The sequence below is a fragment of the Colletotrichum siamense genome (assembly GCF_013390195.1).
Source record: "Colletotrichum siamense strain Cg363 chromosome Unknown KSG_Cg363_contig02, whole genome shotgun sequence".
In the NCBI taxonomy this organism is placed as follows: domain Eukaryota; kingdom Fungi; phylum Ascomycota; class Sordariomycetes; order Glomerellales; family Glomerellaceae; genus Colletotrichum; species Colletotrichum siamense.
In genome coordinates this window covers 5,161,708-5,298,153 of record NW_023501015.1, presented here as the reverse complement: position 1 = coordinate 5,298,153, position 136,446 = coordinate 5,161,708, and the positions used below count along the sequence as shown (strand labels likewise).

At 47.8% G+C, this 136,446-nt stretch overlaps 42 protein-coding genes across 42 annotated transcripts; 22 read left to right on the top strand and 20 right to left on the bottom strand.

The window, feature by feature from the left end:
* Positions 1-15,125: 15,125 nt before the first annotated feature.
* On the top strand, positions 15,126-17,439 carry patE-1 (Dehydrogenase patE; the record flags this gene model as incomplete). The annotated part of the gene is made up of 9 exons (XM_036635223.1): positions 15,126-15,282; positions 15,345-15,375; positions 15,437-15,710; positions 15,770-15,896; positions 16,140-16,195; positions 16,254-16,467; positions 16,515-16,601; positions 16,671-17,344; positions 17,395-17,439. 9 exons carry the CDS (start codon positions 15,126-15,128, stop codon positions 17,437-17,439), a joined length of 1,665 nt encoding a protein of 554 aa, XP_036499647.1.
* A 1,097-nt stretch (positions 17,440-18,536) lies between these two features.
* Positions 18,537-20,621, top strand: CGCS363_v003373 (uncharacterized protein; the record flags this gene model as incomplete). Its single annotated transcript, XM_036635222.1, has 2 exons — positions 18,537-19,641; positions 19,699-20,621. 2 exons carry the CDS (start codon positions 18,537-18,539, stop codon positions 20,619-20,621), a joined length of 2,028 nt encoding a protein of 675 aa, XP_036499652.1.
* Positions 20,622-20,834: 213 nt separating this feature from the next.
* On the bottom strand, positions 20,835-21,941 carry ssuD (Alkanesulfonate monooxygenase; the record flags this gene model as incomplete). The annotated part of the gene is made up of 1 exon (XM_036635221.1): positions 20,835-21,941. The coding sequence occupies one exon, from the start codon at positions 21,939-21,941 to the stop codon at positions 20,835-20,837; it is 1,107 nt and encodes a 368-aa protein (XP_036499653.1).
* Positions 21,942-23,166: 1,225 nt separating this feature from the next.
* CGCS363_v003371 (uncharacterized protein) lies at positions 23,167-25,593 on the bottom strand (the record flags this gene model as incomplete). Its single annotated transcript, XM_036635220.1, has 3 exons — positions 23,167-24,608; positions 24,665-24,778; positions 24,876-25,593. 3 exons carry the CDS (start codon positions 25,591-25,593, stop codon positions 23,167-23,169), a joined length of 2,274 nt encoding a protein of 757 aa, XP_036499650.1.
* Positions 25,594-26,277: 684 nt separating this feature from the next.
* CGCS363_v003370 (D-serine dehydratase) lies at positions 26,278-27,584 on the top strand (the record flags this gene model as incomplete). The annotated part of the gene is made up of 3 exons (XM_036635219.1): positions 26,278-26,448; positions 26,497-27,097; positions 27,154-27,584. The coding sequence occupies 3 exons, from the start codon at positions 26,278-26,280 to the stop codon at positions 27,582-27,584; spliced, it is 1,203 nt and encodes a 400-aa protein (XP_036499651.1).
* A 348-nt stretch (positions 27,585-27,932) lies between these two features.
* Positions 27,933-29,636, bottom strand: CZF1 (Zinc finger protein 1; the record flags this gene model as incomplete). Its single annotated transcript, XM_036635218.1, has 3 exons — positions 27,933-27,959; positions 28,015-28,599; positions 28,680-29,636. The coding sequence occupies 3 exons, from the start codon at positions 29,634-29,636 to the stop codon at positions 27,933-27,935; spliced, it is 1,569 nt and encodes a 522-aa protein (XP_036500694.1).
* Positions 29,637-41,018: 11,382 nt separating this feature from the next.
* CGCS363_v003368 (uncharacterized protein) lies at positions 41,019-42,051 on the top strand (the record flags this gene model as incomplete). The annotated part of the gene is made up of 4 exons (XM_036635217.1): positions 41,019-41,209; positions 41,269-41,838; positions 41,890-41,998; positions 42,046-42,051. The coding sequence occupies 4 exons, from the start codon at positions 41,019-41,021 to the stop codon at positions 42,049-42,051; spliced, it is 876 nt and encodes a 291-aa protein (XP_036500693.1).
* Positions 42,052-42,110: 59 nt separating this feature from the next.
* On the top strand, positions 42,111-42,725 carry CGCS363_v003367 (uncharacterized protein; the record flags this gene model as incomplete). The annotated part of the gene is made up of 1 exon (XM_036635216.1): positions 42,111-42,725. One exon carries the CDS (start codon positions 42,111-42,113, stop codon positions 42,723-42,725), a length of 615 nt encoding a protein of 204 aa, XP_036500700.1.
* Positions 42,726-42,800: 75 nt separating this feature from the next.
* Positions 42,801-44,534, bottom strand: glnA2-1 (Type-1 glutamine synthetase 2; the record flags this gene model as incomplete). Its single annotated transcript, XM_036635215.1, has 5 exons — positions 42,801-42,826; positions 42,900-43,552; positions 43,603-43,655; positions 43,730-43,989; positions 44,069-44,534. The coding sequence occupies 5 exons, from the start codon at positions 44,532-44,534 to the stop codon at positions 42,801-42,803; spliced, it is 1,458 nt and encodes a 485-aa protein (XP_036500699.1).
* A 747-nt stretch (positions 44,535-45,281) lies between these two features.
* Positions 45,282-46,847, top strand: aldA-0 (Lactaldehyde dehydrogenase; the record flags this gene model as incomplete). Its single annotated transcript, XM_036635214.1, has 4 exons — positions 45,282-45,686; positions 45,748-46,220; positions 46,271-46,682; positions 46,734-46,847. 4 exons carry the CDS (start codon positions 45,282-45,284, stop codon positions 46,845-46,847), a joined length of 1,404 nt encoding a protein of 467 aa, XP_036500702.1.
* A 724-nt stretch (positions 46,848-47,571) lies between these two features.
* On the top strand, positions 47,572-48,592 carry yxbG-0 (putative oxidoreductase YxbG; the record flags this gene model as incomplete). Its single annotated transcript, XM_036635213.1, has 4 exons — positions 47,572-47,621; positions 47,686-48,191; positions 48,255-48,291; positions 48,349-48,592. 4 exons carry the CDS (start codon positions 47,572-47,574, stop codon positions 48,590-48,592), a joined length of 837 nt encoding a protein of 278 aa, XP_036500701.1.
* A 2,375-nt stretch (positions 48,593-50,967) lies between these two features.
* Positions 50,968-52,422, top strand: FLACCA (Molybdenum cofactor sulfurase; the record flags this gene model as incomplete). Its single annotated transcript, XM_036635212.1, has 1 exon — positions 50,968-52,422. The coding sequence occupies one exon, from the start codon at positions 50,968-50,970 to the stop codon at positions 52,420-52,422; it is 1,455 nt and encodes a 484-aa protein (XP_036500696.1).
* Positions 52,423-53,926: 1,504 nt separating this feature from the next.
* CGCS363_v003362 (Cytochrome P450 monooxygenase FUM15) lies at positions 53,927-54,985 on the top strand (the record flags this gene model as incomplete). Its single annotated transcript, XM_036635211.1, has 1 exon — positions 53,927-54,985. The coding sequence occupies one exon, from the start codon at positions 53,927-53,929 to the stop codon at positions 54,983-54,985; it is 1,059 nt and encodes a 352-aa protein (XP_036500695.1).
* Positions 54,986-55,114: 129 nt separating this feature from the next.
* tpcH-0 (Methyltransferase tpcH) lies at positions 55,115-55,942 on the bottom strand (the record flags this gene model as incomplete). Its single annotated transcript, XM_036635210.1, has 1 exon — positions 55,115-55,942. One exon carries the CDS (start codon positions 55,940-55,942, stop codon positions 55,115-55,117), a length of 828 nt encoding a protein of 275 aa, XP_036500698.1.
* A 1,004-nt stretch (positions 55,943-56,946) lies between these two features.
* Positions 56,947-58,055, top strand: atnD-1 (Short chain dehydrogenase atnD; the record flags this gene model as incomplete). The annotated part of the gene is made up of 3 exons (XM_036635209.1): positions 56,947-57,536; positions 57,591-57,872; positions 57,944-58,055. 3 exons carry the CDS (start codon positions 56,947-56,949, stop codon positions 58,053-58,055), a joined length of 984 nt encoding a protein of 327 aa, XP_036500697.1.
* A 101-nt stretch (positions 58,056-58,156) lies between these two features.
* On the bottom strand, positions 58,157-59,749 carry Mutanase-3 (Mutanase; the record flags this gene model as incomplete). Its single annotated transcript, XM_036635208.1, has 4 exons — positions 58,157-58,771; positions 58,825-59,229; positions 59,283-59,516; positions 59,573-59,749. The coding sequence occupies 4 exons, from the start codon at positions 59,747-59,749 to the stop codon at positions 58,157-58,159; spliced, it is 1,431 nt and encodes a 476-aa protein (XP_036499599.1).
* A 1,136-nt stretch (positions 59,750-60,885) lies between these two features.
* Positions 60,886-62,340, bottom strand: CGCS363_v003358 (uncharacterized protein; the record flags this gene model as incomplete). The annotated part of the gene is made up of 5 exons (XM_036635207.1): positions 60,886-61,328; positions 61,385-61,449; positions 61,511-61,628; positions 61,683-62,052; positions 62,104-62,340. 5 exons carry the CDS (start codon positions 62,338-62,340, stop codon positions 60,886-60,888), a joined length of 1,233 nt encoding a protein of 410 aa, XP_036500825.1.
* A 2,006-nt stretch (positions 62,341-64,346) lies between these two features.
* uaY-6 (Positive regulator of purine utilization) lies at positions 64,347-66,796 on the top strand (the record flags this gene model as incomplete). Its single annotated transcript, XM_036635206.1, has 6 exons — positions 64,347-64,445; positions 64,499-64,547; positions 64,607-65,307; positions 65,359-65,537; positions 65,597-65,795; positions 65,858-66,796. 6 exons carry the CDS (start codon positions 64,347-64,349, stop codon positions 66,794-66,796), a joined length of 2,166 nt encoding a protein of 721 aa, XP_036499596.1.
* A 54-nt stretch (positions 66,797-66,850) lies between these two features.
* On the bottom strand, positions 66,851-68,599 carry qa-y-4 (Quinate permease; the record flags this gene model as incomplete). Its single annotated transcript, XM_036635205.1, has 3 exons — positions 66,851-68,097; positions 68,155-68,431; positions 68,501-68,599. 3 exons carry the CDS (start codon positions 68,597-68,599, stop codon positions 66,851-66,853), a joined length of 1,623 nt encoding a protein of 540 aa, XP_036500824.1.
* Positions 68,600-69,457: 858 nt separating this feature from the next.
* lvr-1 (Levodione reductase) lies at positions 69,458-70,333 on the top strand (the record flags this gene model as incomplete). Its single annotated transcript, XM_036635204.1, has 2 exons — positions 69,458-69,875; positions 69,933-70,333. The coding sequence occupies 2 exons, from the start codon at positions 69,458-69,460 to the stop codon at positions 70,331-70,333; spliced, it is 819 nt and encodes a 272-aa protein (XP_036499597.1).
* A 138-nt stretch (positions 70,334-70,471) lies between these two features.
* qa-4-2 (3-dehydroshikimate dehydratase) lies at positions 70,472-71,470 on the bottom strand (the record flags this gene model as incomplete). The annotated part of the gene is made up of 1 exon (XM_036635203.1): positions 70,472-71,470. The coding sequence occupies one exon, from the start codon at positions 71,468-71,470 to the stop codon at positions 70,472-70,474; it is 999 nt and encodes a 332-aa protein (XP_036499598.1).
* Positions 71,471-72,002: 532 nt separating this feature from the next.
* On the bottom strand, positions 72,003-73,520 carry ydcJ-0 (Uncharacterized protein; the record flags this gene model as incomplete). The annotated part of the gene is made up of 1 exon (XM_036635202.1): positions 72,003-73,520. One exon carries the CDS (start codon positions 73,518-73,520, stop codon positions 72,003-72,005), a length of 1,518 nt encoding a protein of 505 aa, XP_036499592.1.
* Positions 73,521-74,245: 725 nt separating this feature from the next.
* CGCS363_v003352 (Meiotically up-regulated gene 14 protein) lies at positions 74,246-75,237 on the top strand (the record flags this gene model as incomplete). Its single annotated transcript, XM_036635201.1, has 3 exons — positions 74,246-74,477; positions 74,530-74,787; positions 74,840-75,237. The coding sequence occupies 3 exons, from the start codon at positions 74,246-74,248 to the stop codon at positions 75,235-75,237; spliced, it is 888 nt and encodes a 295-aa protein (XP_036499593.1).
* A 657-nt stretch (positions 75,238-75,894) lies between these two features.
* CGCS363_v003351 (uncharacterized protein) lies at positions 75,895-76,316 on the bottom strand (the record flags this gene model as incomplete). Its single annotated transcript, XM_036635200.1, has 2 exons — positions 75,895-75,949; positions 76,036-76,316. The coding sequence occupies 2 exons, from the start codon at positions 76,314-76,316 to the stop codon at positions 75,895-75,897; spliced, it is 336 nt and encodes a 111-aa protein (XP_036499594.1).
* A 766-nt stretch (positions 76,317-77,082) lies between these two features.
* CGCS363_v003350 (putative 2-hydroxyacid dehydrogenase) lies at positions 77,083-78,208 on the top strand (the record flags this gene model as incomplete). The annotated part of the gene is made up of 2 exons (XM_036635199.1): positions 77,083-77,625; positions 77,687-78,208. The coding sequence occupies 2 exons, from the start codon at positions 77,083-77,085 to the stop codon at positions 78,206-78,208; spliced, it is 1,065 nt and encodes a 354-aa protein (XP_036499595.1).
* Positions 78,209-78,749: 541 nt separating this feature from the next.
* Positions 78,750-80,548, bottom strand: qutD-11 (Quinate permease; the record flags this gene model as incomplete). The annotated part of the gene is made up of 4 exons (XM_036635198.1): positions 78,750-78,810; positions 78,863-79,208; positions 79,258-80,352; positions 80,410-80,548. The coding sequence occupies 4 exons, from the start codon at positions 80,546-80,548 to the stop codon at positions 78,750-78,752; spliced, it is 1,641 nt and encodes a 546-aa protein (XP_036500625.1).
* A 1,392-nt stretch (positions 80,549-81,940) lies between these two features.
* On the top strand, positions 81,941-83,471 carry fap1-6 (L-pipecolate oxidase; the record flags this gene model as incomplete). The annotated part of the gene is made up of 2 exons (XM_036635197.1): positions 81,941-82,098; positions 82,160-83,471. The coding sequence occupies 2 exons, from the start codon at positions 81,941-81,943 to the stop codon at positions 83,469-83,471; spliced, it is 1,470 nt and encodes a 489-aa protein (XP_036500624.1).
* Positions 83,472-83,683: 212 nt separating this feature from the next.
* Positions 83,684-83,964, top strand: CGCS363_v003347 (uncharacterized protein; the record flags this gene model as incomplete). Its single annotated transcript, XM_036635196.1, has 2 exons — positions 83,684-83,886; positions 83,958-83,964. 2 exons carry the CDS (start codon positions 83,684-83,686, stop codon positions 83,962-83,964), a joined length of 210 nt encoding a protein of 69 aa, XP_036500623.1.
* A 7,514-nt stretch (positions 83,965-91,478) lies between these two features.
* DOCK1 (Dedicator of cytokinesis protein 1) lies at positions 91,479-97,709 on the top strand (the record flags this gene model as incomplete). Its single annotated transcript, XM_036635195.1, has 2 exons — positions 91,479-97,029; positions 97,078-97,709. 2 exons carry the CDS (start codon positions 91,479-91,481, stop codon positions 97,707-97,709), a joined length of 6,183 nt encoding a protein of 2,060 aa, XP_036500622.1.
* Positions 97,710-99,140: 1,431 nt separating this feature from the next.
* Positions 99,141-99,940, top strand: CGCS363_v003345 (uncharacterized protein; the record flags this gene model as incomplete). Its single annotated transcript, XM_036635194.1, has 2 exons — positions 99,141-99,404; positions 99,809-99,940. 2 exons carry the CDS (start codon positions 99,141-99,143, stop codon positions 99,938-99,940), a joined length of 396 nt encoding a protein of 131 aa, XP_036500621.1.
* A 448-nt stretch (positions 99,941-100,388) lies between these two features.
* CGCS363_v003344 (uncharacterized protein) lies at positions 100,389-101,258 on the top strand (the record flags this gene model as incomplete). Its single annotated transcript, XM_036635193.1, has 1 exon — positions 100,389-101,258. One exon carries the CDS (start codon positions 100,389-100,391, stop codon positions 101,256-101,258), a length of 870 nt encoding a protein of 289 aa, XP_036500620.1.
* Positions 101,259-102,427: 1,169 nt separating this feature from the next.
* Positions 102,428-103,614, top strand: COP6-3 (Alpha-cuprenene synthase COP6; the record flags this gene model as incomplete). The annotated part of the gene is made up of 3 exons (XM_036635192.1): positions 102,428-102,757; positions 102,827-103,290; positions 103,353-103,614. The coding sequence occupies 3 exons, from the start codon at positions 102,428-102,430 to the stop codon at positions 103,612-103,614; spliced, it is 1,056 nt and encodes a 351-aa protein (XP_036500619.1).
* A 731-nt stretch (positions 103,615-104,345) lies between these two features.
* On the bottom strand, positions 104,346-106,134 carry CGCS363_v003342 (putative transporter; the record flags this gene model as incomplete). Its single annotated transcript, XM_036635191.1, has 4 exons — positions 104,346-105,361; positions 105,456-105,757; positions 105,823-105,878; positions 105,979-106,134. 4 exons carry the CDS (start codon positions 106,132-106,134, stop codon positions 104,346-104,348), a joined length of 1,530 nt encoding a protein of 509 aa, XP_036500618.1.
* A 5,267-nt stretch (positions 106,135-111,401) lies between these two features.
* On the bottom strand, positions 111,402-113,096 carry fcyB-1 (Purine-cytosine permease fcyB; the record flags this gene model as incomplete). The annotated part of the gene is made up of 4 exons (XM_036635190.1): positions 111,402-112,095; positions 112,147-112,545; positions 112,596-112,760; positions 112,831-113,096. The coding sequence occupies 4 exons, from the start codon at positions 113,094-113,096 to the stop codon at positions 111,402-111,404; spliced, it is 1,524 nt and encodes a 507-aa protein (XP_036500617.1).
* An 884-nt stretch (positions 113,097-113,980) lies between these two features.
* Positions 113,981-115,840, top strand: ITP1-2 (Itaconate transport protein; the record flags this gene model as incomplete). Its single annotated transcript, XM_036635189.1, has 8 exons — positions 113,981-114,144; positions 114,197-114,312; positions 114,369-114,548; positions 114,603-114,679; positions 114,735-114,850; positions 114,912-115,456; positions 115,508-115,596; positions 115,646-115,840. The coding sequence occupies 8 exons, from the start codon at positions 113,981-113,983 to the stop codon at positions 115,838-115,840; spliced, it is 1,482 nt and encodes a 493-aa protein (XP_036500616.1).
* Positions 115,841-115,915: 75 nt separating this feature from the next.
* On the bottom strand, positions 115,916-116,655 carry nicF (Maleamate amidohydrolase; the record flags this gene model as incomplete). Its single annotated transcript, XM_036635188.1, has 2 exons — positions 115,916-116,053; positions 116,110-116,655. 2 exons carry the CDS (start codon positions 116,653-116,655, stop codon positions 115,916-115,918), a joined length of 684 nt encoding a protein of 227 aa, XP_036499519.1.
* Positions 116,656-116,905: 250 nt separating this feature from the next.
* CGCS363_v003338 (putative transcriptional regulatory protein) lies at positions 116,906-118,183 on the bottom strand (the record flags this gene model as incomplete). Its single annotated transcript, XM_036635187.1, has 1 exon — positions 116,906-118,183. One exon carries the CDS (start codon positions 118,181-118,183, stop codon positions 116,906-116,908), a length of 1,278 nt encoding a protein of 425 aa, XP_036499520.1.
* A 1,180-nt stretch (positions 118,184-119,363) lies between these two features.
* hgo-1 (Homogentisate 1,2-dioxygenase) lies at positions 119,364-120,875 on the bottom strand (the record flags this gene model as incomplete). The annotated part of the gene is made up of 1 exon (XM_036635186.1): positions 119,364-120,875. The coding sequence occupies one exon, from the start codon at positions 120,873-120,875 to the stop codon at positions 119,364-119,366; it is 1,512 nt and encodes a 503-aa protein (XP_036499527.1).
* Positions 120,876-121,690: 815 nt separating this feature from the next.
* Positions 121,691-123,241, top strand: COX2-0 (Cytochrome P450 monooxygenase COX2; the record flags this gene model as incomplete). Its single annotated transcript, XM_036635185.1, has 1 exon — positions 121,691-123,241. The coding sequence occupies one exon, from the start codon at positions 121,691-121,693 to the stop codon at positions 123,239-123,241; it is 1,551 nt and encodes a 516-aa protein (XP_036499528.1).
* A 188-nt stretch (positions 123,242-123,429) lies between these two features.
* Positions 123,430-125,223, bottom strand: CGCS363_v003335 (Vegetative incompatibility protein HET-E-1; the record flags this gene model as incomplete). The annotated part of the gene is made up of 1 exon (XM_036635184.1): positions 123,430-125,223. The coding sequence occupies one exon, from the start codon at positions 125,221-125,223 to the stop codon at positions 123,430-123,432; it is 1,794 nt and encodes a 597-aa protein (XP_036499525.1).
* A 444-nt stretch (positions 125,224-125,667) lies between these two features.
* CGCS363_v003334 (Satratoxin biosynthesis SC1 cluster protein 4) lies at positions 125,668-127,319 on the bottom strand (the record flags this gene model as incomplete). The annotated part of the gene is made up of 8 exons (XM_036635183.1): positions 125,668-125,894; positions 125,951-126,021; positions 126,071-126,453; positions 126,527-126,594; positions 126,660-126,696; positions 126,778-126,962; positions 127,028-127,163; positions 127,227-127,319. The coding sequence occupies 8 exons, from the start codon at positions 127,317-127,319 to the stop codon at positions 125,668-125,670; spliced, it is 1,200 nt and encodes a 399-aa protein (XP_036499526.1).
* A 1,984-nt stretch (positions 127,320-129,303) lies between these two features.
* On the bottom strand, positions 129,304-130,719 carry CGCS363_v003333 (uncharacterized protein; the record flags this gene model as incomplete). Its single annotated transcript, XM_036635182.1, has 3 exons — positions 129,304-129,665; positions 129,722-130,256; positions 130,318-130,719. 3 exons carry the CDS (start codon positions 130,717-130,719, stop codon positions 129,304-129,306), a joined length of 1,299 nt encoding a protein of 432 aa, XP_036499523.1.
* Positions 130,720-136,446: the final 5,727 nt, after the last annotated feature.

Sequence of the window (136,446 nt, the reverse complement as noted above, 5' to 3'; positions counted from 1 at the left end):
ATAAGTTATCTATATCTAATAGTAATATAATAACTTAAAAGTAGTAGATTTTAATAAAATTACTACTTTTTAAGAGTAGATATATTAAATATCTCTTAATAATATAGATATTAAGGAGAAAATAAGGATACTTATAGCTAATATTTAGAAGCTAAATATAAATCTTAGCTAGTAGTTTAAGTTAGTATAAAATAGTTATATTATAAATATAAATTAAGTATCTATAGTATAAAGAAGTTATAGATAATAAAGAGAAGCTAGCTAATTTATAAGCTTAACTATTATAAATTAAATATAGTATAATATACTTAGAATTAAAGGTTATTACTTTTATAGAATAAATAAATATTATATAGCTAAATATAATATTATAGATAAGTTAAGGAACGCTAAAGTAGTATACTACTTAAGGGGATAATATATTAATATTTATACTAACTATAATATTATTTAAGATAGTATTATTAATAAAAGATAGAAAAACTTAATACTTAACTTAGTAACTATTTAGGTTTATATCTTCTAAAGTAAAGTATACTTCTAGCTAAAAGTAATAATAAAGTAATTCTATAATAAGTACTACTTAGAGTAAATATTTAGCTTAAAATTATCTATTTATTATTAAGAAGTTATAGTTACTATAGATAAAGCTTAGAGAGAATAAAAAGAGGCTAAATAATAAGTATTAATAACTACTATTAATTATATTAATATTAGGTATATATATAGCTATATAGTTAATATTAACTATATAAGAGATAAGAAGCTAGTAGAGGTTAATATTATTATTAGAATAAAGAATAATAACTTCTAATATACCTTATATAGTAACTTTTTAGTAAAAAAGGCTTACTTTATAGATTAAATCTTAACTTAATAAGGTATTATACCTATAAGAGATACTTAAGTTAAAGAAGTAATTAAAAATAAGATAATTATATAGGTTTTTTTATAACCTTAACTATAAGAACCTACTTATTATGAGGAGACTAAGAAGTTATACTAAATAACTTTCTTTTAGGACTTAAAAGAAGCTTACTCTTAAGTTATAGCTTTTTATAGTAAAAAGTAGACTAATAATATTACTCTATTAGAATAGTTTCTCTTAGATAATTAGCTAAAGTATAAATAGCTTAAGTTTTAATATATAGCTATATATATAGAGTAATATTAAAACTAAGTATATAGTAGTAATATAGTTACTACTAATTTAGCTTTAGCTAATATTTATATATAAGTTAAAAGCTAAGAAGGGAGTATTAAGGAACTTATAAAGTAATAAGATAAAATATATAGAACTAATTAGTAATAGCTTAAGAATAGTAATTTTAGGTTTATAAAGGGTAATATTAATATATTAATAGAGGAGCTATAACTTATTAGAGGAAGTTATTATATTAATATAAATATAGTAGATATATTAACGCTATAAGGCTTTAGATTAACTAATATTAAGGTCTTAGCTATAGAAGACTTCTAGTAACTTTAACTTAGGTTTAGGTTCTACTTAAGTAGAAAGTATATAGTTATAGTATATAACTTTATTATACCTCACTTTTAAGTAGCTATTTAAATTAAATACTACTTAGTAGAAGAATAATTAGGAATTATTAATACTAGCTTTATAATAAATATTATATCTAAAGACTATATTAACCTTAATAAACTTTAAAATAAAGTTATATTAACTTTAGTTATAATTAGAAGCTTTATAGATATTACTACTTTAGAACTATAGTTTATAGGTATTATTATAGAGGATATATATATTAATAGTTACTATATACTTAATATAGGTTTTTTTATTAGTCTATTTAATAAGATCTTAAAAAGCTTAATCTTTAGCAGCTTTTTTATCTATTAAATTAAGATAAAACTTAGCTATATAGATAGATAGATTAATAATAACTTTTACTACTATACTACTTAGTATCTACTAAAATATACTTTTAGTTTCTTTACTAATTAGTTTATAGCCTTTTTTTTTTATATTATCCCTAACCTAAATATATTTAATAAGAATTAAAGCTCCTACTATATTCCTAAAAAGGAGGGAAACTAAAGATTACTACTATTACACTTAGCGTAATAGCTAGCTTATTAGAATTAGGAATAAATAAAGCTCTAAATTTTACTATAGAGGAGGATTAAAAGATTAATAGCTAAGAAGATATTTAGATACTTAATATTAAGTAGTTATTTTTAAATATAGTAATATAAGCTAAGCTTAAAAATAGAGATAAGATTAAAAACGTTTTTAACTATAAGAGTAAGCTTTTTTAGTAAATTCTTAAGGTATTAATTTAGTAAGCTATTACTTTTAAAGTTATTTTTATAACTACTAAACTTATTAAACTTAAGAACTATAGCTTAAATTATACTTATAAGAATTAGAGGATATAAATAGATTATTATAAATCTAAAGTAAGTTTAAAAAAGAAAAAAGCTTTATTATAAGTAGAGGAAGTATATAAAGCTAACCTTAATATATTAGCTATAACTAAAGAGATCTTAAATATAATAAAGATACTAAGTAATATTATATTCTTTAATAAGCTAGAGAAGTTCTATAGATAGCTTTTAAGTTAATAAAGTAGTAATTTAGTAAATATTTTATTTCTTTAAAATAATATTATTATATAGTTTAGAACTATAGAATATACTATACTCTACTATAAAGCTTTTTTATATAAAGACTTTACTATAATAGATACTATTAAAGCTTCTTAAATAGTTTAAAAAGTTTAATATATTACTTATAACTTTAGCTTTATAGATAGGTCTAAATAGGATAAATATTAAGAAAGGATTCTATATAAAGTAGCTTTTATTAAGTTTAAGTTTAGCTTTAAGCTTTTAGAATAGCTCTTATTAATTAAAGTTTATAAACTAATAGCTATTTCTAAATCTAATAATAAATAGAGTATTAAATTTACTTAAGAAAAAGCTTAGGTTTTCTATTATTCTTAATAGAGTAAGAACTTTCTAAGTAAAGCTATTATAAGAGTAAGAATAACACTCCTCTATAAAGCTTTAAATAGAGGTTAGAACTCCTTTAATATAATTAAAGTTAATATTATATATAAAACTAAAGATAAGAAGATCTACTTTATTAATAATATACTATTAAATAGTATTATCTTAGAAAGAGACTTTAAGTAGAAGCTTAAAGTATAAGCTAAAGTTTAGAAAAAGCTTAAAATATATACTAAAAACCTCTTTATAAACCTAATTATACTTAAGTTCTCTAATATTTTAATAGGAGAGCACTTTACTTAAAAGTAACTAAATAAACTACTTAGTATTATATTATACTTAACTAACTAAAAGAAAGCTTTATTTATATAAGTTTAGAAGAATAGAGAGATAGCTATAGTATAAAAGTTTCTTTATTATAGATCTATCTATCTATTAGTAGCTTTATTATAATTTATTTAAACTATTCTATATAAAGTATAGTAAGCATAAAATATATTAATCTTAAAAGTATTTAAAGTTAAAGTTATTTAGATACTTAAAGACTACTTATAGAAAAGTATTCTAGAGGAAAGTTATATATTATATTAGAACCCCTTCTTTTTTATAAGAAAGAAGAATAAAAAGATATATTTAATTAATTTAGCTATTTAGATTAATAAGGTTATATTTTAAAATATAGCTTTACTTTTAGCTAGAGATAAGTTCTTAGAGGACTTTACTATATATTAACTTCTCTCTTTATTTAACTTCTTCTTAGGATATAACTAAGTCTTACTTAATATAAAGAGCTAAGACTTAATAATATTTGCTATACTAATTAGGTTATTATATATATATATTTTGCTATAAAGTGTTATTAATTTTATTATTTAGTTTATAAGGGTGATAATAAAGATCTTATATAATCTAATCTCTTACTATTATAAAGCTTTTTTTAATAATATTATTATAAAAGACTTTATAATATAATATAATAATAAAGAAGTATTTAGTTATTTAGGAATATAGAGATTTATTTTTAAATATATCTAGAATATTAATAAAGTGCTATTTAACTTTAAGTTAGTAGAGTATTTAGTCTTAATAGATAAGTCTTAATAAGCTTAAATTATAGTAGCTATTATTAAGTATATATATAGTATTAATAGTTAGCACTTAAAATAATTAAAAATTATTAAAATAACTAAATAAAAGGTTTATAAAGGACTTATAGAACTTTATATTTTTTTTAGAATTACTTTATTTTACTAAATATAGGTAGTTTACTTTTTAATTATTATTAAACCTCTTATAAAGCTCTTAAGGAAGGATATTAAGTTTATATAGGGTTCTAACTAATAGAAAGCTATAGATAAGCTAAAATATAAGCTTATATTATTTCTAATTCTTATTAGATTTAACTATAAACTTAATAGAGATATTATTTATTTAGTAGTTAATATTAATAATATAGGATAGAAAGCTATATTTAGCTAATTTATTAATAGAAAAAGGTATATTTTATAGTATAAAAGTAGCTTATAGGTAGGGGTAGAGCTTAATTATAATATAGAAAAGAAGGAATTTTAAGGCTTTCTAAAAGTGTTAAAATAAGTATATAATTATCTCTTTAGCTATTATTTTATTATTAAGATAGATATAAAGATACTTATAGTTTAGATTAATAGTATAGCTTCTAATCTCTTTAGCGCTCTTATTATTTAATAGATTATATAGATCTATATATTTAACTTTAAAATCTAATATATATTAAGTATATAGAATATTACTACTAATAGCTTCTCTAAGAAGCTTAATAAGCTTTTAAATAAGTAAAATAAAGAAGTAGAAAGAGAGATTAATAATTAGATTAACTAATAGATCTTTTTTATAAATATATAAATATATTCTTTTTTTAATAAGGCTTAAGATTATAGAGATATTTATATTACTATAGATATTATAACTATAACTACTAATAATAATAATAATAAATAAGACTTCCTCTTTATAATATTACTATTTATATTAAGTAATTTATAGACCTAGTTAACTAAGTCTTAATAGATTATATACTTCTTTAGTATTCTCTACTGCTTATTAAGTATTCCTATAAACTAATATAAATAATAGTAAGTAAAAGCTATTAGCTATACTTTTTATAATAAGCTCTTATTTATACACCTAAATATTTATAAACTAATACTATAATATATTATTAATAGTATTATTAAGAAAAACTATCTTATTACTTATGCTTATATTAAGAGTAAATATAGAGGATATAATGCTATATTTAAAAGGCTTACTAATAATTACTTCTAGCTAAGCCTCTATAGGTTTATTATAGATATAATTTTAATATATTTAAACTATTAACTATATAAGGTATACTAAATTAATAATATATACTTCTTTATAATACTTATTAAACTTCTATTTATAAGGGTAGCTTTAGATATTTAGAAAATAAGTAAGTATAATATAATTAAAGTTAGAGACCTCCTAATAAGATAAGTTAAAGTGAGATAGATATTATAAGCTAATTTAAAGCTTATTACTAAATTTATCTAGGAAGATATTATTTATTACTATAAGTTATATAGAATACTAATTATAAATAGAGGATTAGAGAATAAAAGTTATATTATTACTTTTAATAAGAAATATACCTTTTATTAGTAAATTATAATAGCTTATAATCCTTATACTAATAAGATTATTAAGAAAGGTTACTAGCTTATTACTTATACTTTATTAACCTAGCTTAAAGATATTAGCTATAACTTTTAACCTTACTTTTATATTATACTTTTTATAGATTAAATAACTATTTAGGTGTTAATTAACTACTCCTCTTTCTACTTTCTTTATAAGTATAACTTAGTTATACTAATTAAGACCTTTATACCTATATAGAGGGTTCTTAACTAAGCTAATATTTCTATACTAGAATAAGAAATTACTATATATATATAAGCCTTTAGCTAGTTAGATAGAGATAAAGAAGAAGCTTAGAAGATAATTATAAAATAGTATAAATATATTACTATACAGTTTAATAAATAATATACTTATATACTCTAACTAAGCTACTTAAATATAGGTAACTTAATACTATCTTTTAATATTATAAAATCTATTAATAAGTTATTAGATATTAAGTTAAACTATAGATAGAAAGATCTTTTTTAAATTTACTCTTATGCTTTAGAGAACTCTTTATATTAGCTTACTATATTTACTAGAGAACCTCTATAAGGTTTAATATATATAGAAAACTATTTAAAGAAGTTTATCTAATCTCTTAAGGGTTTTTAAGAACTTAATAACCTTATTATCCTCTAAGATAACTTTATAGACTATATTAAATATATATTCCTACTTTTAGGGTAGCTAGATATAGAGATACTAAATAATAATTCTAAGGATAAAGAGTTAGAGTAACTACTTATATAATAGAATATAGCTTAAGTAATATAGCTACTATATTAATAACTAAAAGTTATTTTACCTTCTTTTAATTATATTATTACTTAAGGATAGTTAATTACTAAGAGGATATCTAAGAGATATATTATAGCTATAGCTTTATAGCCTAATTAATACTACTAAATAATACTTTATAAGCTTAAATTATATTAGTATAGGCTTAGCTTATATTATTTTGTTTTATTTTTATTATATCTTATTACTTCTATACTTTTATTCTATTATACTATTTATATTATTTAGGATTTAAGGGGATATTTCTGCTTATAACACTTCTACTTTATTTTACTTTATATAAACACCCTCTCTTTTTTACTTTAATAGTATAAATAACTAATATTATAAGATAAGTATTATTACTTCTTCTTACTTTAGTTTATTAATACTATAGCTTTATATACTTCTTATAAAGGTATATTATAATATTAGCTTAATAGAATAAAGCTTACTCTTATTATAATAATATATTTATCTCTTATTAGATCTCCCTATTTAAACTACCCTTTATATTCTATTATTTTTACCTTATTATTATTATTATAATATTTATATTAAAAAGAATTAATATAAGCACTTTTACTTTCTAGTATATTAATACCTTACTTCTTTTTTTTTATTCTTTTCTTTATACTTTAGCTAAAACTATATATAATTATTATACTAGCTTCTATTTAGCCTATTTATACTATATCTACTATTTTATATATTTCTTTTAATAAAGTATTTTATAAACTTAAACTATATATTTATCCCTCTCTATACTATTTATAAGGTTTTATTTACCTCTTATAGCTATTAATATAAGTTATTTAGTTTATATAAGTATACCTTAGTTTAATATTATTTACTATTTATTATAGTGCGTTATATATATTATTTAGTTATATTATATCTATAAAAGATACTTATTAGCTAACTATTTTAGCTTTACTATCTTAAGAAGCTATTCCTTTTATATACCTTATCTACTTTAGTAGTCTTCTTTTTTTATTTTACTTTTACTACTTTTAGGGATTTTAATTAATTTATTTTATATCTACCTCTTTAAATATTTATTTCTATTATAAGATAGATTATATAGCTAAAATAAATAGGGATAAAAAGAAGCTAGCTTTATAGAAAGCTTTTATAAAAATACCTTAATAACTATAAAGCTATTCTTTAGGCTAATATTAGTAATTTATTATATATCCTTTAGTTTATAATATAATAAATAATTAGAGCTTTAGCTAAATAAGACTGCTTATAACTAAAAATAATAAACCTCTCCTCCCTTTTTTAAGCTAGATATTTTATTCTATATTACTCTAATAGGATTTATTTTATTTATTTACTTTATAAGGATTTTAAGGATAAAAAACTTATAAGAGGAGATTAAAGTAGCTTAATAGGTTCCTTAATAGATCTTTTTAATAAGTTAAGAGACTATCTTATTAGTTTCTTATTTTTCTCTACTAAAGTGAAGCTTTATTAATATACTCTTCTTTATTTTATATTTACCCCTAAAGCTTTATATTATAGAGTAAAGTTATTACTTTATAGATTAGAATAAAATATAGTAACTACTTTAATATTATTTTATACTACTAGCTACTTATTTAGCTTTTATTACTTATATAAACTACTTTCTTATAAATAAAGTTATAGGAAAATAACCTTTTTATACCTTTAGTATATTAGTAGATATAGTAATATTCTTTTCTCTAGTTTAAATAAGTTTTCTTTTATTTAGATTATTTAGCTTAGCTTATATTTAGATTTACTTCTACTTTTTTATTTTTATATATTTTATTTAAGTACGCTTAAATAAGATATATATCTTATATTTATAGTAAATAAGAATAAGTTAGATCTAATTAAGTATAAAAGCTTATTATTATAACTAAATACTTATTTCTTTAAGCTAATAATCCTTTATAGTTCCTCTTCTACTTAAGTTATAAGCGTTTAAAGCTATAAGCTAAATAGAAGTTTTTATACTATAAGTAATTTTAGTATTATAAATAAGAAGTATAAAAAATATATCTTTAGCTAAATACCTATAAGAATACCTATAAAATAATAATATAGGATAATAAGTAAGAGATTATCTAATAAAATAGTTAAGCTAAAATAGTTTATTTTTTTATAATTATAATATAGGATAACTATTTTATAAACTAAAAAGATAAAATAATATAATGAAATTAACTTAGTTATATAGCTATAAACCTTCTAGCTACTTTTTATTCTACTTTTAGTAATAGAGCTTTTTAAGAAGCTTTATTATGAATATAAGAAAGAAGTTCCTTTATTTTATTATAATTAAGATTAAGAGGAGGTTTTATTATAAATAAGTAGTTTATAAATATAAATAACTTAAGAGTAGCTTTATACTTATAGATTTACTTCTCTATTATACTTATAATATCTTTTATGAAATTTAGTACTTATATATAATACTACTTTATAGTCTACTAGTTAATCTTTAACTTAATAACCTTAATACTAATATATTTACTACTTTTTTAATACTTCTTCTCTTTTCTTATCTTATAGCTAAACTCTTTATAAACCTCTTTATTACTATATAAGTACTCTTTTAGAGTATTTTTATAGTAAATATAGTTTATATAAGGCTTACTAAGTATTAAAATATATTTAAAGTATAGTTTATAAACCTAAGTATTAATTAAATTATCTTTAAGGGAGTAAGTATAAGCTTTATAGTAGTTATAAGGGATAGTATTATAACCTCTAAAAGCCTAAATAAAGAAGCTATAAGATATTACTAGATAATTAAGATTAAGGATTTTAGTTATTTAGAGTTTATAATAAGTTATAAGGCTGCTTATAATAAATACTTACTTATAGAGGAGGTTAAGAGAAGTATTTAAGTAGCTAACTATATATAATAAGTATTTTATATTTATTATATTTTATTAGAATTATTTTATAACTTACTTTATAGATATAGAAGGTATAAATAGACTAAAGTCTATTTTATAATATATATTATAAAGTTATAAGAGTTTAAGTTTATATTAAATAAGGCTTATAAGGGATTATAAAGAGACCTATTAGCTAAATAGCTAAAGATAATAAGGATATATAATAAAAACTTACTATTAAATTTAAATTATTTAATATAATATAAAGAGGAGAGTTAGACTTTATATTAGTAAAGTGCTTCTTAGAATTAGTTAGTAGCTAGAACTTATAATAAGCTAGAAGGTATTACTCTTAAAGCTAGTTAATATCTTTAACTATAATAAGGAGAAGTATAAAAAACTTATTAGTTATTAAGAATATAAGCTTTATAGACCTAAAGTATAATAATTATTTATTTAGAGGATAATATAGATAGGTTATTAATAAAAGAAGGAAATACTACCTTAATAGCTTATAGAAAGGATATAAATAGATAAGTAAATAAAGTAATTAAAGCTATTAATTTAATAGTAATTATACTTACTTTCTTATTTTAAGTTTTAATTTACTTTAATAGCTATTTTTTATCTTATCTTTAATAAAATAAGTAATTATAGCTACTTATTTATATTTATAAATTACTATTATTTTACTTATAACTCCTATTTATAAACTTTAAGTAAATAACTATATAATTACTATTTATATCTATAAATTATTACTAAATAACTATTATACTAATTACTCTTATTTTCTCTATTTTTTAATATATCTTCTATATATTATTCTAATATTACTCTTTCCCTCTTTTTTTTTTTATTTTACTATTTATATATTATATTATAACTAATTATATTTATAAAGTATATATTAAACCTTTCTTAAGAATTATTATATCTTTACTTTTATTTAACTTAGTTAGTATAATATCTATTTAAGAAAGAGCTTTTACTAAAAGCTTTATTAAAGCTTATAAGACTAAGTAACTTATTAAATCTAAGTAGACTTTTAGAATTCTAACTTAGTTATATTTTTAGGTTAATTATAAAAGAGATAAATTAATTAAATATATTAATAAAATAGCTATTTAGCTAGAACTTATATACTTTAATAATACTCCTTCTCTTTTTAATAAGAAACCTATCTTAATACCTATATAGCTATAATTAAGAGATATTAAGTTATAATAATATCTTCTAAATAGATAGGGATTAATAATAACTTACTTAAGATACTTATAGTTATACTTAAAGATATTTAAAAGTATTATAGGTGTTTATAACTTTTAAGGTATTATCCTTACTATTATTATACTAAGTAGTAGTAATATTACTAGAAGTTTTACTATAGCTATATATTATATTAGCTAGAGAGTTAGGCTAATCTTAAGATTACTTAGAGGCTTTTTATAAGTAGATTACCTTATAATTAAGGGTATATAATAATATTACTTTACTCTTTTTATTAGATATTTTATAATATTATTTAGTGAGATAGATTAAATATAAGTTAGAATACTACTAGATATTATAATAAAGTAGATATTTATATATAATAACTACTAAGAAGATAGAGAAGCTAAGAATAGACTTATTATAATCTCTAAGAATATTAAGTATTTTTTTACTAGCTTCTTATTATATTCCTAATAAGCTTTATTCTAATAGCTTACTATTTTAGATATCCTATAAGTTAGTTTTATTTAGTGTTCTAAAGTAATTATACTTAACTACTTTAGGTATTTTAATAACTTTAGTAACTTTAGTAGCTTAAATAGAGTAGTTAAAAATATATTAATAGAATAAGTTTAGTATATTATAGTAGAATTTAATAAAGTCTTATAGTTATATAGGAATATAAGGTTTAGATTTTAAAAACTTATTAAAGAGCTAAAACTATTATAAAAACTAGCTAGTCTATTTATTTTAAATACTATTATAAGGTATAAGATGCTATATAATAAGTATTTAAAGTATATTAATAAAAGAAAGCTTTTAAACCTACTAAGTGAGGAATAATTAATATTATTAATACTAATTATTAAGTTTATATTAGTAAATAGACCTCTTAGAAGTAGTTATACTATTTAAGCTTAAGATATAAGAGAAGTAGTTATTATTAAGTTTAGATTAATAAGAAGGTAGAATATAGCTATCTCTTATATAAAATACCTTTTATAGTAATTTAAAAGAATAAAGTTAATATATTAATTACTTTACTTTACTAAAAGTACCTCTTTATAGACTTAATTTATTTTTAGAATTACTTAAGGTAAGTTTATATACTTTTATAGCTTTACTAAAGCTCTATAGCTTAGGGAAGTTAGATCTTATTAAGTTATAAAGTATTATAGTAATTTAAATTTTAGTTTAAAGAGTTCTTTATAGACCTAATTTACTATTAGCTTTAATAATTCTAGAAAATAAGCTAGTTAGGACCTTATTATATTACTTAAAATACTAGTTAATCTATATAATATTTAAGGTATCCTCTATATAGAAGATTTCTTCTAAGTTAAATATCTTATTATATTAATATATTTTATTATAAAAGATACTTACTATAAAGTTTAAATTTACTTACTAAATACTATATTATAAAATACTAACTAAGAAAAAAGAGGAGCTATTAATATAAACCTCTTTATAGATAAATATAAGGATAACTTATAGAATTTTAATATAGTTATATATTTCTTATAAGTTAAGTAAAGCTATTTTATCTACTTAATAGTAAATTAGATTAATAAGAAGAGCTATTTTATAAACTTAAGTTTTAGCTAATAGAGTAACTAGAAGTTTATTAATATTATTAAAGCTTTTACTACTTAATATAAGTTACTTAAAATACTTAATAACTTTATTATTATCTTATTATAATATACTTAAGTAGTTAATTTAGTATAATAACTTAATAGTTATAGCTATAAAGTTTACTATATTAATTAAGTTTACTACTTTATTATAAAAAGATTTCTTAATACTTACTTTAATAATAATATTACTACTAATAAAAGTTTCTATTATTAAGACTTTTTATTTCTAATTAGTAAGTATAAGTTATAGATTATTATTAAGTTTTATAGATATAAATTAATTTATAAGAATCCTCTATTTTATTTTATAATATAAATAATAGTAGTTTATTTAAGTAAAATAGCTAAAAATAGAACTATATAGCTATTTTTAGAGTAACTTCTTAAATTACTCCTATTAGTAAACTTACTTTAAAGTTTTATAATAGTAATCTTACTTCTATTAACTATTTTATCCTTATTAAAAAGCTTAATTACTAGCTTTTTAATCTTAGAGAGATATAGTAATTATAATAAACTTATATTTATAACTCTTTATTATAAAAGTTTTATTTTATTATTATATAAGTTTTTAGTTTCTCTTTAAAGCTTTATAACTATTAGTAACTATTTTACTTATTTTTTTAAATAGTTTATCTTAAAACTAAAAGTAATTAGTTAAGTAATATATATTAATTAGTATATTAATCCTTAAACTTAGATAGAAGTTTATATACTACTTAAGATTTATACTTATAGATTTTTAAGACTTAGAGGATAAGAAGAATAAATATATTATAAACTTAAACTTAAATAAAATACTATTTATATAAGAGAAGTAAAAAAAAAATAAAATTATAGGAATATATATTATAAGTTCTATTAGTAAGTATAATACTTTTATATATATATAAAGATATAGGGAATTATTTTTTAGCTTAAAAAGCTAAGAGAGAAGATAATTAAGGATAATTAGAATAAAGTTTAATAAGTTTATTAGATTTTTTAGTATTTTTAGTATTTAGAGGCTAAATTATTAGCCCCCCTTAAAGAGTAAGAAATTAGCTTAGATATTATTATTTTTATAGAAATAATAAGCTTAATTTACTTATTTTTTAATAGATTTTTAAGCTTTTTATCTTATTTTTTTTATTTTAGATCTATAAAGAATATAAAGAGTTTTTTCTTTTTTCTTTTAAAATTATAAGCTTTAAAACTATAGAGTTATATAGTTAAGGTAGCTCTATACGCCTTTAGGCGTATACGCGCTGCTGTGCTGTATAGCTCTTAGCCGCCTAGCCTACAACTATTTTAATATATATAGCATCGACCTAAAGTCCGATCTGAGCCACCGTTTCACTGATGATCCGCTTCCATAGAACTCTCAAGGCGGATGCACAATTAGGCGTAAGAAGCAAAGTCTGGCAATCGTAGCTCGTAGACATGACTGTCATGCTTTCCGAAGGTGACTCATCATTCCAGGTGTAAGACAGAGTTTCATACTCAGGCGGACTGTCTAAGTTGACCTCAATTAAGTCGCACAAAAGAGGTGCATCGACATTTGTGCTGGAATGAAGTATGACCAAGCGGATTGACCGAGCGCTTACGAGGGAAGCATAACGGTAGCTGTTGTTGGTGTTCATGGCAAACAGACTCGAGGCCTGCCTCAATTTTTCGATGCCGATGGTTGTTCTTGCGAGCGAAGGGAAGGGTTTGGATGACGGTCTTGAATTCAGCTCTAGTCGGTAGTCTACTCGTGATGTTCACGACAAAGTGTAAGATCAGGTGAGAATGGCTCAGCCGCAGCTGAATTGGAGAAACATCCGAACGTGTTGTAAAGCACGATTATTGGATAAGACGGACCATGTTTGCACTGAGTTCTTTCATTGGTTGGAAAGGGGCGACGCACCTCGTCTTCGGACTAGCCACTTTCAGACTGTCCTTCGACGAGCCTGGTCATGTAGCGATCATAAGGCGGTACGCGGTGCATTCTGAGTAGGTTCAAGGAGTTCGTCTATTCTGGCACGTAGCAGCTGAATATTCGACATTGAAATCGACAGGATCATCAGTACAACTACTTGTTTCATAGGCTCGTCGAGCACAAAAGCTGTTTCATGGGGTTTAGTGTGGCTGTTTATTCAATGAAAAGAATATAGTGTATCCCTCATTGACCACCTATTCACTCATGCGCCCAAGCGAGAGAAAATTGAAACGCAATTTTGTGTACGTAGAGGTACAATGTATGGTGACGAAGCCGCAAACACCATCGCAGCAAGCTATAGCAGCAGCTCACGCACACCTCGTAACTCAGGGAGGCAATGGAAATTACCCCAACCGCGGATGATTTACCAGTATTTACCAATATTTATGAATCATTATCATTTTTTGGAGTAATTACTTGTCGTCTCTGCTATCTCAGGGCTACCTCAGGACTACCAGCGTCCTCATTGAATGTAGATAGCTTGGAAGAGCGATGGACTGCGACCTGGAACAGCATAATTATCATGAGAAATGTACGAAAGTGCTGTGCGTTGAATCTTCGCCCATACAAACTTAACGTATTTAAAATCCGACGATTAGTCTACCATTCAAAAGATTTCTTTGTGCCATGCTGAAGCCACGTGAACCCGAGAGGGGGAAGAAGGGCGTAATCAGAATCTCATTTCCAAGCCGTTGTCGGAATGGACCAATGATACTCTGATATTTCCTGAAAGTTATATGAACCCGTGCCGGTCCAATCGGAGTCTAGAAAATGAGCAAGAATGGCAAGGGGGAGAGTTCCTACCCCAGTTCCGCCAGGCTTTAAGGTTTGGTAAGGTTACTTCGCACGAACTCAAGGTCCGGATTGGTCCCGCGTCATCCGACCTTCGCTCACTTGAGCTTCTTAAAAACACTCGGGCTGGAACTCCTTGAGATAATCACTTCATGTTTACAGGTGCGATGATACTGGTTGTTCATCACGTCCGTCAATATGTCGCCAATGTCCCAATGGCTATGGATGGCCCTCGCGATGGCAACTGCCTCTGCGGCACAAGCCTCCAGTGTCATGGACACATATGACTATATAATCATAGGCGGCGGAACCGCGGGCATGACTCTAGCTTCAAGATTATCTGCAGTTCCAGAGAGTGGGTTTGATCCAAGCTCAAACTGAAGCTGATGTTTGACAGCTAACCGTGCCCGATCATAGACACCGTGCTTGTTATTGAAGCTGGATCCCTGTTCGTGTGCCCTGTTTATTGAACCAAATTGTCAGAGCGTATCTGACAGCTATGAATACAGAGATAATTACGAAGCTGCAGTCATGATTCCTCGATTTTATCCAGGAGCATCTGGCTTCGCTCCTGGAACTAGATACGACTGGAACTTGACGACGGTGCCCCAAACATTTCTCCAAGGGCAGACTGTCAATCTGACTCAAGGCCAAACCATCGGAGGCAGCAGTACTGTGAACGCGATGATCTTCGACAGAGGGATGCCGTCGAACTATGATTCTTGGGCCGCACTTGGTAACGAAGGCTGGGGTTTCGAGAACCTATTACCGTACTTCAAGAAGGTTGAACTCATGTCTTCAAATCATCAATCCTACTTCGTTTGCTGATGACGCAATGCCAGAGCGAGACCTTCGCAGCAGCGACTCCAGAGCATGCCTCACTCTACGGCCTGACGCACGATCCAGCTTGCCATGGATACGAAGGGCCAGTGCAGTCAAGCTATCTCGCCTGGTCGCATCCAAACAATAGTGCGTAGCTTCTTTGACCTCATGTCACGAAAAGTTCAAAACTTAATGATGCAGCCAACTTCCTCGACGCGATGCATGGCCTTGGCATAACCTCGCCGATTGATCAAGGATGTGATCCTCTTGGGGCCTACCTTACGACGCACTCGGTTGACCATCGAAATCAGTCGCGATCAAGTGCTCGAACAGCTCACTTTGACACTACATCAACCAGGGCCAACTTGAAGGTGTTAACTGAACACCAAGTCACCAAGATAATTCTTGACACGGCAAACGGAAAAATGATTGCAAAGGGAGTCGAAGTAAGTTTATTCGCCAATCAACCCTGTAAGGCTACTCTTTAAAACATCGCGCAAACAGTTTTCCTCGACAACCGATGGCTCTCTCCAGACTGCTGTCGCTACCCAGGAAATTATTTTGTCAGCAGGTGCTCTGAACTCCCCAAAGATTCTGCAGCTGTCCGGAATTGGCCCAGCCCATTTGTTGACTAATACCGGGATTAATGTTACGGTCGACTTGCCTGGGGTTGGCGAGAACCTCCAGGACCACCCGTTTGGGCTGACTCTCGCATCACGTCGGTTTTCTCACCTGCTGTAAGCTATTCTCACTAACGTAGAACAGTAAACCCCGGTATTCCTGCAAACTCTGACCTTGACAATGCAACCTTTGACGCTGAGCAACGGGACCTCTACTATGCTGAGAGAAAAGGTAAGCTGCTCGATGACCACTTGTACTGCATGTTCTCGAAAGGCGCTGACTAAACGCAAACGTTGCTAGGTCGTTGGACTGACACTATTGCGGAAGCGCTCGCTTTCATCCCGCTTTACAACTTCACTGAAGCCGACTTGTCTAACAACCTCATTTCGTCTATTGAGGCGAATTCTACACAATATCTACATGACAGTATCGACAGTACGGTGGTTGCTGGCTATGAGAAGCAGACAGGGTTGATTGCGTCGATGCATTCGAAAGGCTCCACCGCCGCAATGGAACTGCTCTACGTTGACGGAGGTCGCTCAGTCGTCAATATCCTAATGCATCCACTCAGCAGAGGAACGGTATCAATCACGTCATCAGACCCCTTTGCACCTCCCGCCATCGACCCCAGGTACTTTTCCCATCCCTACGATGGGCAGGTACTTGTCGAGTCATTGCGGTTTAACAGGAAACTGTTGGCGACTGCGTCCATTCAAGCTCTAGCTGCAACCGAGACGCTTCCGGGAACGGCCACCGAAAGCGATGCGGACATACTGAGCTTCATCAAAGGGGTCACCTCAACGGAGTACCACTATGTAGGAACTTGCGCAATGCTCCCGAAGGCTCTGGGTGGCGTCGTGGACGCTGAGTTGAAAGTCTATGGTGTTGATGGTTTGCGAGTCGTTGATGCGAGTATCATGCCCCTGTTGCCATCAGCGCATACCCAAGCGACGGTGTACGCAATTGCAGAGAAGGTGAGTATTTTCTAGTCCGAATCAACAGAGTTTGCTAACACCCAGTCTAGGCTGCAGATATCATTTTGGGACATTCGGTAGAAGGTCGTGAATAATCAATCCCAGATTGTGGGACCATACTGCCTGAATCTCAAGAGTTGAGCATGCTGCCTCATCGCGCACGCGCCTTTGGTTACAGAGAGATTTAATAGACTTAGGTTGTGTGACCTGGCTGTTGTTTAGATGCCACGGTGGCTGGGTTAGACCTGGCACAGGATCAGGAGCCTTGCCAATAATTGAACACATTCGTAATTCCAGTTTTCGCAATTGAGTCCCGACACTTTGTTAAATCCTTGACAACGAATGTCTCTAGATCTCGGTGCGAAGATCTTATTCTGCATCACGTGTGTGCAGCCATTCACATTGCCGGATATCGGCATTCGTAGAAATAGTTGGGGCTGGAAGCCGAAAAACCGCTCTAGCCAATGGTGTGTCGCTCGCAAAAGGGCCACGATCGATGAAGGATTCAATCCTGGTGTGAGCACGACCAACCAACAACCGTCAAAAACCACCAACAGACCAGTCCTTTGCATAAGCGCTGACTTATTTGCATCCAACAGCTCACAAGGCTGTTGCCGCCATGCCACTGCCGCCGCGATTCGGTGACGGCGGCGGGAAGAGTCCACGCGAAAAGAATTTGGACGCCTCTGTGAACCGATCGCTGACGCTAGTAAGTCGATATGGAAGACTAAATACACTTAGTTAACAGCCAGCCGCTCAACTAACGTGCCTAAGAGATTTACCTTCACCGCCAGCGAGCTTTTGTGAGGACGAATGACCAAAGTTCCATCAAGCTGAACAGCCCTGCATGACACCCATGTCGAATACCACCAACTGAATCACGTCTGCCACCGGGGGTAAACAGGGGCTTGCATATCCTTAGCGAACCATTTAGCGGGTACACAAACCGATTTGTAGCTGCCTAGCTGGGCTGATATTTTGTCTCAGCAAGCTCCCGGCTGGAGGCGCCGAGAGCCTCCTTAAATCCAACGATCTCCCTCTTTCTCTCAGCTCACCCACCCGGCGCAAACACAACTCGCCTTCGATCGATGAGGTCGGAACAGAATCAGCGACAACAGTCCCGACGACATATGGCCTAAGCCTTTCAAGCGGCCAATTGGAGAGAGTCTGATCAGTCGACAGTGCTGCGACTATGTCGTCAAACAGCACTGACAGCAGTGGGGTTGGAGGTGGCGGAAAAGACGACGACCTCGAGCTGATCGTGGCCGTTGTCGCGTTGGTCATCTCCGTCCTCGCGTTCATCATTGCCATTTTCCAAGCGCTGCAGCAGTATTATGCGTCAGCTACGGGGTATTCATCATGCACACCAAAGGTCATGGGAGATTGGGCGCAATTCACGCGGCGCATCTTCAAATGGTACGAATTCCGCTTCGAGGTCGAGTTCGAGACCCCTGTCATCTTCGTCGCGCCGCCGACAAACCCGAGGGGACCGTTGGGAGAGCACAAACACAAGGAAATTACCTACATGGTTGGAACACCGGACAGCTACAAGAAGACATACACTTGGGACCAAGACCAGTATAACCAGATCGACAAGAGCTTGCGGGCTGGTGACACCCGACAGGCTATCCATACTGCCGACAACGAACTCGCCAACTGGTTGGGGCTCTTGATGGCAATTCAGCGCATGGAGAAGGAGTCGCGAACATGGCAGGACAACGAGTATTTCGGCCATACCCCACAATGGCAAGAACAGACGCAGTGCCATCCCAATCCGACCAGCACATTCGTCCCGTACACCCTCACCGTCGGCATGCAGAGAAAGAAGAAGTCGTGGGATAGCATGCCCGACAACATGAAGAAGCCATACGCCACCACGACCATCTCGCATCTTGTGGAGATGGCGGCCATGCTGGGAATCTACTGGAAAGAATTCAATAGAAACGAGGACCGCTACCGTGCTCAAGGAAACGGCTTCATGATCACTGGGTACGACGTGGATGACTTGGGAGTCGTCTTTACCTTCCAGAAGACGGGACCGACTTGGTTCCATGAGAACCGCGTTGTCCCCCACAACAGCGTCAAGGAGCTCTGCTTTGGTTACTGCCCAACGATATTCCGCCAGCAGAATAGCAGCAATCACAAATACACAGACGAACCCAAGGACATTGGTACATTGCAACTAGGAAGCATGTCAGCCATTGCGGAGACTCTTGTTGTGCTCGGCTGCAATACCAACACCGTCAAGTATTTCCGAAAGCCGACGTCTGACACGCGACACACCCACCTCTTTCCAAGTAAGCCACGTTGAAGATACTGTCGAGACACTGTCCCTAGATACTAACGTGCCCTAGTTGCATTTGAGCTTCTCGGCATGACCGGTGTCGCCCTCCAAATCCCGGGCACCGCCTTTCGAATGCTCCCCAACCCAACGATTTGGCATTGGGATAGAAAGTCATTCTCACTGCGCACGTTCCTGGGCGATTTTGTCCACGGTATGAAAGAAGCCTCTTCTAGTGACGCGATGTTCAGTGAAGAAGTCGGATCATACGTCGCCACCATTCACAAGGAAGCTGCCAAGATTGAAGACAAGTTTCAAGAGCTTGAGGCGCGCGACGGACCGGAGGCAATCCTGAGGCGCACTCAGAATGTCGAAGAAAGAATCTTCTCCAACGACCTTGTCATGTCTCTTCACTCCGCTATCGCCAAGTGCGACGAGTTTCTCAAGAACCAAGAACGCATTACGTTGGTTCAGAACGTTGTACGCGTCCACTTCCAGGAGGTATTGCGTATCTTGAACGACAGGGATGGGGAATACAAAACTGTTGTTGTAACTCCAGCCAGCAGGAGCGCCAAGGATATGGTTCAAGAGTTGGTTGTGCCTGGGGCCTCGCCCATGCCAAAGACACAGGAGGAGACCGCGGAGAGTCGGAAGGAGATTTCCCTTCTTCAGAAGCTGGACTCAGCCTCTTCGAGCGAGAGACACTCGGTCTTGGTCGAGATCTATCTCCTTTCAGTCCGAAGGAGGGTCATTGAAGTAGTCTGCCGTCATTTGAAGCACGAACAGGCTCGAAGGGGACGAGGTGCGAGATCAATCGCCTCTGAAGCTTCCTTGGAGCCCCTCTCAAAAGATCAAGGGCAGCAGATCAGCGATATCTGGTGCATGTTGGTGTTTCGCATGGTGTGCTGGCTGCTTTTGCATGATTTCCATGGTAAGGATATCCAAGTTGAGAAGAGCGATGTGTTTGGTAGCCGGATGCCGGTCTACATCACTTAGGCCCTAAATAGGGTTGACTGACGATGTAATGTAATGATAGTTGACGAATGTAATGAGGATCAAACCAATCGGGGAGATGAAACACACTATGTCGAGATTTCAGCGGGTTCTGATACCCTGTGATCATTGAACATCTACTTGAATTTCATTTGATTTCTATAAGTCTCGTACACTTATCCCTCCTCGCACCTGATATCATGTCTCATCATTTACTCATTGCTTTCCGTTGGCGCCATTCTCACGGCCACCCAGTTGAGAACGGACGCTCGGCAAGATGTAGCGACCATAGTCAATGGCATCGTTGAGATTGTCGTAGCCACGGATGGAGATCAACTCAGCGCCGAGGTCGACATAGTCAAGAATAGAGTCGACCACAGTTTTGTGTGAGCCGACAAGCGCCGTCGAAGCGCCACGTGCGTTGGTAGCCGTGACCGTGGGGTACCACAGAGCACGATCTTGCACTTCACCACGCTTGGCAATATCAAGCAGACGCTGCGAGCCAACGTTTTGAGGCTGCCCAGCACTGGCGTCTTGGCCGTTCTTGCCCTGTCCCGCGGCAATGTTGCCCTTCAGAGCATCCAGCGTGCGGTGAGCCTTGTCCCAGGCGAGATCGTCTGTCTCAGCAACGATAGGACGGAAGGTGACCCAGATACGGGGACGGTCCTTGCGGCCAGCCTTCTCCGCTTCGCCGTAGATGCGGTCGATCTGCTCCTTTGTCTCCTTGAGAGGCTCGCCCCAAAGACCAAAGATGTCTGCCAAGGAACCGCCAATGCGGTACGCCTCATCTGAAGAGCCGCCGACGGAGACTGGGATGGTGCCGTTGGTAGGACGGACCTTGTTGGTGAAGTTCTTGAATGTGTAGTACTTGCTCTCCCAGTCAAAGGGCTTATCAGACTCCCACGCGCGGCGGAGAATCTTGATGTAGTCCTCGAGACGACCGTAGCGCTCGTCCTTGGAGAGGAAGTCACCCTCCTTGGCTTGCTCCGCATCACTACCTCCAGCGATGAAGTGCACCACGACGCGACCTTTGCTAAGCTGATCGAGAGTTGCCAGAGCCTTGGCAGCGACAGTGGGGTAGAGGGTGTTTGGTCTCAGGGCGATGATAACGCTGACATTCTTTGTGACGGCAGCAATAGTCGCACCAATAGTGAAAGGGTCAAATGAGTCAGAACCGTAGGGAACGAGGGTGTAGTTGAATCCGTAGTCATCCAATGACCTGGCATAGCGGACCAGGAACTCGGGATCAACGCCCGCGCCAGAGATCGGGTTGATCTCTGTCGAGGCGTTGGGGAAAGTTACGCTGATGAATTCGGTAGGCATCTTGTGTGTGAAGGGTTGTGTCGGACTACTGCATAAGATTCTTCAAAACACTAGTGTTGAAGATGATGTGCACCGTGGTCTATATACATCCGTCGTTGGATATGACGACAACTGCACAGGAATCACGCCTTACACCCATTGCCGATTTCGGCAAGGCGGTTCTCCAGTGGGATGTCACCTCAACTCCATGTCAGTCCAGACTGAGTGATTATCTAGGCAGCATGGCGATGATCAATTTTCTGGTCCAATTTGTTGATGAGAGCTTTTGGTAGAAGTTGTCGCTGGCGTTGTCGGGCTTGTTGCGACCGGTGACCAAAGCTTCGGCGATGCATGCGGAGCCCGCTCGGTGAAGGCCCGGATCTCGCCGGAAGCCCGCCGGAACATACAACCACACACCGACGACTTCTGAAACTACCAACAGCAGCACATCAAGTTCGGCTCTACCCCGCTTCATGGTCGCACGCAATCCGCAGGGTCCGTTTCCACCCACCCACACTTAGCATCTCTAATCCACAGACGCTTAGCCAACAATCGAAGCCCTTTGAATGATCGGGAGGCGCAGGAACGTCCGACTCGGCGTTAATCGTGCCACTGACTTACAAATCAACTTATCCGAGATTGTTCTGGAACTCATGATTCGCCGACTGTTGAGGCCGACACAAGATGCTAGCTAAACCCCGCAAAGCACGTCAACGCTTGACTGTAACAAGAAGAGTAGTCTCAACAGTCATCCTAAAGCAGTAGTCAGACGATGATTCTGTGGAGCACTCTATCGCTCCGAAACGAGTTTTCCTATAAGCCCCTTCCCGTCATACATAATACTGGGACCAACCGCGTCCTACAGCATGTAGTTTGGCCAACGTCCCGCAACAGCCAGTGAAAGACGCGTGCAGTCTTGATGCAGGCTTTCGACCGAAAGGCACATACGCTGACTTGGACTTTCAAAGGTAACTTTCTTGGCCTTGGAGAAGGCAAGAGCGCAGAGATATCAACTTGATCTTTCTGTTTAGTTGCAAGGCAAAATTTTCATGGTACCTGAACCTAAGCCTTAAGGGCACAAATAGTCTTCACTTGTCTTGTCTTGGGGCCGTTCGAGGCTCTTTCAAGTTGACCGCCCAGTGAGCTTATTTTATGTACAACTCGGGGCCAATGGAATGAAAACAGTGAAACGAAATGAAGCAAAGCTGGATTGAGCATACGTGCCTTCATGCAAGAATACCTCGTCCTAAGCATTCAACTTCAGTGGGAAGCTCTCCCAATCCAATTTACCCCTTGCCCCGAATTTGGTGTTCAACTCTGCGTAACGATCCAGCTTCTGTCCATATGGGCCGATATTATTCTTTGGGTCCATCTTCTCCCCAGAGTCCTCGGCTCGTATTTTCCAAAGGCTGCGGAGGACTAAATCCAACCCTCCCGCCCTGTAATCCAAGAGCACATCAGGTGATGTGCCCGGCCATTTGCCGGGTTTGTCAGCCCGGACTATAGTCTTCGATAGGTTTGTAGGATCACGCTCAACCGTCCATCCCGTTTTCCAAGGGACTTGATACTCCCAGAGCCGCTCCTCCACGATATTGAAATCCTCATAACCAGTAGTTATCAACTTCAAAGATTGCAGCATTGATTTGCTTCTAGAAGCAGCAGCCCCTGAGATGACACCGAAAATGGACCGCGCCAGCTTCTCGTCAACTGCCATGTTGACGAGAAAGTCTTCAACCAGTTCTTTCTTGTATGGACTGTACACGCTTTCTCGATCATCCATATCGGACTGATTGCAGATACTCATCCCATGGTAATTCAATAACTGATGGACCGTATCAGCAAGTTCCCTGTCCTCTTCCTCAGCGTTGCAAAACGGAGGTAACCAGCTGAAAATATCGGGATATTCTTCCTCAATCTTCTCGTAAAGATCTAGCTCCCTGAGCATAGAACTTGTGATGTACGGCATCGTCACATTGAGAAAGATCTGAAGACTCCGTAGGTTGGAAAACCTTCCTAGAGCTCTGTAAGTAGCAACCTCTCCCGCATCACCCTTGGTGCGAGCAATCTTTAGACCCAAATGCTCAATGAGTGGGCTTAGTCTGGAAATCTCCTCCACATCGCCGATAGTGAGTGGTTCAGCAGTCCCCTTCGTGAGATCTAGTGTCCGGAGCGTGTGACCCAATCCTGCTGGAAACTCGTAGAAACGGCTTTCGCCCGTGATTCGTAGCGTGGACAGCTGCGATGAAAGTCCACCAACGAACTGTTGCACTGCCATGCGAAGAGCTTCTTCGGTTTGTTCCAGATCTGCAGGTTCTCCCGGATCGCGATACTTCTTCGTGACCCTAAGATCAAGGCACTCCAGAGACCGAAAGTCGGAGGATGACAGAAGTTGGAACCCTTCTAAGGTTGGACAGTGAGAAAGGTAGAGGTTCCGTAACTGAGCAAAGTCCACGCATGTACTCCACGACTCGAGCGCGCCGCGGCTCACTAACGGAGTGAGTGGATCAAACATGATTTTCAGGCGCAAAGACTCCAAAGATGCCGCGGTGTTCTTCCCTTCGCCCTCATGAAGATGTCGAAAAGAATCCCAGGAAATAGCCTCGTAGCGTTGCCATCGGTGCATAAGCATGCTGATCTCCTTTAGATTGGGCGAGAGCCTGGTTAAGTGACCCATGACCGACGCATTGGCTGTATGTTTCCATCCTCGACGTGGACAATCGAAACCCACTTCGGCCTCCACGTACCAGCATCGTACGCCATATAAACAAGGAGACTTAGCCAGTTCCAGGTCAGGTCCATCAAGGGATCTGTTGGGACCCTCCAACGCACTGTGTAGACGAAAGTTGCGAATCCATAGCCTGCAGAGATATGCCTTTTCGTGTAGAGCTTCGAGCAAGCAGCGGGGAAACGGAGATGAGCAACCGAATTGTAAGTCCTGCAACGCTGACAGCTTACGCACCAGAGCGGCCAAGGGAGCCCAGAAATGATCATCATCAAGCTCATTGCGGTGAAACTCAGGAAGGCCGTGATGGCCACGATAACCATAGCCGTCTGGAAGTCCTTCGTCACCCTCAAAAGAACGGGGGTCATCATACGACAAGTACCCTTCGAAGCCGCATCCATCTTTGTGCCTTTCAAAATCGCTCAAGGTGGGCTGCTGCCAGATGTTGCGATACTGGCGGTGACCAGGCTCGTGCACAAAGTCAAGTTCTCGTGTGTCATCCAAAACAAGGCGACGCACTGACGTAAAGGTTCCATCGCGAAGAAGGGCCTCGGAGCACAATCGAACGTCGCTGTGGAATGTCTCTTCTTGAATTTTCAGCCTGTTTTTGTAGAGCTCCGACTTCCACGTGTCGTGGACCTTCTCAATTCGGAACTTAATAGTTTCAACAAGGAAACCCTTCGCCACGCCGTGACACGTCTTGCTGGCCAAGGCGAAGGCGACTAGGCTTGCAAAGTAGTTCTCATCATGAAGATAGCTGCAAATATTATCCAAGCACTCGACCGGGAGAGCTTGCAGGCCAGCGCGTTGCTGGGCCGTCTCTTTGGGTGTCGACCTGTTTGGTAGTGGGCGAGTGAAGTACTGGTCAAGAGTCGTTTGGGACCTCGCCCTCTTGACCTGGGGGCGTGAGGTCTGGGCATCGCCTTCCCCGAGAGGGTCCGATCGTTTCATGGCGTGAGGAGAGGGAGACGATGAGGAGAGGACGGCTAACCTGAGTGTTGACAACGAACAATTGTGAATTATCGACGAAACATTTTCTTGCTGCTCCACTACTCCGGGGTTCCATTGCACTAAGTTTTAGGGGTAATTATCCACCCCAGTTCTGATCCATGGGAATTTGTGCAACTACATGTAGTCGGCAGGTGCAAGACCATGCTTATCATTTGCTATGTTCGTGAAAGTCAAAAGCGCAAGCGAGTCCTTTTCAACTATGTTTAATACTCCAAGGCGTGAAAATCATGATGTAGGTAACGTTGTGATGAATATTGTAGTTGTCCTGAAAAGACCGCGGATAGCGGACTTGTTTCCCGCGCTTAAGCGACCGGACCCGGAGAGTTAAGTGCCGACTCAGCGACGTGGCCGTTCTCGGCGGTACCATATGCACAAAGAAACCCCTCGTGGTTAAAGGTGAGCAGGCGCACCGGCTAAGTCTCGCATATCAGGCGCACGCATCATTTTGTCGACAGGAAGATACTACAAGCTATCGGGACTAATCCCCCCACTTACTCTCAATTAGCCCCTTCGACGATAACAGACCCGCGGGAAAGTCACGTAAGGTATTTAAGTACTGCAGCCAGAGAGCAATTGAACTAAGTTCCTCAGAGTATTGCGAAAGAAACCGCAAACGCAGTTGCAATGGACTTTGGACTGGAAAACCACCGCACTTTTATTGGCAAGAAGGTCTCAGACCTGCCATCACCATCATTGGTCCTCAGTCTCCCGGTCATCAAGAGAAATGTGGAGAAGCTGGATCAAGATGTCGAGAAGGCCGGAGTTGCTTTTAGACCTCACGTGAAGACACTCAAAGTAAGTTTCGGACGAATTCAATGATGAATTGAAACCTGACGATTCCAGACCACCGAAGTTACGCGGTTGATGTTGGGAAACGGCAAGTTCAACAAGACAGTCGCATCGACACTATCAGAAATCAGGGGTCTGCTACCGCTGGCAAAAGAGGGAATTTTGGAGGAGGTGCTCTATGGACTCCCCGTCAGCTCGGGCGTCATCCCCCTTCTAAGCGAATACAGGAAATCTGTCAAGATCCTCCTCATGGTCGACCACGATAAGCAAATCGATCTGTTAGAGGAATTCGCAAAGAAGACCGCTGACGCACCGGCACCGTGGGACATTTTCATCAAGCTTGACGTCGGCAGTAAGCGCGCAGGCGTTCCTCTCAGCAGTGAACGTCTTCAGAAACTCATTCAAAGAGCGAATGAGTCTTCGGTTGTGTCACTTTATGGTTTCTACTGCCATGCCGGCCACTCGTATGGATGCAAGACGCAGGAGGAGGCGGCGGGTGTTTTGGCTGATGAGGTCAACGGAGTCATCAGCGCGGCGAAGTTGATCGTAGGCGAACAGAAACTGACTCTGTCCGTGGGTGCCACACCAACGGCGCATGTTGTCGGTACTCTCCAGACCGCCATCCCTTCTAACGTGACTCTGGAGTTGCATGCTGGTGAGCCCCTTGCCATGTTTCCCAAGCGGGAAATAGCTACTGACATTCAACAATAGGAAACTTCCCTACGAATGACCTCCAGCAAGTTGCCACCGGTCTGGTGTCAATTGAGGACCAGGCCGTCAGGATCACAGCAGAGGTCTGCAGCGTGTATCCGGAGCGCAACGAGGCCCTCATTAACGCTGGCACGGTCGCTCTCTCCAAAGAGGCGGGTGCGTTCCCTGGGTTCGGCAACCCAGTGGGGAAGCCTGGTTGGGCTATCGTACGCATGTCTCAGGAGCATGGCATCATCGGCGAGGTCCAGGCCCCCGGGTCCAAGAACGCTGAGCCGGAGCGCCGGGACATAGAGGCCAACTTCGAAATTGGCGAGAAGTTGACGCTTTATGTCCAGCACTCTTGCATTACGGCCGCGGCGTTCCACGTTTACTACGTGGTTGATGAGAATGATGTTGTTCAGGATACCTGGGTACCCTGGAAGGGTTGGTAGACGATCAAAACTGGTTTCCGGAATATAGAATAATAGCAGACGCCATGTTCAACTATCCACGTTGCAAAGATGAGACGTTCAAGCAAAGTTCTTTTGTCTAATGGTATCTATCCTGCGTTGACTCCGAGTCCAAATGCCTTAACCCAACATTGCTTCCCAACGCCCTTCACAACCCCATTCAAGCAAACGAAATCCATATTTGGTGCTCATTCATCACGCGACAAACACTCCACGGCCCGGACCTCATAGGCGCAGCATCCTCTTCATCCCAAATATGCTGAAGTAATACAGATGTTTGCCGGATGTTTCCTAGACCAATCGACGCAAAGGTATGCCCCAGTCTTTCCCTCAAAAATGTTCTTTGCCCCTCATCGACTACGCAAGACCCAATGACAGCAATTGGCCAACAGAGACTAGTGTTTACCCTCACAGTTGGATCTAGCTGCGCCAGATGTGATAACGCCTCCGCCAGCGCCGTTTGGGTAGCCACAGCCATGATCCCATTCTCATCCCCAGACAGAGGGTGAAGGGCCGTGTAGAGATAGAGCGTCACAGCTTTGTGGTACACGTACCCAGCCAGCGCGACGTCTGGGCTGACCGCCGGATTCGGGGTCCACGCCTGTACCTGGCTTTGTAGTTGGGCGAAGAGCATGAATTCATCTGCCGAAGGGCGCCAGCCTGGGGTGCTGGAACGGGTTTGTACTCGGCGGGCGAGGTCAAATATTGGGGGAATCAGAAGGATTAGGTTCAGCCAGGTGCCACACAGGTTGCCGACATAGGATTCCGCTACGAGCTCAGTCGCCAAGAGGGCCATGTCGTTGTCCAGGAAGTATTGGTCACTGATCCGCGCGTCTATCGAGATCATGCTGAGCGTTGCTGTGTATACGTAGTATTCGACGAGAAACTGTCTCATGGACTTTGGGAGGGAGATGAGGAGGGGGAGTGAGGGTACGATGAGCGACTTCGCTGCGATGAGATGGTCGTAGGTCGTGCCGTTGATATCGCCTTTAGCTGTCTATTCCGGCTATCAGAAACCATCCGGACTCGATGAAACATGTCATGATAGCAAAGGGAGAGCAGCTGGGAGGTACTTACCTCGATGAAACATAGAATCAGGGCAGCTATGCCTAGTAATAATGTCTGTTCCCTGGATTGCTCGCCCATGAACTTGGAGAGGTTCTGCTGGAATAATCGCAGTGACCGATCATAGTATGTGTTGGCGACACTGTCGAAATCATTCAGAGACTTTGCGGCCCGATGAACCGCGCTCTGTGCTAGAAGAAGCTGCAAGACGAGGTCGCTCTTAAAAGCCATTGGTATCAACTGCTCGCTGAAGGGATTCTGCACCGTGGAACCGTTGGCCATACTGATTGTCGTAGCAGCAAGGTAATGGCTCAGCAGCTCCATTGAGAAGCTATCATTAGTCCCAGGTAGGAATGACAACGTCCTTGGAACTTGCGTCACTGGACTCGCCGCAGCTCTCACCGGCGAAGTCGTCACCAGGCTCGTCGGAACCTCCGGGGTTTCTTCATCTTGACGACTACTCCCAGGGACGGCTGGAGTAGGGAAGGAGAGGAAATCTAGTGATGCCAAGAAGTCGAGGGGGTTCTCTGGTGATGGCTGCGGATCATTCGGGCTGGCTGCTGACGCTCGCGTTGGTGGCCGTGGACTCGATCCCGTCGACGCGCCGCTTGGTGACTCTGACGATTGAGATGGCGATGTGTTCTGACCCATTGGCGAAGAGTGTGAGGGTTGATTGCTTTGGCGAGGCGGAGACTCCTGCATGCTGGGAGACGCCTCTGACTGGGCAGAAGCGCCGGCAGATTCGCCGCTCTCTTGCCGCGCGGTCTCCGATGCGCCGGCCGGCTTCGGCGGGGCGGTCTTGGGGGCTGCAGACGGGGGCCATTTGCACTCGAGCCGGTTGCGTTCGCAGCCGCGGCACCGCGGCTTCGTCTCATCGCACTTCTTCTTGCGGCCGCGGCACGTCAGACATCCCGTGCGGACGCGGAAGATGGGCCCAGCGAGGGTACGGCGGGGTTTTGAAGAGTTCATGGGATCGGATCAGCATCGGGCAGGGCGCGCGTCGCGGCGCCCAGGCTCTGTGTTTGAGATCAGAAAGGTTCGATGGAAGTCTGGGCCTGATAGCGAGATGACCCAGAGTATGTGATGAGTTGATGTGTTGAGGCGATATCCAGCTCCCCAATTGGCGACATGAAGTTGAACGAGGAGCTGTTTTGCATGGGCCTGATAAGGAAAGATTGCGGGGGTCGTTGGAGCGCGGTCCGTCGCATTCACGAAGACCCGCTGGCCCGCTTTTGGGCCGGAGCCATCGCGGTAAAGGTTCGGATTGGTCGGAACGATGCCACGCTACCCCAACAGGGACATCCCGACGAGAGATCAGGGGGGATGACTTGTGTTGCATTGGAGGTTTGGAACCACGAAAAGGAGACTTGGCCCAGGCGAGACTCACGCCAAGGTTGAAGTGCGGAGAGATGTGCTTCCCCCAGTTGATCCACCTGTTGATGGTGTTGTGGATATGGGGAAGCAGTTGGCGCGCCTTTCTGTCTGTTGTGAGTTGTAACTTGTGAGGCAGAAATTCTAGCTGAGTGGGCGATATTCACCACTCCGTTGGCCGAGTGAAATACGACTTGGGTAGTACGCGGTAGAGTGATTTGTTATGACGTCCATAGTCTGAATATCGCTGTCCATCCCTCGTCTCTGCGCGTTTCGGCAAGGCAACCAAGGCAAGAGAGATGCCCCTTAGCTATCCTCTTCATAAGAAATACATCGGATAAGGGGTTTAATTTCGGGACTGAATCGATCCCCTGAATGACAAATAATTGATACGCAGAGGCTAGAATTCATCACTTGAGACGGTTAAGTTCGGTGATTTGAAGATGACTGGCTTATTGTCTCACCCATCACCATGCCTAAGACATAACCATACCCGAGCGACGAGACTGGGCAGATCCAAAGCATTTCATTTAGTTCCACAGCGCCAATGTTTTACTATTAGCAGGCAGCTAAGTGGCCGACTTCAATCAGAGCCAGCTTTTGAGTCGTAGAAACTAGAAAGCAAAGCCGTTTGCTAGCATCGCTTTCAACGGCACGAATCCGCTGAGCTTAGCTCAAGTTCTCGTTGATACAACTACCAGCTTACAAAGGCCAATGGCTACCTCCAAAATCAAGAGGTCTCCGTCGGCGTTTATACGACCATGTTTGCCAAGTATGACGCCATGGAAGACATTACCTACGAGCACATCCTTGCGGCATTCAAAGTTTGCGTGGACAAGATATTGACAGCGACCACCGATAGCACGGTCCGAACACACATCACGGGACACTCTCTTGGCGGGGCCTATTCCTCCTTCTGCTACGCTCAGATTCTCGTCGATGACGGCAAGCTCACCCAGGAGAAAATACAAACGGGTGACGAATACACCTTCGGATGCCCCCGCGTTGTGAGCAACGATTGGGCAGCTATGAACCAAGACCGCGTGTCAAAGAAAGAAGGTCAATCTTGGCGTATAGTGAACGACGAGGACCTCGTTCCGCAAGTACCTCCAACTACGGTGAAGCCGATCAGCTGAGCTTTCGCCATATTGATAACGGCTTGAGAATTTCCAGTCATCAGAGTCCCCAGCCTATCCCCAGTGAGATAGGAGGCCCGACCCCACCCGTTCATCAGCTCAAAAGCTAGGAAGAGATCCTCAAGGCTGTCTATCAATGAACGTACCATCGTGGGTATTCCTGACGCACAGAGATGTATGATGAGTCTGCTGACACACGTTAGTAGTACTGAACTTCTACTACAACGCACTCAGTTACGCCACTAAGCATATATAATAAAGTTGAGCGTTTTAATACTGTAGTGTAAGATGAATTCTAAGGTCTAGTGTTATAGTTAGCTATCTAACAGTAGGGTCTGCTAATAGAAGCTAGGGATTAACACGTTCTAACAGTATACTAAGTTATAGTCTAGGTCGTAGGTCGTAAGCTATAGTAGATTAAGTCTTTAGAAGCTAAAGTAATTAGTCTTAGACTTAATAAGTAATTCGCAATAAAAGTAAGCTAAAAGTATCTATAAAAATAAATATAAAGTTAATTACTAAAAAGCTATAAAAATTTAACTATAAACTAAGCTTAAGTTATACTATATATAAGTTTTTTCTTAAATAGTTTAGTTATCTATAAGTACTATTCTCTTTATCACTATAAGCACTTATTCTAAAGTAAAATAAATACTTATTCTAATATTTACTAAGTACTTATTATAGATCTCTTATTTATATTTATTCTTTATTATTATATAATTTATACTATAGTTCTTCTATTTCTAAGTAAATCCTTATTATTCTTATAATCCTATAGTATAAATATCCTATCTTAGCTACTTAATAACTTAATAGGTCTTATAGCTGCTATCCTTATTTATAGGTTATAATATTAAGTCTCCTCTCTAAAGGTTTTATCCTTAAAACTTAATATAAGTAGGTTATTAGTCTTAAGTTAGGGATCTATTAATTATACTTCCTAATTTACTTATAATACTAATATTATATTAGGTTATATTTAAAAATTAAAATCTTTTAGTACTTTAACTTATTATTATTTATTCTAAACTCTTTGTTTTACTAATAAAGGTATTAAAAACGAAATACCTTATTTGAATTATTATTTATATAGCGTGTGATATTTATTTCTTCTAAATTCTAATATCTATAGAACTTATTATTATCTAAGTATTCCTTATAATACTTTAGAGGATATAATTTATACCTATAGGTTCCCCTTTTTAGTTATATTATATAGTTTCTTTTATTAACTATAGTAAGTAATATATTATTTAGTAATAGAGTTTAATTATCTAAATAAAGCTGAGGTAGCTAAAGAGGTAAAATTTTATAAGAGGGCTGCTATCTTATAGTAAAAAGCTGAGGCTTATTAAAAGGTTTAGTTAGAACTAAATAAATTGCTAGCTAAACTAAAGTAATTATAAGAGTAGAAATAAATAGTGTTTAAGAAAGGTAAAATAGCTATTACTAAGTCTCTAGTAGATATATTAAACTCTATATTAGAGGTATAGTTAATAAGTATTTAGAATACTTTAAATATAAATACTTTATTTAACTAAGATCTAATTATTTTAAACTTCTTATTAAGGGGATCTTAATTATATTCTAATATCCTTAAGTAAATAAATAGTTTCCCTTATTATAATTTATCTACTTTAGTAGGTAGTTTAATAAAGTAGTATAAGTATTTAATTTGCTTATATCTTATATTTTTCTAAGTTAATATAATAAGTGTTAATATAGCTTCTTATTCTTAATATTATTATTAGTAAATAGTAAGTTCTTCTATTATATTAGTAATATTTTTAGCTAGCTCCTATATATTATCTTTATATCTATATCTTTTCTATTTAATGAGGTATTAGTAACCTTTTAGTTCTTTAAAGTAGTTAATAATTTGTTTGATTTTATATTCTAGCTTATTACCTTTTATAATAATAAGGTTATTTATCTAAGATCCTTATAGTATTAGTTTAAGTAGTGAAATATAAAATATAGAGTAGTACTTTATAATTTCTAGGAGTTTAAGTTTATAGTTAACTAGTGAAATTTTTTAGAGGATTTTAAAAGGTCTAAGTTTTTTGAAGTTTAATTTATCATTTAGTTATTTTATTTTAATATTTTGCTATATAAGGTAGGTGCTATCTCCCTCTTTTAAAGTTAATCCCTTAATCTTTTGTTTATTACTAAATTTAGTTATTTATTATTAGATAAATTTAAGTTCTTTTTATGCGTTATCTTAGATTTCTTTAATTTAGTTAGCTATAGTAATAGCTTTAATTACTGTAGATATACCTAATTATAGTTCTCTATATATAGTTAGTTTAAATCTATAGTTAAGGTAGAAGGGGGATTCCTTAGTGCTTTCTCTTATTATACTATTATAAGTAAATTAAGCTATTAGTAGTAGTAATACCTAATTATCTTAGTTATAGTTAATATAGGTATAGAAATATATTTTGAGGATTTAGTTAATTCTTTCTATTTATTTATTAGTTTATAGGTGAAATATAGTAGATATCTTTTAGTTAATACTAAGTTATATAGTAAGTAATTTCTAAAACTTAGAGGTAAAGATCTTATCTCTATCTAATATAATTTCCTTAAGTATGCTATAGTTAGCAATAATATATTTAAGTATTATATACCTAAATTCTTTAGCGTTACTTACTTCTTTATATAGGATAAAGTAGGTATATTTTATAAGTCTATTTATAATAATAAGAACGTTATTATAGTATACTCTTATAAGGGGTTCTTAAGACTTTAGTAGTTTAATAATAAAGTTAAGTGATATAGATTACTAAGTAGTTTATAGTATTAGTAAAGGTTATAGTATACTATAAGGTTAATATTAAGTAGGTTTACTTTTAAGGTATACCTTATAATCCTTAATTACTTTTACTATATGTTCTCTAATAACCTTCTCTCTATACTATTATTATAATCTTTTTTATGTTTTTATGATTCCTTAGTAATTATATATAGGGTAAGTATAGAACTCTATAATTACTTTGTCATCTAGTTTGCTAAGTAGGCTAGTATTAGATTATCTAGCTATTATTAAGAGTTTAGTTATTAGCTTTAGGTCTTTATTATTATTATTTTTAAGGATTACTTAGGTTTCTTTAGGTATTAAGATATTATAGTCTAGTTGTTAACTAAGAGCGTTAGCTCTGCTATTTTTAGATCTTTTTTAGTAGATAATTTAGAAGTTAAATTTAAATAAGAATTTTAACTATTAGACTTATTATTTATTTAGCATTTTTAAGGTAGTAAAGTGTGATAAGTTCTTATAGTCTAAGTATATAAGTACTTTATAGATAGTTCCTAAAAGTTTTAGTCTCTATTTTTTAAAAGCTTTAATAATTACTATAAGTTCTTTATTATAAATAGGGTAGTTAAGTTCTAGTCTGTAGAGCTTATAAGAAAAGAAGGTATAAAAGTATAATTATCCTTCTAAGTCTTATTATAAGAGTTATACTCTAAAAGTATAGTTTGAGGTATCTAATTCTATTTTAAACTGTTTTATAAGATCTAAGATAATTAGGATAAGTTTATTAGTAATATAGTCCTTAATTTCCTAAAATATAGTTTATTATAGTTTATTCTATATAAAAGGTATATCTTTTTAGCTAAAGTTAGTGAGAGCTATATTAATCTTATTATAGTTTTTAATAAACTTATAGTAGAAGTTAATAAAACCTAGAAATCTTTAGACTTCTTTAAGGTTATTAAGTACTAACTATTCCTTAATAGCTTTAACCTTATCTTCTAATATATAGACTTTTCTAGAGGTGATAGTAAATCTAAGGTATTCTACCTTTTATATGTGAAATTTACTTTTCTTAAGTTTAACTAGGAGTTTAGCTTCTTAAAGTGTTTATAAAACGTAGTATATATCTTCTTTATATTTCTTAAGTATAAGGGAGAAGATGAGGATATTATCTAGGTAAACTACTATATAAATATTAATATATTTATATAAGACTTAGTTAATTATATTCTAAAAAGTTATAGGGGTGTTAGTAAGACTAAAAAGTATAATAAGGTACTTAAAGTGTCCTTTTTATGTTCTAAAAGCAGTTTTCTATTCTTCTCCTTTCTTTATTCTAATTAGGTTATAAGCTTCTTTAAGGTTAAGAGCTATAAACTAATTAGCTTTATAAAAAAGTTATCTTATTTTATTAATAAGGGGTAATAAGTAGTAATTTTTAATTATTATTTCGTTAAGTATATAGTAATTAATATATAGTTATAGTTTTCTATTTTTCTTTAATATAAATAGGATTAAGCTTCCTATTAGTAATATTAAGGGTCTAATATACCCTTTTTTAAGGTTTTTATTAAGGTATTTATTTGGCCTCTAGCCAGCTACTGTGACTTTTACCTGGAACCTATACTGCAACAACCTCTAACTTCACCCTTCAGCTAACAGCCTACTAGTTATATAATCCTTTAGCCCTATTTCCCCTATACACGCTTAAGTACGCTATCGTCATATCAGACAATCTTATCACCTTCAATATCACTTCAACAACAACTTCATAACTTTAACTAAGTTTAATTACTATAGAAGCAGACTTTCTCTAGCCTTCTAACCTATCTACTAACCCTCACGCACACCCTCTATCCAGTCTACATTCATCAGCAACGCCCACAATTTAGCCTAGTTAACTTACTAGCTACACTGCCCTACTAAGGACGTTATTAAAGTAGGCGTAAATGCTAGGATTAGTAGCAAACGTATCCATATTATTAAGCGAGAGGCTTTACTGAAGTAGGTAGGTAGCCTCTGCGCTATTACTGCTAAGGTTAGCCTCTAAGACCTTAAGGTAGGACCTAGCTATAGCTATTTAGTCCCTAAGGCTCTATATATTAAAGGGTATTATCTTACTAATTACTATAAGCTTAGCCCTATAGTTAGTATTAATCTTAGTGTCTTAAGGTATGCTTTAGGCAAAGCCTTGTAGTATAAGATCCTATAGATTAGGTAGAATAGAATATATTGTGAAGGTATAGGAATCTAGGTGGTTTACTTAGTGAGGAATAGGCTTAAGGCTTAGCGTGAGCAGCATCTTAAGTATATAGCTAAGACAAGCTTTTCTGTAGCTAAAGACCTTGTGAAGCTATCTCTGGTATGTGTCTCGCTCGCAGCGTGAGTCACGCAAGCGAGGCTGTTAACCTTGCTAGCAACGAAGCCATCGTCAATGAGGCTAACAGCCACAATAGTATGTACGTCTGGCCCAGATGCTTTCGCTTGTATACGGGCGAGTTGGGGTCGGCGCGGGCAGTTATTCCGGACCCTTAGGTACGTATACTGCGAAGCTACTGGACTGGGCACTAACTGAGGTGCTTTTACTGCTTTTTCCCCTACTGTGAAAACCCCTACTAGGTAGGCTTAAAACTTCCTCAATATTAAGGTATTTATTTAGGGCTTTTATTTCTATTTAGTTTAGTTTATAGATTTTATTAAATTATAGTTTTTTTCCTTCTTTAAGAGGAATTTTATAGTTAAAACTAATATACTTAAGCAGTTTAGTTTCTAGTTTAGCTATAAAGAGTTTCTTATAAACTTTATACTCTTCTAAGATAGATAGAAGTAGATTATCCTTTTAATTAAGATCTGCTATTATTAATAGTAGTAATATAGCTTCTTTTGCTTTAAAGTAGTAGAGGTATTATTTTGCTGCTCTATAGTTAGTAAATCTATTTAAGGCTTAGTATCTATAATACTACTTAGTAATTAGATTATTATTATCCTAATAGAGTTAGCTTATTTTTTAATCTATCTATAAGTTATTCTTCTTAAGCTATAATATTCCTAATATAATATTATATATATTAAGTTTAGTAATATTAAATTAGAGTTATTTATTTTAATCTAAGTAACTTATCTTAAGGGGTATAGTCTTATTATTAATAGTACTTCCTTTATATTAGACTTATTCTCTTTCTATATTACTTAGCTAGTATAGGTGTTTCTTCTTTTACTATAATAGTTATAATCTATTTACTGCTTAAGGTAATATAAAATTTATCTTAGCTTTACTATTAATAAGCGTAATAGTTATAGTATTATTAATAATAACTATTAACTATAGGTATACTTTTTAGTCTAAAGATACTAGATATATAGACTTTATTATTAGTACCTATCTTAGTCTTTTATTAGTAAGTAAGTTTAGTTTTTTAACTACTTTAGTTATCTTAGATAGGTAATATATTTTCCTTCTTATTATACCTTTATAAGGTGATTTTCCTAAAATTAAAGTCTTAAGGAACTTAATCCTTCTTATAGGAGTTAATAGGCCTTAGCCTTCTATGTTATATATATAAGGTATTTATCTTTTCAGTATTCTTTCTATTTTATAGTATTATTATATTAGTATCTTATAAGGTATTATAAGCTTAATTAGAAGGTAGTAATTCCTCTATTAAAAGTTATTATATTCTATCTAATTATAGTATGCGTAGTATATATATTTTTAATAAGGTTATTATTATACTTTTAGAAGTAGAACTAATAGTTATATTTATCCCCTAAGTGTTCTTTATACTTATTAAATATATACTATAGCTAGAAGAGGTTCTTATAACTATATTAGAGGTAAAGTATTAAGTAGTCTTCTATATATATTTATAGTATATAGTCCTTATTACGTTATATAGCTAATACTCTATAGAAATATTATCTCTATTAGTCTAATAGTATATTAATATTCTTATAGGTTAAAATTTACTTAATCTTATCCTTATTATAGGTTTTTTCTTTTAATTTTATATTTTTTAGGATTAATTTATTATAATATTTTACGTTCTAATTAGCTATATTAGTAGGGGAATCAGAGTTATAAAGAATCCTATCTAAGTTAAAATTAGATTTTAGTTTACTAAAGTTCTAACTATTAGTTAGGCTGTATAGCTGCTATTCTTCTAATAAGTTATATTAGTATTTAAGTTCTTTATTAGATTCTTTTCTAATTTATTCTTTAAGTTCTTAGTTAATTTGTTTAATCTTAGTAGGGTTTCTGCGTGCGTTTTAGTATTATTTGAGATATATAGTTAGGGTATTAATTTATTAGTGCTAAATATAATTATTTAGTTCTTATTAAGCTTATTATAACTATAGCGTTTAGGCTACTTTAAGGCGTAAGATTTATTATTTATTATTATCTATAATTTATTACCTTATTTTATGCTAATAGATTTAGTTTATTTCTTATTAAACTTAAGCTTCTAAGGCTTAAACTATTTATTATATCTACTTATTATAACTTATAAAGTTTAGGTTAATTATCTTAAGTTATTAGATATAAAGTATTTTATCTAGTTATTTAGTAGTTTTCCTAGCTAGCTTATTATTAGATCAGAAGGCTATTACTAAGGTTTTAGTTTTAACTTTAGGGATAATTATATTATAACTAGTTTATCTATAGTCTAAGTTACTAAGCTAATATCTTAAGGCTTCCTTATCGCTATAGTAGGTAAAATACTTATTATTATAGTATTTAGTCTATAATAGGAATATATAAGGTATCTTAGTTATTATACTAACCTACTTAGTTTACTTAAGTACTAGCTATTATTATTCTTTCTTAGAGGCTATATATTTATATATAAGATATCCTTTTTAGTTATAGTTAAAGTATTACTTATCCTTTTTCTAATTATTATTTCTTCTAATACTATTTTTCTAGTTATTAGTCTTTTAGGCTACACTAAGATCTATAAGTTTATTATACTAACTATAAGATATACTTTATTAGGTATTATTCTAGTTATTATAAGGTTTATTATCATTCTATTAGTAATTAATAAACTTCTATTAAGGTTACTATTAATATTTATATTTAAAGTTTAGTCCTTATTATCTTTCACCTTTCTCTTTATAGCGTTTAAAAAGTTAATTATTAATCTTAATAGTAAGGTTAGTATATTAAAAGAAGTCCTTAAGGTAGTTAATCTTAATAATCTTATCCTTAACTTTATCCTTAAATTCTTAATAGAATATAAAGATCTTAGTTTCTTTAGTAAAGTTAAGTTAGATACTAAGTTATCTAAATATAGTAATATACTCTTTAGTAGATTTAGTTTATTATAGTTATATTAGTTCCCTTTCTACTTATTATTTCTTATTAGGATCTTAGAAGAGAGAGTATAAGGTATCTTTAAATCTTTTAAAACTACTATAGATATTATAGGTTTCTATAAAGCACTTATTTAGTATTTTATATTTAAGGAATTCCTCTTAGATAGGTTTAAACTATTTAAGGGCTCTTCTATATAAATAGGTAGCTATATAAACTACTTTCTCAGTTTAGTTAGTAAAATCTCTATAATAAAAGTTTTAATAGTTCTTAACTTAAATTAAAAATCTTTTAAAAGTTTTAGGGGTTCTATTATAAGTAATAAGTATACTAAGCTTAAGTTTCTATTATCCCCCTATAAGTATAGTAATAATATTAGTAGTAGCTTAGAAGGTTTAATTTTTACCCTCTAGTTTAGCTACTTACTAAATAACTTATTAGAAGGCTTCCTAAAGCTTATTAATAGCTTAAGCGCTTTTATTAAATATACTTTATATCTACTTAATATTACTATTAGCTTTATCTAACTATTATTTAAGTTCTTTATTATTATTATCTTCCTCTAAGTTTTCTTTTATTTTATAATTACTAAGTTCTTAAGCTAGGTTATAGGTTACTTATTTAGTAGAGGAGCTTAAAGTAAGTAACTTAGTAGAAATATAAAAAAATATCTTATTTATATTATTTAATAGGTATTAATAGTTAACTTACTAAATAAGAGTAATTAAAGTGTTATAGTTAGCTATCTAATAATAAGGTCTACTAATAGAAGCTAGGGATTAATATATTCTAATAATATACTAAGTTATAGTTTAAATTATAAGTTATAAGTTATAATAGATTAAGTCTTTAGAAACTAAAGTAATTAGTTTTAAACTTAATAAGTAATTTATAGTAAAAGTAAGCTAAAAGTATTTATAAAGATAAATATAAAGTTAATTACTAAAGAGCTATAGAAGTCTAATTATAAACTAAGCTTAAATTATACTATATATAAATCCTTTCCTAAATAGTTTAGTTATCTATAAGTACTATTCTCCTTATTACTATAAGTACTTATTCTAAAGTAAAATAAGTACTTATTTTAATATTTACTAAGTACTTATTATAGATCCTTTATCTATACTTATTCTTTACTATTATATAACTTATACTATAGTTCTTCTATTTCTAAGTAAGTCCTTATTATTCCTATGATCCTGTAGTATAAATATCCTATCCTAGCTACCTAATAACTTGGTGGGTCCTGCAGCTGCTATCCTTGTTTACAGGTCGTAACATCTAGCGCTACTCTGGGACCGTTAAGTCCCACGTAGTAGTCAAAGTTGTAGGGTGCTATTGGACTGCCCTTTCATTTCACACCATGTTTACTTAAAATATGAGATATTTGCAAAGCTTTTGTCACATTTGAAGCTTGTGGGGACAGTCAAAATCTAAATTGATGTCTAATTTTAACATCGTGCTGGTTCAGACCCCTGTTCGCGGCAAGGGCTGAGTTTTGATCACACGCTACATCTGCAGTCAGCTCTAGTGTTTACTCAACCTTGTCTGAGGTCCTTGGTGATTCGCGGAAACAGGCTCCCTTGTGGACACAATGCAACGAAAGAATTAGGCTTACTTCTGCCTAAGAAACTTCGCTACAGCGGCACAGCAATTTGCTGACGCACCATAAGAAGAGAACAGTAGTGAGAGATCTTGATCATAGTTGCTCACTCATGATTTCACTATTTTCACGCGTTATGAGGTGAATGTGCGACTCGCAGTTCAACATGCATTCATCTTGGTTCGAGTATCCTATCACAAGGCCGTATCCCTTTCGATGGTTCACACCCGCGGCCATCGGTGGTGGGCTCGTCTTGGCAGTGGTGTTCTCCCTAGTCAATTTCAGCTCCAACGGCTTTTACCTCAAGACCATATACACCGAAAGCCTTAACGAAACCGAAGCATCATTCCATTCGAGGTACTATTTGATATCTCAAAGGGCGTATTCCTCCGACTAATTACAAACTACTGTTACAGATGGTTTCAGAAACGGCCTTTCAACTGGCAGAACGATATGAACGCTGAATGTCAGCCTCACTTGCTGACGGTTGGGAGCTCTTTCTTCACTTCTAATCTCGGATTTAACTACAAAGTCAAAAGCATCAAGCCTCGGCAGACCGATACCGAGCGCGTGATGGACCATCTCGCAAATATACCTGCCATCGGCTACAGGAATACGACTCTCGAAGACTGTCATCTCGATACACTCAAGATCAATCTCATCAAAAGCGATAACGCTCAGCCGCCTTCATGGTGGCTATCATGGGGGCGTTCGACAGTAGCAGCCAGCCTTCGCTGTGTTGTGATTTCCGACTCTGGTCTTGTAGATGTCACCATCGACGCTGAATATTCGGGCGAAAGTGACGTTATCTACGACTACGTACTCGATGATGATTACGAAACCCGTTCCAGCGTGTGGTGGGGGAGTCGGCTTTCGAACGCCTACTTTGGTGGCGTTTTGACTGCGACCTCTCAAGTCGTTGTTGGGCATGATCAATACCTCACCTCTGCTCAGCTCTCCTTTACTGCAAATAGAACGATCAAGGAGTTGGTTATATCGGGAACACATGAGTCTCGAATTTGCTAACTTGCCCACAGTATTCGCTCAAATAGCTTCTTCGACCTTCAGTGGTGGCTGGCCTTTTCCAAGGCCCAAATTTTGCATAGCGGGATGCAAGATCTGGGGGACACTGGCTACGACTCAGACGTAAGTCCGACTCAGGGACTTTTTCTCAGACTGCCTAAAAGAGGAAGGCCTAATAATAAGTTAGTTTTTCGTTGCGGCACCTTTTGCAGAAGGTCTGCATTACGGGAGAATCATGCACTCCCTGTTTGCCATGGATCTTGGCAACTGCAACGCCTCAAACATTCTCCTAGATGAGGACGGGCTTCAGTATGCGATCATGGCCCCAGACAACAAATTTCGAAGAGAGGGAGGCCTTCTCAACGACTCAGCAACCATTGGCGGCTTGAACCCAAGTCGTTTCAATGAAATCCCAGCCCCGGGTGCAATACTTGGCCGCGGCGGCGATATCGGTCTTACTCCATTGAATGAGACATATGCGAAGTTCCGGTCAAGAACAGGTCCTCTGTTATGCAAGGATGCCACTATCATGGCCGAGTACCTTTGTTCGGTGCCTCAGCAAAAAAGTCCCGGAGTGATGTTCTTGGCCATTTTGTTGGCTGATCTGGTATTCCTTCAAGCAGCCTGGAAACTGTTCCAACTGGCGGCTGGGTCCGCAGCAACGCGCGGAAACGCGGATGCAATGGTTTGCAGAGGCTGTTTGACTACACGGCTGGGTGACACTAGCATAGAAATGGTTCCATTGAGGAGCGAGGCAGGGGAACCCGATGCGAAATCTTCTCTAAAATCTAGATCTCCGTATACAAGGCTGAGTGAGCCATACCTTTCTGCAGACCAAATAGGTAGATGAATGTTACAATTGGTACTTGGCCTAGGCAACCCTCTCTCAGCTCCTCTTCCAATCAGCCCTATTATCCCCATCAGGCTACTTCGATGTACCGTCGAAACTCCCTGTGATGGTCAGTCTCATCCCACAGCTTCAGAAAGAGGTCTCACCAATCAGTGACTGCTTCCCTCCACATACGCAGCTCATGTTCTCTCGTAGCAGCAAAGAAATCCACAAAATCATCTCCAAGGATCTCTCTGGCCAAACTATCACGTGCCTTGAATCTGTGTGTTGCCTCAAGGAGGGAGTCAGGAAGCAACTCTGGCTTTGTGTCTTTTCGTTGGATCTTCGCGGGCGGGATGGGTATGTCCAGCTTCTTCATAAAACCTCGCCAGCCCGCAGCCACGATCGCTGTCAGAGCGTAGTGAGGATGCAGATCGGCTCCTGGGATGCGCACTTCAAATCTTGTCGCCGCTGGTTTGCATACCGGAGGCGCAATTAGGCGCACACTGGCAAGGCGGTCTTCCAGGCCCCAGCTGACATCTACAGGGGCCCAATAGTTCTCCACCAAGCGCTTGTAAGAGTTGATCGACGGTGCTAAAAGTGGCATGATATCTGGCATAGCTACGAGGATCCCGGCGAGGAAATATCGACCAACGTCAGATAGATGTGCGATGTCTGGCCATGCGGCTGTTTGATCAGGGGGACCCGACCGAGCCAAGATGTTCTTTCCGTCTAGATTAGTAAGAGACACATGGATATGCCCAGAGTTGCCAGGTAGGCCTTGGGTCGGCTTGGCGAGAAAGCAAGGCGTCACGCCGTGTTCCATTCCGAGCGATTTGGTGATCAGTCTGCTGGTATTAGTCGCAAGTTCGACAGCCTCAACATAAGCTTGACTCACTTGAAAATAGAAACTTTGTCTGCCATCTCGTCGATTGGGCTGACCTTTAGAGCCTGAGAGCGCGGATTACAGTCAACACAACATTCAAGAGCTGAACTTATTCACCAAATGATACGGAGCGACTTACAGCCTCGTAGACGCCGGGACCGCTCTCCGTGTGCCAGCCTTCTAAGCCGCAGTTTGCTCTTTTGTTGAAATCGAATATGTCATGGAAGTACTTCTTCGAGGCTATCGGCCGTGATGTGCTATAGCCAAACATGCCGCCTGTAAGAGGACGCAAGGCCGAAGGTGTGTTTTTCTCCAAGAACATGGACAGGTTTTGTCTATCCTGTGGCGATCTATATCCGTCTTCTGACGGTGTCTGAAAGTTCATGAACTCGAGCTCCACTTCTCAACGTCAGTTCTTTGGCTGCCGCCCTACTGTAGAAAAGCGTAAGGTCAATGGAACGTGCGATGAGTTACGTACCTCCGGCAAGGGCTTTGCACTCTGCTTCTGCTAACTTATCACAAAGTTGACGAATCATGCTACGTGGGCAAGCGAAGACCGGTTTGCCACCCACAGCAAAGCTTAAAAGGAAGAAAGGGATATTGTCCTCTGTGGGGAGTCTCCGGAAGGATGACAGGTCGGGGTAAGCAACAAAATCGGCAAATCCGTCTTCGCTTGTTGCGATCTTCGTCTCTGTCGTGAATAAAACATCGTGGATATCCCATGCAAAGATGGCAGAACTCATGCCGAATCCGCTGGAAATAGTGGACAAGAACTTCTCCTTGTCCATGATCTTGCCTCGAAGGATACCGTCGGCATCAACTCCTGCGACCCTGGCCTTTTCATCGTTTGCTAAAATAGCCTCGATGTTGTCCACGGTTGCGATAGTGCTGGCGTGTGTATCGCTTCGGAGGGTGCATAATGTGGCTTGTGACTGTTGGTCCATTGCTGTTGATGGGAGGTATATGGCGTGCAGAGGATGATGTCAAGGTGCAGTTGGAGATCAAGGGGGTGTTCTTGACTCTTTTCAGTTGTCAAGGAGTAGAAAGGGGCCGGTACAAAGTCTTCCTTCTGATCGAGCTCTCATGGATGTCGCCTGCTCTATGGATCCAGACTTGCCGCCCAGTAACATTGGCTTGCAGACTGGAAGTTGTTGAAGTGATCGTTTCACCCGGCCGGCTATGATCCGACCCCGAAGCCCCGATGTCCGTTATGTGCGGGGGACTTGATGCAGGGCGATCGGGCGGCGCGGTCCGAGACCGCGATAGCGCGGTTTCCCATAGTGCCATCGCGCTCATCACTCCATCATTGCTGAGCAGCACCATGTTTGGAGAGCGGTGAGATTGTGGTGACCCGTGAATACTGTCGGCCTTAGCGATGAACCTCCGTGACCGAGTCGGAGACGGCAAACCTTGGCCCGATCGGGGCTCATGATACCGACAACATTCTCTTATCGCGGCAACGGTCTGAAGATGTCCCTACAGCTCGGTAACCACCGGTTCAGCCGATTTCACTCGCCCTCAATGATATGGCGAGGCTATGCGTGCCGATAAGCTTTAAATCAGGACTTACAGGCCTCAATGCATCAACTCCCAAAGTTACGGTGATGCTTACCATAAACTTCCGATAACCATTTTCTGTTCTGGGTATCACCAATCGTTCTCCCTCAGATCCGAGCCGTACTTCTTCCATAATGTCTACCACGACCATTCAAACGATCTCTCCGTCAACCAACAAGGTTCTTTTCAACACTCCCAGTACGAGTCTCGAAGACGCGAAGGCCATCGCCAAATCTTCTCAGGATGCCTTCCAAAAGTTCAAGCTGCTGTCTCTGGCGGAGAGGAAGGAGATGGTGATGCGAGGCCTAAAGCTCATCCAAGAACGCAAGCATGACCTCGGACGCGAACTCAGTGAGCAAATGGGTCGCCCTATTGCGTACAGTCATAAGGAAATTGAGACGATGCAGAAGCGTGCCGACTACCTTCTCGACATCGCCGAAGAAGCCTTGCGTGATATACCCGGTCGTCCCGAGGCAGGGTTCAAGAGATGGATCAAGAAGGTCCCAGTTGGCCCGACTCTCGTGGTATTCGCATGGAACGTATGTCAATATTCTATGAACGGTCGGAAACTCCGGTGTAGTTGACCAAAACCCTTCCCAGTTCCCGTACCTCATCATCGTGAACGCGCTCGTTCCAGCACTCCTAGCTGGAAATACGGTCATCTTGAAGCCGTCGCCGCAAACACCTTTAGTCGGCACGCGAATCGCCGAGATATTTGCCGAAGCTGGTCTGCCTACGAACGTCCTCCAGGTAGTCCAGTCCGGAGATCCTGCCGTTCTCAACGAACTTGTGAGGATCCCCGAGATACAAGCGGTTAGCTTCACCGGCTCGACTGCGGGAGGGTTGGCTTTGCGTGAAGCCGCGGCCCGTCGCACGATACCTCTCAACCTTGAGCTTGGAGGGAATGATCCAGCATACGTGCGGTCCGACGCGGACTTGAAATATGTAGCGGCTCAGCTTGTGGATGGCGCTGTCTTCAATTCGGGTCAAAGTTGCTGCGCTGTGGAGCGGATTTACGTGCATAAAGACATCCATGATGCTTTTGTCCAAGAGCTGCAAGATGAGTTGAAGATGTAAGTCTGGTAGAGAATCTGACTGGTGCATCCCCGCTGACAAAACCCAGGTATAAACTCGGCGATCCGCTTGATGCATCAACTAACGTTGGACCCGTCATCTCACGAGCTGCCCAGAAGTCGATTGAACAACAAGTCGAAGATGCACTCACCAAGGGCGCCCGTGATGCCACGCCGTTCAATGCCACATTTCAGAACCCTTCCGCTGACGGCAACTATGTAATCCCGCGGATTCTCACAGGCGTCACACATGACATGATAATCGCGAAGGAGGAGACTTTTGGCCCAATCATCCCTGTGATATGTGTCCAGAACGACGATGAGGCAATTCAACTCATGAACGACACGGACTATGGCCTGACTGCCAGCGTTTGGACCACGGACATCCCTCGTGGAGAGGAGATGATTGAGAGTCTCGAGGCTGGCACCGTGTTTGTCAATCGTTGTGATTACCCCAATCCAGTAGGTTTTAAGTGCGTGAGATTGGAAACAAGGTGCTAATATGTGCTGCAGGATCTTGCTTGGACTGGTTGGAAAAAGTCGGGGCTTGGATGCACTTTGGGGCCGAAGGGGTTTGATTTCTTCGTCAAGTTGAAGAGCTATCATGTGAAGCAGCAGCAGGCTTAGAGGCTAGATGTAATATGTAGTTCTTCCATAGGTAGTATTCAGCTTTAGGCCTCTGTACCACTCAAATGACGAAACCTTATCCCAGCCCTAAGCCAAATCCTCAAGCTTCAATCAGCATCGTTGACGTTAACCCAGAAATTTGCAAGTATATGGGTCCTTGGTCATAAGAGATTCTCCCGATGGATAATTATGCGGCGATTTGCGGATAAGATAATGTTTGCATTAAGGCCACTGTGAATCAGGTATGCAAGGCACCATCAGCTGGGCCAACATTATGACCATGGTATCACTAACCATATGAGGCCTTGAGTGTTCGGCATCAATGCACAGCGCGGTCTCTTCTGAAAGAACGGAGATTCGGGACGACCGCGGTCCGGAACCCCCACGTCGGCGTCAGAGCCATCTGATAAGCAAACATATCTCAACACCCCAGTAGTCGGAGCTTTGATCGGGAAGCCGCCGATGGCGTTCGAAGAGCCCCGCGCAAGGGACATGGGCTCGGGTTTCCGCACATCCACCGGAAAGTAGTTTCGTCACGGCTGGCGACATTCAGATGCGATCAATCTGAAGGGCACAAGCTACATAAAGGCCTGATGAGAATGCTTTTTATCAGTGAGAGCTCATTAGACATCAATCCGCCAGAAGTAGCCCGAAACTCCGTTCTCTTTTCAGCCCTCAGCGTTTTCTAGTCCGACCTGCCCAGTCGTATAAGAATCATAGCATCATGTCAGGCAGACTCGAAGGGAAGAATATTGTAATTACGGGTGCCGCAGGGTGTGTCAAATTTCTCCCATCGTCTTTCTACTCCTGGTAAAACCAACTGACAAGTGCATGGCAGTGGCATTGGCCTCGAAGCCTCGATTCTCATGTACAAGGAGGGTGCTTCGGTTCTGATGACCGATATCAACCAGACAGTCTTGAATAAGGCACTAGCCCGTGTTAAGGAGCTCGTACCTAACGCCAAAGGACATCTTGAATCACTCATCGTTGACGTGTCGACGGAGTCCGAGGTAGAGAAAGCAGTTGCTCACTTGGATAGCTGGGGTGGCCTGGACGTCATCTTCAACAACGCAGGCATCATGCATCCGAGAGATGGTGACGCCGAAGAGTGTCCTGCCGACATCTGGGACAAGACGTTTGACATCAATGTTAAGGGAGTCTGGTACGGAAGCAAATACGCCGTCAGGTCTCTGCGTAAGCATGGCAAGAAGAAGGGCAGCATCATCAACACTGCCAGCATGGTGTCCATTGTCGGATCCGCAACTCCTCAAGTGGCATACACTGCCAGTAAGGGTGCTGTTATGGCTTTCACGAGAGAGATGGCAATTGTGCACGCTAGAGATGGTGAGTACCACGACCCCTGCACCGTGTGATGCTATCGCCAGCTAATGGTACTCCCATGTACAGGCTTCCGCTTTAATACCATTTGTCCAGCACCTCTGAAGTAAGCATTATTACATGAATACCTCAGCTGTTTGGTTGCTATTCTAACACGACATAGTACTCCGATGCTTCAGGACTTTCTGGGTGAGGACAAAGAAAAGCGATTCAGACGAGAGGTTCACTTCCCAACGGGCCGATTTGGGGAGGCTATCGAGCAAGCACAAGCTGCTGTTTTCCTGGCCAGCGACGAGAGTAGCTTTGTCAACGCTCATGACCTGGTTGTGGATGGTGGACTCACAAAGGCCTACGTGACACCCGATGGACCTCCCACCGACCCCCCTCGGAACTTGGGAAAGCAATAAGAGAGTTCGCCGTGGTCAGGTCCGTCATTTGTGCGATGGACACGTTGATGATAACACCAGCGAGCAAATCCAGAAAGCTTCAGCTCCGATACTAGCTCCTGGGGCTGAAGAGTCTGGATGTTACGGACGTATATGATGTAGTCTCGAATAGTAGGCTAATTCAAGGTGCGCTTGGTGTTCAAAGTAAGCGTTGAGATTAAGGTGAAGCTTTCCACGTGGATGAAATGAGGCTATGAGCGTTGATCGGTCGAGCCGACTTTATGCTGTCTTAAACTCAGCCCCGATCAACGCTAATTGACGTGGCACGCGCCGTTCGAAATTCCCGCCGTTGGGTCTCCCGACGAGCTTGAACTGGCCCTCAATTAGCCTAGCCGTGTGACATAGCGTGCCGGAAATCGCTCGAGGGCCAGACTCTCAATCTGCTTGTTGTCCTGGGGTGAACCCCTCTGCGGCATTATGGTGTCTCGAGAACACCGTGCTAAATTTCCCGTACACCGAGACTGGAGACTCGAAACCCGACGGGTAGTTGCATATATCACAGGCACTACTGACGCGTCAAGTGCGTGCACAACGCCGAGGATGGTCGGGTTGAACTAGACAGTGATCCAATTACTAATGCTGTGACCAAGGGCCAAATGTTGCCCGTGGATAGCACCCCTCCAAGGCCAATAGCAGCAATTCGTAGAGTGTGACACTCCAGTGCATCTTCTTGGCTTAATTCCCCTCTCTGATTCGGTTGATTTGCGAGTCAATATGGCTCGAAATGGGCTAGAAGAGTAAGCTGTGCCCCAGTGCTACGTCAAACCAATGATTCGAGGCTGGATGTTTACGTTCCTCGCTGTGGCTCGAAAATAAAGTGATGAGACATCCAATCAACGGCCCTGGTCAAGCGACTTTGCACCAATCCCCATGCAGCTGAAGGCGGGCATCCACTGGCATGCGTCTTACACACCACCTCAGGACGATTACATACTCACTGGCTCACGCACACTGGATGAAAAATAGGGACTTGTGAACGTGATGTCCGGGCGGAGTAAAAACCCTGAAGGCGGCAGTGTGGCATCTGTGATGAAGCGTCAGTCCTCACGTCTTTTGAGCGATCAGAGGACGGAATCTTGCCGTCCGGTCTGCGCGCAGGTGATAGTGTCTTGGAAAGGCCCACTTCAACACAGCCGGGCATATCCATGATGCATGCATGGGGAGTTCCAGGCTGGCCAGGCTGCAGCTTTTGCGTTTCTGTACGCTCATAGGGCGAACTGGTACGAGTCCTAAAAAGGAAGCCCAATACACCAGCGGAGTTCGACCCTCTCCGTTGGAGCATGGAAAGTTTCTGCGTCGCATGTTCTGGAAGCGGATGAAATGGCCATGTCTTACTATGAAATGTCAGCTGTCCTACGTCCTTGTGAAACGAAATGTCGCCCGAAAGGTTCGCCGGACTGGGTGCAATGTTAGCATTCAAGATAGAATGATGACTGGGCGAAGATAGTCTCTCGGTTCGTGATCCGGGGAGTCCACCCTTGCGTCTAACTCGAGGAACGAGGTGTGGTGTGTATGCCTTGCTTCCATCCCACCCCCTTGATGCAGGTCTTGATCTGCAGAGCCCATCTGCCATCACCCGCACGGCGCAGTCGGCTACACCCACAATCCTTCACTTCAGCCCGTCATCTTATAGCTCGAGACATGATGCCGATACTCCACTGTCGTGACATCGGTCCCTCTATCTTGGGACCTGGGTTACAGCAGCTCCATGGAAAACTCGACGTGCTAATCTGGGATGCACACGACCATCTACCCCAGCCGCGGCCAAAGTTTACTCAAGTGCATGATCACAAAGATCCATTTTACTGAGATGCATGCACCGCGCCTAACACTGTTTAGTACTTACGAGAGGGGGCTACACAACCTGACAAGGAAGTGAGGATGCATCTTGAATTACTGTATGGAAACTTCAACACCGGTCTATCTCATCCAGCCAACCATAGCATGATACGTTTTGGAAAAGGCGTGACCGAGTCACTTGTTACAGACACAATCGGCCCCCGATGGCCCGGTTCGTCCTACGATGCAACCCCTCAGGCAGTGAATTTGGTTCTTTTGAGCAGTGAAGGGGGTGAAGACATTTTACGAGCTACCTAGGTATCTGCCGCCGAAGGCGTTCGGACGATTAGCGGAAGGATTCCCCTCTGGCATGCAGCTAAAGTCGTGTTGCCACCTCAAATCGTTCTTCATATAATCTAGGGGATCTTGGGCACCCAATTGCACGGGTCCTCCCTTGATTCCCTACTCTACTCAGTACCCGTTCTTTCCTCTTCGGTGCGATTTCTCACCTCGCATTCTCACCTCACACAGACACTACTTAACGCATCTCATCCAGTATGAAAAGCATCACAGACGCTTACCCTGAGTACAGCCAGACTTCACGGCTAGATGAAGTGCGGGCGACCGAATATGGCTACCTCGACGAGCAGGGCCACCTCTATCTTGACTTCACCGGCGCTGGCCTGGCTGCGAAGTCCCAAGTTCGAGCACACGAGAAACGCTTAGGGCAAACACTCTTCGGCAATCCCCACTCAACAAACCCTACAAGCCAGTCTGCCACGCGACTGATCGAAGATGCCAGAGCTCGGGTGCTGGACTATCTCAACGCCTCGCCCAAAGAATACACCGCCATCTTCACTCCGAATGCAACCGGCGCCGCACGTCTCGTTGCAGAATCATACCCATTCAAGAGAGGGACAAAGCTGGTGTTGACGTCGGATAACCACAACTCCGTCAACGGCCTCCGAGAATACGCCGGCCGAAACCACGCGCGAACGGTCTACGTGCCGGTCCGAGCCCCGGAGCTGCGGGTCGACCCGTCGGACCTCATGTCAGCACTCAGCCGTCGCAAGGGAGGCCTTTTCTCGTGTGGATCGGCACGCACGCGGCGCAGTGGCTTGTTTGCCTATCCAGCTCAGAGCAACTTCAGTGGCGTTCGACACCCGCTCTCCTGGGTTCAGGTCGCACAGGAACAGGGATATGACGTACTACTGGATGCCGCGGCGTATTTGCCGACGTCCCGACTCAATCTATCAGATACTGGTGTCAAGCCAGAGTTTGTGATTGTCAGCTGGTACAAGCTGTTTGGGTACCCCACCGGCGTTGGCTGTCTCATCGTCCGACGCGATGCATTGGCTCGGCTGGCCAACTCGCGGCCTTGGTTTTCCGGCGGCACAATCACTGCTGCGACTGTTGGTGTTCCTTGGCACACCATTGCCCCTGACGAAGCGGGCTTTGAGGATGGCACCCTAAACTTCTTATCGATACCTGACGTTCAGGTTGGCTTGGATTGGTTGGATGATGTTGGGATGTTCCTCATCGACACAAGGGTCAGGTGCCTGACTGGATGGTGCCTTGATCAGCTGCACAGGATGGAGCACAGCGACGGCTCGCCAATGGCTAGGATATATGGACCAACAAACATGGAATCAAGAGGAGGCACCGTGTGCTTTAATTTCCTCGACATCTCTGGAAAAGTGGTTGATGAGAGACTCGTGGCAAAGGAGTCTGCAGCAGAGAAGATTTCACTCAGAACGGGATGCTTCTGCAATCCAGGGGCGGGTGAGACGGCGTTTGGTCTGGAAAAGGCAGCTTTGGTGTCCCTCAGCAAAGTTTACAGCAAGTCGTTGGACACATACATCCGGATGATCGCCCCCGTTGGTGCTGTCAGGATCTCGTTTGGCTTCATGTCAACCGCTGCGGACGTGGACCGTTTCATCAACTTTGCCCAAAGTACTTACCGGGATAGGCTTACGAGCATAGAAGGCCTTCCGCCTCATGAGCATTGTTGACGGAAAAGCTGGTATTTAAGCAAAAAGAAAGGATTCATCCGCTCAACAGCCGAAAGGCTTGGTCTCGCCCCAACCAACGAACCAACGCACCAACAAGTGTGATATGCCCCCCCTGCACACCGCGATCTCATGTTTGCCTGCCCCGTCCCGGGCCTTTCCAACGGGCGTAACCGCAAAGCCGCAAAATAGACCGCCTGGTCCCAACCAACGAACATGGGGCTTTTGTCAAAGCCTGCCCAGCCGAATAGAAGGCTTGTGTGTTCAGCGGCGCAACAACCCGTCTGGTCGAAAGCTCCGAGATGTATGCAAGCCACATATGCCGCCAGCCGAGTTCTCGACGCCTTTACTCACTCAAGACCAATAATCCAAGAGTTTTCCGTCACAGTTTCGCATGGCAAAGTTGTGCTCGTCACAGAGGGGCAGTGAGATTGATCACTTCGTTGGTGTGATATCGATCTCAACCAATCCCATCCCACCAGGCGTCACCCTGATTGGACAAACCGTTTTCCTATTTAGGTTTACCCTACGCCCGTTGCGGACATCGTCGGGATCGGCCATGAGAATACTTAATATAAGTCGAGATGCGTGGAAGTGCAACGGATCTTACAGGATGGGTGACATTGCACATGTGCATAAGCAGCCATTTGCCATCTATTCGGAGCATTCGATGCGGGCTGCCTTTAAAATGCAAGCGATTTCCATGGTTGACTGCTTTTTCCCCATCCCACTTTCATCTCATTTCCCACGCGTTTCTTGCGCAACCAAACTACCTTACGCACGATGAATCCCACCCAACCACCTTGGCGGTATGCCATTACTGCCCTGGCCGCGGCTGCGGTGTTCCCTTATATGCGGGAGACATGGCTGCAACTAATAGCCCGGGTTCTTCTTGCATCTCTAGCAGCGTGGTATTCTGCCGTCGTTGTGTACGCTATCTTCATCTACCCCTACTTTGTGTCGCCTCTAAGACACATCCCCGGTCCTAAGGTGAGTGCACTCGGTAGATGCTCCATGTCGGAGATCTTACACTCTCATAGGATCACTACTTTCTGCTCGGACAGACTGTGAACCAATTTCTATCCGGTGATCCTAGGGAGCCCTTCGTCTCTTGGATGAGGAACTGGCCCAAAGAACGTTTTATTCGCTACACTAGCTTCGGGAACTCGAATGCAATCCTCGTGACACAGCTAGATGCTTTTAAGGAAATCTTCCAAACCAAAGCAAACGCTTTCGTCAAGCCGGAGTTCAACAAAAGAATGATCACCCCTATCACCGGCGTTGGAATGGTCTTTACAGAAGGAGAGGAGTCAAGGTCACAGAGGAAGCTACTCTCCCGTGAGTATCTTTGCGAGATTTACTCCCGAGTGTGGTCGCATTAGACTCTAACCTTATGGTCTTGTAGCCCGATTCGCCATGACCAATATGAAGCAGACCATGCCATTATTTCGCAGCAAAGGAAAACAGTTCTGCCAATATCTTGACCAATTGGTGGACAGCCAGTGCGATGCTGTCAATAGTAAGAAGGATACCGGCCCCTCTACCAGCTTACCACAAGCATCACAGGCTAATTCTCAACCTGACAGTTTCTTTTGCGTGGTCCAAAGTAACTCTTGATGTTATTGTCAACTTCGCTCTTGGGTTCGACCTCGAGATCACCCTGAAGCCATCAGAGTTTCACGAGCTTTATCAGCAGGTCTTCGACCCTCCACCATTTGGAATGCTCCTCGTCGCCATATATGCCTTCTTTCCCGCCATCCGTTCATTCCCTTTGAAGGAAAATTACCGTTTCAAACATGCCAACGACAGAGTACGCGACAAGATACGCGAGATCATTCGGAACAGAGAAGCCGAATTGTCCGAGAAGTCGATCGACGCCGTCGAAAGCCCTGATCTACTCACCCACATGATTTTGGAATCTCGCGCTATGGGGGATCCTTGGTCAGAATCTAAGATACTCGAAAACGTTCTGAACTTCTTCGCGGCCGGGCACGAGTCCTCTGCCAGCTCCTTGACGTGGTTAACCCAGATGTTCGCGCAGCATCCCGAAGTTCAAGATAAGGCACGAAAGGAGATCATAGACCTGTTGGAACGTACACCGAATCCCAGTTATATGGACCTTCAAAATCTTCCGTACCTGGATAACGTCCTCGAAGAGAACCTGCGACTGTTTGCTCCCGGAATTTCGGCAGCTCGAGAATCGATTCAAGATGTTGAAATCTGTGGGACAGTTTTTCCAAAGGGCACTTCTTTCATGATGATGCCGACCATTATCAACCTGAATCCCACCATCTGGGGTGAAGATGTCAACGAGTTCAAACCTGAGCGATGGGACAATCTGACTGGCACAGCTGCGGACCCACATGCGATGTCGACATTCTTGTACGGACCACGATCCTGCATTGGCAGGGTATTTGCATTGTTGGAGATGAAGATGCTTTTGATCGAAGTTCTTCCAAAATTTCGGTTTGAGATGGCTGTCGATCTCAAGGACATTGTCTTGGTCAACCCCAGCCCTGCTTTACGTGTCCATGAGGGGCTGCAGATGCGTGTAAGTAGAGTTTAGTGCGTGGGAAATGCAATGCAAGATATGGTTTTTGTAGGCCTCAGCATGAAGTTGGTTGTGGGAAAGACGGGTTGGTGTTACTTGGTTGGGGATCTTTGGTATCTACTATAAAAGCTGCGTTTTTACAGTTTATTTCTTGCAAATCGCCACGATTGCTTTCATTGTGACCCCGACACATGTTTGCCCGTTTCTGTTTAGAGACACAATGGCATCTTTTAGTATCAAGGGCACCATCTCCATTGCTTTCGTCTTTTCTTCGTCGGTCCAATCCTTGAATACAGCGGGACCAAACATCTGGACGATTGATGACGAGACCTCCTCCAAACTCTCTGCGCCCCAATGCACAACCATTTCCTGAAGGTCAACCTGTTCAAACCCACCAGATCTCAAGACTTGTTCCGTATGAGACGGTTTGAACCACTCGGGTTTGATAGGCACACTAAAGGGCTCCTCTTCAGGACGTATCTCGCGCTGAAGCTTCCAGAGGACTGGAAGGTATCCGAGCTCCTCCCAATTGGTCACCACAGCAATCCCACCAGGCTTCAGCGTGCGCCAAATCTCAGAGGCGCCCTTCTTTGCGTCATCAAAAAACAAGAATCCTAGGTTGGTGACTGAGTGGGTGAAGGACTCATCGGGGAAGTCCAAGTCTTCGCCCGGCATGACACCTGTTCGTACATTGTCGTAATCCGGGAACCTAGCTTCCACGAGCTCAACCATCTTGGATGCGCCATCGACAGCGTGAACTACAGGCCCTTTCCCATTTTTGAACTTCTGCATTATAACATCGGTGACAATACCAGTGCCGCATGCGTTATCGAGAACCACGGAGTCATTGTCGATATCGAGTAACGGGACGAGCCTCTCAGCGAGCTCTCTCGTGCAGCCACCAGTGCTCTTCTCATAGGACTCGGCTACCGCGTTGAAGTGGTCCAAGGGCGTTTTGTTATCGTCCGCCATCTTCGGAAATGAAAACGGCTGGATAAGTCAAGGAAGGCGTGGAAATCGTGGATGAAAATAAGCCGAAGGACCTCAAGACCATGGATGATGAAGCTGAGGGTTGCCTGTAGCTGAATAAGAACGTCGTCGTCATTATAAGTTGTCGCACGGAACATTTTTGGAGACTTCATGCACGCCGAAGAGGGGCCCGGGGGTGAACCTTGATGGCACACCACCCACGCAGACGCATGTCAGATTAGACGACGTGGCATACCTTGACAAGAAAGAAACAGATTCGTCATATTGTTTGATATCTGTTCTGGGGAAATATGCATTCGTGATGGCGGCGGTTTCCTGCCGCTCTTTAGCTCTCGCGGTTCGGCGGGACTCCGCCGACGCCATGAATGCGGGTTCCGCCGCCGGCTTACAACCGTGCACTAAGGCACCGGTGCCCACACGGACTCTCTCGTCGGGGATCGGATATCCATTCCTGCGAGCGGATGCACACATGGTATCATGAGATGGTCGATGTGTAAGTATGTTGATCTGAGAGCTCCGCGTATAGTAGGTCTGTGGCGGCTGTTTACTTATGTTCAGCTCTTGGTCTTAGTTGCCTCGTTGATGGTACAGGATAGAAATCAACGAGAGAACGTATCCAAATATTTCCCTTCAAGTGATTGACTGTTATCTATTCGCAAACCGTGATCTAGATAATAGTGCCGCGAATTATTGTTTTAATCAAAGGATGATTAATCAAGAATCCTTTAATTATGAGGCGGAAACCCGCCCAGCTTGGAACAAATGGCACGAGAGTATTAAAATAACACAAACGCACATAAAACTCACTTTCAGAAGGTCAAAATTTTGATTCATCTTGATTAAATATCACCTCGAGGCTTTCTTCCACCAACAGCCTCGTCTGTCACAGAGCCACCTCAAATCCCTTACCGTTGACAACATTCTTATCACATCCATCTTAAGAATCCACTCAGGTACAAGAATAAAACAGCCTCTCAAGTACAAAAATGCCTAGCGTTATTGAATTTCTACAGTCTCAGCTCTTCACCGAGGTCCCAGTACCTACAAAGAAATTTACCGGCCAAACTATCATCGTCACCGGTTCCAACACCGGCCTAGGCCTTGAAGCCGCACGTCACTTCATCCTGCTCGAAGCAGCCAAAGTCATTCTCGCAGTGCGAAGCATACCAAAGGGCAAGGAAGCTTTAACCCGCCTAGAGGAATCAACGGGGACAAAAGGAGTCGTGGAAGTCTGGGAGCTAGACCTGAGCTCTTACGCGAGTGTCCAGACTTTCGCCAAGCATGCCCGCAGTCTTGAGCGCCTGGATGTCTTGGTCAACAACGCCGGCATCATGACTTATGACTTCATACTAGCAGAAAAGGATGACAGCCTCATCACAGTCAATGCTGTGAGCCCGCTTCTCCTCAGCATTCTGCTATTGCCTAAGATGAGGGAAACGTCCTTGAGATATGACAAGGAAACTGTCGTCACCTTCGTTGGATCACTCGGCCATGCCAGGGTTGACTTCATCGAGAGCAAGAGTGAACACATCTTCAAAGACTTGGCTGTGGAGAGAGTCGCTCGTATGACTGAGAGGTAAACTGTTCCTGCCACGCAGATCGGCGAATTCAGTAAACTGAAGGACTTTAGGTACAACATCTCCAAGGTCATCCAGCTTCAGCTCGCCAGAGAGCTCGCGAAAAACCTCACCAAGTCAGAGAAGTTGGGCAACATCGTTGTTTCAGTGGTAAACCCAGGATTATCTGACACGGAAGTCACTCGGAATCTCGGCTGGCTTCAGGGGAAAATTGTCAAAGTTGTGCTTAGCTTGGTGGGAAGAGCACCAGAGGAAGCTAGCCGTACACTTGTTCTGGCTGCTGAAGGCGGACCAGAAACGCATGGACAGTACCTTGATGACGGCAAAGTAGGCAGGTACGTGATAAGGGCTCAGATCACCTTCTGAAAAATCACTGCTGGGTTCTCAACTAACTGCCAGAACACAGACCGTCGGAGTTCATTACGAGTGATGAAGGAATCAAGGTTCAAAAGCGGCTATGGGAAGAATTACTTGAGAAGTTGGCAGCTATTGCCCCCGGCATCGTGGATTCGCTTTGAGTGAACATAGAGCGCCATTCAACGGTGACATTGGTTGCCGTACGCAACATTGTATGATATCTGGCTTAGAATAGACGCTAACAAGCAACTGTGCCTTATGTTTATCCCAAATGCGCGACAGCATGCGTACCAACCGGTGCATGGGAACCTCCCACCCAAGCGTTCCAGTTGTTGATACCTTCTGTGCACTCTTCGGTGATAGGCCGGCCATGAACCTGGGCGACAACGTCTGCTCCTCTATGAATGGTCACGACGACTTCGCCTAGTCTACCGTTGAAGGGTGCGCTGCCGTGGTAGACACCAACGCCGCCGTTCGGTACTCCATCGTCATCCCATGACGCCTCTTGCGGTACACCACCGATGCTCACTGTCACCGAAGCGGGCCCGGTGAGCAGTGCGGAGAACACGACTTTGTCCTCCATGATCTCCGACGGATGATGCAACTCCTGGCCGTGACTCGGTGCGTTGCCTGTGGTACCTCCACAGTCGCCAGCGTGGCCGGGGTGTATGCGGTACCATGTCACTACCCCCTCCCGGTTGATGATGGCATGACCGTTCTTGTACAAGTCGATCAGGAAAGGGAGCAGAAGCCGCCAGCCGTCGTGAGGCATATCTCTGACGTAGTTGAATGGCGCCTTGCCGTACTCGAAAGCGCCAAACTGCTTCTCGTGGAGGGGTCCGATGTAATGGGACTCGCCGAAGTCGTTCCACGAGATCTGCCATCGTTATTAGAATAGGTACTACCTTTCGCTGTCCCAAGGATACTCACAATCTGCACATATTCAGGTCTTATTTGAAGAATCTCGTTCCAGCGGTCATTCCACAGATCATCGCCCTTCCAAGCCCAGTTCTTGTTCCAGGTCGGGAGGTTGGTGTAGAACCACGGCGAAACAGCAACCATGTACGGTCTGTTGCCCAAAAAGTGACGGTAGGAAGCATCCAAGCCGGGATCCATCTTGCGGGTGTTGCCGTGCGGCCATGCCGCCCAACTGAAAAGGCCATCGGTGACACCAGTGTTCACGGCGTTCTCGGCCCCGATCGACGAGAACGAGGGCATGAAGAAACATCCGGTCGCGGCCTTGATGTCATGCCAGTCGGCAGCGTGACCGGTTCCCTCGAAGGTGGAAACAACTGGCTGCCATCCGCGCTTGAAGTACGCAGGAGAAGGTCCAAACTTTGGTGGACGTTAGCATGTGGCATGAGAGCGCTTTATTGAAATGCACTCACCCGATTCAGCAACTCAATGACTCTCTCTTTGGGCCAAGCTCCAGCTCCCTCATAGTCGAACGACAGGAGCAGCTTGAATCCAGTCTGCTCAGCCGCGAAGAAAAACTCAGGGAGCTTCACAATCGCCTCTTCGTGGATACCAAAATTGACAACGAAGCCATCGATATGCGCCTCTTGGGCCAGGCCGATGTCGACCTTGTACTCATCCACAGTGTACTCGCAGGTGTTACTCAACTGCTGCTGTGTCAGCAAAAGCCCTTCAAAGTTCCAATCGCAGAAAGTCTGCTCACCATGAAATGCGCAAACACGGCCCGCTCGAACTCTTGAGGCGGCCCCTGCTGATACGGCGGCCGGCTGTCCGTCGGCACCGGAGGCGGTGGCGCCGGTCGGGGCTCGTCGTCGTCGCCGGTGATGGCCGCGATCTCCGCCTCGATCTTCCTCTTCGCCTTGTCGAAAAATGCCTTCATCGTCGCGTGTGTTCGGGAGAGGAGAAGTTGCCCGCGCCGAGCCGTGACGCGCGCTGCGTTTGACCGCTCCAATTAAATTGACACGTGGAATGGCGAAGCCTCAATCTTGGCCACCGGAGAGGGTCGTTTGTAGCCCCATCTGTACGTAACCGAGCCTTAGCACGCATCCCGTCTTATCCGGTCTCTTGGAGGCCTCGTTGCCATTCACCATCTCGGAAAATTCGCTGGATAGCAATAGAGAAGCTCTTGGTGTTTTCCGCGGGCCTATCTAGTTCGATGTCTCGAAGCTTAGAGACATGGAAGTGTGTGTTCAGGGCGCGAGTCATTAGGGAGGGTGCGCTGAGCCTGTCGTTCGCTGGCTGGCCACATGGATTTTACGTCATTTTTTAGGCTCTGCAACACGGACGAAGAGAGGGTGCCGAACACTACAAGGGTGCTGATTCAATTGCTCTAGGCTTGCGTGTGCCCATCGGGCAGGTCCCCGATTTAGTTTGAGGAAGATAAGAACATGTGGACGCGAGATTAACATGTAAAAACTAGAAATCCGAGAGCGAAAGCAAGTGAATAAGGTAAAATAGGCTAAAGGGCATTAGAGTGTAGGTGAAAGCAACATTTGTGGGATGGGAGATAGACGTTCTCTGAACGGGAGGGCACTATCCTCAGAGATAGAGAGAGATCTAGCTAGGTAGCAACCTCGACAGAAAAATACAGGAGGACAGCAAAAAGATGTCCTCGGAGAGGCTCGAACTCTCGACCTTTGGATATCTCTGCCTTCAGACAGAGTCATATTGAAGTAATATGAGACCAACGCTCTACCGACTGAGCCACGAAGACTTCAGCCACTGTGGGGCTTGGCTGATCGCGAGGTGGAGTTGACTAACCGGCCAGCGGACCGGAAAGCTCTGTGCTCATTCCCGGCATCCCACGGGAATTGGACCAGGCGTTTCCCGTGGTGTTTCGCGTTGTACACCATCACGAGCTCTAGGAGCCTCGGGACATTAAACGGTGTTGTTCTGCATTTTGCACTCGCTCTCACACTCACACGCGCTTGGCATTGGCATGGCATCAAGGTGAGCGCATCTATAATTATGTTCATTATCTGTGTATGTTCGTAATCATATCGTCATAGGGGTATTTCAAGCTTGCGGGAATCTCGTAACATCGGCCGGTGCCGACGATATCACAACCACCGTTGTCGTGACAGTTCCGTCCGGCCTTTGGTCCTTCACTATCCGGAACTTCTCATCATCCGTCACTGCCGACGGGTTCGTGTCTGGCGTCCATGTGTGTACACTTCTTGTAACATTGATCTCAAATTCTCGCTCGACCATGATCACCTCTGGGATCTGAATCTCCGTGTCCCAGTCTCTTGCCGCTTCTGGGTCGTGGCTGATACTCCATAACTTCTTGCGTGGAGTGAAGGATGTTGGCGATGTCGGGGCGTGAGAGGAAAGCGTACTTGCGTCGCTCGGATGCGGCAAGAGATGGTCGATCAGAGGCTGCATCGCTGGGATGCACACAGCGATGATGACCACGTCGGCTTCAAGACTCGTCCAGATGACCAGGTCAGCGGAGTCGTCTGTGAAAGAGCGTCAGCAAAGTCTTTCTTAAACAATCGACGTTAGTATCACTCACAGGTAAAATCAGGGCTACCTAATGACTTTAATCTCGTGCATTTAAATATTGCAGTTATCAAAGCACTGAGAAAAACATGGTTAGCAAACTGGATATTTCTTGCAGACTCATTCAAAAACCACTTACACAGCGCCCAGCACTATCGATATCAATACTCCTAAAAGTTTCCTTCTGGCGAAATGAAGCTTGCGTATCGAGAAAGCCACATAAACTGCGAGATATGCATTTGTTGCCGCAGATATCGCTGAGAGGCCGCCAGGTTAGCGATGTCTCCATATGAAATAAGCTTCTTACTTACCACTTGTTGATATTGAATATTCCACGGCCATATCTGGTCCTAGACAAGCTTTCGTCATGAATGACATCTCAGCTTGTGACGGTGAACATTGTGTGTATAATCCCAGGACGTTTCCAAGCAGGCCTAGTGAGCAAAATGCAACAAGAGCCCACAGGAATAAGCGTTGTCCCCTCTTAGGTTGAAGGAGTCGGTTCATGAGAGCGACCACGGCGATTTTCGGCAGTATCAGAGCAAAAATGCCGAAGGAGAAGGCCATGACGGTCCAGTGCAAAATCTCCTCCTTCTGATGGTCGCTCAGCGATGCGACGTGCCTCCCGTGGCCAATCGCAACGGCCTTTAATGTCGTCGCTGTCGATGTCCATCCCGATATCTGTGATACTCAGCCAAAAATGTCCGATAACACGAAGACGAGCATTCATACCACCGCAGCCAGAAGAATTCCGTCGTCAAAGTGCACTTTCTTTTGGATCCATCCCCTCACGAACAGCCGCGACAGAGCAAACATCGTCGAGATCGCCGTCGCGGGCACGACGGACGCGACGATCACGCCGCCTATGCTGTGCGTGTCGACATCCTCGGCCGAGTCGGCGTAATCACGCGGCGGTAGCGGTAGCGGAGGTATCGAGGCACTGGTCAATGCTTTGTAAAGCAGGTGCATCGTGCGTGCGGACGCAGAAGAACGATCATTGAAGATGTTGTTGTAACATGGCCCGATACGGTCGATTGCGGGTTTGGTTTGTGTTTGGCGGTTTTTCGTTACGTGCGAAAAGAGATGCAACGTCGGAGATGAGGAGACGGCGGTCGTAAGCAGAAGATGAGGGGGAAGGACGACCATTATCCTCTTAGATTACGCCACTCAGTGCGGAGGGCAAAATGACAAGATGAAACCTCAAAACTTTGTTCTAGAAGGGCTCGAGTGTCGAGGTCACCGAGGTTGTGGACGCTAGAGGCTTAGCGACAGTCAGAGAGTGAGTCTATTCCTCTCCATCTGATTTCCTGTTTGGCTCAAAGGAAACCTTGTTTGCGTTGCAGCTGATTTACGTGCCAAGGGTATGGTTCCCTTGTCGCGCTCTCGACGACCGGAGCATCTGAGCCTGTGAAGGAAAGTAAAGGTCTGGGTTGTGGACGAAAACGGCATTTCCACGTGCGATTTGCTCATTCGGGTATTCCTGTCCCAGTTATCCGGGACTGATCTTCAGCACTAAAATCGGTTCCGGACGCCACAGGGGAGATGAAAGGAAGCGAACACTTCACTGAGGCTATTTCGTAATTGTAAGTCTGTCAACACGGAGCGGTGTTTCCTTCCGACCTAGTGCTAGCAATATGTCCGGTCGAGCCGGTCGAGCCGGTTCTGCGACATCGCGTTAAGCCGGTAGAAGCGAGAACGTCGGTCTCCGAAACGGTCTTCAATGATTACTTTGCAGGGCTGGCGAGGATCTCGTTGAAGAACCAGAAAGCCTCGCATTGTTCGACAGGCGACTTTTGCAACTAGTAATTCCAACGAGATGCGGGCGCATGGGAGGCTTGACAGCCGTCCTTCCGGTTCGAAGGATGCCTAATTTGAAGCCACGAATCCTACTTCTCGACTTCAGAAGGACGTGCGACGGGCGTTGCTACGAGTGATGGCGTTGTCTGTAAGGATATTGATTTCTATGCCTTGTCACATGACACCATTCTCAAACCAGCAGCATTGATTGATGATCTGATCATTGCCTACCGCACTAGTTACGACGAATAGAGTTGAAGCGCACAAATCAGAATATTGCGAAGTATACAAAAAGATGAATTCCTCATACGAGCTACAGAATTTGACTCAAGAAACTAGAATGCGCTCACCGCTACGCCTTGTAGTCCAGTCGTGTCGACCTTTGTAAATTCTTGCAGACCATGTCACCGTCCCGCATTCTGCACCTCGTATCTGACTCTTCATTGCTGACTCTGCCCACAAAGGGCTTGTTTTCCTTGTGTGCATTTTACGCAACCGGGCAAGCTATTAATAAGAATAGCGCCCACCGATCCGCCCTACACCGTTGGCTGGCTTAGTAGTCTCTGTCCATCGGAGAGAGATCCGCCCGACTTAACTGGTCGTCGTCATCCAGGGCTTGTGGCTTTCCTGTTCGGATTGTCTTCCACTCACGTCGTTTTTTTTTTTTTCTTCGCATCAAAATTCTTGGTTACAAACAGTCAATGTGTCCAATCTTCGGGGCAAAAGTCCGACATAGAACATCAACGGTTCTTGAACAGCTGATGTCGGCGTACCTCGGCCCACTCCTCCGATGCCGGCCGGGATGGCAGCGGTAGATTAACGGGTCCTCCGAGTGCACTAACAATGGTTACTTGCCTGATAAAATGTGTCATCCGAGGCTGCAGGAAAGTCCCGATAGTGCTACGACCACTGTAGGGAGAATCTCTCCACCGTCTCCGCACTTGATAATGGTAGCGTGCCCGCGGGGAGATGGGCGCATTGAGCACTGTTACCCCCCTTATCAGCCAGATTAAACGCTGCTGACACATTCCCCCGGACTCCACGATATCGGATCAGAGGTGACTCGCAGCCGTTGATTCTCGCTCAAAGGCACGCGATATCTGACTTTCTCCACATTGGAGATCTGATCGGGAGACCTTACCTTGCTGCTGGCTGGAACTTTCACCCTGCATTTCACAATGAGCAGCCAGAGGGCCAGCACACACACGGCAAAGCGCCCGCGGCTCGGCGAGCGAACGATGTTGGCATGTATCGGCTGCAAGCAAAAGAAACTGAAGGTTCATCAACCTAAGCTGCACCCTGTTTCCTTAGGTTCTTCTAACATTCGTAGTGCGATGGACAAAGCCCCAAGTGCCAGAACTGCGTCAGAACAGGAAGAGGTAAGACCCTCAAAGAGACCTCGATGGCACATGAGCAGGTTCGGCTGACTGTCACAAAGACTGCCTAGTCGAAGATCCAGGGACCGGCTTACACCGCCCGCGCGACTACATGAAGTCCCTTGAGGCCCGTGTAGCTTATCTGGAAGGTCTCTTGCAACAGGTCCGGCCCGAAGTGGCTCTCGACCACTTCGGTTCCAACGAGGGTCACGATGCCGATCACTCGGCCCCGCCCCCTACAGGCTCGACAAGTCAACCTATGCCTATCATGCACATGCCAACCGCTTTCCCAGCCCTACCTGAGCAGTCTTCTTTCGAGGACGTGGACTTCTCCCGAGCACTGCGTGCACCCTCAATAGATGCTGATGATCACCATGTCGACATGCTCTCCTCGGAAGTTGCTTTGCTCTGTCTCAGCGCCGCTGGCAGGGAGCCTCATTACTTCGGGCCATCTTCCGCGGTCTCTTTCTCGCGAATTGTGAGCGCGACCATGGGTCTTGCAAGTAGAGGTGGTAGTTCACAACATAGCCATGCGGGTCGTGCAAAAGGGCCTGGCTCTGAGGTGCCTCGCGAAGTTCCGTTGCGGCTGCCGTCGCCCACCTTAAGAGCCAATCTTTCTCAGGCTTACTTCAACAATATTCACCCTCAATACCCCTTTCTTCACAAGCCAACGTTCCAAATTTGGGAAGAGAGCTGCTTGAAAGCGAGTCTTGAAGGTGATCTCAGTAGCGTCAGCGGCGTTTCTTTGTTTTTCGTATTGATGGTAAGCTTTTCATCAACACTTCGATTCCTCCTATGCTTACATCAACACTAGGTTTATGCGATTGGTTCTCTTGTACTCGGCCAGAGTCATTACGATGCTGCCGAAGCTTACTATTCGATGGCGCTAGACCACATTGCAGCTGTTTTAGATCTCGATAGCCTCGAGTCAATACAGGCTATCCTGTCTTGTGCGGTTTACTCCATCAGGTCGCCAGTTGGCGTCAGCTTATGGTTCGTGAATGGTCAGAGTCTCCTCCCCTTTGCTTGAAGCTGACTGGCTGTCACCATAGGAAGGTTTCTGGTATGGCTATCCGCCATTGCATTGAGCTTGGGTATCATCGAAGTGCAGAGAAGTATCATAAAAACACGGACGCTCTTACGAAGGAAATGTCCAAGAGATGCTTCTGGGTGGCCTATGATATCGACAGAGTTGTGGCTTTCACCCTTGGTCGGCCAGTTGGTATTCCTGATGACTCTATTGATGTCGAGGTAAGCCGTACATACCAGAAGCTTAAATATGTATCACAAAGTCTGACAAAGCACTTCCCTAGCTGCCACTTGACATGGACGACGAAAACATTACATCGGGAGGTCTGATGGCCAACCCCCGTACAAACCCGACTGGTCCGCCAACACTAATGACGGGCTTCGTTCATGCCATTAAGCTTCGACGATTGTGGACAAAGATTAGCGACAATCTTTATCCACCGTCGATACGGCGCTGCGGAAATCATTGTGGTCAGAGGGCAACCGTCGAAAGCCTTCGCCAAGAGTTAGATGAATGGCGCGTCAACACACCCGACCAACTAGACTACTCGGTGTCTCATCCGCTATCTGTCTTCACGTCAAGATCGTGGTTTCAGCTGGCTTATGATCACTCCATCCTGCTTCTGTATCGACACTACATGATGGCACTTCCGGGTAGCCATACCCCTGCTAACTGCAACGACTCAACCAATGTTAATGATATCGAGGCAACTGAGAGGGCGTTAGAAGAGTGTGCGGTTCGTGCACGAGAGATGTGTCTTCTCTATCGCCGGGTGTACCAAAGCTCTTCCGTTCAGTTCACCTGGGGAAGCCTTCATATTCTGTTTCTCGGTGGACTCACATATCTCTACTGCCTCTGGAGGTCGAAACGCGTCCGAGACTCTATTCGACAGGCCGATGTTGTGACGACCTGTATGGCTTGTACGACTGTTCTGATCATCATCGCCGAACGGTGGAATTTGGCGACATCTTACCGCGATATCTTCGAGACATTGTCACAACGAACAATCACCATGGTCTGCAACGACGGGCATAAACCAGGACCCACATCACTACCAGCGATCGGCCCGGGGCCAAGCATGGACAGTCATGTTCCAATGAGTGGCACCAGTCCCTCTGGCATGCAAGACTGGATCAATGACTTAGATCCCATGGCTATACCTCAAGAGTCGGAGTGGTTGGTACAACAGCTTAACTTACTACAAGGGGTAAGAGAATTCTAAAGAAGAGATTCGGATCAGTCATCCGGCGATCGCCGCACCATATTACCATTTCCTCTAGACCTGTTCACCCTCAACATGTTCCTGCTCCACCTGTTCCTTCTCTTGAGACATATGAAGAACTAGGCTGCTCAATCCAGCATCTCGTGCCTCCAAGTACCTCCTGCGAGCCGCTCTGGCAAATAGAGGCGCATCAGCTCCCAGCAACATGTCCATATCCTCCAACGGGACACCTTTGATCTCCGGAACAAACAGGAACGCAAAGATGAACGCAACCACCGTGCACGCCCCAAAGAAAAGAAAGGTTCCCCAGGTTATCTTATTGATCATATGTGGAAGGCTGTACACAACGATGAACTGCGCCAACCACTGTGCGCAAACCGCAATCATCATGCCAAGCGTGCGGACTCGGTTGGGCAGCACCTCGGAGGCGAAGATCCACGGAATTCCATTCCAGCTGAAGCCGTAGAAAATGGCGTAAATGTAAATCATAGCCAGGGCAGTGCGAGCCCCGGCATCTGCTGAAGCTGTACCTTCGAATGAGCCGGACAACGCGGAGTAGCCCGCCAAATAGAACATGGCAACCATTGCCCCAATAGCTCCAATTAGAATGGCTGGTCGTCTGCCGAACTTGTCGACGAAGAACATCATGAAAACAAGTGTCGTCATCATCTTGACTATGCCGTAAACCCCGGTCGCCAGGAGGCCAACATCAGTTCCGCTGAAGCCAATTGAACGCAAGATGGTTGGACTGTAGTAGTTGATGGCATTAATGCCAGTAAGATTCTGAAGTACCATGAGCAGGGCACCGATGGACACACGCCACCTGATACCAGGAACAAGAAGTTCTCGGAATACTTTCCACGTGAACTGTTCCCCGCCGTTGGCCTCGGTCTCGAGAGTGATGCTGACTTCAATCTGCTTGATCTCACGGCTGATGAACTCGTGTTCCTCAGGCAGATTTCGTATCCAACACAGAGCCTTTTGTGCTTGCGTCTTTCTGTTTTTAGTAACGAGCCATCTTGGAGACTCGGAGCAGAACAAGGGCATGGTGATGAGGAGCAAGCCGGCAGGGACAAACTGTACGGCCACCGGCACGTGCCATTGCGTGTTTCCCTGTGAAGAGATATTCTGTGCCACGCCATAATTGACCCAAAAGCCAAACACAAGCGCTGTCTGCAGCATGATTTCGAAGATGCCGACAAGCCTGCCACGGATCAGGGCTGTTGAGCACTCCGCGATGTAGACCGGGATCAATGTCGAAGAAGCTCCAATAGCGAGTCCAGTCAAAGCTCGGCCGCCGTCTACAGCGAGCATCGTTAGCAACAAATAATAATCGGAAATCGAGCAGGTTATCTCACACAGAAGACCAATCTTCCCGATCAATTGCAACACCACGCCGATAATGAAGACAAAAGCTGAGCCCAAGATAACGGGCTTCCGCCCAAACCTTTCGGCGGAAAAGAAGCCAGCGATACACCCAAAGAAGGCGCCAGCTTGGAATATTGAAACAATGTTGGACGAGAGATTGGCGATTTGGTCAGCCGAACTGTTTCCTAAACCGTATGCCCTTTGGAAAGACGGAAGATTGATCGTGCCACCGATGAAGGCTGAGTCATAGCCGTACATTGCCGAAGCCTGTGTAATTAGCCATCCATTAGTTACACTGGCTTCATCTGTGACGCCTGCGTTCGAAAGGTTTCTCACCCATGACGCTGAAAAGGCCAGAAGGTAAGGCCGATATCCGTAGACTTCTTTCGGGGTGTCTGACCCCGGGTCATCTTGCAGCGAAAAGATGTTTTTCATTTTGTGTATTCTAGCCTACAAGAGGATAGATTCTCTCAAGCACTGAACAAATAAAGGCGTAGATATGGTGCAAGCACATCGGGAAACTTGGGATCCTTTTATCCATTTATAACTGGAAGGCTTCTACGATTTCTCACGCCTGGTGCTCTGCAGTTCAGGGGTATCGAAACCGGTAGAGCGGCGGCAGTTGCAATACCTACCATGGATCTGTGGGGAAACACTTATCCAATCTCCCTGTTCACCTGCGTGTTTCTGCATGGGGATAGCAAGGGAATTGCGGGGTTAGAACGATACCCCGTGGGGAGACACAGGGGCTTCAACAACTCACGGCGACTTTGGTTTACGGTCAAAGGATTGCAATGTTTGTTATTGGCTCATATCGAGATGTTGGATTCTCCACATTCTATCCTCAGTAACCCCAAGTCTACAACACACTTCTGGTTCTGCTGCAGTCCGTACACCCAGCCTCTTTGTTGAGTACCGGGAGTATCGGGGATCTATCCAGGTTTACAACCGACGCACTCCCACACAGCGTCGATGTCGCTCGCATCGCTTGTGATACGAAAACTCATGGATCGTCTGTTCAACCCCGTCAAACATGAGACCGTTAGTACTCGGGATCTAATTTCCGTTCCTTCAGAACTTATATCCGTGAGGGGTTGGATTCCTTTGACGATGCGGAGAAGCACCCCGCTTGAATCATTATCCTCCTTGCATTACTTGATGGCGAGAAAGAAAGAGGTCTTGTCTTTGGGAATCCTGTATCGGCCACAGTAGCCTCCTGTCGTCCAAGCTCCTATCAAACTCCTTCCATATCACTGAACGCCGTATCCGGCTTGCTCCAGACCACTGCCCAACATGGAGGAAAATCTACCCAAAGAAGCAGCAGCCACACATCTTCCGTCGCAACGCCTGCTGGGAAAGGTTGTATTGGTGACAGGCGCAGGTGGCTCTATCGGATTGGAAACCGCTGCACGGCTGTTGCAGGAGGTTGCGAATCTTGGCCTCGTGGACATTAGCTCAGATGCCCTCGAGCGCGCCGTCTCGCAGCTCAAGGTCTACATACCCGGGGAAACGATTGAAAATCGCATATTGACAGTCACGGCCGATGTCACTTCTGAGAAGGCTGTCGAGCAGTATACAACAAAGATTGCCAGTCATTTTCAACGTTTGGATTGCGCATTTCTCAACGCCGGAGTGAGCTATACATCCACGAGCATCTTCGATACAACCGAAGAAACCTACGATCGAATCATGCAGGTCAATGTCAAGTCTGGTATGTATCCTATATCTCCACAGCCTGGTGATATTTGCATCTTTCTGACAATAGCAGCATTTCTGGGCATCAAGCACACTGCCAAAGCCATGAAGGATTTGGGCACTGGAGGAAGCATTATCTTGACGTCGTCAATAGCCGGTCTGAGAGGCACCCCAGGATTGATAGTCTACTCGAGCTCAAAGTTCGCGTTGCGGGGGCTTGCTCTCACGGCAGCATCAGAACTCGGGCCGCTGGGCATCCGTGTAAACACCATTCATCCCAGCGGCATTAACACACCAATGTTCAAGGCATCTTGGAGCCCAGAAAAGATGGAGGAGTTGAGAAAGGGTATGCCGTTAGGAAGATACGCCGAGACTGATGATATTTCGGGTGTCGTGGCGTTCTTAGCTAGCGATGACTCCAAGTTTATGACTGGGGGCTTCTTGAAGATTGACGGAGGTTGTGTCAGTTTTTAGGAGCTCTGATATTATGCTCAAGGCACTTGCCCTCTGACCAGCAGTTTGAATCTAGATTCGTTCCCTTCTTTGAGAGAGCATCAGTGGCAGAAGAGATTTTTATGATTGAATTTTATCGATCCATCTTGATTCTTGATACTAGGCAGCTGAATGCACCTTCTCATACAGTGCCTGAATTGAACGTCTTGCTCTCTCAGCCATGACCTCTGGACCATTTGCTTCCAACTCCGTCTCTTTCAGAAAGCCTTCCACAGAGAACCAACCGTCCCATCCGTAATCCACCGCCCATGTCCTCATAATCTCGACCACAGGAAAGTAGCCAGGCTCTTCCAGAGGGAAAGGCCTAGCGCTCCGCGACCATGCCAGGCGTGCATCTTTGACCTCCAGACCGTCAAACAGGAGAGAATTATCTGTTAAAGGGGGGTCGAACCGAGAGCCACCCGACAGTTGCAAATAGCATAAATGGTCTTTAGGAGCTTGTTTGAGGAATTTCGCCATTGATTCAGCCATTTCTGTCTCGCCGTTTGGAAGTTGACCATTACGAGCGTAGGGGTCGCCCCACAGACGACTATGGATGTGGAAAGAGTCGAGGCAGAGTTTGAAGTTGGGTCTGTCAACACATTTGACAACACGGAGGCCATCTTGCCATGTGGCGTGAAAGGCAGCGAAGGCGACTGGTTCGTATGCGATGCTGACCTGACTCTGGCCTGCAAGATCGGCCAAAGCTTGCAGCTCTGGTATGATCACACTATCATCGTTTGTCGAATGCTGGAGAAACTGCGATGGCAGTTGGACGAACTTTGCACCGGCTGCCACAGCAAGGTTGATCCAGTCGCTGGCAACGCGCAGTCGTTCTTCCAACGGTGTACTAAGGTTTCCTTCGAAATTCTTCAGGGGATTCAGGCTGAGAATCTCAAGATTCCGCGACATGCAGAGATTCTTGATATGTCTAGCAGATTCCAGAGGAAGACCGTTTGACGTGGCATGGTGGAGGAGGTCGGCATGCACGAGCTCTATGCCAGAGAACCCGCAGCCAGCAGCGGCTTCTATCTTTCGCTCAAGTGTATGCGATGAATGCTTGCCAAGAGATACTGTGGCTATTGCCCATTTGTTGCGGAAAGGGAGTTTCGACATCATCTTCATTTGGATTCGATAACCTGAGGATTCCTACTAGATAGGCAATGTGGTGCCTTCTAGCTAGCTCTTGTTACATCCTTTTGATCTACCGGCAACGTGCCTTGCGCTAGGTAGCTCAAGATCATCGTGCCGGGTAAAATCACACCCGCTCTGCCACGTCATTCGTCATGATGATCATCTCTGCGTCTCGGTTTTACATGTCCGATGTATCTAGAACCCTTCTGCATGCATTGATGAGGAGATGCTCGGGAATGCGCACCTACAGGCAAGTGGGGCTCCTCCGAGTTCTGCCAACTGCATCATGACCATCCAGTCGCTGCTGTCATAGTGTGCCGGGGAGTGTCGGGTGTGGTTGTGATAGGCTGCTCCCACCTTCCGATAGTTATTGCATGCTACTTTAACTGGCGGGTTTAAGCCCCAAGGAAAGCAAAAGAAATATCACAAATAAGCCATTTGGCTAACGCTGAATATAAATGAAAGGATCTAAGAGTACACCAAGTCCTCGGCTTCACAAGTGAAAGATGCACTCCACCTATAGAAACCTAGAAACGTCCTGAAGACTAAGACCCAACTCTTCGGCGCACCTCTTCAAACTACTGCGCTGCGCCTGAGCATATAATTCGTTTGCATCCAACACATGACATTTCAAAGCTTTCTCGTAACCGTGTAAGTCTGGTTTTGCTGCGTCCTCCTCATCCATGGCCGAGTCGCTGGTGCTGGTACTGGATTGAAGGTTGGACTGAAAGATGCCAGCGGCCGAGAACGGAAGAAAGTCTTCATAGGTAATTGGAAGAGCCTCCAGTACTCCAGCAGAGACAAGCTGGTCAAGTAAGGAGGTTGGGTCGACGATTTCAAGGTTCGGAATGCCAGCTAGCTTTTCCCGAGCACCCTCGGCGCATTTATACTCCGAGTAAACAAGGCCGCGGCGACGCAGCTCGTCCCAATCGTCAGGGAACTTCTCGAAAGTCTCCTTGAAAACTTGATCTACACCAGATGGTTCAACCTTGCCACTTTTTTGTGCTTTCGCCATGGCCTCGTCGAGAAGCTCGTCGTACAGTTTCCTGCCTGCAGGTGTGACAGCAGCGCCTCTCTCTTCAATCTCACCGAACCTCGCTTTGTGGAATCCGTCGACGAACTCATCTCGTCCAGAAACAGCGAATTGGATTCCCTCTTGCAGTGCTAGAAAGCTGGTTTGCCTCAAGAGAATGGGGCATTTCCTCGGTGGTGGACCCTCAATCCGGCTCTTCACGGCCATGCCAGCTGCAAGCATTGCCTCTTGGGCGGCGGCAATATCGAGGGCGCGAGGTGTGAGGTGGTTGATGTGTGATGACCGAAAGCAGGCAATGTCCGCCAAAATCGGGTGTTCGTCGCGAAGAAGAGCATACTCTTCATGTGTCGCTGCAGCCAAAGGCTGCCAGCTGAATGTGCGCAGAGCCTCGATGACGAACCGCTCTCCCTGCTCAGGGGTTAAGCGACCTTCTTGTCTAGACTCGGCGATATCGAGGAGGTCAATGAGGGCGTCGCTAAAGATGTTTCGTCTCTTGAGAAGGTTCAGTGCTACGCCTCGTGCAGAACCAGATTTCAAAAGCTCCGGGCGGAGAAGTGTTGTGAAGACGCGGAACGGGTTGCGCTCTAAAGACTCAGGCAATGTTGGACGGAAGCATGTTGCATGCATCGGCAATCCCGCAACGGACAGGTCATAGTAGCCGACCGCGTGCATGCCGAGAAGGTTAAATATGCGGCGGACGGTGTGTAGTTCTTCGGGTGTTCCAAGACGAATGGCACCATGTCTCTCAAGTGTAAGACGGTCGATGCTAGCATCCATCGTTGCGGAGCCTTCGAGGCCCTCAAGCTTTCTTGCCTGTGCATCTCTGTTGACTTTCTGGACGATTTGGATGAGGTCGCCATAGAGGGGAACTTCGGCCTTGTACATAGTAGACATTGCGAGGGCAAAGGTGGTGCGGAGTGTGTCGGGGTCGACGTAGGCGGCATCCGGCCCCGGCTGTCCCGGAGGCACGGCACGGGATGCGGAGAGCAGACCGGAAGACATGATTAGATGCGGCAGGTTTCTCTTAAATAATATACTGGCGCGTGGAATGGCGCAACTTCTCACGCCCAACGGAAAGGTGATGTTATAGTTGATAAATTGGACGCTATTCAGATAAGACGGCCGCTTCTTGTTCCCTTATAAGATCGAACAAAGCTTCAAAGCGCAGCCGTCCCATGTTTCTTGCAGTGCTCTCGGTCATACGATCAGTTCGGAAGGTGTCAACAAGTTTCACATGACGCCCATGGTTCCTCCCGAGCCTTGAGCCGACTGAACCCACATCAACACTCGCTGCTTCGCTCACCTCAGCTGGAAGCCGGCTTCCGAATCGTGCCGTCACCGAGGTCATCGCGGGACACCTACCAATCCCTTCACCGGGTGCTGCCGATAAGCCCAAAGCAGGATTACGTTGATATGGAGGTGCGGGGCTTCTCCATCCCGGACATGGATAAGGCATTGTGAGGGGGGCGTGCAGCCAGGAATGACGGTTAGTGGCGGCGGCGGCGGGGTCGGGGGTTTCCGAGGATGGCGACATCTATTTGCTTATCCGTGCCATCCAACACGAGGGTTCGATTGTGCGGAGTAGACATCATTCAGCGGCACATCGTCTGCATTTCAGAATTGAGGCTTCAGCGATTTCAATAAATCGGACCTTGAGAAAACAGGCGCAAGGCCAGGCTCTTTGAAGCAACTCTGACCCTGTCTTCACCGTCACATTCCACACAAAAATGTCGCCCAGCGCAACGGAACCTACTCCCGCCCCGGCCCCCGCACCGGCTCCGGCCTCGGCGCTGGACTCGGGAAAGTCGACAGGCAAGGTGAAGAGACTCCATCAGATCCCCGTCCCGGAGTCGAAAGAGGCCGCACGTCAATGGCAGCTGGAACAGATGGCCGCTGCCTTCCGCATCTTTGCAAAGCTGGGCTTCTCGGACGGTAGCAGTGGGCACATCAGTCTCAGAGGTATGTGTGCCAAGGGAAACACAAGCCTTCGTCGACTAACACGCTGGCGAAGACCCCGTAAGACCAGAGACGTTCTGGATCAATCCGTATGGAGTGCATTTCGGCGTTCTCAAGGTGTCGGACATGGTCCACATTGATGAGGACGGCAACCGTCTGGGCGGCGCCGATAAGCCCGTGAACACGGCCGGCTTCATGATCCACTCGGCCCTGCACAAGAGGCGACCGGACATCAACGCTGCCTGCCACATGCACAGCCCCTATGGTCGGGCATGGAGCACTTTCGGCAGACCAATCGAGATGCTGAATCAAGGTCAGGACTCAAGCCATCACCTACCTCGTCGCTTGCTAATCTCATTGTCAAGACTCCTGCATGTTCTACAACGATCTCTCCGTGTACCCCTCATTCGGGGGTGTCGTGCTCGCCAAGGAAGAAGGCCAGCGCATCGCCGACAACCTTGGCCCCACGAACAAGAACCTCATTCTCCAGAACCATGGCCTTCTTACTTGCGGTGGCACGATCGGCGAGGCCGCTGCATTCTTCATCGCTCTTGAGCGTGCCTGTCAATCGCAGCTTCTGATTGAGTCCGCCATTGCGCCTGGAAGCAATGGTGCCGCAAGTGGTCTGAACAAGACTTTGGTCGATGATGAGGAGGCCCAGTACACCAAGGACGGTACCGGGACACCTGAAGTCATGTACATGCAGTTCGTTCCGGAGTACCAGTTGATCTTGAAGGAGTCTGGCGGCGACTTCCTGTTGTAAATACCCCTATTCAGATACAAACGCAAGCTTCATGATGCAATCATCCATTTCGTTCCGTGTGGCGAGGGACCCAAGAAAGGGGCCACGATCTGATGTTGACTCGACGTTATATGAAGCGTTCGCTGAGTTGCAACCTCAAGTTATCATTACTTCGTTGTCTTAGGTACTTTAACAAACACTGCGGCAATAGTATGAGGCTCACGAATACTCGTTGCTCTATATACATTCCTAGATAATGAAGTACCTCGGTCTTTGAGAATGAACAATTAAAACCTAATTCATACCACCCAACCCGGCGGTGTCTGTCGTACCAAGCCCGAATAGAACCATCTCCCCATAGTATATACGTCGTACACTGGTATCTTCCCTCCAAGTCCAGCATGAATTGCTTTGGATGATGGTGGCATATTCGTGCACTCTAACACCACCGCCCTTATTTCTGGTCGACTCTTGATCAATTCTTTCGCAGTATCCACCAACTCCGCCTCAATATCGGCATGGACGTAGGGTGCGCCGTTCTCCCTAATAATGTTTCGCAGATGACCACCTGGAGGAACTCCACGGACTATTACTCTCGACATCCAAGAATCAGGTACAAAACTGGCTAAATGCTTCGGCCCAAGCTTCGTCTCATCGTATGTTAGAACGCCAACACAGCTATCTGGCGGCAACAGGGCCAAGACTGAGGGCAGTTGTGCCAGAGACGAGGTTGCTATTGGAATGGGCAACCTTGCAGCGAGACTTGGGACATCGTTAACATTGAAACCCTCCAACTCAATCGGAGTTCACAAAACTCACTCGGCTTGCGCCATGGCCAAGAAGCCACAGCTGGTGATGATCCCCACACATCCCCGCGCCGCCAACCGAAGACCCGCGTCGACAAATCGGTCGATGAAGGCAGAGTCATATTGATCAGAACTGACAACCTGCGACACTTTGGACCCTTCAGCCATCTCACGAATCAGCGGGAACGGCCACGTCTTCTCATTGTATGGGTCGCCCGGGGGACGGTGGATGTCTAGGTCGATGGAGATGAAGCCCAGGGGAGGGAGAGCATCCGGGTCCGCAAAATCGGCCATGTCGAAATGATTTGAGTCGCGGAATGTTCAGCCCTTGGTGTTGCAGAGTCTCGCAAAGTGCCGTCGTTATAGTCTGGGGCATCCAACTCGCAGCACGGCAGCTGTCGCTTCAATTGCAGTGTTGGCCCCCCGCAAAGTCCCACTCAATGAATCTTACTCGTGGGCCTCATCGAGTTTCAACTGATCAATAATCCCAGCAATAATCCAGACATAAGATATTCAAAATGCAATCACCTGAGCAGATGCCGTAAACAGTGCTACACACACAGACTTCCCCCGCATCAAATACGTAACAGAAAGACGACAAAATGAAGTGGCTCCGGCCAACATCCCCTAGACTCGGCTCTTCCCGAGCACGACGCCAGCAATGTCACCGTGTGGGACACCCCTGCTCGGGAGAATCCGACCTAGCTTCATCCCTCCGTTCATCGGCCGCCCACCGGAGCAAAGCAAGAAAGGGACGAACCGGATGCTGTTATGCCACGCGACTTGCCTAATTTGATGGCAAATGGGTGTGTCGAGAGCAAGAATTATTCGCTATTCCCGGGACATACGTTTCGCAGCTATTTCTAAAGCTGCCCAAAGCTATTGCTAATATTCTATGCTGTCTGGAGCGCGCGTCGCATCCCAACTTTTGTACCCCGCCATATTTCTGCCCCGCGTCTTAACTTGCGCCATCTAGCAGTTTCTGTGATCTGTTCTTCATCTTTTTCTTGCTGTTGAATCGCATCACCATCATTTCCATTCCATCACAAGTTTGTTCACAATGGCTCCCACGCGCATAGACGAGACCGGCTCCAAGAAGCCCCGCGTCGTCGCCCTCGGCACTCCCAAGTTCGTCGGCGATGACTACCTCGCCGACTTCAAGACCGAGTTCGACTACTCCGTCCTCGAAGCCACCAATCGCGCCGAGACGATAGCCATGCTCCCCGAATCCATCAAGAAAGACGGCCCCATCGACGCCTTCATCATCCGCATGGGCACCCCGCCCTACGAGCCCTTTGACGAGGGCTTGCTCAGCGCGCTTGTGCCCAACTGCAAGATCATCACTTCCGCCAGCGCGGGATTCAACGAGTTCGACGTCGAGTGGATGGCGTCCGAGAACATGTGGTTCTGCAACACCGTCGATGCCGTCGCTGAGGCGACGGCTGATATGGCCATGTTCCTGACGCTGGCGGTGCTGCGCAACACGAGCAACGCAGAGAGAAGCGCCCGCGCGGGCACGTGGAGGGCTGCGCCTGGTCTCGTGCCTGGAAGGGATCCTTCTGGGCTGACCCTGGGTATTGTGGGAATGGGAGCCATTGGAAAGGTTGGTGTCATCCGCGATCGAGTCACGGAGTTGCACAATGTCTAACATCCTCTGTCCGCAGTACCTGGCGAAGAAGGCGGCGGTTTTCAACCTCAAGATTAAGTACTACAACAGACATCAGCTACCCGCGGAAGAAGAGGCCAAATACAACGCGACATACTGCAGCTCCCTCCACGAGCTTCTCGGGCAGTCAGATATTGTGTCGCTCAACTGCCCTCTCAACGACCAGACAACAGGCCTCATTGGCCCCGACGAGTTCGCTGCCATGAAGGATGGCGTTTTCGTCGTCAACACCGCGCGCGGTCCCGTCATCAACGAGAAGGCTCTGAAGGACGCGCTTGAGTCCGGCAAGGTTGCGCGGGCCGGCCTGGACGTCTTCTGTGACGAGCCCAACCCTGACCTCGAGCTGTTGAACCACGAGAATGTTATCGCACAGCCCCATCTCGGAGGTCTGACGGATATGGCGTTCCAGAAGGCGGAGAGGGAATGCTTTGAAAACATCAGGGCGCTTTTCAAGACGGGCAAGCCTAATTCGCCTGTTATTGACATCACTAAAAGGAAGGCTGAGAAGCTCTCCAGTTGATCAATTTCCCTAATTCGCATTCACACAGGTACATAGAGCAGCGATAGCTGGGGCCGCATACATGAAAGGCTGGACGAGCAGCCTCGGGGCTTCTTTCATTCGAAGGGATTAGGACTTCTATTAGTAAACGACATGCTTAATGAAAAGTCTAGATGATCGTCACCTCTTTGCATCTGTTACCGTGAAGATACTCCATCGTAAGTAGATCATTGCTGGGTGTGACTAGTAAATCTGACGTCGCGACACAGCAAAAAAACTGGGCACTATAACCACCGCCTTTACTACCTGGTTGTGACTTTTGAGTGTCGCAAACCCCGAAACCTTATAAATGAGTATGTTGACCTATAGACTCGTACCTTTGCACTTGAGAACTGTGATTCGGGAGCCCGGCTCTTTTCAAAATTCGTGGACTAGGCTATCACAATGGCCGAGTTTTGGGATTTCACGTGTTGTTACTATATCTGAGAGTATATCTAGAAGCCCTCTGTAGGCCCAGATTATGCATGTGTACAGTCGGTAGCCTCGCAGAGTTTATGCGGATCTAGACCTTCTGGGCAACGGCTTGTGACTTGTCCTTCGCCACGTTGGAATCAGACTCGCTGCTGAGTTATACCGATTAGCTTGCATTCTTGATCTGGAGAGTTGAATACTAACATGGACTCTTGGGCATCAATTACGGCTGCCTGGGCTTGCAATTTCATCTGCTTGGCCCTGCGGTTGACATTCCACCATGGGCCCTTGAACAGCTCATCCAACTGCTCCAAGCTCTGCTGAGACGTTTCGGGGACAACACAGTAGACATAAACCAGTGAGAGAAAGCACCATCCCGCGAAGAAGATAAAGGCACCCCAATTGTGCGTCTGGCTGAGCAACGAAGGCATGCCCTTGTTGACGCCGAAGAAGAACAACCAGTGGAAGAGTTGGGAGAAGGCGCTGCCGAAAGACCGGAGGTGATTGGGCCATAGTTCAGCGCCGAAGACGTAGGGTAGAACAAGCAGGCCTGGAAGGGGTTAATAAAGGCCTGTTACGTTACGCTGGGAATGTCTTACCAACGGCATAGCCGAAGCCATGAATGAAGATGGCTGCAATAGCCGCCTCGCTTGAACCAGGGGCAACTGTTCCTTCTTGACGATACTTTATGAAAACACCAAGGTACAGATCAGAGATCATCTGGATGGAAATTCCAGTGAACAAGCTGCGGCGCCGACCGAGGGCGTCGATGAAGAAGAAGCTTGCAATCAGAGTGAAGAAGAACTTGGCCATGCTATACATGCCGCTGAGGAACAAGCTTCGCGAGGTACCTCCACTGACGCCCACCATGGCAAGGATGGGGACGAGGTAGGAAGTGACACTGTTCGCTCCAGACAACTGCGCGAGAGCGTATGACAGCACACACTGCTGAACGCGTCGCAGGTTCGTGGGCACAAGGAAAGCGTCCTTCATCAGAACCAACACGCCAGGGTTCCGTCCAAATTTCTGTTCCTCCTTGGCGATCTGGATCTTGATGTCTTCAATTTCGTGAGCCACACGGGGATGACTGGCGGGGAGGCCTCGCAGGGTGATCAAGTTGCTGATTCCTTCATCGTCGCGTCTGGCGATGAACAACCAGCGGGGGCTCTCGTACAGGAAGAAACTTAGCGCGATCAGGATCGCCATGACGATTGTCGGGGCGAAGAAGACGAGCTGGTACTGCATCCGGCCGACGGCGACGTGGACGAAGCTTGCGTAGACGATGAAGACGGAGACGGTCAGGGATAGAAGCATGGCCACGCTGAACCAGACGGCTAAGAGGCCGCGGATCTCTGTGGGGGCGATCTCGACGATGCTGACGGGTCCGGTGACCGTCAAGGCGCCAATGCCCAGGCCGGAGACTATGCGGGCCGTGTAGAGGGCGCCGAGGTGACCAAAGGAGACCGAGGCGATGATTTGTCCAAGGATCCAGATGCTCATGTAGAGGCGGTAAGACCACATGCGTCCGATACGGTCATTGAGGAAGAAGGAGAGGCCGGCGCCTATGCCGGCTCCGATGTAGACGAAGGAGATGAAGTTGGAGACTTGTGTAGGGTTTGTGGCTGAGGTGATGCCAAAGTCTTGTTGGAAGCCCGGAAGTGAGGGTACGACGGATGATGAGCCTTGGTCCCATGCTGTCCATTACGTTAGAGCTGTTCCCGGTTGGATGAGGGATGTTGAAGGTGACTTACTGATGGGAATGCCACTCGTGGCATAGAGGGCAGCCGTGAGAAGAAGGTTGCGGTTCGCGATGAGCTCCCTAGGGGACTCTCGGATTGCCTTGATGTACTTGGCGAAAGTCGACTCGGTGAAGACCTCTTTGATGGCCATCTTGATGGATGCGGTGACACTTGCAATCACGCCTAAACCCGCTCGTGTGTTTCGTTTTTTGGAGAAAGATAGACGGGAGCACCGATACAACTCTGAGACTCAACCGTGGAGTCGCAACCAATCACCGGGGTGTATCGTCAAGAGATGCAAGAGGAGGAAGGCAGGATATGTATAATGCAGATCGACAAGTCGACATAATGTTCTGTCCTGTCTATCGGTCAGGCGGACGTTATCAGCAAGCCAAGACTAAAGCAACAAAGACGGGCCCCAGCTCCCCATCCAGAACGCTGCTTTTCGTCCCAACCGAGGAGAAGAGAGACCCGGCTGTCAGGTTCGTCGGTCCTCGTAGTTGCATGCTGGAAAATCTGGGGTAGAGCAGGGAAAACGTGCTTGCGCGGATACTTCCATTCTGCTCAACCCCCTTTGGGCGTTGGCGTAGGCCCTCACGCGAGCCAAGCCCCTTGGGAGATAAGAATCTTCCCCTCAAAGTGAACCGTGCTCTCTTCTCCTCGCCATAATTCACTTGAGTAACACGCGCTCTGCACCGGTTGACTGGGTGCGCCAACCAGAAGCCCCCTGGACCCTTATCCGGGACAATCCGAGCAGGGGGGACCAAGGCCGCGATGAAATGAGGGGCGGGGTGCAGTTTATCAGCTGCCGGGACCGGACCTCGACGGCGTTAGCGAGGAGGCAGGACAAGGGTTGGTCTCCGGCAACAACACGGTAGTGTGCGTTAGAGGGTGAAGTATCTCTGATAGTGACGCCGGACAGATAACGAAGCGGAGGGAACTCCACTCGCCGGGCCGTTGCATGTAGGGATTGTCTAACAGTTTACATATGATATCGAGGTAGTCTCATTATGCTTTCTTTGTTTCTCTTCACATTCACCTCGCTACCTCCCGAGAACATGCTCTGCTAGTCTCAGTCGGAGATTACATGAATCACTGACATATTCACTACCAAAACGCTCGTTGGGGGTTCAATCCGCAATAGGATCCCCGCCTCCCCCGCATTGTTGCCCTTGTCCGTTGCGAACCCCGACCGGCCGACCACGTTGCTGTGGTGCTACGGCGGAACCCGAAATATCGTGCCATACGCGTTGCAGCCGCGTTAATGGGCCTGATTAGAATCCGAAGTGCTTGATTGGACGCAGGTCCGGATATTCGGTCTCTTCTCGCCGCCATCAGCAGGCTAGGTTGTTGTTAAGCCAAGCTCATTGAAGACCATTTGTCTCAGTAGTTGCTGCTCATCCACGCACGCTCCTCTCGACTGAGTTCGGTTACAAGACTCGTGCATGAGCTTTGGAGGAAGCTGAGCGGAAACAGCCTCACTTTTTTATCTTCATAATCCTAGTCCCGCCCCACGAATAGACGCTGGCCGTAAACATCAATCATGGCGCCCCCACCAAAGAAAAATGATGCCATCATCATCGTTGGCGCAGGCATCTTCGGACTAAGCACCGCGGTGCACCTCTCCCGCCGCGGCTACACAAACGTGACAGTCTTTGATAAACAGCCATACCACAAGTCACTGTACTCATATTTCAACGGGTGCGATGGCGCTTCAGCAGGCAAGTCCATATGTCCGGTGTTCTGAACCATCAACTAACAGCCGTTCAGATATGAACAAAATCATCCGCTCAGCATACGGATCTCAAACAGAGTACCAAGGCCTTACAATTGAAGCTCTTGAGGGCTGGAACGCGTGGAACGAAGAGTTAGTCACGGGAAAGACTCTCCCACCCGGCCTCAAAACCACAGACCGAGTGTTCGTCAACAATGGCAACCTCTCCGCTTCAGACTCGGCATCTCTGCCTCAATTCGAGCAAGACACCGTCGACAACATGGAAGCAGCAGGTCACAAGAACACCCAACTCATCACAATCTCCCCCGCCCACCAAAAGATCGCCGAAGAAAAGGGCTTCGCCTTCGGCATGGACCCCTTCCGCCGCCTCAAACGTGGCATGAAGGCAGCCGGCGTCCTCGACACCACCGGAGGCATGGCCGTAGCCGACAAAGCCTGCCGCTTCGCCCTCCACAAGGCCGCCTCTCAGGGCGTCAACCTCATCCTCGACCCTGAAGCCGGCGCGCTGGAGTCTCTCGTCTATGCGGACAACAAGGTCGCAGGCATCAAGACCCGCGACGGCAAGACGCACGCCGCAAAGCTAACCATCCTCGCCTGCGGCGGCTGGACCCCGTCCCTGCTGCCCTCCATGGACGGCCTCTGCGAGACCACAGCCGGCTCCGTCGTGCTCCTCAAGATCCCCCGCGAGTCGCCCCTCTTCGACCGCTTCGCGCCCGAGAACTTCCCCACCTTCACCTACAAGATCCGCGACGGCGCCGAGGGCGGGCTGTACGGCTTCCCGCGCGACGAGAACGGCTGGCTCAAGATCGGGTACCGCGGGACAAAGTACACCAACCCTGTTGTCCAGGGCGACGGCAAAGAGCGCAGCGTGCCTGTCACGCGGTGGTCATCTGTCGCGGGTAGTGGCGACGAGCGGATCAAGACGGTACCACAACAGGCTCTCAAGGTCATCCGAGCCTTTCTGGCGGAAAACCTTCCGGAGCTGGGCGAGGCGGGTATCGATATTTCGTTCTCGAGGATCTGCTGGTACACGGATAGCTACGACAACCACTTTGTCATCGACCACGTGCCCGGCACGGACGAGTCACTGATGGTGGCAACGGGCGGCAGCGGACACGCTTTCAAGTACCTTCCTAACATTGGCAACTGGGTGGTGGACGCGGTCGAGGGGAAGGGACAGGACCAGATTCCGCCCAAACTGTGGAAGTGGAGGCAAATCAAGGCCGATGAAAAGCCATACAATGTCTTGATGGAGGGTAGCAAGGGCGAAAGGGCTCTGGGTAATGTCCCGCTGGCCGCCGAGGTTGAGGTTGGCGGTGGTGTCAAGTCAAAGCTTTAAGCGATTCTAGATATCTATCAAGGGCGTTTTATGGCGAGAAGCCATATATAATAAACCTTACTATTTACGTGTCTTTGGTTTAAAAGAGGCTCCGGCGCACCTACCTCCGATCTTTCCCATTCCCTCCACCTTTCTCTAACAACTCCTCTAGCCATAGACCGAACGACCAACAACGAACCTTCAACTCGATTATCAACGTTCTACCATACAAAATGCGTTTCACCACTCTCGTCATGGCGGTCACTGCATGCGCCGGCTTCGCCTCCGCCGGTATTCACCCCTACAGGAACAACGGCGCACCCGCAACTCCGGGAGTTCCTGTCCCTGGCTCCGCGTGGGTCGACAACGACGCTCAGGCGATTCAGGACAACACTTGGGCGATCGAGGCCGACAAATCCAAGCTTGCCTCCAGACGGTACGTTGTTGCAGCTCCTTCAAATCGCCGCAAAGTTGTTAACAGTTGTGAAGGCATGCCCGCGATGTAAGGGCTTGAAACGCTGCCAGGCCGCTACATTAGGCACGCACGTATGCATATTGCTCGCGACTCAGGCCTAATATTGACCACAACTGGTTCTTCGTCCAGCAGCGGACAATTCGCCTCTCACAAACGACAGCCTTTCGTTTTTTGAATCGGAACGACACGATACCATCGTTCTTTCTTCCGTCGCTGTGCATGATGCATCGGCTTGTTGGCTTCTCGCAGAAGGGGATGGGGTTTGGCCGTTTCGTACCTTGTGTCGCAACCTTGTTGCGTTTATGAATGAAGACACTTCATTTTTTCCGTGGTTCCGAATAGTTATGTCTCGAGCCAAGTAAGAGTTGTTTTGCGGACACACAGGTATTTGGTATTAAAAAGGTTCATATTGGTCTAGCAATAACATATATGGCCAAGTCATAAATTCCTTTTTCGAGGTAACCTTTGTGGTTTTTGAAACGAGTGCTTCATTTAAATAATTGGTTCCCGGTGACCTTTGAGGTCTTATGCTCGGGCACCTTGTGGGTGGTAACAGGACTGGATGCATTAGAAGCTACAACCTTTACGGTATAGACTCATCAATCCAAAATGGAAATGGAAGGCAAAAGGGTCTGTACAGGTTCATGTTTCTGCCACCGAAACCGTTCCCGGCTCATACTCCCTCCCCCTTGGTATCTATATAAACCTCCCCGAGCATCAAGACTAAATCGAAATCTCTCTCCTTTCTTCATACGCAGCATAGCCTGACACCACCGAAGTGGGCTACGAAACCTTCGAGATATGCCTACTGTCCTCGGCCGAACCAATATCCTATTGCATCGCTGTCTTTGCTGTTGTGTTTTTCTTTTCTGTCTTCCTTTTCTGTCTTCCTTTTCTGTCTTCCTTTTCTGTCTTCCTTTTCTGTCTTCCTTTTCTGTCTTTCCTTGTTGTCTTTCCTTGCTGTTTTTCCTTGCTGTTTTTTTCTTTCTATCTTTCTTTGCTGTCTTTCCTTGCTATCTTTCCTTGCCGTTTTCCCTTGCTGTTTTGTTTTGTTCTGTTCTACTTTTCTTTTGTCTTTCTTACTGATGCAACAGGATATCGGTTCGACTCGGGTCAGCAGCTATATCTCGGAGGTTCCCTAGCCCCCTTTGGTGAGTGTCACGCATGCTTGCACAAATTTTTGGGACTTGAAGCTCTGCTTCTTCTTTTTTCTCTTCATTTTTTCACTTTGCATCTGCAACCCACGGTTCGAAACGTGGGGCCTCTGACTCTCTCCCTTTACTCGAGAGTCAGGGACCTCGCGTTTTAAGCCGTTGCAGTAGCAAAACTATCTGGTCTTTGCGCTGGGAGTAGGAATTCGACGGCGCTATGGATATTTGTAGATCGCGGCTATTACGAAGGAAATGGGATAGATTCAGTGTGTAATAGATCTTCATGGCTGCAATGCAATCGATGTCTCATATCGTGATTGACTATTTGAAAGAAAAGGATGGCCACGAATTGGGGACTATGAAGACTCCCACAAGCTTTTGTGATATACGATCATCTCCTGTCCCAACCGCTGAAGTATAGTAGGAGCATATAGTCAGTCGCAGGAGCCCCCACGTGTACTCTCAACATCAATGTTGGGGCGCCATCCTGCGTCTGTCCGTCAGGCTAGTTCAAGTCATTCTCAAAAGATGACAAGCTCTATTCCAAACAGCGCTGTCGCGGTTTACTAAGACATAGTTGCTCCATACCGTAATGTCTCAAGAGCCTACCTGACTGTGTGGTCCAGTGAAAAGGCAGCATACACCTCAACTCGTGATACTATAAAAGCCAGCAATCTCTTCGCGCCTCACCTTGCGTGGTACCGCGGAGGGCCTCCTCATCTTGTTGTCTACGATAACCATGCTCTGGAGGACGAGACTGGGCCGTCGACAACAATGTCAACACGTGCGGGAGTGGTGAGGTAGAGCTGTTGGACAAGGCTGAGTTCATAATTCTAAGTATGTCTAGTCGCGAGGGAGCCTGTAAAGAAGGGGCGACTGAGACTAAGATGCTTCACGTTGATGTGCAGCAGTGCTCAGGCAGATAATCTAGACGACCACGTGCCACTGCTGGTATGAGATGCTGCAAGATAAACGTGTAATTACCAGCATGCAAGATTGACGTTGAATCACGGGGATGCGATTGGATCAGAGTGCCGCGCCCATCATCTGAATCGGCCGAAAGTCAAAAACCAAGATAAACAGGCGGCAACTACACGTGGATTTACACCAGGATCGCTGCGCCGCAAGAACTTAAGGAAGTTTTCCACAGTCGTCTTGGCAGCAGATGAGAAAAGGGTGATGACGAATGCCCACATACATTGGCCTGTTCACAGACCGCAATGTGGTTCGGTCGTCTAGCGGAAGTTTTGGTGGCCGAGGTGGTTCACACTTAAGCGAGTTTTTTATGACACCTTCAAAGTCGCACGAGATGCTGCACAATGAAGGAGACATGAGATGACGAGCAAGCGGATCGAACGGCAGACCACCCGTGTGGAAGAAGAAAAAACCCGATGATGTGGGTTAGCGAGGCGTATCACCCGAACACCTCGGAGGCGCGATGAATGAATGGTTCGACAAAGTCCATAGTCTTGCGGACGGCGGGCGTTGATCAGGCCCGATGGGGGAATTGTGGCAGATTATCGTGAAGGTATCCGTGGCATGGCAGGAGATTTTGCGCCACGCCAGCGCCACGTGGGCGGTACGAACCGAGCATTGGCAGTCAGTCTATCGAAGCGTTGTCAATGGCAACAGCAAGTACACTGTCAGATTTGCAGATTATCTTCCGCCTGATCGGGGCCTGCCAGACTAATCGGAAATGCCGTTCGACGGTACGGGACAGCGCAATCAGCGGTAGCAGGTTACCAGACCTCATTCGAAGATGGTGGTGATGGTTAGTGTTGCGGCAAAGTCAGGGAATGCCTGCTGGCGCTGGTGTCAAGCTGCGATGAAAGCTCTCCGTCGGCGTAAAAGGGGGCGGGGTGAACGTCCGAGAGCGCAAGGTACCTTAGGTACGGATAGGGTGGAACAGCGTGCGAGATTTGAAGGCCGTGAACCCATGGAGCCACAGTCCGATCGGTGATGGCGGGGTGGATGCGGCGACAGCGTCATTTCGGCGCTTCGTTCGGAGGCGAGCTATGGTTTATGTGCCCCAAAGAAGATCGGAGCCGGCGGCGGCGGCGGCGGCGGACAGAGACGAACGAAGGGAGCACCCATCTTTCCCCGCCCGTAGCTCTCCCTCCTCGTTTGGGCGCGTCCCCCCCATTGCCAAAACAGATCGAAGGCGAAGGAATGTTTCAACTTTGTGGTGCACTGGCCGCATGTTCCATCTTCCCGGGACAGGAATCCTGGAGGAGGCGTCTGTCGAGGTATCAGGTCGATGGGGATATTTTAAAAGGGCGATTGCGCGAACGCGAAAACGATGCGACGCCGCGCTGATAAGAATGTCGCCGAATAGAGCCGGGGAGTCAGTCGACGACTGGCAAAAGGCCGACAAAACACACACTCAGCAGCCAGCCAGCCAGCCAGCAAGAAGTAGCGTGCGACGTTGGGCCACCCTCTGCGGCCGAGGCACGTGTGATGCGGCGAGGCAATGGTTGAAAGCTTCTCGAACGCTATTGGAGTGTTTCCAAGGCGCACGAACACATCCCAAAGGCCTTGGGTGGCATCGGATATCGCGCATTCCAACCTCAGCAGGTCCGAGCGTCGGTTCGGAGGTGAGAGCGGGCGTGGATGGCGGAGGCTGGTGAGTCAGTATTCGGAGGTTGGACTGTGGATGGTAAGGTAGGATTCTGGTGACATTGGGCTCTCGGGAGGAGAGGGGAGGGTGGAGGGGAGTCGGACGGGACTCCAAGATGTCGGCGTCTCACAATGAGTGGTGGATGGGTACGCAAATTCATTGCGCTGGGCGGGTGCGAAGGGTAAAATGACACTTGGGGGCCATGGCGTGGGGGCCTGGGCAAGAAGACGGAGGTAATCAGAAGTTTGATGTCGTTTTCAGGTGAGCGAGGCTGCTGAGGAATTGAAGCAATTTTGCAAGAGAGAAAAACTGGAGATGCACAAATCGATGGTGTTCGTCTGAATTAATGACGGGAAGGCAGTGCAAGTGCAAGTGGTGGACGCAGCTGGCGGCAGGAGCCAGTGACAAGAAGGAAGGCAGGCACAGCAGCAGCTTCCCTTCCCTTGCCGTCCCGTCCTGCACACAGCACCCGCCCACAGCAAACACTCACGGCAAGGCAAGAGCACGCACCTCAGCCAGCAAATGCAGGAACAACAACAGGTCGCCACTGCCTTGCGCCGTCAGTCCACCTGCTGCCAGGTCCCGTCTCCAATGACTCCAATGGAAGGGCAGACCGTCGCGCGGGAAGGACGACCCCCGGGACGTTTATCGCCTCAGGAGGGAATAGTGTACGTACCGATCGTGGCATAGCGGGGGACTAGCAGCACTAGCACAGCTAGCGAGCGCCCGGGCCAAATACTGACACGGGCCCGGCCAACCACAAGCTTTTCGTTCATTATAAGGATCCACCTGTTTTGTGTGATTTAGCCTCAGGTCAACTGGCATCTTCCCAAATTGGGGAAGGAGCCAGCCCAGCAGAGCAGGAAAGAAAGAGAAAGAGCAAGCCACGACCATTGGGGTGGGCTTGCCAAACCAAACGCTGAGTTGGCTGAGGCAAACGACCAAACGGCCGCGACTGTTGAAAGAACCGGCAGCCAGCAGAAACGACAATAACAACGGCATTGCAGCAGTGGTGGCAGTGGACGGGCGTGGACAAAGGAGACCCAAGGCAATTGAAACGTAGGCCATCGCAATGTGCTTTGTTGTCGTTGCAATTAGAGGCAGTCTGCAATCACATGCCGGCTATTTGTCCACACGTAGCATAGTACGCAGTACGTTAGGCCCGTCTCTCAGTCCCGTCTGTGCCCGTGGTTTGTTCTTTTGAATTTCTTCTTTCTGCTCAGCGCCGTCTGGGCTGAGCTCTAATTTTGAATTTTGAATTTTCCCTCCCAAGAAAGGGTCCAGGGTCCAAGGTCGAGGCGCACCTGCATCATCGACAAGCGCATGACGCTCATCCACGTCCATGGGGGGCGCATTTGCAGGCATCTCGAGGGCGGGTGTTCGTCCTCTGCTGGACCGGTTTGAGGCGGGACGGGACATACCCTGCTGGCATCGTGGCTAGCGACACGACAGTTCGCTGTCAATTGGGGTCAATTGGGCCAGATTGTGATGAATCCCGCCCTACGAAAGACCTGGCTTGACTCGATGCGACCCTTGCCGCAGCGATCGCAATTCGTTTTGCCGGTCTCGCCTGAAGTAATAAGTCGTCGGCTTGGCTGGGCTATCGAGGGCCAACAAACAAACACGCGACATGTTTGGCCGCCAGTCCCAATATGTCGTTCGTTATGACTTGATCATGAACATGGTTTGGTAGCCTCGGAGTCTGTGTTTTAGCCTCTTTGCTGTGTGCAACAGCGTTGTGCGGGTGCTCTTAGTGCAGCAGAGAGAGAGAGAGAGAGAGAGAGAGAGAGAGAGAGAGAGAGAGAGAGAGAGAGGCGGACTCCTTGTCAGCAGCAGCACCATCTCGAGATGATCTGATCCTTATTTCTGTACCGCAGTAGTCATTGGCAAAGTATGTGCAGGTAATCATAGTATGGATGCTATCAATGACTGTGCACACTGCTGCTAAAGTGCATATGCGTCGATGCCGCTCAGCCTTTTTTTTAATCTTTTGATTTTTTTTTCTGCTGATTTCGTTGCATTCCTTCCCCGTCCAGTCCTCCCTCTGATTGATTGATGGCCCATGCGCACCCTGTCTCTCCACCCACACCTGCCGCCCCTCGACCACTCACAAGGCCGCCCAAGCTGTGGCTGCTCCAGCCGGGGCCAAGTCAATTCTGGCCGCCCACCACTCACAGCGCGGCTCAGGCACATTCTGCCAGGGATTCCACGCGCAACCACGCACACTGAACCCAGGAGGCAGGCACGGCACGCATAGCACCTGCTGCTCCTGCTGCTGCTGCTGTTGCTGGGAGCTGCCCTACTGGCTGAGCAGGTGTTGACCACCACCACCACCACCACCACCACAATCGCCCTTGCCCTTTCCTGGCGGTCACTCCTGTGTGCTTCAGGGGCTCTTGCTTTTGTTGGTCTGGGCAATGTCGTCGTTGCTGCCATTAGCTGATGCTCGTTGCACCTCCCAGATTCGTCCACAACAACCTCCGACAGAGAAATTCTTCACCTCCAAACGGAAAGAACCTGCCAACGACTGACGACCGTTGCAGTTGCAGGTGTGCGATATTTGCACATTTGAATGACTTGACTGTACCTGTTCTTCTCTGTGTAATACCCATCTGCCACCTTTACCGGCTCCCTTTTGCTCCTTCCCGTCGTCGATAGTAGCCACGAGCACAGCACCGGACGAGCACGACCCCTCGCTCGCCTTCCCGCTGTTTGGTTCATTGCTTTCATTCCTGCATCTCAGACCCAAATTTCGCCCAACACGGGTGTTTTAGACACCTCCAACGGCCCTGGATCGTAGAGGTGACCACTACTTTGGACCCTTCTTCCTTCCATCGACTCGACTCGACTCGACCCTCCTCCCTCTGGCCTGTTTCTGTCCTGTCTCTTCCTCTTCTCTCACTCACGGCTGCTTCACTTCCTGTCCGCCCAATTCGCTTCCTTGCCGATTCTTCCTTCTATTGTTGATACCCCTTCCCCGCTACCTTAACCCCTGGGCCCCGGACCGTCGTCTCCAGCTGCCGCCTTCCCACAACCGACCCTCCTCTTTTTTTCTTCCCTCCGCCGGAATTCTCTTCCTTGCGCAGGAAATACGGATCCCCTTTGGAATTGGACTCCTCCATTCGCTCGAGACGGGACCGACCAGCAAGCAGCGCTGCTACCCACCCTCCCAACTCCCTACCCACGGCATCCTCGAAGTACCTAGCCTGGCCTCAGTCAGGTGCGACGGATTCACATTTCGCCAACACGCGCATTCTCACCTCCAAACCCCCGTCAATCGTTGGTCGATCCACGCCGGGCTTCTTTCTCGACCTTCTTTCCGTGTTCTTCGACACCCTCCCCTCCCCCCCACGACTACCTTGCCTCCCGCCTCCGTCACTCTTGACGCTCCTCGCAACGTATCGCCCGATTGCTGCACCTATCTGCGGTGGTCTTGCGTGCCCGACGGTTACCTACGCCGTGCCTGAACATCACTCACTTTCGACCCGGCCCGCTGCTCTCCTGTCCCTGATGAAGCGATAGCCGATCGTCCCCACGAGGCCACCTCAACCACGCGCAGCCCTGCCAGGGTCCACACGTTCAAGAGGCCAGACCGAACCTCCAAACAGCCAAGCCAGTTGGCTGCTCTGCGACTCGAAGTACCCCGAATCGGACGCAAGTCGAGGTGCATCCGAACCAAAACACGACATCTACCCTTCTCCTACCTACCTCCCTCCTCGAACCCGACCCGACCTCGACATCGACGACGCTGCCTCGCGCCTGACGTCGACCCCCCCGAGTCTTCAATGCCCTGGCAGCCCCTTCCCCGAATCGCCTTCGCCGTCGCGACATATCCCTTCGCCGCCTCGGGCCCGGCCGACCTGCCCCTCGAGATCGGCGATGAGCTGTACATAATCGAAGAAACCCCGGACGGCAACTGGTTGCGCGGCTACCTGGTGGCCCCTCCCAGTCTGCTGGCCGGACTGACTTCCGTCAAGGGTCAGACTCTCGAGGCCCGAGTCTTCAGCGGCATCTTTCCTAGGAGTTGCGTAGAGGTGCGCGAGGTCCTGGGCGAATCCGACGAGACGGAAGATGGCGAAGATGCTGCCAGCGACGAGAACGGCGACGTCCACATCGGAAGTGACTCGGGCAAGAGCGGTATTACACCGACGGTCGAAAAGAAGAAGCCAGTAGACGGGCACAAGTCGATCGAGAGCACAAGAGGGTCCAAGATTGAGATCAAGGGCCGCAAGCCACTCAAGGAACTTCCCAATGGCACCCAGGGGCGCCTCTCAGTGCCCGTGAAGCGAGACCCTGACGCCCCTCGACCTGCCGCCCCGGTGCCCATGCTCAAAATCGGCGACGAGACCCCAACATCAGCAGCAGAGCCCCTAATCGACGAAATTGCTAGTTGCCTACGAGAATGGCACTCGACCAACCTACACGGACTGCTTCTGTCGCGGCAGTATGGCCGCCTCGACAAATTGTCACAACTAATCACCACACTCAACTTTAGCAGACAGCAATTCCTCCACAACGTCCTCACCGCACACGAGTACGACAAGCTCCGAGAAAAGACAGTATGGGATCTGGTCCGCGTCAACAAGCTATGCGGGGGCGAGGTTATCGTTCGCGACCCGACTGAACGCGGAAGGGTACTGACGGGCGATGATTCAGTGGTGGATGTGACTAAGCTCCAGTCCATCATGAGCGTCCTGGACGAGCCCCCTCAACCTACAACCGAGCCCACAGCCCTCCATCACTTGCTTGTGGATGTCAAGGGATTCGCCGGCGCATCTGCCGAGGAGACTTCGCTGGTTGTCTACCTCGTGGCTAAGCCGGTTGGCGGCCAGGCGGCGGCCCTCTCCGAATGCTTTATCATCGACATACCCCCTGGCGGAACGATAGGCAGTCTTGCCAAGTCGGGCCAAACGAGGACAATATTCTCCGATCTCTCGTCGCAGGACATCGGCGACGTCGCATCCGCAGAAACAGAGCTCTATCTCGTGGTCAAGGTGCGCTCCAGCCAACAAGTTATGCCCAGCGGAAAGCCCGATTCACGATCGGGTTCCAAGTCCCGAGACGCGGGTGCGCACAAGGACCCCGCCAAGCCCCCCTCATCTAGCGGCAACAAGGCTTCTAGAAGAAGTCTCATGTGGGGATCGAAGACTGCGCGGGCCTTCTCAAGAGGTGGAGCAACATCACGACTCGATTCCGTGACGGAGACACAGGAAGGCCGTCCAGGAACTCAAGACGACAGCCAGGAGAGTGCCGCGCCACCTAGCACGGCCGGATCAAGGAGCCGAGGCTCTATGGACGCAGGGTCAGGTTTCCACACGGCAGAGCGGACTGTAGGCATTGGTGTGCTGAAGCTCAACGCCGTCATGAAGCAGAATGAAGAAGTTGAGCAGGTCGTCAGCGTCTGGGCGCCCTCCCTCTCGCTCCCTACAGAGAAGCAGGGCTTACACGAGGACTGGGACATGTTAATCCGTGACCTTATGGACAGCCCAAGTGGTCACTATGAGAAGTCGCGTCGAGCCGAGCGAGTACAGGTTCACCTAAAGTCCTTCAACCACCCAGACGTCGAGACGTTGGTGAAGGTAACACCGACCCTCCTGGCTGGAGTCCGCAAGACGAACAAGATGGGCTTCTCTGGTGCCCCAACCAAGGCCAGATCGGACATCTACGTCACTCTTGACAACGCCACCTTGTCAAAGCAGAACCTCTTGTCCCGATATGCAGGGAATCCCACCACACTGTCCAGCAGCGTACACGGGAACAATCTGCAGGTTACACTCGAAGTGCGACGTACCAGTGGAGAAAAGATCCCCAACTGCATCTACTCGTCGTCCAACACCGAGGGCGTGACCACGTGGAAATCTACCGCAGTAGACAAGGGGGAACACTGGAGTCAGACCGTTCGGCTTGCTGTGCCACCACAGGATGTTTTCACGTCGCACATTGTCATGTTCGTATCCGAGATGCCGAATGCTCCGTTCGCGGTTTCCCACATGCCTCTGTGGAACCAAGAGGCCTTCGTCCGAGATGGCTCCCACGCCCTGCTTCTGTACAAGATGGATGAGTACACTTCCACAGCTCAAGCTGGCCCCTCCGGAAAGGGCGGCTACCTCTCCCTACAGTGGAGCGCCAGAGGTGATGACGAACACTCGGCAGAAGTGACCGGTCCTTTGGCAATCCTCCGTGTCGACTCTTACCTATGCAGCACCACATTCTCTCAAGATCGCATCGTTTTGGGTTTGATCAAGTGGAAGGACACTTCCAAGGAGGACATCCAGACTCTGCTGAAGCACGTCATCTTCGTTCCAGAAATTGAGATTGTCAAGCTTCTGAGCGACGTTCTTGATGCTCTATTCGGCATTCTGGTGGAACACTCTGGGAGTGACGAGTTTGAAGACCTCGTGCTCACTGCCCTGGTTAGGGTGCTTGGCATTGTGCATGACAGGAGATTCAACTTGGGGCCTCTGGTTGATCAGTACGCCGAGAGCCGCTTCAACTACCCGTTCGCCGCAGCCTGTCTCGTCCGATCTTTCACTCGCCTGCTAGAGAAGCCCACTGAGCCTGAGATCTCTCGGAAACTTCGATCTACATTCAAGGTCGTCCGACACATTCTCAAGTTCATCACTCATGCGCGAGGCCAGCAGAAGGCTAAGGAAGCCGGCATAGGCATCACGACTTCCAGCTCTACTCCGGGCTTCACTCGCGAGCTGAGGAACATCTTCAAGGCCCTGGACGCCATGATGCGCAACCATGCTCCGGTCCTTGTTGGCAGTCAGACACTGGCAGTCCAACATTTCCACACATGGCTTCCGGAGCTAACAGGACTGTTGACGACTGAAGAGATCCTTCACGTCGCGATCGACTTCCTCGACTCTTGCGCCGACGTCAAGGGCAAGCTGGTGCTCTACAAGCTTGTGTTAATCATCAATTACTCCAAGCTCGACATGTTCTCACACCCTGATCAAAAGTCCGCCCTCACTGCCAACACTGTCCGCTGGATCTCGCCTCACTGGGGCCATTCCGAGGACGTCACCGACCTGTGGAAGGACCAAGTCCGTCTTTGCTGCTCTGTTCTCGCCAGTCAAATCGACAACTTGGGCGCCGAGATCCCCGACTACCTCCCGAAGATTATCGATTCTTATTTGTCCATAGTTTCCACCAACATCAAGCCACGCAACCGACTTTCCCTTTTGTTCCCGACATCATACCCCTTTCCTTCCAAGCCGATTGCGGAAGAATGCACCTTTGATGAGGCATTGATTGAGCTTTCCGCCATTCTCTCTGCCATCTCGAATTCACCAAGCGGAATGCAACTGGAATTGACAGAAGGCGACCTGACTGCATTATTAGAAAATACCCTTCGCGTGCACATGAGCATACTATTGGGCGAGGCTTTCCCGCCCGAATGGCTAAGCGTACATATTTACCACCACAAGTCCACCATGAGGACACTGCAATACCTGTCCAGCATCTTGCTGGAGTCCTTCTTACCGCACCCCGACGAGGCCGAGAACTTCAATACAGAACTCTGGAAGATGTTCTTCACAACTATGCTAAAGCTTGTTGGCAGCCCGTCCCTAGCCCTGGAGACTTTCCCCGAGCAGAAGCGAAGGGCCGTATGGAAGATCGCCGGTGACGTAAGGGAGCATGGAGCCGAGCTGCTGAGGCGAACATGGGAGGCAATCGGTTGGGAGACGAGCAGCGATGAGCGGGCTCGCTACGGTCTTTCCAAGATGGGCGGTTACCAAGTTCAATACGTCCCAACCTTGGTCGGTCCGATTGTCGAGCTTTGTCTTAGTGTGCACGAAGGTCTTCGCCGGATGGCCGTGGAGGTGCTGCAGACTATGATCGTCAGCGAGTGGACTCTGAGCGAAGACTTGTCCGTCATCCAGACTGAGATGATCGACTGCCTCGACCATTACTTCAAGTCAAAGCCCTTGACCGAAAGTATTCTGCAGAAGCTTTTCGTCAACGAGGTTCTGGAGAGGTTTGCCCCCCTGTCGACAATTCCCGACGATCCTCTCTACGCCGGTCTGCGTGATCTGATGGCGACCGTTGACGAGTTTCTTGACCTGCTTGTGGCTGTTCACAGCGGCGACGTCACAAGCGAAGCGTCGCATCTTATCAACCGTCTCAGATTGATGGAGTTCCTTCGAGACATGCAAAAGGAGGAGATCTTCATCCGCTATGTCCACCAACTGGCCATCCTGCAAGGCGAAGCGAGGAACAACTGCGAGGCTGGCTTGGCGCTTCGCCTTCATGCTGACCTGTACGAATGGGATCCGACCAAGCAAGTTCCCGCCCTGGACGACCCCGAGTTCCCTGCTCAGACGCACTTCGAACGCAAAGAGCGCATCTACTTCGATATGATCAAGTACTTTGAGGACGGCGAGGCGTGGAGCAGCGCACTCGCGGCTTATCAAGAGTTGCGAGTCCAGTACGAAACCAACATCTTCGACTTCGCCAAGCTTGCCCGCACTGAGCGTGCCATTGCCACCATCTACGAGACCATCTCAAAGAGCGACAAGCTGGTGCCCAAGTACTTCAAGGTTGTGTACAAGGGCCTGGGCTTCCCGCCCAGCCTGCGTGACAAGGAGTTTGTCTACGAGGGCTCGCCAACAGAGCGTGCAGCTGCCTTCACGGACCGCATGCAAGAGCAATATCCTTCTGCCCAGATTGTCACCGGAGGCGATGTAGACGACGTAGAAGGACAGTTCCTCGTCGTTTCCGCGATCACTCCTCACCGCGACCTCACTCATCAAGTCTTCCAGCGCGCTCGCGTTCAGCAGGTCATCCGCGACTACCTGTTGTCCGCCCACCCTCAGAGCTTCTCCGTGTCTTCTAAGCGAAGCACCTCTGGACCTGTTCAGGAGCACTTCGCTGAGAAGCTCATCTTCACCACGGCCGACCCGTTCCCCACAATTCTCCGCCGAAGCGAGATCGTCCATACCGAGGAGATCAAGCTCAGCGCCCGCGAAACCGGTCTGGAACGTATCGTCAGGAAGACGCAAGAGATGACGATCCTCGAGAAGAGGATCGCTGACGGAGACGAAGAGAACGCACAGTTGCTCGTGGATGCTATCAGCATTTCGGTCAACCCTGAATCCGAGAACAGCGTTGCTTGCTACCGTCAGCTTCTGCCCGCTCCCCGCGAAGAGAATGACGAGGACGACGAGACGGAAGAGCAGGAAGAGGAAGAAGAGGTGGAGCTCGATCCGCAGGACAACGCGATCAAGATGGCGTTGGTCGATCACGCCATCATGATTAAGAGATGCCTGGCAACCTTCGCTCGGAGTTCAAATGAGATCCTCCACGAGAGACATGAGGAACTTCAGCAATGTAGGTTGTCCTGTTCCGCTGCCAAAACCCTTGTACTGACCAGACCAGGCTTCGAAAGCACGTTCGCCCCCGAGATTGCACTCTTCGCGCCGCCTCAACCCTCCCGCGATTCATCCACCGCCTCCCCAACCTGGAGACGGTCCGAGCCTTCCACGGAACAGGTGTCTCCTAAGCCCCAGAGCCTCGCTGGTGTCATCACAACCACTGGCGTGATTGCTGAAGAAGCGGCGACAGTAGCACCAATTGCCGTCAGAGGCCGCGGAACGCGCCTCAGCTTCCTTGGGGGCCGTAAGAAGGAATCTCCGGTGTTGCAACAGACCAACGGCGATGTCCACGTGAATGGGGAAGTCGACGACACTGTCAGCAGCCGAAGCCGCAGCTTCAGCAAGACCCAGGAGACCCAGAACCGCCGCACGAGCTTCTTCCGCGCCCCGTCTACGGAACCGCGAATCATGACCGTTAACGATGCCACGAGTGAGTGGGTGACGGATTCGGGCGGCCGTCAAAGCTCGGACATGGGCACAAACCTCACCGAAAAGGAGCGCGAGTATAGAGACGAGCGGCCTGCGGAGCCCCTTGGCATCGTGAAGCGGGGCAGCGTTCGCAAGAGATTGAGCATGCTGAAGCTGGGCAAGAAGTCCAACAAGGCCGGTGCTATGGGCAGCGTGCACGAGGAGTAGGACTTCACGGCAGCGGCAGAGCAGCTGGGTTACATGAACAAGACGACGGGGGAGTGGCAGTATCCTGTGTCGTGAGTACGACTCGGGCGGGGGAAAAGAAAAACAAGGTGTCTTTGAATCAGGAAAGGGGCGGATGTGTACAAATTTGTTCACGATGGCCTTCAGGGATCGGACAGTGGGCTCAGGATATTTATGGGCTTTTTTCGCGAATTTCGCCGGCGATGAGAGGTTTGGGAGGGGCGATGGTGTTCTGGATATGTATCTGTAGGATCCCCCACATCTGCACGACAGCCACAGCGCAGCAGATGCAGTTTCTTGTCTGGTTCTCCTCTTCGTGAATAATAATTTCCTCTCCCATTTGTATGGGAGTCTCACAATTATCTGTCTATCTGTCAGTGGTGAACCTAACGAGGCTGAGACCCGTCACATCTTCTAACGCAGCACAGCCGCTACACATCGCTTGGGACTGCGTGGTCCACGTCTGGACCAAGACCCTCTGGTCTGCACCCAGGGACTTTTGTTCGGTCCATAAATCACCATCAGCCTGTCTTGCCGAGAGTCCACACACTGACAGATCGTTCCTTCCATCTGACCAGCTTCCACAAGCCCACGTGCCCGCGGCGGATCTTACTCCTCGGAAACCATCCGAGAAGCGACCTTGATCGAGGCTCCTGACATGGACCACACGACCCAACATGGCAGAAGCAAGCGGCCCGATAGTCCGATGGAGAGAGAGAGGGGACCTCCTCTCCCCCCGCCATCTACCGCATTAGGCCACTACATTGGAAGACCTGCAGTCCGAATAAGGCATGCGCATCGATCTCGGCCCGCCAAAAAAACAACGGGGCCGGCCCCCCGGCACGCCCTACATGATTCAGTCGCAGCCCGCTCCGGTGCGACCCAAGACAGCTATGCGACCGCATGCGAGCATAGCTCCGGCCGGTTCCCGTGCAAGCGAGATTTGCCGCCGGGGAAGAAAGGATGCGGTGGTGGCACGTGGGTGATAGATAACACTATAGGGAGGTGGGCGGGGAGAGGGCCTTCGTGGGATGCCGATTGCTCCCCCTGGGATGTGTTTTGGGATCCTGGTGAGGGCAGGGTGTCGTTGGGTTTTGTTCCCCTTTTTGGGATGGGCTTGGGGAGGGTGTTGGATCGGATTGGGAAGGAAGGTTGCTATCAATATTGGATTGGGGGAATGGGTGGTGATGGGTTTGTATAAAGCTATTGGGTTAACGGCGTGTCTGCTGTGATTGAGGATGCCAATCATCGCGCCTCTCTCCCTCTCTCTACAAGACCGTAGGCAAGCTCCTCAACTAGCACCTTCATCTCACTCTCTTCGTATCCCTGAGCTGTAAACTAAGACCGCCTCGCCTCGCCTCGCGCCCCCAATAACCAAACCGCCAACCAGCATCACAAACCCCGCATCCCAAAATGCAGCTCCCCAACCTCTCTCTCAGCCTCCTCGTCGTCCTCCTCCTCGGCGCGACGGCGACGGCGCAGAAGACGGGCCCGAACGGCAAGCGCATCTGCGTCGGCGGCGCCATCTCGTGCCAGTACGAAAAGGGCCGCTGCGCCAACATCTGCGGCGACTCCTTCGTCAACGGGCAGGGCACGCCGGCCTTCATCGACCCCAACTGCTCGTGCCCCGAGGGCCAGGCGGATAACAGGTACACGGGCGCGGCGTGTATCGATGTGGTGAGGGCGTTGGGAAGGTCGGGGTGCTAGAGGGGTTAGGGAGGGGATGTGTATGAGGAAGAAGTGTGAGAGGATGTCTGGAGGTTTTGATGGTGGGGAAATACTGGCTGGTGTAATCGCGTATGGGGATGTTCAGGTACATACTTGGAATTGGCAATTGAACATAACTTCTACCTTGTGAGGTAAATTGAGAGTGTTTGACACGTGAGTCTGGGTGAAAGTGGTTTATGAAGACGTTTTCACTTTGTGATTCTTATAGATTTGGTACTTTCGCCTGATAAGCATGAAGCTTCAGATCTATCTATCAATTACAGAGTTTCCCACGCCGTCGATTTAGTGAGTCTATATTGTAACTTCTCCTTGGTGCGGGAGATAGTTTTCTGCCGTTTCTTGTCACATCATAGGAAGAAGGCCGCCCAAAGCTGCCCATGAAAGCTGAAAAGACCAATGGGAACATGGGAGAGATGAGCTTTGGGCTGTCAGGAGGCCTCTCCGCGAGGGAAGGCTGGGATATGGTCCAGAATGGCGAAGAGTAAGACAGCCAAGTCCAAAGGGAGCCGAACGATCCGGCGTCGAGATTGTTCAGCGGCAAATACACATTGCGTATAATGTAGGTGGATATTAAATAGAAAGTACTTGTTACTGAGGATAGGAATTGAATTTGTTAAAAGGCGGTGGTACTCTCGTTCATCGTTCAACGGGTCGGACCTCGTACAATGGCGCTGTGCGGAGGGGACGAGACGATATGTCGTGAGAACAATATCTTGGCGTCAGTGCCCAGCATGGGGCTGAAGTCCCTTGGCTTAGTGTTCTAGACATGCCGAGAAGGACAGAGTGCTTAAAAGACAACTGTAATAGTATAAATAATCCGGAGTCGAGATGGCTTGTCCACGCTCCAGACGTGCTTCTCTTTAGTCTTCATCATAAGCCGGGCACAATCACCCACCAAATCCTTGCCACACACATACCGAAACAGTCCTCAAGATGCCCTACGACACGGAAGTCTCCACGACAGCCACCGTCTTCGACACAGAAGACGACAACGGCATCTGGACCTTCGCCGACCTCGCAGGCGACGGCTCCCTCGACCTCGTCTACATCAAGACCCGCGCCACCAACAGCGGCAAAGTCGAGCTCCACGCCGCCAGCCGCAGCTCCGCCTTCCAGGACCGCACCGCCAACACCCCCACGGCCTTCGACGCCGTTGACGAGGACCCCGCGGCCTCGGGACACACCTTCCTGCTGCGCGACTGGACCGGCGACGGCCGCGCGGACCTCATCCTCGTCAAGACGCGCGACACCCCCGGCGGCAAGGTGGAGCTCCACGTCGCCGCCGCGGACGCGGACTACCAGTCCTACGCGCTGCAGACGGAGACGGCCTTCGACTGCGAGGACGGCGGCGCGTGGACCATGACGTACCCGCGCGGCGACCACCTCGTGTACCTCAAGACGCGCGACTGCGGGTCCGGGATGGTGGAGGTGCATGCGGCCGGCCGCGGGGGCGGGTACCAGAGCCACGACCGCGGCGAGCCGACGGCGTTTGAGGCGGAGGAGAACGGGACGTGGTGTCTTGCGCCGCGGGCCGTTGATGATGGGGAGGGCGGGGGTGGGCTTGCGGATTTGTATTATGTCAAGACGAGGGAGACGGACTCGGGGGTCGTGGAGGTGCATGCGGCGACGGCGGAGTCGGGGTGGCAGGATCGTCCATTTGGGGTCGTCTCGAGCTTCGCGCCGGGCGAGGATGGGCACTGGGTTTTGGCGGATTTGAATGGCGGGGAGGTGCTTGATTTGGTGTATGTCAAGGTGAGGGATACCGACAGCGGTAAGGTTGAGATTCACACCGACGAGGTGTAGCCCTCTGTGATGCTCTTACTGGGATTTCTTCACTCTCGCGGGAAGAGCCACGGGCGTTGCCTTGCTGAGCGACGAATTCCACGTAGGAATAGCGGCTTCGTAGCTCCAGAAGCCCTGAGTCGAGGGGTGGCACATCTAGGGCTGACTATACTTCAACTTTCTCCATGCTATCTCTTAGACCAAGACCAGCGGATGTCTATCGTATGATGGGAGAGCCGCGAGGAGTGTATCGATGTGATTCGCATGTATACGTTATGAGCCTTCAGAACATATCGGGTTGCCGTGGCTGCTAATGCCAGGCAGAGGCAAAGCTGCAGCTAGATATAAAAGCGTCAGCCGCATGTACGACTTACTGAGATTATTATTCGGAATGTCAGCATGTGTCGTGAACCCTCTGGAGAAATAACGCAAGTACATTAGACACAAATTGATTTGTGACGCTTTTAGACTGTCGGAGTTTCTCCATGTTATAAATCAGACCAACTGCATACATCAGGATATAATTCTTCCCTCGAAAGCCTGGGCCAAATTCTGACATAAAATGTATCCGAAGGGTGACCGCATCTAACTGGAAAGCCAGTTTGAACAGACACCTAGCGTGTTGAATGTTTTGCTAGCGGTTACAGTGTTGCAAGTCGTTGCAATCTGAAAAGAACTTCTGTCATTGCATGTCAGTCACTACACCATTATCGGACTACGTGAAGGAGGGACTTTCGGTGACTCTTAGCTGCTTATGTCGGGCTAGACAAGGCCACCCCGGTACCTTCTTCATTTAGCTGCAGATCGCAGAGGCTCTTGGGCTCAACCGAGAGATGCCATGGTCTGGATTCGCAGAGAATCTAAAAATACGGTTTAGTCTTGTTCGCCATTGTGGGATCATCTCACGACCTGGAGCACCATGGTCATTCAATCCTACATGGCCCCCATGTCAGCGTCGGCCGCTCCCGAAGTCCCGTTGACGAAGCTTTACAACCAATGAAGCACTTGAAAGCTGCTCTTTGGTATCTTAGTTCCTGAAGCTAAATCACTACTGCCTGTTGGAAAAGATAACACTATCTTCTGTATCAAGTACAAAAGCGAGGGCGGGGACTGACATTATCTCGACATGATGTCTCACCAAAGTCATCCATTCTGTAGTCTGCTTGCTCTTCAACCCAGTCCTTGTTACAATGGGTCAATACATTTCTACTTTGAAGAGACATATCCGAGCTTCGGACAGGCGAACTCGGAATCTAAAGGGTCTTGGGCACAAGTCCAATAGCCTTGCAGATTCTCCGGGGTCCGATAGCGACAGTGGCAAGCCAAAACAAGATCTAGCAGCCACCCTTCGACCGATCATCACCTCATTCGTCTCCGACATTGGCTGCATTGACCCTGCGCCAGAACCAACTGAAGCTTTATGGGTTGCCATGCGAGCCTACGCCGATCAGCTGGGGGTAAACTATGACAAAGACACTCACTCTTGGAATTGCTTCCAGATGGGGATTACCTATTCAGCTGTAAGCTTGACCTTAATACTGGCCATTCATAATAACGTGGCACTGTCAGTAAATACTGACGTACTTCAGGCCTGCTTCCCAAAGCACTCACTAGAGGTTCAAGTCTACATCGGCACGTATACCTGGCTTGGAATACTCATCGACGACGAAACCTCAAAATCACCAGAGGATTGCTCAAAATTTATCGAACGTTTTGCGGCAGAACAGACGCAGCCTACACCCCTCCTCGAGGGATGGGCAGAACTTATGCGTCTGGCATTCAAATACTGGGACCCGGTGGTGGCCAACTTCATCGTCACAGCCTCACTTAACTTTGTCAATGCAAACGTCCTCGAGAACCGGCAGGAGTTCAAGAAACTCAAGCCAACCAAGGGCGGCAAGAAGTGGCCCTGGTTTATGCGTGACAAGGACGGCGTTTCAGACGCGTATGCCCTTTTCACGTTCCCCAAGGATCAGTACCCAGACATGTCGAACTACCTAGAAATGATTCCTGATATGTCTTGCTATCTAGCTTTGACTAATGACATTCTGTCGTAAGTTCCGATTGCTATCTTTGCAACAGCTCGATTTCACTAATTCAATTGCAACCGGTCAGATTTTACAAAGAGGAAAGAAACGGCGAAGTGGACAATTATATACACGGTCGTGCCTGGTATGAGAATAAGGAAGCTACTCAGGTTCTTGAAGACGTCATTAGTGAAGTCAAGGAAGGCATTCGTCGCATACGTGTCGTTCTCGATGGAAGAGAGCCATACCTACAGGCTACCAACGACTATATACTGGGTTATGTCGCTTTTCACAAGTTTGTCAGGCGATACAGACTATGGGAGGTGGGCTTGGGCGAGCATCAGGCGTAAGAACTTAGTATTGGGGATACGCGGCCCTTGAAGTGCTACCAGACTATTGATTTTTATATATACACTGGATGGACGAATGTAAGGTGTGTATGTTGCTCAATTCTGACGTCCTCTGCCTGATACAAGAACGTGCCGGCTTTTAAACAACACCGCCAGCAACACTTTACTACACTTGGAATCCTCAAGATTCTAACCAGGCTCTCTTAAATGCATACTGCGTACTCGTTTTGGGCAGATTAGCAATCTTGCGCCCTTGGACTTCCATGATCCCTCCAAACCGGCCGTAGCCGGAGCTGCCACCAGTGCCTCCGTTGGGCACAGCGGCCTTTGAATAAACTGAGATGACAGCTTCTGACACAAAAACGGCGCGAAATATCAAGATCGCGCATGGTATCGCCAGCAAAGACGGTCGCGTTGAGGCTGAAGGTACTGTCGTTGGCCAAAACGAAAACCTCATCGTTGGCGACAAAGACCGTTAGTTAAACACATCGAGGGGCCGAAACTTTCTTTTTGGACTGAATATGCTATTTGAAGCGAAATTATTGTGGTATCATTGACGTCACCAAGGCTTCAAGCAAAACAATGTACAGAAGTTGCGTCCTCTAAACGCTTCATAAACCAAAGACAGCCGTCTTCAATCTTGGAGCGGCTGTCCCAGATACCCTTCCCCTCTTACATTCGATCTATATCGCCCCATTTCCTCCCATTCAGGGGGCGCCATGACGCTCCGCTTAGAGCGTGTAAATGAAATCAGGTCGCTTGTCGCCGGCAACCCACTTGTCCTCATCCGACATCGACGCCCACTTAGCATCCATCTTGCCTGCTCTGCGCGAGGAGTTCTCCCGACGCAGGGCAAAGTGCATGAAGACGGAGCCGCCGAGCAGGAAGAGGACCTGATATCCAAGAACGACGCTGTGACCGGTGTAGAAGCGGGGGGACTCGCGCTTGAGGTAAATGTTGGAGGAGACGACGCCGTTGAGGTTGCCCCAGCCGACGACCATACCCAGCACGAAGGCGCGCTTGAGAGATCCCTCAGTGTTATTGATGACCCAAGATAGTGTGTTGGAGATGGTTGGGTAGATTCCTGCTGCGCCCAGGAACGTTCCGGCGTATTGGACCTGCGGGTTCTGCGTCGAGATGAGCATCACGAAGCCGACAATACCGATGGTCACGGTCGCTATGTTGCAGTACCCTCTGTACCGCGTCTTGTCGGCAATGATACCGACAGTGACAGTCAGCGCGGCAGCAACGGCATACGGCGGCACGGAGAGAAGCTGAGCCTTGGTGCCGACGTGGCCCATACCGGTAAGAATCGTGGGCAGGAAGAGCGAGAAGGCGTACAGCGGGACAAGGCAGCCCATGTAGATGACCATGTAGCCGTAGGTCTTCCAGTCCTTGAGGCCGGCGTACATATGGCGCTTGTCAAAGTCCTCGGCGGTGCGGCCCTGCTTGTCGGCGAGTAGGCGGCGCTGGACGCGGATGCGCTCATCGGGGGTGAGGAAGCGGGCGTTCTCGGGCCAGTCGAAGACCATCCACCAGCAGAAGACACCCACGAAGACGGTGGCGAGACCCTCGATGATGAAGATCCAGGCCCAGCCGGGCTTGTTGCCGATGCCGTCCATCTTGGCGATGGCGGCGGCGAGGAGGCCGCCGAAGGAGCCTGCCAGGGCGGCGGCGGAGAAGAAGACGGCGGAGCGTACGCCGATCTCTGAGCCCTTGTACCAGCAGGAGAGGTAGTAGTTGACACCTTGACGGGTAATGTTGTTAGCGGGGGAGATTTTGGAGATGATAAACTTCGTGGCGGAGGGATGGTGGTGGCGCGCGTGAGGGGTGAAGCTTACCAGGGAAAAGACCAGCTTCAGCAATACCGAGGAACCAGCGGGCGGCGAGGAGGCCTGCGGTGTTGTGGCAGAGACCCATGAGGGTCATGATGATGCCCCAGACGACGATGATACCAGTAAAGAAGATGCGCGGGGTGAGACGCTTGAGGAGGGCGTTGGTGGCGGGCTCGAAGACGGCATAGCTGATGAAGAAGACGGTGAGGGCGAGGTTGTAGTCGCTGGGTGCCATTCCTAGATCAGCTTCCATGCCGGCGAGACGGGCATTTCCGATGTTGGTTCGGTCGAGGAAGGAAAGAAGGTAGCTGGATGTTCGTGTTAGCCGTGGTGTTGATGAGAGTGTGGGCACAGCTTTGCGGCTCAGTCTTACAGAAGGGAGAGCCATGGGACGAGCCAGAGATCGACTTTCCACATTAACGCCTTGTCCTATTTCAATAAAAAAACAGCGTGTTAGTTATGCAATGATTCTCTTGTCATCCGGAGCTGGCGATAGCTTCATCCGGCTCGGAGACGGGAAGCGACGTACAATGGCGGCCCGCTCTTCCGGCGTCTTGCCGTCATCGGGATCGGGCAGATCTGCGAGGGCGCGCGCCTTCTCGACCTGGGACTCGTGGGGTTTCTCATCCGAACTCTCGTTCACCTCCACATCGCGCTTTTGGTAATGTTCTGTCAAGCCTGCCATGGCTGTGGGTTTCTGTTGGGTAAGGCGAGGTAAGGGGCCGCGATTGCTGTTTGGTTGCTGCTGGTTGCTGGTGCCGTTGGAGCGGGTGCAAGAGAGCGGTCGCAAAGCGGTCTGTTGCCGTCTGAGGGGGCGACGGGATCCGAGGGCTCGTTTTTGTTTGCTCTACCTACCCCTTTGGACTGTTCGGTCAAATGCTCGGGTGGTTCAAGAGCAACAGCACGGACGGGATCGGGAGGAGAGGTGGTTGGAGGAGGATAGAGAGTGAGTTCAAAGAGGAGGTGAGAGGTGAGAGGCAAAGGGAGATCTGGTGGAAGAGAGAGGTGGTGAGAGGGTTTTGATGCGGTGGAACGCGGCAACCGGAGTGGAAGAGTAATGGGTGGGATGGCTGTGTCCAAACAAAACACCTCGATGGGCTATGAGGGGTAAGGTTAGGTAGCTGGAGAGACGAGGACCCGGGGTGGGATGAAACCTTGAGGCATCTTTATAAATGGCAGACCGGACGAAGGTGACGAGATGGGATGGACGAACCATGTCGCCGTCCGTCTGGGGCCCCTTCGTTTCTTTACCTATCACTCAGTCTCTTCCTCTCCATTGCTTCATGTCCCCTCCGTCGCCGCCGAGTGCTACCTCTGCCGATCCACCCACACTCATACAAAAGTTGACGAAATCAGCGAAAGGGAATGAGATGCGCTAGTATGAACGACGACGACAACATGTGCAGATTTTGGAGAACTGCCAAAAGATTGGGGGACTTTGCGCAGCTCTCCGCAAAAAAAAGACATCACTGCGGCATCCGATGGGAGGGGAACAGGGTACATTGCTGCGTGGTACCCTGCTTACCCTGTCCCGCTGCCAGTGAGAACTGAGAGAACTGGGTGACCATGTTTCTCTTCCAGGCCCGGTCGAGTCGCGGCTGCATGTAGGGCTTTTCTTCCTTCCTTCTTTTCGCATTGGGTAGTACGTAGCCTGCAGCTCGAAGCTTGCCCGCGCCGTTCATCACCTTGAGACTGCTGCCCAGACAAGGGGTCCTGGGGACTGGGGACATGAGAGGCTGGATGTATGGCGTTCTCTCCCAGTGTTCGATGCAGCCGGTCCCGGCCTTCTTCCTGTCGTGTTCCAGCGGCGAGCGAGGGCGGTGTCAAGTCGCATTCAGCAGGCCAACTTTTGTCCGTACGACCGGATTACTTTACCTGCAATGCGCGCCCAGAGCTCTTGGCACTTACTGTGAGCCACCCCGGAGGCGGGTTTGTTACTAGTGATTGGCCGGCAGACCGGGGGTGTCCGGGGCAGTTTCTGGTGAAGGGGGGTGACGGCCGGGGGATGGGCGGTCATGGAGCTAAGGGAGACCGGGGAGGGCATGGAGGCGAGGAGGAGGAGAATGGGAGAATGGGGGAGCAGATGGAGACGACGGGGGTCAGTCGACTGGACACGGAGCCAAGGCCAGAGGGAGGCGGGGAATTGTCTACACGGCGCAAGAAGAGAGACTTGTGAATGGCTCGTTTCGACCGTGAATAATCCAGAAGAAACATGAAAAGCCATGGGCGCCGAGACTGTGAACAAGATCCATGACTCGAACCTTGCAGGTTGCCTGCCAGAGTCCTGAGGTCCAGACACAATTGCAGGCAACTCACCCTCAGCTGTGCTGGAAGACACAAACACAACAGTAGCTGCTGCTGCAAGTGCAGTAAATGCCCCGGTTCTAATGAATTGAGGGTGGGTGATTTGAGAAAAAAGGTAGCCTGCAGCGCCCAGTCCCATGCCCAGGCATCATGTTTGTACGACAGCGTGGCGCACAGAAGGTCCGAATGTTTGCTGGCCGCGTCTGAAGACGCCCTAGGGTGCTCTAGGGCAAATGAGGATAAGCTGGAATGCGTAGAATATTCGACAATTCCCGCTCACTAGCTCCCTTGTTCCCGAGAGACTTGACAAGAATGCGATGATGCGCACCCGTTTGGCATGGCGGTTTTGAGTTCTAGCCACCCGCAGCCACGAGAACACTTACACTCACGAAAGACTCGACAGGTTGTTTTAGTTGGAGCATCGTATCGTCATGTGGATGATGAGACTTTTCGCCCTTCAATCGGGAAGGTGGGAGAACAGAGAGACAGGGACGCAGACAGGGGGCATGAGAGCGGCCCACGCATTCACAATTTCTGCACATTTCCTGACCAACAAATCTTCTCTCTTCCTCTCCAACCGAGAGTCCGTCAACAAGCAGCAAACATCTGTCAGCCATCGCTCTCGCCCCGTTATCGCCGTCTCCATTTCCCCTCACGGAGCTCTCCACTCATCCACCCTAATAAGCATAACGAGACTGGAGGCACAGTTCGGACAGTGAGCGAGCTCTCGGCAGACCAAGAGAACGAGCAGGGTTGGCCAGGTTCACAGCCCTCTTGAACCGCGCGCAAAAGTAATCCCCAAGAGCCAACAAGTGCCCAACGCCTGAGTTGGCCAAGGTTGCCCCAACGCCCCCCTCTCTTGTTCTCCTCCTCCCATCCCCCGCAATCCTTCCCTGGCGCTTCCCCGCACGAACGACCTCAGCGGCGCGCGGAGAGATGGAGGCGCGATGATGGGCACTGGTCATTACATCAAGAGGATCCGGCAGTGGATCACGGATGGCTGCCAGTCTAGGGGAGCTGTCTCCGAAGGAGCTGGTAGTTCCTGGGGCTGCATACACTTTCTCTCCAGGCTGTGCCCTGGTGCCTAGCGCAAGGCCAAGAAAGTTTTCTGTGTCTTTTGCGATCACGTTCGTTCCATTGGCGGTGGTGCCCTTCATTAATAAGACTGACGGGGTTCTGTCCGTTGCAGCCACCAACAAAACTGATACCGGGTAAAAGACCGGGGCTCTGTCTGTCTGCCTGTCACCTTTTGGCTCGAAAGCACATAATCAGCAAACACGAGCTTCCCTAGCCTCCCAAGCCCATGGAAACCCAATAGACAGACGGCTGCTAGGCTCTTGACCGACGGACAGCCGCATCGCCGTCAAGTCTTGGTGCACTTGGCACAAGTGTACGCCTGAATTCCACAGCCCAGGCCAGTGACCATCAAGAATGGTCGATGAGATAAGCTTTGCAGCCATTCACGTTGATGGACACAAGCAGCACTAGCGCCGCCTATATGGCTATCGTGATTTTCCATGACTAAGGATAAACCACGTCTCCATCATGTTGAACAAAAACAAGACGCCTTTCGATGCTGCTTCCGTCCGGGGAAAATCTGGAGAGCGCAAGGCTTGCTTAGATTTCCGGAGAGCAGGAAATCTGGATCTTGGTGGACATTTTCCCCAGCTTTTGATGCCAGTGTCGGCTCATCTCCGACTGAAAACAGACCACATTGGTCTCGGCATTGTGGCTCCCCTCCATCTCCATGATCCAATCCACGTTCTCCCTTGCACCGAATGGAGCACGGAGCGGCGAATGGGAAGCAGTTTGCAGCCGACGTTCTGTGCCTTGTTGCCTCTCTCGCCTGGTACCAAATGGACGGATCAGCTAGATTCGAATCCAAGATGATGACAGGTCCCGACATCCGAAGCACACCTGCCACAGGCTGGTCTAATGCTGTGTCCATGCTCTCGTTCTATTGCGTTGCTTCCCATTGCCTTCCGTCTTACTTGCAGAAACCGTACATGAAAGCAATCGAACACAATGTCAATCAGTCCCAACAAACTCACTAGCGTGGGCGTTATCCGATGCACATTCCATTCCCCCAACCATGCCAATCCTACACGGCCACGCGACGAGCGCCATCCGGGTGCCGGTGAGACCAATCATCGACTCGGCGCAACCTAGCCATTCCGGGGCCGGGTGCGGGCGGACCTGGAGAGCGTCAACTTTATTCGAACCGCCACGAGGAGAGTTCGGCTTCATGCGGGTGCGGCAGCGCCAGAATAGTCCCGTGGACGTTTTCTATCCGGAAACAATGGTCTTGACGGGTTCAGAGACTTTATGGCGTCTACTGATAGCTTCTAGGTTTCGTATTACTGCTACTGTCCCAAGAATCTGGGCTAATGGCTGAAGAAGGGAAGCATCACACGACCAAAGCCACGGCACACGACTTGAACCATCGAGGTTTAACGTATGCCCACCTGTTGGAAAGGTTGGTCTTCGTTTGTGGTCTGTTCACTTGCGGAGTGCATCTCACGACGTCGAATGCCTCCTCGGCAGCCCCGACTTCATTTACAACGTGGTGTAAGAGCCCAGACTAAACGGCGGTGCTGTGTTGATTCCTCGTAATGATCGAGGGCTCAGAAGAGATCGACATGTCCACGCCGGTCAAGCCAGTCGCTCTCACATGCATTTTCACCAACCATCTCCTAACGCACGTAATGCAAAGTCCCCTATCTCATATCCGATTGTCAATGCAACCTTGTCCTGGTCAAGTAGGTGACACAAACAACTGAAGTTTGCAGCCTCTCTCAGCTTCCCAATTTCCGCGGCCTCGGGCCCCTTGTCCGCTGCACGTTTCCTCTACAGACGCATGCTGAAGCCTCCGGAGGGGGCAAACATCCATACCAACCCCTGCGCGCTCGCTTCCTGTGGCTGCCCGACAAAGAGTGCAAGGCCATCCCCAGGGGTGCCTCGTTGAGATGGACTGAGGCGGACAATGGGCAAAGATCGCGGGATGCGACCGTCCGGCCATAATGTCCCGCCCGGACCTTTGTTCCCAACAGGAGCACGTCGCCGCCGCACGTTTCCAGTCCAGATCTGCCTCGAGACACGTGGTGTTTGCTGCGAATTCCCTTCCCTCCCATTTTTGCATGCATCTTCGTCTGAACTACTGCGACCGGCACGCTCTTCCGAGATGGGCCCAAAAGATTTCCAACAGATATTCCCGCCAATGGGCCCCGGACGTTGGGCTGTTGGTGCGTCTCGCACGGCTTCATCTCCTGTAGTGGCCTGAATTTTGCTTTTTATTCGAGACTGTCTCTCGCGAACTCTCAAAAATGGAAAATGCTCTCTGACACACCGTTCAATATGCGGTAGATATCAGTTGCCTTTGGTGGTTCGCGTTCCGAACCCTGGTCGCCTCCTGCGCGTAACGGAGCGGCGGCGATGCAGGCACCCAGCCGATAGAATCTATTGTATGCTTCCACCCGTCTTCTGTCGCCATTCCAAGTAAACAGTAAGAATTACTATCAATAACCACTTGCTACATCTTTCAGATGAACCCAGTGTACTTTCGCGTCTCCTGCCCAAAACGAAGCTCCGAGGCGCAGGCTCCTCTCACCGCCACTGTCCTGCACCGTCTTTCCGACCAACAATAACCCATCACCTCCCTGAAACCCTCCTTTCCAGCGTCCGAAATGGAACATAGAGCAGTCCAGAAACAACAAAGGCCAATTCAAAGCCGATGTCGCCAGTCACCTCGGCGATTGGCCCCGTCCACCACACCTGCGCCATGCAGGGGATGACCAGGGCGAAGCACAGCACGCAGGACCCCAACGCCGCCGCGCCGACCGGCAGCTTCCTCGCGTCGTCCCATGCCTCCGTCTCATATCTCTCGCAGTCTGCCTTGCGGAAGCAGAAATGTTCGACGAGGACGACGCTCAGGAAGGCGGCGGACCAGTAACCGATGAGCGCGATGAAGTTCTCGAGGCTTGCGAAGAAGTCGGTTGCTGCGCGAATTCCGACAGGTATGATGATTACCGTGATGAGGAGAGCGAAAACTGACCGAGGCACTCGTTTGAGGGCGGGCGCAAGGAGCTGGAAGTTGAGGGTTATAGAGTAGCTCGTCGCTGCGATGTTGCCGAGGAGGGTGAAGGACAGGACTACGGTGACGATTTTGCCAAAAGTTGACGCCGGAGTTAGCATCGCTGAGAGAACGCCGCCGACGAGGTTTTCGTCATATGCTTGTTGCCAAGCAGGTACCAGGGGTATGGAGGAGGCAATGGCGGCGCCTAGTATCATGAGGAGAATCGTGGGTAGGGCGAAGCCGAGGTAAGTGTATGCGAAAATCTTCTTTCTGGTTATCGTGTTAGTGACTAAGTCGGCTGTGAGGCATTGGGGGACTGACGATGATGTAGATGGCTCGAGATACGTCGTGAAGTCCGATGCAAGGCATGCCCAGGGGATCATGTATGAGGCCACGATCATACCGAATGATACGACGGACTGCGGCTTAGCTGGCTCAGTCGGAGCCCGTTCTCTCAAGTGAGAGCCGCCGCAGCCTATCGCGATTATGATGGCAATGACGGCGGGGATCCAAGCGAACCGTTCATACAAGTGTAGGACGGTGAAGCCGCAGAAAGAAATGACGAGGGCAAGCAAGGCAACGATGACGATCCCTACTGCCGGGCTCACGTTGCCCTCTCCCACAGCTGAGAGACACTGGCCGCCGATGACGGCCATGATCACACAGAAGCCTGTGAGAGTTGCAAGGTTGAGTAGCACAGGGACAGCTACGAGGTATCGGCTGACATGTATTAGTGAAAGATGCAGCGCCGCGAATAGGGGGACATATACCCGAAGCTGAAGCGCGCCTGTATCATTTGCCTCATGCCTGTCTTCGGACCTAGGGTCGATAGGTAGGCCGGTATTGGAGTGGTCAGGAGGGTGAAGAATACGATGATGAGTGAGGCATCGCGAAGAGAAAGGCCATACGTCGCGCCTAGCATGCCGAATGTGATACTGATATTGACTTAGCATTTCGCCTCAGGGGTAGCATGGGCGTTGCCTGGCTTCGAGGAGGTCGACTTACGGCAAGACATTGGCATTCATACACCACCAAAGGGTGAAAATGTTGACAGTTCTTGTGACGGTTCGCTCTTCAACTGGGATGGGAGCGATTCCTCGGACCTCAACGTGGCCGAGGGACATGAGTTTCTGGGCCCAGGCCCGCCATCCGCGAGCCTCCTCAGACTGCGCCTCGTGAATGGAGCTGGCGGTTTCAACGTCTCTCTTTACATCATTTTCAGAATCTTGTTTCTCTACGCCTGATAGCGTGGTATGTCGGGTGCTCGCCATACTTGGGGTCTCTTCGTGGTGAAGCAACACAGAGTCTTCACAGAAATATTCCCAGCTAATATAGTGGATCCATCCGGATTTAATATTCTGAACAGAACGATCAGGAGTAGTATGTAGTTCATCGTAGAGTCAATGGGGGCTTTCTTGGCAATAACAGCCTTACTACCTGTACGGCTATTCCCTGAAATTGATTTCTATGTCCAGGCTCATTGACGTCTATCTACCTTGAGAGCCTCTGGCGTCTTCGTTGCCGCACGTGGACCGACTGGAACATTTCCGTCTCTGCTCATGATAGCAATCAGGCAAAGCAGATTGCCGGACGCCAAGCACATCCATCAGATAAACACATTCATATCACGATAGCCCGCATTTCCATATCGCGACCCCTGCCCTTGTAAGAGCCTCCAGCGACATCATCGCGGCCGATCAGGGCCCAGACGGAACGACCCCACCACCCCCAGAGAGCCTCTGCTTATCAACTGTCGCCTCATTGGCAATCCTCTCGTGCCAAGTTTGGCTCGCCCTTGTTCTTAGCGCAACCGGACTTACTCTCCACCGCTAATATCCGGATCGCCTGTGAAACGGGCCTCGGAAGCCGTTGCCGGAGACCCGCCCTCGCCCATTGCGAACCGGCACCGAGTGGTTTGGCCGAGTTGCTGGGCGTGGGTCTGCAGGGGGTTCCACCAATTTTTTATCCTCGGGCAAGTTTTTCGTTGACCGACGGACGTTGTCCGGCTGGCAATCGCTCTCTTTCTGCCCAAGATAATTGCCCAAAGCTTCATCTCCTTATCATCTCTGCCATTCGAGAGATTGGGGGTAATTGAGGAGACCCATTTGAGTTGTTGTGAGCTTCCCCAGACTCGAGGACGACCGCCGGCCCCGTAATGGCCAAAGCTAAAGACGCCAAGAACGAGCCCGGGACCGGCCCCGTGCCGGAGCCCCTCAGGATCCCGCTCGGGGATGCTGGGGTTGCCGAGCCGTACAGCATCTTCACCCGGAAGGAGAAATGGTTCATTGTCGGAATGGTTGCCGTTGCTGGGTTCTACAGGTACGTTGTCAGACTCTAAGGAGGCGAGTGGCCGCATGACTGACGCGTGCAGCCCTCTACCTGCGAACATCTACCTTCCTGCGATACCTAAGCTGTCAAAAGCATTCGGCAAATCTGTTGAGCTGCTTAACTTGACTGTTACCGCGTTCCTTGCAATGCAGGGCATATGTAAGCACAACCAACCAATGCGAGCGTTTCCGCAACACTAACGGGCTCAAAACCAGCCCCGATGCTATGGGGTCCGCTATCTGATCGCTATGGACGCCGCCCAGTGTTTTTGGTCTGCCTTACAGTCCTCATCGGAGCTTGTGTTGGGATTGCTGTCTGCCCCACAGACGCGTTCTGGCTCTTGATCGTCCTCCGCTGCCTACAAGCGGCGGGTTGTGCTAGTACTATTGCATTGGGTAAGTGCTCGCGTGCTCACTTCAATGTTGATCAAGTGGATTAATGTGTAACAGGCGCGGGTGTGATCGGTGACATATCGACACCGGAAGAGAGAGGAGGCTTCTTTGGCATGTTCAACCTTGGGCCCATGGTAAGTGCTATGTGCTTGGTCTCTCTGAGGCCCTTTCTTTGCTAATCGTACTTAGATTTCGCCCTGCATCGCTCCCGCGATCGGTGGTGCCCTGTCTGACAAGCTTGGATGGCGATCAATCTTTTGGTTTTTGATTGTAATGGCGGTTTGCTGCCTTCTCTTTATCTTACTGTAAGACAACCCGAATGTTCCATCATAACCCCCCTTCTGACATCTCCTCTTTCTCTCTTAGGTTCCTACCGGAGACTCTTCGTAACCTCGTCGGCAACGGTAGTGTTACCCTCGGGGGCGTCTACACGCCACTGGTCCCTGTAGTCGGTCGCTCCCGCAAGAAGCAAAAGACAACGCCATCGAAGCCCGGGGTCCGCCCCTCCATCAACCCCTTCGTCATCCTCGTCTACCCCGATGTTGCGATCACATTGGCCTTCACTGGCGTTGTCTACGCTGTTAATAACACCGTAGTCACTACTGTTGCCTCGTCTTTTGCTAGGGTCTACCCATGGCTATCTGAGACAGCCCTTGGGCTGTGCTACCTTCCCACTGGCTTCGGAATGATTGTTGGGAGCACCTTGACAGGCAAATTTCTCGACTGGGACTACGCCCGGATCAAGAAGAGCGTGGAGGAGTCTGATGGGGCACTCGAGTTCCCGAAGGAGTACGCCCGATTGAGGACTATGCCCGTACTGCTTGTGCTCTTCTCGGGGGCGGTGATTGCCTGGGGCTTCTGCGTTGACAAAGGCGTACACATCGCCGTGCCACTCGCGTTGCAGGTCGTTTGTGAGTGATCTCGCAGTAAGGGAGTCCGTTTATCATGCTAACCTGTTGTAGTGGGATACACCTCAATCTCGATCCTTAACACCACGATGACGCTGATGATTGACATCTTGCAGACCAGGAGCTCAGCAGCAACCGCTTGTGTAAGTAACGCTCTCAATCAACGTCTTACATCTCTGCTGACTGTCACAGACCAACCTTGTGCGATGCCTGCTCGCCGCTTTGCTTGTGGGTCTTATTGATAGAATGACTGCTGCCCTCCGCGTGAGCTGGAGCTACGTCCTTCTAGGCGGTGTATGCGCCTTAATGCTACCTCTCATGTATATCGAGATGAAGTTCGGCCCAAAGTGGAGGCTGACCCGGGATTTGAAGTCGATTGAGGACTAGAGGTGTGAATCACACGGAGTGATAGATATAGACATAGAGCCGCCATCACCACCCGACTACTAATGAACCTGAATACTATGCCCCTAACCACCCTGTCTGTAGATGCTCTATTGCTTCAGCCTCCGTTACCACGTCGGCGTACTTGGAGTCCAAGTCAAACAGGTTAGCCTTTTGGATCTCCTCGCTGCGGTCGCCGCATGCGGACCCCACCACCTATACGCGACTTATTAGTCTTAACCCCTCATTACCTTAGTATTGATCTTGCTCACCATCGGCCGGAACCCATTCTGCATAGCATCCAACGTAGTTGCCCTTACACACCCGCTAGTACTAACCCCGCATATAACCACAGTATCGATATTTCGATACCTCAACTCCGTCGCAAGCGTCGTTCCAAAGAAGCCACTCGCATACTTCTTCTTAACCACCGCATCCCCCTTAGTCGGCGTCAGGTCCTCGTTCACCCAGTCCGCCAACCCTTGTGAGTGAAGCTCGCTTCCAATCTGCCACACAGCCAACGTCTTTGCCTTGAGCCAGAAGAGCCCTGCGTCGGCCATGTTGGGGTCGCCGTACTCCACCGCTGTCCACAGTACCGGCACACCACCTTTTCTGGCCGCAGCGACGAGACGTACTGCACTGGCCGGGACCCCAACTGCCGCGGGGTTGCCGGAGAGGTCGAGGGGCGAGCCAGGGGTCCAGTATGCTTTGCAAATATCGATGAGGAGGAGCGCATGGCGCGCGCCCCAGCCCATGCGGTTACCGTACCCGGAGGCGGCATACGAGGCGGCGTCCGGATGACCTTCTGTTGCCGCCATTGCTATTGGTGTATAGTATGGGTAGAGTGCACGGGAATTGAGTGGGCGAATGTGAACCCAAGGCAGCCTGCAACACTGAGGGGACGTTGATATGTTTTCGTGAGGGGTTCCTATTCATGGCCCGCATTGGCACTCCAATTGCCGGAAACGGGCAAAGTGGCCGCCCGCCCCCGACATAGATGTCGGCACGTCGCCCCACATTGCCGGCAATAGCTGCCGGCGCCGGAGGCCAGGCTTCTAAGACAAAGCCTCAATCAAACTGGCCAGCTGATGTGCCGAGACCCTCGAGTACGTCATAGTGTAAATCCCCATTAAGAAAGGCCGCAAGCTCAGCTTCGAACTGGTCGTCTGGGCCATCCGCGGTAGTGTTGCCCGCCGCGTCCAGGCCGCTACTATCCTGCTCTATAGACACTGCCGCTCCCCCGAGATGCTTCCCCGCTACCGGAGATGTTGTATTAGATAGAGGGCTCGCAATCTGCTGGAGGCCCCTTTGCCATCTGGCGCTGGTAGGCCATGCCTCATGTAGTTCACTAAGGACCCTGAGTGAGCCCATTGCCATGCCCTCGGCCTCAGAAGGGGCAATGTGCGGGCAAAGCTGGGGATTGCGCCAGAGATACGAGGCCAAGGACCCGCATATGTAGACGCAGAATACCAGAATGGCGGGGAATCCTTCGTCTCTGGATCTTACACTGAAGTAGGCCTCCACCTGCTCGTGTAATTCGACTACGTTGGCGAAGAGGTCGTGGGACATGCCTCTCCAAAATTCGTTTGGGGCTTGTCCCTCTTGTGGCAACGCATCTTCGGTCGTCGACGATAGCGTCCTGATGATTTGATCAATGTAGATGCGGCGGATAACAATGTTGCTCAACCGCAGTACCATTACCACGGACAGGTAGGCAAGGTGTAAGGACTCTGCTTTCCACCCTCGCAGATTCCATACACTCCATTTGTGCCTAGGTGGCATCTCTTCCTCCCAGCTCCGAAGCGAAGCTATCATCCTCGAATGATTACCCCCAGCCATCCAAGGCGCTCCGTCATCCGAACCGAGCCCCGGGCGACCTGCTCTACGAGCTACTTGACCCCAAAGGTTATGTGCTTGGATAAGGGTCGCGAAGAGGCACCGGCCAGGCCCTGTTGCCAACGAAGGGTTTGCCAGCGCAGGTGGCGTGCCGGGAAGAGCAGACCTTGTGGCAGGTACCACTCCAAAGGCAAAGTCGCTCTCGTCGCAGGGCAGATATGCTGTGATGTCGTCCAGCGAGAAGGGCGCCGGCGTGCTATATCCAGAATGCAGGTTCTCCTGGCTCTGTATCATCCAGAAGGTCCGCCTGGCTGACTCCGCTCGGACAAGCTGCTCGGCCTCAGTATCGGGTAGTAGCGCATAGGTCTCCTCACGGTGTAGCTTGAGTAGCGTAGCCATGCGGACTGCTACGCCCATATCCATGGAGCTTCTATCACGATCGCCGTTACCCCATTCCGCGATGGCCAGTAGGAAGAAGGCTTGGGTGTTGTCGAGAGAGGGGCGATACATCTCTTCAGACGCCAGCGCCCGCGCTGCTTTGAGAAAGTGGTCTGTTGCTGTGGTAGCAGAGCCATATCGACGCACCAAAGAGGGAGTACAGCGCGAAGATATTGATAGAATGCAGCAAAGGAGGAAGCGACTCGTGGATGCAGGGTTGCGGACAAGGTTCTCCTGGAACATAGCTTTTGGTATGAAGCCCAGCTGGAAGTAGGATGTCACGAAGGTTTTGCAGCCTTCGATTACTTCATATCCAGGTGGAAGTGATGGGTTGCTTGATGATTGGGGCCCCGAGAGTGAAGGAGGCGAGGCGTTTGGGTAGCTAGTGTTGGCTGGGGCTTTTGGTAATGGAAACGAGGCCAAGTCTCCTGCAATAGCCTCACCGATGTGGGACTCCTCTTGGGCTATCCAATCGTCGTCTTGAGTGGCTGATGACGCGCAAATGATGGCAAGATCTTCAACGGCTCCTTCAGCCATATCGTCATGAGCAAAGTGAGTCGGCATTGGCACACGGCGTCGAAACTCCCGGTCTGTGTCTCTTTCTCCTCGGCGAGGAAAAGTACAGGCTCGTGCCGCTTGTGTGCCAGCCAGCAAACATGCTTCACACGGAGGCTGCCGGTTTTGCTTGACGCATTTTGACCGGAGCCGTCGGCACCGCCGGCAGGCAGTGCCTCCGCGCCGTTTCACCGGCTTCGTTGCCGCATCGGCCGAATGTGGGTCTCCGGACTCGGTGGGGTCTCGGGTGGTCGCCGGCGGGCTCTCTTCAGTGTTTGAAGACATGACTGAGCTCCACTGCAGCCGACTAGAGGTTAAAGGCGGTCCGAGGGGCAGATTTCCATTGACATTGCCGCAAAAAAGGCAGTTGAACTGGAACAGGAGACAAATAAACCGGCAGAGGATCGGCCTTAACGGGCTGATAACAGTGGGCGCTATCTTGAAGGATTCGTCTGGGGAGATTGGCGAGCTGATAGGCATGAAAACCTCGGCCGCACCCCCTCGGTCTTATCTGTGTTGGGTCTCATGCATTGCCGACTGTTGCCCCGGGTTCTTTCCCGCCTCTTCAAACTTCAACCAGTGTATTTTCGCCGCCTAGATGGCTTAGAGCCACATAAAACTACCTGTTCATTCTGCGTGATGTCATTCTGCGGTCGTATCTCTGTTCTGTAGTCGCAAACCTGCCCAAAAGTTTCTCTCAACTGCTATACCCATTGACAATACCATGGACGCCATTCCCATTGACGGACCCATTCACTTTCCCGTTGACGCTTTTCCTTCCCAGGTTTGACAGCCCTGCCTTGGCCAAAACCTCTTCCACCTCGTCTAGATGCTCAAGGAAGTGAGCCTTGGCTCCATCCCACTGGTCTTCGGCGAGGTGCAAACCCTTTGAGCCCTCGCCCTCAATCGCCCACTGGGTCAGCATGACCGGCACACTGATGTGGAACATGAAAGCCACCGTCCCATCGCATATCCTATCTGGCTTCAAATCCTTTGTCGTCGCATTCTGCCATGTCTCATACGTCTCACCGTGCGGCATGTAGCTCGCCTCATAGCTCAGACCTCCCGGCTCGAGGACGTGACTGCTCCCGCCGTACGTGCCATACAGCAACCCCATCATCTCTGTGGACATGTTGCGATGGTAGTACGGCGGCCGAAAGGTATTCGATGTGGGGATCCACTTGGGCGTAAATACAAGAAAGTCCGTCAGTGAAACCCCCGGAACCTTGGACTTGGCAGTGAGCACACAGTACACCGTCGGATCGGCCTGATCGTGATTGACGTTGGCCACATTGATGAACTTCTCCGTCGCGTACTTGTACGGCACCAGGTTCCCTCGCCAGGCCACAACATCGAAGGGGGTGTGACCCTGCCGGCAGGCGTGCAATGACCCCGCCAGCTTGTACACGATCTCCCAGTCGGACGAATCCACGTCAAAGGACGCGACGGGACTTTCAAAGTCCTGGGGAAGCGCCATGCCGTTTGAGCCAATGGGACCGAGCTCCGGGAGCTCGTAGTGTGTACCGAAGATCTCCTGGATGTAACCGCGACTCGGGCCGTCGGGCAGGAGGACCCGGAAGCGAAGCCCGGCTTGGATCACCGCTAGCTCTCCGGGCCGAACCATAAGCCAGCCTAGCTCGGTTTGGATGTTGAGCCTCCCCTTCTGTGGGAGGATAAGAAAGTCACCATCGTTGTTACAAAACGCCCTGTTACTCATGGACGTTGACGCGGTGTAAATGTGTACGGCGATCCCCTCCCTCAATGTTGGGTCACCTTGTCCACCCACTGTTCGGATACCTTCAACAAAGTCACGCCCTTTTCTGCCCTGCTCGTCTTCCCCTGGTAACTGGAATGGGTCCCACGCCTGCTGTCCCGCCACGTATTTCACCTTGTCATTCAGAGGCGAGAAGCAGGCTTGCAGCAGGGGATTGAGCTCTGGCGAGGGCACGACCTGTCGGTGAGCAACGGACGGCCATATGCGGTACATCCACACATGCTGCAGCGTCGCACGCGAGCTGATGAACGATGAACCGTTCAATTGCTCCGAATACAGATCGAATCTGCATTTCTGAGGCGCATTCTGCCCGGGAGGCAGCGTTCCGGGCACCGCCTCTGAGCAGAACCGATTTCCGAACCCGGTTTGGTACCGGTGAGGATCCGAGTCAGTCGGCTCCGTGGAGAACGCCGAGGCGGCAGTGGCCCCGACCATGGCGCAATTGCTATTTTTTTGTGCGCTGGTGCGTGAGGGGTAGGGTATAAAGGAATCCACGCGGCTGATTGTGACTCGATGATGTAATGTGTTCAGCTGCAGGTCACTGACTAGACGTCCGTTACGTGAGTCGTCTTTTTGTCCGGCGGTCGTTGGGAGGTATTGAAGGAGACGTTGAAATGGAGACGGAGGCGAGAGCCGGTGGGATTTTACGAAAGTCGATGGGAAGTAATGTGTTTCAGGAAGCTGAATATTAGACTCTGAAGAACAGGTGATGATGAAAGCTTCGGTGAGCTCAAGGGCGAGAAATAGAGCGGCCTGGGCCAGAGGTCTGAGCTGCATTCCGCCATCTCTGTGTAAGACATTCTGCGTTCCTTGTCTCATCCTTTTCCGGCAATCTCTGAAGCTTATCGGGGGTAGGCTTGCAAATTGCCGGCAACCGGCAAAGCGCGGGCAAATAATCCGGCAAGCTCTTTGTCCTTCCCCGTCCCCTCTCATCCTTCGTCTCGAGGTTACTGTAGCCCACTAACCCCGAGACGAATGACGGCATTCAGTCAGCGCGAGGCTCGCTAGAGCTTCTACTGATGAACTAATATCAGCGTCTCTTCATTTACATGCTGGGCGACCCTCATCATGTCTTCTCCGGACTTTGGACGCAGGGTATATCGCCAAGAGCCTGGATCCGAAGATCTCTTCTCCTCGGAGGCAGAATTTCTATCCATTACAGCTCCAGGGCCCTCAGTTCGGCTACAAGTTCTGAGACACATGTCTATAATAACCTCCGAACCCCTCCCTTGACATATTTGCCACACGCAATGGCTCTGATCCAATTCGTCACCGTGCACAGCACGCGCCTCTTTGCGATCCTCCTCATCGCGGCTGCGGCTCTAGCTCTGCATAAGCTTATTGCCCGGCGCGGCTCCGCAAAACGCCGGAACCTCCGGCTACCACCGGGCCCACCCGGCGAACCGATCCTAGGCCACCTCCGCATCATACCGACCGACAATCCGGAGTACGCCTACGCCGCTTGGTCGAAAGAGTACAACTCTGATGTGTTGTACTTCAACGTGCTGGGACAGGATGTCGTTGTGCTCAACTCGGTTAAGGCAGCGGTCGACCTGCTCGACAAGCGCGGCGCAAACTACTGCGACCGCCCCCGCTTTGTGCTATTCGAGGAGATGGGATGGAAGAAAACGTTGACATTCCTCCGATGGGGTCCCGAATTCCGCATGCACAGAAAGATTCTCCAGAAGAGCTTTCAAAAGTCGAATATCCAGGTCTACCAAGACTTGCAAGAGAGGGAGGCAAAGACTCTGATTGAGGGGATTCTGAAGCAGCCTGAGGCTTGGGAAACGGCTTTGAGAAGGTTCGCTACTGCCATTGTCATGAACATCGGTTTTGGGGTGGAGGTTAAAAGCGACAATGACCCATATATCCAAATGGCTATCGACGCATCCTACGCTCTCGGCCACGGAGGGGCGCCAGCTGGCACTTTGGTTGATTTCTTCCCATTCATAAAGCACCTCCCAGACTGGCTTATCAGAGATCGCTCTCTCAAGTTTGCCCGAGACTGGAAATGGGCCATCCGGCGGATTCACGACGCACCATATGCCGCAGTCACAGCCCAAAAGTCCCCCGAGCACAGTCTTATCAAGATATTGCTCGACCAGAGAGAGACGCAGTTGAAAAGCGGTTTCTCAGATCTATCAGAGGATGACATCAAAGGGGCTGCCGGGGCTGTTTATGCTGCAGGGCAGGATACGACTTGGTCCACGTTAGTGGTGTTCGTACTCAACATGGTTCTCCACCCTGAAATCCAGGAGAAGGCCCAAAGAATGATTGACGAAGTCGTTGGGGATAAAAGGCTGCCAACATTTGAGGATCGACCAAAACTGCCGTATATCGACTGCATCGTTCAGGAGACATTACGATGGTGCCCTGTGTCACCAATCGGGGTGCCGCACCGGTCGTTACAAGATGATGTTTACGAGGGAATGTTCATTCCCAAGGGATCGCTTGTCTATGCCAATGCGCGTGCAATGACTCACGATGAACACACGTATTCTGACCCTGAATCGTTCAATCCTAATCGTTATATCCCCGTTGAGGAAGGAGGCCTTGGTGAGCCCTTTCCTACGGGACAATTTGGTTTCGGTCGAAGGATATGCGTTGGAAAGCACCTGGCGGAAGCGAGTGTGTGGATCGTGGTTGCATCTATACTGGCAACAATCAGTATTGAGAAAGCAACGGGGCCCGGCGGAAGAAAGATCGTCCCCCGAGTTGAGTTGACTAATGGGCTTACCAGCCATCCAAAACATTTCGAGTGTCAAATTGTCCCAAGGAATAGAAACAAAACATCTTCATAGGTTGATAGCTAGTCACTGGGGCTGCAATAGACGTTCTGATGATCTCAATAAGGCTCACTTCTTTTTCATCATGTGTTTTCTTCCTGATAGGGACATAGCCCGCAACCGAAGCGGGCAGCTCTCTTCCTTTATTTACGGGCTCCATATTGTGAAACCCCCTACTGGGTGAGCTCGAAACTTCCTCAACATTACGGGCTCCATACGGCACCTGTTGAGCTCTGCGATGACCCTTCACTGCCATTCGTGACGCAGTCATTCTCGACGAAATTCGTTACCGCCTTCTTCGGGTCATCATGGGGCGTTATCAATAACAATCTGACTCTTGCGCCATTAAAGTACGGAAGCTCATCTCCCCAAAACTGGACGCGCAACATGCCCTTCACAAAACCTCCCATTCGATCATAGGCCACATCGCCGTTCTGTTTTATTTCGCGCATAAAATCCTCTTTCATTGTTTCCGACTCCTCGGATGGAGCTGCCGAAGCCTGGTCTGTTGCAACATGTAGTCGGCAAATCCAACCACTCAAGCTTTGGTCCATTTTTGCGGTTACGAATCCGAGATAAAGAGAAATTCGTACTTCTTCTTGGTTTTCGTCCAAGTTCGTAAGGATATTGGGGACGTAAATATCGTTGATATTAACGGCTCCGCCTTTGTTCACCATGTCCAGCCACATAATTCTGTCGTGGGAATCGGTTGACAGCTGATGAAATCGGGCCCATGCAGACTGTAGCTTGGTTGACCCAAAGACTGGTAGTATACCATACCTTCCAGCCCAGGCCGAGTCTGTCGAAGGTGACGTTTCCAGTTTCACCCAGGCCGGAATTGGCAACGGCCTTTCCCTGGGTTTGTGTCGGACAACGAGTGGTTTTCGTTTTGAAGATCTCAAAGGTTCAAATAGTCCACGTCGAATCATGAGCGGATTAGGTGGAAATGGTTGCCTTGAGACGTATAGAGTTTTCCCATTGTCGTGGCCGGAGACCTGAATCCATGCCTGTGCTCCCTCGCTGTTTTCGACATCCAAGGCGACAATGTGGCCTGCCATACCTATGTATAGCATAGGGAGCTTTATCGACAAGCCTGCGTTCGTCATTTGATAAATAGAAAGGCCTCCAGTTTCGTCGAGATTTGGATCTCTTCGGCGAAACCTGTGGGAGTTTCTGAACGCCAGAGGCGAGGGTGCGAGAAAACTGGACCAGTTCATTGGTGTAATCGAGTAGATCCATTCCCAGCAAAAGATTGTGTGGTCGTTATCCGACTTTACAATCTCATCCTGGAGTCTTGTAAATGCCTTCATGCCCTCTCCGTATAGCAAAGACATATTGATGTTGAAGAGGCCCAGCATGCAATAGGCAAGATCTTCCTCACGAGTGACTTCCCGTTTCGAGAGCCAGAACATCTTCGTTGATGCATCGGCAGATAAAGGCGACATGGTACCATCGTTGATGAGATAGCCACGATCAATGCCAGTGGCACGGTATATTTCATCACACAGTGACGTTTCTCGGCTTCCGATGCTGGTCCAGTCGTATGCATAGAACACAACGCTGGTTGGGGCTAAGAGTTCCTGTAAGGTCCATCCTCGAGTGAACCAGCGACTTTCTCTGAACCGCTCCATCAGAGCATCCTGGTCGCTTTCATTATTTGTCGTGCCCGTAGGAACATCCACCAAATATGCGTAGCATATCTGAGACTGGGCATACCATTGGAACATGGAGTTAATAGCCTCAGATAACTCTGCTGAGCTCGTCTTGTCGATGCAGTTTGTGTCAACCCACAGCCATTCAAGTCCATCGGCCTTCGCCTGCTGACAGGCTCCATAGATCTTCGAATAGCCGGCTTTTCTGGACGCCTCTTGTAGGTCTTGCCATTCCTGGAACGACACCTCTGCATCTCCCCAGGTATGGGACAGTATGGCGTAAGGTGGTATATCCGACCCTGAGAACTCCTGGAGCTTGAACGAATTTACGTCGATGAGGCGCATTGTGATCAATGAGGCTTGCCATAAGTCGCCGGTCTCAAATCTGGAAAAGGCGGCCGACCTCGTGACCCAGCCGGGAGATTGTGTAAAGAAACAAGAGCTTTTCGTAGCCCCCCAGACGCGAAACTTCTGAGCTTTAATGCTGACGGTGAGAATCAGGCGTCGTTGGGTAGGTAAAAATCAGTGGAACCACGGTTTTTCCTTGTCGCGGATCCCGAGGCGGGCTTCATTGGGGCCACGCATATGCAAGTGAGCGGGACGTCTTGTTAGGTTAGGTACCCTCCGACCAATCAAACACTCTTGGCTTTTACGCAATATTTTCTTCAGCGGTCATAAACGTCATGTGAAGGGCAGCCTGTGGGGGTCTTCTGCTGGAATCTAGACACGTTTCATCTTGTATTTGCTTCAACAACATCGCTCCATCTGCCTTTACCTGACATTGGGTACTTATGGGCTTATGTCTATTGTGTCACACCTCTCCCGTATTGGCGTCTTCGGGTGGAAAATCATGCCGGGGCTTCTCTCTCGTATCTGGTCCGAGCCCAGCTTCTGGCCCTTGTTGTGCCGTCGCAGGATCACTCCCCAGATGAACTGGCGCGTGTTCGGTATGCACGCTACAAATACCGCGACGTAGACCTCAATGTCGGTCCACATGGCGGCTGGCATGATGAACGCTGAAGACGCCGTGTTAGCACCTGTCATGAGGGTCCTGGGGTCGATGAGTGCTCACCAGTTGGGTTGAGCGGATACTTAGCCAGCTCCTTGATAGTCAATATCCGAATGATGCTTACTACTGTGAGGCTTTGAGCTGTTAGCAGCTACTTACGACTCAGGGCAAGGGCAACCTTACAAAAGTCCTAGGCTGAACATGGACATGACGGCAATCTTTTTGCGCCGCTTCATGTTCAACCCCCAAATTTGGGTGGCCGGCAGACCCAGCATCCACAGGTCTAGGGCGACGTTTATAGTGCCCTGCCCCATGCCAGTGTGCTCTATGCTGATGCAATGCCCCTCCGTTTCTCCCGTCCAGAAGGTCCAGGCCAGATTGATGGGTTGGCACTGAAAAAGGGTGATGAGCAGGTAGATGATGCCGACGGAGAAATTGAAGGCATGCGTGCCCCAAACGACCCGTCGAAACTTTTCGTCAGGGAAAATTCTGAGGTACATAAAGAGAATCGAGGCTTTCGCTAGAGTGATGGTGCAGTGATAGAGTACTTGCAGTACGTAGAAGTTCTGTGCGAGTGTCAAAACTACTGCTCCATGGAGAAGGGATCTCTCAAAAATGAGATTCTAGAGGTTCGCGTACTAAGAAAAAGTGCGTAATCTCGTACGGAGTAAGACTCCAGAGATCTCTTCCAGCTCCAAACTTGCCCCCTGTGTGCACGCGTCAGCGAAGCTATATCTTCAGTTGGCGTTTGGCCTTTGCTCTCGTCACTTACAAAGCATGTCCGCCGAGAATAGGCCTAGTAATACGCACTAAAACTTTAGTCAGCTCAAAAGTCCGCCATATAGTCCCATGAGGCGGTATGGGTACATTGCGACATGGGATAAGCTCACGTATGCCAACACGATAGTGGTGTCGTCCGCCCCCCATGTAGCAAGTCGGGCGATCTTGACCGACACGCGAAGTACGACGGCCAGCGTGGGAAGCAGGGCAAATAAGATAATACGGGGCACTACGGTTGCGCCGAATTCGTCGTGTAGTGAGAAATCGCATGCGTCCTGGGTAATCTTTTGCGTCACTGCGTATAGAAGGGAGGAAGTCAGCCGGTTACTATCCAAGGGGTACGGATCCTGTCGTTCTTACCCAGAGCTTCCTTCACGGAGCAGCTTGCCGCAGCACAGCTCTCGACAAAATGGAGAAAGTCGGTATCTTGACACAGACATGCCTGGTCCGTTGTGCTGCAGTCTGAATTGGTGAGGCCTTCTATCAGGCATGGTAACTAGGGGTATACGTCTCAGCATCATCCCTAAAGTGAACGACCGCCATACCATGGATGTCTTACTGTGCAGTTTGGGTTATCATAGAGACGATCGATCTGCGCGAAGGTCGCCAAGGCGAGTGATAAGACAAGAAGCAGCAGCCGAATCGTGTACATGGCTGCGGCCCAAGAGTGAGCGAAACCTCACGCGTCAGACGGCAGGTTCCTCACTGCCGGTCGACGTGGAAAATCGGCAGTTGTGGCTCTTTGAACGTGGTTACTTTTGACGAAATGCAACGCTGGTTTGTCGTGGCATGAAGATGGAAGTTTGGAAAAACGTGATGTCGATTGCCGATAAATCCTATCTAGAACCAATTTCGAGCAAGATACGGAACCCCCACACGTGCTGCTCCGCCAGCCCGCTATCGGCATTCCTAGAGCCTCTTCGCATGTGGCGGGCTTCTCGAAAGGTCCCCTTGTCGCGTGGCTTGCGCCCTCCAGCCAGACAGGACTTCTCCTTCGCGTGAGACTGGTTAAGTAGTAGCGGCAGGCGTCGGAGCTGCCAGGGACATCACCGGATGGAGACTAGCCCAGCCGAGCGAGGCGAGAGCTTTACACTGAATGCGGCGTCTACATACCCAAAGAGGAAAATGCCACAGTTTATCCCAGGTTGGTTCCGGGGATGCATCTCCAGCATCTTGATCGAGACCTCAAAGGAAGCGCCATTGTCGGCGGCAAGGGCTGAAAGAGCCTCACGCCTCTTTGCAGGTTTCACCGGTCTCCTCACCGAATCGCCGACCCCGGCTGGGCAGCCATGGCGATTAGACCAAAGTTTCATGCCGGGCGGTGTCGTTAGGAGTGTACCGTTCAGCCGCCGATGCCCACGCCGACTCCGCGGGCTGCACCCGAGTGCAATCTCGCCCGCCGCAGCCCTGGCCCCTCCTATCATATCGCGGACGGCCAAACGAACAAACACTTTTATAACTCCCTTACTGGGCGCATGAGCCTGGTTTTTCTATCATCGCGATAGAACAGCCCTTCCTGAGATCGCATCGTTGAGATTCCTGGTCCCTCATGAAAATCATCAGGCTTGGCGGGCCGCGAAACGGCCCCGACTCCAAGTGGATCCGCCGAGGAAATCGCCGATCGGCGTCCGGGGAAGGGTGGGTCTCGGTGCCATGATCCACTCCGCCTTGGCACGTCCCGGAGATCTGGAAAGCGTCCCGCTCCAGGCCTTGTTTATCCCGCCTGCACACCCACCGATCGGCGCCTAATCAATCTCTCATGTATGTTTCCCTGCTTTTCGCCTGCCATCTACCTTACTACCCTGCATTACCTCCCCGGCCCCCAGTATTCCTTCCAATGGGCTGTAAGGTTGGTGGTCCAGGCTCGCTCTCTTGTTTCCTCCTCCGCGGATTGGCATTCTACTTTGCCATCTCACCTTTCCCATTCCACGGAGCTTTTGCGATGCTGAAACCTCGCCCGCGACCCTCCGCATCCGCATGACAGCCGCGCGCCATGGATCGAAGCTTAGCCGTTCTCTCGGAACACGGCCCTCGGTGCATTTCAGCCGTGCTCTTCGGCTCGAGGCTCCTCTCCATCGGGCCTAAGCGTGTTTGTCTTCCATGCACATGGAAAAATGCGCAGCATTTCCGACTTAATGGATCCAAGCAGAGAGGAAAGCTTATGGTAAAGTCAACTCCGCCAAGAACAAGCGCTCGGAAATCTTAAAAGCAGTTGCTCAACAATGCTTGCCTCCCTCTTGGAGGCGATTTCTGTTATTCATAGGGAGTATGTCATTATTTAAGCTCGGGCTGTATTCATTCGTTCGCCTCCCTCAAGCCCCAAAGCTTCCTTCTAGCCATGGCTCGAAATTCATCCCAAATGTTCAAAAGACGGCGACATGCTCATGTCAGTCTCAATCAAACCCAAAGTCTCCCAAGGCTCGAAACTCCCCGAAAGAATCTTGGCTCCTCGCCCCAATTATGCGAGGACACCTAAACCCATTTCCATGTTGCCCCCTTGGTATGACTGTTTTCCGATACAGCAAACACATGATAATCCCCAAAAATCAATGCTTGATAAACTTCTATTCGCAATGGATATTACAACCCCGGTTTCATGCGCCCGTTAAACCAAAAGTCCGCTTTCGTGAAAACATTTATGCACCATCCTCCACCGCGGCGAACCGCTCCTCGGCCATGGAGGCCTCGGGGTCGGTCCAGTTGACGGGCTTGTGGATGCGCAGGAGGCGCAGGAAGTAGTCCTCGATAACCAGCAGGTTGAGGAGGACGCCGTTGCAGTTCCACGCAATGCCGCAGACGATGGCGCCAGCGACGGCGTCGAGGACGAAGTGGTTCGCGGTCGCGACGATGGCGGTGAGGATGAGGGCGGGGTAGGACATGCCGGCGGCGACGATGGCGAAGCGCTTCCAGGGGCGCGAGCGGATCGAGGGCAGCGGGAGGGTGGCGACGGTCAGGCCGATGAGGAGGGAGTAACCGAAGTGCAGCGAGGGCATGGCAGCTATAGTCATGTCAGCATATCGTGATATAAATGAGCATATCCTGAGTTTGGCGTACCATATTGGTTGCAGAACTTGTTAGTGGTCCAGACACTGCTCTCGCCGTCGGCGCTGTGAACCGTGTCCACGAACCCGAAGCTCTTAGCCTCGCCGGCATCGGGGCCGTTGTAGGTGGGGTCACTCAGCAGGCGAGGAGGCATGCAGGGCCACAGGGTGAAGACGACGAAGGCGAGCAGGTTGCAGGTGGCCATGGTGCGACGACGGGCCTCGTACAGCGCAGGGCCGGCCGAGTTCCACCTAACGTTCTCGTTGCCGCCGAGCTTGGTGGAGATGGCGCGGCGTCTGCGGGTGGTCGTGACGTAGTACAAGATGACGAGGAAGAGGATGGTGCCGGGGATGTGGATGAAGGAGTAGATGCGGTTGATCCAGTGCATGACGGTGGGCAGCTGGAGGAAGTACTGCTGGACGGGCACCTCGATGAAGACGTGCAGGCGCTGCTCGAGGTGGATGAGCTGCAGGGCGTGCTTGCGGGCGACGTCGACGGTGCCCTCGTTGAGGGTCAGAGCCGTGAAGGCTCGGCCGACTTGGTAGACCTAGTATCAAACAATGTTAGGTGAGGCTGAAGACTGCTAACAGAAGAAGGCCTTTGCTTACCCAGTAGATCAGGGCCCAGTACCACGCCTCCACCAAGAACGGGAACTTGCGGAGCACGCGGGAGAGAAGGCGGTCCTTGAATACTCTGGTGTTTGGTGATGACACCATGCGCTGGTAGCCAAAGAACTTGATCCGTCGCATGCGTCGGGGCGGCTCCTCCTGCGGCGTCAACGTCGATGATGAGCTCCATGCGCCGACCGAGAGCAGCGACTCTTCCGAGTCGGGTGTCGAGTTGCCGGAGCGGCGCTCGTCGGAGCGCTTGTGTTCGACATCGTCAAAGTCGGATCCCCTCCACCCCAGGTTGTCGTAGGCGTTGCTGTTTCCGGTGTTGCGGTTGAAGTAGGTCCCGCCGAAGAGTAGGGTGATTACCACCAAGGGCTCTGCCACGGCACCGATACCCATATTTTCTGTCTCCTGCGCGGGTGTGTGGGCTGGTGGTGGTGGTGGTGGTGAGGTCGAGTGTGGCAGATGGGAAAGAGGTGAAAGCTGATGACGGAAGAAACAGCCGACCTGATGGGGAAGTTGGTGATGACTGAGTGAGGAGTGAGGGAAACTGGAGACTTGGCCGCGTCCAGGTCCGCCGGCGCCGCTTCCTATATGAAGAGCGGGAGGCTCGGGAAGGGGGTGCGTTGGTTCTCCCGAGGCGGTAGCGGATGGGATGGGAATCTGACGGACGAAGCCCACCGGGGAATGGTTCGTTGAGGTCCAATGACAGACACGAGCGATCGGAAGGGGGTGCTTGTCGGTTACGTGAGATTAAGATTGGTCCCGAACTCCAAAGGGGGCGAACGGTGCTAATAAGCTATGCGACGTGGTGCTGCCTTGTATGCCTTATGCGGGTGATGGGGTGGATGAGGCAAGGTTGTAGGTGGATGAGTTGTTGATGAAGTAAGAGGAACAGAGAGTGGTGAAGGGAGAGCTGGCGATGGGGAAATATTGAATGAGACGGTACATAAGGTACGGTAAGCCAACATGCATCACACAGCAGCAGCAGGCAGAAGGGCAGAATTCAGATAGGTAACGGGAAGCATGGGTGATGAGATGGAGCATGGTCGTAGGTGATAGCGACCATAATAGAACAGAAAACATTGGACATCGGCACAGTTTTGCGCACAACGGCCCTCAGCCCAGGCTCGGCACAACCCACCAAGCTGGACCTTGTCGTCTTTTGCCCGACCCGACCGCGTATGGATGGGATGGATTGTACTTTGCAGAGTGCCAAAGAAGGCCAAGAACACACAACAGTCGCAGACAAGGTTGGCGACCAGGGGTTCCCTCTGCCATTGCGCAGCGCTGCGAATACCGCACAAATCCTCCTGAGCGGTCGTTCGCACCTCGCACCTCGCATTTCGCATTGCCTCCACTATGTCTCTGTCTCTCTCGTTTTGCCCATGATTACCTTACCTATCCTTACCTGACTGAGCCCTCCCCTCCCCTCCTCCCACCTACCCGTCATGGCCTTGGGGGGGACTAGACAACACCAGCCACTGTCCACATCAGCGGGCTCCGCAAGGCTTCCGTCCCTGGCCGATTATCTTTGGGGGAGGAGGAAGGCAAAGGCAGATCGTCTGGAAAGCCGCGCACACTCGCACAAGGGCTGTCGCGTGGGCTGGGCAGAAAAGCTCTGCAAGGTCTGCCCGAGACCCTGTCCATGACCACGGAATTCCGCGCTGCAGCCAATGGGCGAGCACGTTGTGGGCTTCTTTTCCCTTCTCATCTGGGGCCGGCGGACTGTGCTCCTGCGACATCCCTGACGTGGACGAATCGCCCGCCAAGTGCCGCGAGCGCCAAGACGAGGGTCACACCTTGCGCTGCTCTCTTGCTCACCCGTCTTCCGGTAGTGCTGGTAGGGAAACTTTGCGCGTACTTTGACGGGTACTTACCGCAGGAGTCTGTTCTGTTTGTACCCCGAAAGAACGGCTCCTAGCGGTGGTGGTTGGTGCATGTGCTTTTGTGGTGGCCAACGGTCTGGGATCTGCGGGAGCAAGACAGCAGGAACACCACGCAAACCAAACAAAAGAAGGGACGAAATGTCGCGTGCTCAGTCAACAGCAGCCAGCAGCGGACGGGACGGGTAAGCTTGCGTTGGCAGGTCGCCGTTTACCGCTCTGACGTGACGTATGGACAGAGCTTGAATGCCCGGTGCAAAGCGGCGAATTGAAAGCACGTTCATTCAAGAGAGACTTCTTCTTCTTTCATGCCCCGAAAAGGCCGAGGGGCTACAAGCTTCCGTTTCGCCTCCTGTCTCTTCTTCTGACTCTGCGGCCTTCAGCCAAGCGATGTCAGAGACATTCCTCAGGAACGGTGAACCTCCTGTTGCCCACAAAGGACGACAAGCTCCGACGTCTGGATAGGAAACGCGGCTCTGTCACTGGACGCGCGAGCCAGGGAAAGTGGGCACGAGGGATTCTTGATGACGGCAGCGGGCGACGAAGAGACAGCAATGAGATGAGCGACACCCAATCGCGCAGGGATGGGAAGGGGGGCTGTGTGGGGAGGACTGCATCCGCGACATCCGACAATCCGTCTTGTCGTTTTGGTCCGTTCGCCGTCCACTCTCCGCCGTTCCACCGCATGGATTTTTTTCAGTTATTTGTGGGAGGGGGATGGATGGGGTGCCAACACGGGCGGACGGTGGAATCCGACAAGAAGGAAAAGAAGCAAAGAAAAATTCAACAGCCAAGACAGACATGACTTGGGACAAGAGCAAAAACGCTGCCTGCCGCCCCCGGCTGCGCTCGCTCAATCTCCGCTCCGCTCCATGACCCCCTTTCCACTGACTCCAGCCTCTTTGTGGCATTGTCTTGGGGCGCACGTTGGGACTCTGGAGACTCTCTGCAGTTTCATTCCCGGCGCTCGTCTGACGAGCACGCGACCACCTACCAGGCCCAAGTGCGGTCCACGTATTGCACACACGCGACATCGAATCAGCCAGTCGATAAGGAGGGCCAGTCGGTGAGATTGAAATGGTGGTGGTGGTGGTGGGTGGTGACACTTGGTGATGGTCGCCGACGAAACAACAACACGCGCTGCTGCTTCATCCCACGGGGCGTCGGTCTTGTTCAACACGCCGCCGCCATACTGCCTTTGGGAGGAAGAGGAACCAGAAAGCCCTGCACCGATAGACACCGACTGCTAATTTGCGATTGCTGGCCGAACGGGCTGATGGTGGGTGGCATGATGGGAAGAGAGGGGCCGGGGCTGCCGCCAATTCAATGCGCTGGCTCGATGAGAAAATGTCTTGGCATACATCATCACTTTGGCGTCTTGGCGGTCCATCGAAACATATGCTCGGCCTTTTTCCCCCATCAACAAACAGTGTTCGCCGAGCGCTGAATGCAAGCTGCTTTACTTCCCCGCAAAGCACCGAGTTGAGTCTCTGAGCCCCGTCGATGTTTTTAAGTGTCCGAGACACCGAATTCCTGCAATATCAAACAAGTGAAAAGCGTCTCTGATCATTGATGCGTGATGACAGGCGCTTATCAGATTGAAGGGAGCGGCCACTAGGCCTGTTCCGGAGTACACGCGTACACAGACTGGATCCCAAAGATCATCCGTCATATACGCGGTCTATGCAATCCACACAGTCATACCGCGTATTGCTCAAAACGGAAGCTCGAGCAGTGGCGTGCCAGACCCTTGTCGTCAATTACGGCAGATGCCGAACGTCGACGGCGCCAAAAACTTTTTCCACCTTGCGCCGTCGTCGGCTGACATCGCCGCTAAAGCATGGCGGCCTTGACCATCGGCGAAATCATCAATCCCGGTCCGTTATTACGGAACAACGCAGGGCGGGCTAGGGCGGTTTTTTGTAGAGTTCTAACACTCTGAGTTGCGGAAAACAGCAGGCCTCCGCTCCGGATGCTCCGGGGCGCCTCAGCCCTACCCCGACCCCAACCCCGACAGGCCTCGGCGTCGGTGAGCTAAACTTTCCGACCCTCGGTGCCGACCTACTGATTATTATATATCTCTCATCGGCCCTGGAACAGGGGTTTCTTGGCGGGGCCAGACTGAAAATCCATCCAAGCCGGACACTCGCCGGCGGACTCGATGATGTGATGCCCTCAATTATTTCCGACCCGACTTTACCCAGTAGCCTTTAGGGTCGCCGGTGATCGGTAAACACCAATGAAGAATTTGTCCGGAGGCCGCTCCGGCTCGTGATCCTCGCAATACCACGTGCATACTTCGCCGGTATCGAGTTTATTTTCAATGGAGACCTTGTGGCATCCCGAGCATCCCGCAGGATGCCAAGACTCTGATCACCGTCGCTTGAAGCTTGTTAATCTGTCGCCTGCCGAAGCTGACTGTACCCGCGCGCTGAGTCGTATCTGCTGGTGCCAAGAAACTCACACGGAGTCTAGGCCCCTGGACTGCGGGCGCTATTGTGGTTGTTGTCGCTGGGGTATTTTGGCCCCAGAAGGACCATCCACGAGCTAGCTGTGCAACCTAACGGTAACATGATGATGCCCAAGTAAACCCATCAAGCCCCCAGAGTCTGACAGCTGAATTGGTTAGGGTGCTTAAAGACACTGCTGTTGAGGCACCGCGGCTGGATGCCATACATAAGGGCAAGTTGCAATAGCGGCCCTTGGCCTTCATTCTTTGGGTGTTAGCACAACCCTTGTATAAACGAGATGTGAATGAATTTCCACTGAAGAGAGTACTTTCGCCTTACTCGAGAGCACATGGGCAAGCGCCATTCTCATTGCTTGAAACCAGGCTAATCGGGGTTGTAGATGTTTAAGTTGGCAGACAGCCATAAGTGACTTCGAGACATGAACTCGGTACTTTTTGGGGCCTATTAGTTGACCCCCTAACCCGTTTTCGGCTACCCCTGAAGTGCGTACGACCCCTCAGTCTATCTCAGTGAGCCAAAGGTTTGCTTAACAGCTAGCAGAGCCCTGATAGCTTGAAGAGCCCTCATAGCCAGAAGACTAGAGGGAATCTTCCTCGCTCCCTGAGGAACACCAAGGGGTGGCGCGGGCTAAGGGTGGCGAATAGCGGGGAAGGTGTAGTAAATTGTAGGCTTCTTTCTTTCTGAGAGAAATAGCATTCTTGTTGTAACCTTGCTGGCTTGTCCACGGATAGCTACAACAGATTTTGATGGCATTTACAGACACCTACATAGCCGAGACTGTGTTGGATGTGTACTATTGATCAACCCACATACCCAGCACAGGCGGAACATGAAATCTAGCCTTCATTTGCTGCATTGTCATCTGATTCAAGCGTTTCTTTTCCCGTTTTCTAGCAAACCGCATATAATTAGCGCCCGCGTACCAAATGAACGTAAGGCAGGGGGGCTGGAGAGAAGATCACAAGCCGCACCAGCTTAAGCCTCCTGGAACGAAGAGTTGCTACAGCGTCTGTGAGACGTTCTTATGATAAATGACAGAATCAGCACAATTATTTCAGTCTAGTATAAACAAAATACCGATGTGAATTTGTGCCATAGAGTTTGCCCAGCGTTTCTAATCAATCCACCTGCCTGGCATTGGTGGAATATAGCACTTAGTTTTCAATCCCATCATTCGCATTTGCTTCAGACGCTTCTTCTCCTGCTTCCTCCAGAATCTCTCGTGATTGAAGCGGCAGCAGTGAACCGGGCACCATGTTGACTGATCCAAGCATGGACGCTCTAAAAAGTTCCCGGATTGACACAGTGTGTGAGTGTTCCCGTTAAAAGGCCACAACTCCACATACTGGCCACTGACATCGGTACTGCACATCCTCCTGTTTATCAAAATTCTTGCCAATGTTTCCATCTCTATCTCACCCGCATCTGCAGCTGATCGCAATCTCTCATAATCATAACAACTCTTTCGATCGTTGTATTTGGGTCGTTGTGGCTCGGGATTGTCCAATATCCATTTTGCAAGAAGCTGATGAATTGTGTGACCACTGGCGACGTCCGTTCGTCTAGCTTTCCACAAGAGGAGCCAGTAACTCATGAGTTGGCAACCTTTCTCCGGGATTATGATCAGATCTGGGTGAAAATTGAACTCCTCCAGCAGCTGGCTTGCAGAGCTATTCGAGTCCAGCCATAGCATGTCCATAGCGTAAAGGCGAAAATGATCAGAGGCCAGTAGGTCTAACCCGCCAATCACTATTTCTCTAGGCTTGCGC